Below are 144,179 nucleotides of genomic sequence, written 5' to 3'. Positions count from 1 at the left end.
TTAAGTGATTGTTTAGGGCAGGTTTAAAGGCAATGATAGATAAACAGAACACTCCTTGTGTTGGTTCGAGTCCTCCAAAGAGCAGACGTTTAGACATGTAACAACTCCTTTCAGTTTTATTGACACATGATTGACATATACATTGTATAAGTTTAATATGTACAGTAGAGTGACGACATATGTATACATTGTGAAATGATTACCAAAACAAGTTGAGATCCATCACCTCTTTAGTTACAAAAATTATCTTTTTTTTGGTGGTGAGAACTTTTAGGATCTACTTTATTAGCAACTTTCAGGTATATCATAGAGCATTGTTAACTGCAGTCATCATGTTTACATTATATCCCCAGCACTTATTTATCTTAAAATTGGAAGCCTGTGCCTTTTGACCCACCTTCACAGAGTTCCCACACTCCCCACTCGCTGCCTCTGGCAAACACAAATCTGATCTATTTTTCTATGAGTTTGATTAGATGTGCAAGGGATGTATCCCCAGGTATCCTTTCTGTGTTAGGAAGGATAAACGGGGAGGGAGTGGAATAGGTGGGAGAGCCTTCAGACCATGACACAGGTCTGGTGTCTTGTGAAGTCTTAGGATACGTCACAGTTCGGAACAAATTTTGATCCGGCTGGTGGGGAGTCCCAAGCCTGTTTGAGAGGTTTTACTTATCTGGAATACTTTATGATGCAACTGGAGTTTTGAACTTGCTTGTTATGTTGTTTTTGTTCAGTCGCTAAGCCATATCCAACTCTTTATGATTCCGCGGACTGCAGCACGCCAGGCTTCCTCATCCTTCACTATTTCCTGGAGTTTTCTCAAACTCATGTCCATTGAGTCGGTGGTGATATCCAACCCTCTCATCCTCTGTTGTCCCCTTCTCCTCCCGCCTTGAATCTTTCTCAGCATCCGGGTCTTTTCCAATGAGGTGGCTCTTCACATCAGGTGGTCAAAGTATTGGAGCTTCAGCTTTAGCATTGGTCCTTCCAATGAATATTCATGTTATCTGTGGTATGCTAGAATGCTTCCCTGGTGCGGCAGAGGTTAAAGCATCTGCCTGCAATGTGGGAGACCTGGGTTTGACCCCTGGGTCAGGAAGATCCCCTGGAGAAGGAAATGGCAACCCACTCCAGTATTCTTGCCTGGAGAATCCCATGGACAGAGGAGCTTGGTGGGCTAGAGTCCACGGGTCGCAAAGAGTTGGACGCGACTGAGAGACTTCATTTTCACTTTCACTTTCATGGTATGCTAGAATTTGTAGAATGTAGCTAAGAAACTAATTAAAATAGCTCCTAGAATCTCAGTATTAGGACTCTCTCCCTCTCACATAGTAAAATCCTTTATTATAACATGTAAAATAGTGTTTTATAAAGTTTTTTGAGTATTTTATTCATCAGACTTTGAGATTTTTAAAGACAGATTCTATGTATTTTTCAGCTCTGCATGCTTCTTCATCCCCCAAGTTCCTGACTCAATGGGTGTTTTTTGAATGACTAACTGAGAATAATAGTCAAATCATGTTTCCTGTGTAATTCTTAGAATAAGTTACAATTATCTGGTTTATTTACAAGAATTCTTCGGTGGCTCAGGCAGTAAAGAATTTGCCTGTCAATGCAGGAGATTCAGGTTCAATCTCTGGGTCAGGTAGATCCCCTGGAGAAGGAAATGACAATCCACTCCAGTAGTCTTGCCTGGAAAATTCCATGTACAGAGGAGCCTGGCTGGCTACAGTCCATGAGGTCACAAGGAGTCTGACATGGCTGAGCGACTAACACACACACACATTGTTGATCAAATAGCTGAATGTTAATGATCTCTTTTAAAATGTATTATAAATAGCCTTCTAAATAATCACAGTGAAGAAAATCATATTTGACCTAGGATTTTTTTTTAATTGCACTTTGTTATTCCTACCACGGTAAATATATGTGTGTGTTTATACATTTTTTTTAACAGTCTTGTCAACTAATACTGGTCTCCTGCCATTTTTTGGCAGAGTTGTGGATAAGAAAGTTTATAATTCAAAAGGCTGACATTTTAGTTGAGGTCTAGAAAACAAATCTTATCTTATGAGTTCCTTACCTAAAAGCTTCCCTGTAATTGTAGCCTAGTATCATTTAAAAAATTAGGGGCACTGACATTTATTTTTAAAAGTAGATGCATTAAAAACAATCTATCACCTATTAGTGCCATCATTTTACAAAAGAAAGAATATATTCTTAACAAAACAGAAGAAAGAAATCATCTTAGAATTTGAAAACTGAATGAACTAAATGACTAACGTACTATATTATACACACTATTTTTCATTCCTTTGCAGATTGATACCAGCCTGTATACCTGAGTTTGGAAACCACTGATTTTAAATTAAAATTCCAGCTTATATCTTCAAGCCCTTCCCAGTTAGTTCTTGCCCTACATCTCCAGCTTCTTTTCATCCTGCTCCCCCCATCCATCAACTATAATTTTACAGACACTAGGAAGGGGAATGAGAAAGTCTAGAAGGCACTTCTTGCACACGGTTACCAAGAGTTGGATATGACTGAAGTGACTTAGCATGCATATCTGTGGGATCTCAGTTCTCCAATCAGGGATTGAACCCAGGCCGTGGGAGTGAAAGCATCGAATCCCAACCTCTAGACTAACAGGGAACGCTCTATTATATAATCTTGCTGCTTAGAACTTTTGTTAATATATAATGTCCTTCTTTGACTCTTGTAAAGATTTTCGACTTATAAGTATAGCTTATCTGCTGTTAGTATAGCCACCTTTGCAATTGTTTGGTTACTATTTGCATGAAATATCCTTTTTTCTCCTTTCACCTTCAACCTATTTTGTGTCTTTGAATTTAAAGTGGGTCTCTCATGTGTTTTTTAATCCACTTGGGTAATCTTTTTGATTGGCGAGTTTGAGACTTCTGACATTTTCTTATTTGTTTTCTATATGCCTTATAATTTTTTGTCCCTCATTTCTTGCATTACATCTTATTTTATACTTAGTTACTTCTTTGTAGTGAAATATTTCAATTCCTTTTTCATTTCCTTTGTGTGTATTATTGAGCGATTTTCTTTGTGGATACCATGAGGATTATATTTAATATCCTAAAGTTATAGCACTCTAATTGTAATTCATACTTGCTCAATTTCAAGAACATACAAAAACAGCTCCATCTCCACCCCTTTCAGTTGCTGATGTCACAATATTACATCTTTATACAATTGTGTGTCCCCAAATATAAATTAGTAATTTTAAATATCTTTTATGTAGAAAACAATGTGAAGTTATAAGCCAAAGTTACAATAATACTAGTTTTAGATTAATAATTAAGAAAAGGATTAGTCTTCTAAATCGTGTAGGAAAAAAAGTGGAGTTATGTATCATTGCTATAGCAATTGTAGCTTTTATAATTGGCTGTCTCTTTATATTACCGAGATCTTTATTATTCATGTGGCTTTGAGTTATTGTCTTTTCACTTCAGTCTACAGGACTCTTGTAACCATTTCTTGCAAGACAGGTCTAGTGGCTGTGAGCTCCTCCTGCATTTGGTAATGTCTCAATTTTTCCCTCAGTTTTGTTGTTGTTGTTGTTGGCCTTGCTGCCTGGCTTGAGGGGTCTTAGTTCTCCCACCAGGGATTGAACCCAGGCCCATAGCAGTGAAAGAGCTGAGTCCTAACAGCTAGGCCTGCAGGGAATTCCCTTCCCTCACTTTTGAAGGATAGTTCCAGCAGATATAGGGTTCTTGGTTGACAGTTTTTTTTTTTTTTTTTCCCTTTTAGCGCTTTGAATGTATTGGCTTAATTCCTCTGATCTCCAAAATTTCTGATGAGAATTTGTTTATAATCTCATTGAGGATCCCTTGTATATGATGAATTGCTTCTCTTTTGTTGCTTTCAAGAGTCTCTCTTTGTCTTTACTCTTCAGTTTGACTGAAATGTGTCTTGGTGTGGATTTCTTTATCTGTTTGGAATTTGTTGGGTTGATATGACATTTATATTCATGTCTTTTATCAAGTTTGGGAAGTTGTTGGCCATTATTTAAATATTTAGTATGTTCTGTTCTCTCTCCTCCTTCTTGGACTGCCATAATATGTCTTTGGTCCCCTTGATGACCATTTTTCTTCAGTCTTTTTTTCTTTTTGTCCCTGTGATTTAATAATTTCCTTTGTCCTATTTTCAAGTTTGCTGGTTCTTTCTTCTACCTGCTCAAATTGATCTTTGAATTACTCTAGTGAATTTTAAAATTTCAGTTATTTTACTTTTCAGCTCCAGAATTTCTTTTTGGTTTTCTTTTCAATATTTCTTTATTCCAATATTTCAATATTTCCATTTTGTTCATACATTGCTTTCTTGGCTTTCCCCATGTCTTCTTTTAGTTCTTTGACCATCTTTAAGATACTTTCTTTAGAGTTTTTTTTGGTAGCAAATCCACCATCAGGTATTTGCCAGGAACAGTTTCTGTTGGTTTACTTTTCCTTTGGATGAGTCACAGTTTGTGGTTCTTTGAATGCCTTGTGATTTTTTTTCTTTGTTGTTGTTGAAAACTGCCCATTTGGAGCTAATAATGTGGTAACTCTGGAAATCTGATTCTCCTCCTTTCACAGTGTTAGCTGTTTTTTTGTTTGTTTGTTTTGTTTCTGTTTATTTTTCTTTATTGTTATAGACTATCTCTGTGCCAAAGATCTGCCTGAGGTACAAACTTAAGGTTTTCTCAGGTCTTTTGTGAGCCTCCACTTTCTCCAGGGCATGTGTGATAACTTTCTAATTTTCTCTGTATCTACAGTTGCTTTTGAATTTCCAGGCATGGAAACCCACTACAGTATTCTTGCTGGTAGAATCCCATGGACAGAGGAACCTGGCAGACTATGGTCCATGGGGTCTCAAAGAGTAGGACATGACTGAAGCCACTGAGCATGCACGCACAATCTTCTGTCTGGCCCTTAATAGGGAAAAAAGACAGAAATGAGGGAGAAAAAGTCATTGATCCTTTAAAGCACCTGGAAGTCACTATGGCAGGATGGGGAGAGACTTGAAATGGTATGAGGAGATGCAACCCAAGGAATATTTCCTTTTTGTCTGCACTTCTGTGGTCAGAAGCAGCAATCAGTGGGACTTCCTTGACAGTCCAATGGTTAAGACTCCATGCTTTCAATGCAGGGCTGCTGCTGCTAAGTCGCTTCAGTCATATCCAATTCTGTGAGACCCCATAGACAGCTGCCCACCAGGCATTTGGGTTCAATCCCTTGTTGAGGAACTAAGATCCCATATGCCATATGGTGCAGCCAAAAAAAAAAAAAAAGAAAAGCAACCATTAGTGATCAAATATCAGACTTCTAACATTTGGAGGACATCCTCACTCCCACAGCTGTGCAAACTGCATACAGGCTGCTCCAGGAGTATGTGCATAGCTGCCTGCCGTAGGGCTGAGAGGTGGGTAGCTACTTCTATACTAAGAGCTGAAATTGACCAATATTGACTAAAATTTATGGTCCAAGCCTTCCCCTGGAAGTTTCAGGCCCTCTATAGTCTCCAGAGTTCCAGACAAGCTGCCTTAAACAGAGTCGGTCAGTGCAATTTTTGTCTAGGAGGGGAGATACATTTCTGATGCTTCCTATTCCACTATCTTCCCAGAAACTTCCTCTGTGTTTGCTTTTTGTTTCTAATTTCTAAGTTATGTTTTTTCTTTATTTCTAGGATATCAATCCAGTTACATTTTAATGTATAACTTGATCTTATGTCTTTTAGAAGTCTTTGAATGATTTCTTAATTTGGACACAACCTAAACGAGAGGTTTCTGTGAGTGAACCTTTCATTTTGCTTTAGGAATAATTTTTCTTTGCACAAAAACACATTCAGCTTCATAAAGGAATTGACAATCTAGTGGAGACTGTGTATTCATCAGAAGATTGTAAGTCAGTGAGACAAAAGATGACTGTGAGGGGTACGTGTTTGGTACCATGGAAAGTCTTAAGGGGAATGTCTAAGCAGATGCAGGGGTCAAGTGGATGTCTTTGGGGCATGGAAATGTCAGGGCCGAGGTGTGAAGAATTGCAGGAGTTGCCTGGTGAAGAAAAGGAAATGCCTACATGCATGTTTTTTGTGTCTGCTTAAGTGCTGTAAGCTGGGACTGTTTTCCTTGTAGAGCCTCAGGGAGTGATTCTGATGGCAAACGTCTGCCTTCATCTCCTTGTTTTTCCTAATCAAATTGATGGGCAAATTTAGTCAAGAGTGAATCCTTGACCACTGAATTCTAGATCTCTAAGTCCTACTTTATGAAGTGAGAGAACTCAAAGGATAGTCCAAAGCCAAGAGAAGTAAGGCAGCCCCAGCTTTCCTTACTGTCTGTCAGAGCACAGCTAGGACCCCAAACAGAACCTCAGACACGGTTAATACTCTTTTTATTACGTATCATTGTTTTTACATTAAGAGAAAAGGAGTGACAACAAAGGGCAGCTCTGGTTAGCGTCACACGGGGCTGACACAGTCTATACCTTTTCAGTCACTTTAAAAACAATGATTTTATTTATTAATTTATTTTGGCTGTGCTGGGTCTTCATTGCCACGGGGGCTTGCCTCTAGCTATGGAGACTGGGGACTGCTCTCCAGTTGTGGGCGCGGGCTTCTCATTGCGGTGGCTTCTCCTGGGGCCGAGCTCAGGCTTTAGGGAGCACGTGCTTCAGTGGTTGTGGCGGGTGGGCTCAGCAGTGGCCCCAGGCTCTAGAGCACAGGCTCAGTAGTTCTGATGCATGGTGTATGTGAATCTCCCCCAGTTAGGGGAACCCGTGTACCCTGCATTGGCGAGTGGATTCTTTACCTCCAAGCCACCAGGAAAGCCCCTCTTCAGTCCCTTTTGATCTGATCTTTGTTCTTTCTTGTTGGACCCCTTTTTTATGGAAGATTCCATAGCAAACCATGGTAGGTGATGCTGATGACGGGAGGAAGAAGATGCCTGTGTTATACTATTTCGCTTAATTTTTGGACTTGTTCTGATACTAGCTTAGTTGAAGAGGAGATTTATTGAAAGGACATTACAGTGCCTTATAGAATCCAGAAAACTACTGAACCACCAAGCCTTACAAAAGCAAAATACTACAGAATTTCTAGGATCTTGAGCCACAGAAATTTATGGAGTTTTCCTGAAGAATCTGACCGTGAATAAGACTCAGCTCAGAAATTCCAGTCTCTGAGTCTCTCTGTTCATTACTGCTTATGGTGAATTTGTGGGATCCATGTACATAATGACTTTCTTTGTTTGAAATTATATCCTTAAGGTTAAAATTGTGTCTGGAACATGGGAAACACTCAATAAATATTATTGAATAAGTAAGTGAATGGAATCACAGTCCCCCTGGAGAAGATACCTCAAGGGCCTTGCCTGAGGCAGGTGTCTGCCTTTTGCTCCAGACGACTGCAGCAAGAGGTGGGATAGGAAACACTTGGCGCCCGAGATCCACCACGGGTCAGTGACATTCTCAGAGAGCAACGACTGTCAGGCAGGTGGCCAGGATCTGAAGGTGACTGTTATTTGTGTTTATCCCTAAAAATACTGACAAGAAATCAATAGTTCTGGAAAACTAAAACTTAAAATAAGGGAAGATTACTGTACAAAGTTGTGTCTCTTTTCATGCACTACATCTAAACTTGGTACTCCAGTGAGCACATTTCAGTGAATTAAAATGTCATCTATTGTAGGATGAACCATCTCTGTGTTCAAGATGTTCAAGAAGCAGATTCTAACATAAGATCCCAACATAAGGCTGGGATAACAAATAGCTGGTCTTTTGGTAAAAGGGGCGGGGGAGCCTGGTGGGCTGCCGTCTATGGGGTCATCCAGAGTCGGACACGACTGAAGTGACTTAGCAGCGGCAGCAGCAGCAAACCTGCCACACCAAAAATGCAGCAAGAGCACATGGCAGCTTCAATCATAGAGCTGAGAGGAAGAAACCATCCTACCTGACCTTGTGGTCTCCAGCCTGGTTCAGTTCACTTCAGTGGCTCAGTCGTGTTCGACCCTTTGCGAACCCATGAACCGCAGCACACCAGGCTTCCCTGTCCATCACCAACTGGAGTTTACTTAAACTCATGTCCATTGAGTCGGTGATGCCAACCAACCGTCTCATCCTCTGTCGTCTCCTTCCCTTCCTGCCTTCAATCTTTCCCAGTATCAGGGTCTTTTCAAATGAGTCAGTCTGTTGTACCACGTGGCCAAGGTATTGGAGTTTCAGCTTCAGCATCAGTCCCTCCAATGAACATTCAGGACTGATTTCCTTCAGGATGGACTGGTTGGATGGATCTCCTTGCAGTGCAAGGGACACTCAAGAGTCTTCTTCAACACCATAGTTCAAAAGCATCAATTCTTTGGTGCTCAGCTTTCTTTATGGTCCAACTCTCACATCCATACATGACTAGTGGAAAAACCGTAGCTTTGACTAGATGGACCTTTGTTGGCAAAATAATGTCTCTGCTTTTTAATATGCTGTCTAGGTTGGCCATAACTTTTGTTCCAAGGAGCAAGTGTCTTAATTTCATGGCTGCAGTCACCATCTGCAGTGATTTGGGAGCCCAAAAAATAAAGTCTGTCACTGTTTCCACTGTTTCCTCATCTATTTGCCATGAATGATGGGACCGGATGTCATGATCTTAGTTTTCTGAATGTTGAGCTTTAAGCCAACCTTTTCACTCTCCTCTTTCACTTTCATCAAGAGGCTGTTTAGTTCTTCACTTTCTGCCATAAGGGTGGTGTCATCTGCATATCTGAGGTTATTGATATTTCTCCCTGCAGTCTTGATTCCAGTTTGTGGTTCATGCAGTCCAGCATTTCGCATGATGTACTCTGCATATAAGTTAAATAAGCAGGGTGAACTCGATGAACTCCTTTCCTGATTTGGAACCAGTCTGTTGTTCCATGTACAGTTCTAACTGTTGCTTCTTGAGCTGCATATAGATTTTTCAGGAGGCAGATCAGGTGGTCTGTTATTCCCATCTCTTGAAGAACTTTCCACAGTTTGTTGTGATCCACACAGTCAAAGGCTTTGACATAATCAACAAAGCAGAGGTAGATGTTTTCCTGGAACTCTCTTGCTTTTTTGATGTTGGCAGCCTGGTACTGGCTCAGAATTGCTGACTGAATTCACACAAACAGTTCAGTGATAACAACCCCAAGCACATGATTCAGTGTAAAGAGATGTCAGGGTGATAGGCTCCATGTGATAGGCAAAAGCAAACCCAAATCTCCTGGAGAATTGCCAGCCCCTACTGCAAGATGTCATCTTTTCTTTAGCAATGTTAATATGTAAACATGTATATTATGTTTTACAATACGTGGAATTGGCAACGTGCTCCAATTTCCTATATTTTTATATTGTCATGATTGATCAAATTTACATTTCATCCTGTAACCATAGTTGACTCCCATTTCCACTTGAGACCTCTCCACATATCCCAGACTGAGTCTGATATATTTCACCTATCAGCTGTATTAGGTCTTCATAAATTTAATTTCCTTTAATTTCCCTCATAAATTGCAATTCCTGGTCCATGGGTAGACCACCTTCTATTCTGTTTTATTGGCTTACTACCACTTAGATGGAAACTCAGAGGAGAGTAAAGATAAATTTCTGTGCTCAACCTTCTATTTTAAACTGGAATTTGACTTTAAAATTAGAAAAGATAACAATAAAAGTAATCAACAAAATACAAACAAGTTTTGTGAACTTCTGTAAGTATGCAGTATTTTGGTTTTAACATACAGTTGGTTTTATTCCTTAAAATATAATAGTCCTTTCGTCAAATAAATGTCTCAAAAACAAAGCCACATTAATCTTTTGTTGGTTCTCCTTTCCCATGGGATGGCCCAGGATTAGCAGATGAAAGGGATGAAAAAAGGTAAAGAGGGACATTGCATATAATTCATTAAAATAAGAATTTATTTTCTTCAGCTTCACAGATCTCAACTAAGGGTTATTTTGCCCCTTAGAGGTCATTTGGCAATGTCTGAAGACATCTTTGGTTGCCATGACTGAGGATGGTTTACTGGCATCTAGTGGGGAAAAGAAGGGAGCAACAGAGAATGAGATGGTTGGATGGCATCACCGACTCAATGGAGATGAGTTTGAGTAAAGTCTGGAGTTGGTGATGGACAGGGAGGCCTGGGGTGCTGCAGTCTATGGGATTGCAAAGAGTTGGACACGACTGAGTGATTGAACTGAACTGAGCTGAGTGGGGAGAGGCCATGGGATACTGCTGAGCATCACCCAATGCCCAGAACAGCCTCTCATGAAGAATTACTCAGTTGAACATGCTAATAGCGCTAAGGGTAAAAACATTTGCTGCTGCTGCTGCTAAGTCGCTTCAGTCGTGTCCGACTCTGTGCCACCCCATAGATGGCAGCCCACCAGCCTCCACCGTCCCTGGGATTCTTCAGGCAAGAACACTGGAGTGGGTTGCCATTTCCTTCTCCAATGCATGGAAGTGAAAAGTGAAAGTGAAGTTGCTCAGTCGTGTCCGATTCTTAGCGACCCCATGGACTGCAGCCTACCAGGCTCCTCTGTCCATGGGATTTTCCAGGCAAGAGTACTACTCTTGCCGAAAAATATGGGTATACTTAATATGAACTATACGCTTAAAACTGGCTAAAATGGTAAATTTTATATTATGTGTACTTAACCACAATTTAAAAGAAAAAGAACATGGGTTCTTATTTTCTAGGCAGAATTTCTAGTTAGAAGTGAGCTTATGCATTTTGCATAGAAATAAGAAAATTCAGCTTCTATGTTCAATTAGTGTTTAACTTCATATTTAAGACCAGTGAGATACACAACAGAGCCCTTGTGTCATACACCATAGGAGAGCTGGTCAAGCTACCATGGCAGAGATTTGCAAACAACAGGCATAAACTGACTCTGGTTAATAGAAGCAAAAGATAAAATTTATTGGAAGGCCCTGCAGTCAGCTGCAAAACCTAAAGAGAAGTCCTGTACCTAAGATGTTTGTAGGACAGGAACCAAGGCAGCTACAGAAATTTATCCGAGTGTAGGACTGAGTAGGCACTGTCTCCAAAACCCACTGCCAGGGTAAATCAGCCTCTGGTGTTTACGGGTGAGTGTCCGAGAGGCCAAATGTGGTTCCTGTAACCCTTCTCAGCCCCAGCAATATGTGGCATACTTAGTGATGGATGTCTCACTATGACAGCCTACAAAGGTGAAAGACGGTCCCTGTCCCCAAAAGTAGGGTGAAAGGATGCTGGGCAGGTAAAAACAACATGCATTTCAGCTGCAAGATAGATACTGTCTCCTGCTGCCCAAAGCAAAATGCAAACTGGCAAACAAAATACAAGAAATGCTTTAAATACAAGACATTTGTTTACTATGAAATTGATGGAAATAACTTCTCTTGATCTGTTTTATCTTCTACAAAATGAGGAACTTTAATGATTTCTATCTTCTTCTACATTTTCATTATAGACCTGTTCCCTTATGTTTCTAAAAAAGTCTTTGAACTCCTGTTCATATATACTTTATATTTTACCTAGGTAGTGGATTCCCCCTCTCATTTTTTCTATTCTTGGGATGGTTTCCTAATGGTTTTGGCGGTATTTCTGAATTTTGAATTATTGATATATTTTGGGTGAAATAACAGATCTTTTCAGGGCGCTTATGTGCGGCATAATTTGTATCAGAAAGAAAGTCGATTCCAATTATTCATCCCTCCATTTGTAGAGAAAACCATGCGGGGGTGTAGGGAGTATGGAGGAGGAACAGCTTACATGGAAAAGCCTTTTCCCGCTCTGTGTCCTGCTGAGGGTTAAGCCCCGCACGGAGAGTGTTTTTCCCACAGAAACATGGTAGTGAGTCTCTATGCCCAAAAAGGGAGAGCTCCCTGGACTTCAGGAGATGAGCTTCTGAGGGAAGCTGCAAGGACTGGGGTGTAGAGATCTGAAGATCAGGAGAGACGAGGGAGGAGGTTGGGGCCTGCGGAGGCTGGTGGCCGGTGGGAAATTCCTGACGCTGGGATGCGTCAATGATGTGAAGGATGAGGGTAACATCCAAATGGAGTTTTGGTCAATCATCGTCCTTGTGCAGTGTAAAACCGCACGGTTGATACAGATCTCACAAGGTCTGTAGGACTGGTTTGGAGAAAGGAAGAGAGAAGAGGGTGAGCCATATCTGGGTTGCTGTGGGGCAGAGGAGGGGGGCCAGGGCAGCTGTGGTGGGAGAGATGGAGTGAGGTCAGGTCGGGGGGGAGCTTGCTGCTGGGAGTGACTATGAGAATGCAAATCCTTGGGAATTCACACGTGTTTTGTGGGAAGCACTGGACTACTCAGAATACTCAGAATGAGTGCTCGGCCCAAAGGGTGAGGGGAACTTAGAGTGCTTTTGGGCTCTACTGTCTTGGGTTATATTACACTATACCGGACCTGGTAATAGGTTAGGGGCAACTGAACACCCAAAATAATGCGGTGGGGTTACTTATGTTTTTGGTTTCAGCCTTTGATTTCATTGCATGGCATGTCTTCTTTTGCCACAGTCCTCCCAAATAGAAATCATTTTTGTACTCAGTCACTTCAGTTGTGTCTGACTCTTTGCAGCCCCATGGACTGTAGCCTGCCAGACTCCTCTGTCCATGGAATTTTCCAGGCAAGAATACTGGAGTAGGTTACCATTGCCCACTCCAGGGGATCTTCCTAACCCAGGGATTGAACCCGAGTCTCCGGGGTCTCCTGCATTGGCAAGCAGATTCTTTACTACTGCACCACCTGGGAAGCCGGAATAGTTTTACAAGAAATAAAAATTGTATTTATCTATATGTTTAACATTTATTGACATCCACCAAGTGCACCTTGCTTGAGGAGAGGCATAGATGAGTAAGACATACTGATGTCATAAACAAGTTTATCCACAAATGAAGAGACATAAAAACCAACCACAATACAAGGTTGGAGGCAGCAAGTGTTAAATGGAAGGCAGGAACAGTGTTCTTTAATTCTGGTTGGGAACAGTTACATAGAACCCAATGAATGAATGTGTGTTCTTGCTGAAGTTTCTATTTTTTTCTTGAATCATTTCTCTTTCCTGTTAAGAGACAAAAATAAGAACATTCTGGCATTGTATAAAACACATACACACAAATCCTAAGGCTAAAAAAACACAAGAAGTGTTGCAGTAGGTACTCATTCATCCAGCCCACTTTTCTATGCCTGGGACAAGTTTTGAAGATTAACCTCCAAAGGCGAAAAAGGCAGCACTGAATAGTGTGTAGGCCTTGGGGGTCAGATACTTTTGCATCCTGTCTCTGCCATTTTACCAGCTGCATGATCTTGGGTAAGATACTCCTTATTAACGGCCTCTCTTCGTATTAGATTACCAATCTATAGAACAAGGGCATTAATAATTTACTGGATTGTTGGAATAAACAAGCTAATGCATGTGAAATGCTTGGTACATTATATAAACTTGATGCATTTTAGCTATTATTTTTATGATCCTGAAAAGAATGTTGGGAATTTTACATTTGTGAGTTTGATCACATTCTTTTGAATTTATATTTTCTGCTCATAACACTTCTTGGATTAATAAACACCTTACATTTAATACCTATATAATTCAGTCTTGCTTTAATTTATCCAGAAGCTATCTCTTTCCAACTTTGACTGGAGGCACCTCACTCTCTGAAACATAGGATTTAAAGCACTAAGCCATGAGTTCCATGGTTTTATGTAAGGGGAGGTACTAATAATATTTTCTGCCTTTTGGTGATAACTGCCAACAATTGTCAGTGTTTCGTGAGCTCTTTTGACAGCAGCATCTCCTTAAATAAGAGCTTAGAGGTATAGTTACATGATATTTTCCAAACTGTCTTCTTTGAAATGCTGTCTGAGAGGACTCAATGGGTGTTCCAAAGAGGGGATTGTAATTTAGGAAGCGCTGAATTAAACGAGAGTTCGTTAGGTTCTCTGTAACATCCCATGTACCTCAAATACAGTAGGTAGTGGTTTTTGAATTTGTTTCTCCAAAGCATCTTTTTTTTTGGTGGGGGCTGGGTAGAGACGGGAATTGTCCGGTAGGACAAGTGTTCTGGGAACACAATTTGAGAAAAGCTGATTAATAGCAAATTTCAGCTTCAGTCTGTTATCTTACAGGAGTAATTTCCCTCTGAGGACATTACAGTATTTATTATGTGGAAGCACTTTCACTGCTTTTCTGAACATTCAAAAACTCTTAGGTGATCTTTTTGCCGTGTATTCTTATTATCCTGACATTTTTGCCAGAAAAGTTTAATGGAATCTGTTTACTTAAAGATATCATTCTGTATGTATTCTCTTTTCCAAATTGCTTTTAAAAGCATACTAAGTAGTGATCAGCTGAATTGTGTAGTAGCAAGTGTGAAGTCATGCAGCTCTGGCTTGGAATCTTTGTTCAAGAACCCAGAATTTGTCCTTGGATGATTTATTCAGCTTCTTTGATTACTACTATTATATTCTTTGCTCTATTACTATTATATTTTCTGTAAGGATTAATAAACTCTTTACATTTAATACCTATATAATTAAATCTTTCATTTGTCTAGAGACATAGCTGTTTATCCTTGTCCTTTGATTTCTTTCTCACAATACCTCTTTCTGACTTGATCAAGCAAATACAAATCAGTTTATTTTTTTAAAACTGACTTTGGGACTTGATTAAAACAAAAAAATCCCATGTAGATTGGGACATGGGATATTCATACAATCATGACTAGCAATTATAAGAAGTCACTGTTGATGGCTAATTCCTTTCCCTATGTACATATGCAGACAAGAAAAATTAGGTCACTTTTCCTTCTCTAGGGCCAGATCCTTGAGAGTGGGAAGCTACAGGGGAAGGTGTTATATTCCTTAGTCTATCCCTGTTGGGGAGTCTCCTAAAGTACTTGAATCGAGCAAGAAGGAAGAGCGAGTTGCAGCTTAAAGAAAAACCCCTTGAAGTTTCATTTTCATGATTTCATCAAATGATATTATATTACTGAAAACTTAAAATCATAGTATAAATATTCTCATAGTATAAGATTGTCTGATTAGATTTCAAGTATCCAATGTCTCAGATTTCTCCCCTCAATAGGCTTTTAGATATATATGTTCCAGTGTGTTTTTCAAAGTAAATACCTATTTCCCAGCCTTTCTCATTCAGGCCTACCATAAGGAGACAATGCCTCTTTATGGAAATTGTAAATATTACCGTATAATTTCTGAATTCCATTGATATCATCCTGTGAAAGTTTGAAATTCTTGGAATCTTCTTTGCTGTAGGTTGGATACATCACAGCATCAGGATCAGACGAATGACTCAGACCTAAGGAATGGCCAAGCTCGTGTGTTGCAACATACAGGAAGTTAATTCCTGAGACCAAAGAGAGACATACAGTGACCAACTATTATTAATCAAAGCAAATATCAAAATTAGAGAGAGTGAAGATATAGAAAGTTCAGGATTTGAAAAAGGATGTGTAGTGAAAGAGATACGGGATGCTGTACCTATCCCGCTAGCATCAGTCCAGCGTTCATCCTCATCGAAGTGAGCATCTCCTCCCAGGCCTGGCCCAGGCGCAAAGGCGTGAGCCAGTGTGGCTCCTGGCCCATCAAAGGGATACGGGTCCCCGTGAGCTGAAAGAAAGCAGGGCGACTGCCTTCAGAGACTGAATCTATATCCAGTCATTCCATCTTTTAGTCTATATGATTAGTGAGGTGAAAAAGATCAGTCCAAGCAGCCAGCTACATGACAGGGTGGTTTGGGTATTTGTTTGTTACAGGAACTTTTTCTTTCATACAACTGCTGCTTATCCCTGATAACCTCCACATTTTGAAAGCTTACTGATGCAGGACTTCAAAAATATTCACGTCCAATTTATGGTGGCATCTAAACATTAAATTTGATCATTTTCCTTTGCCGCATGGTGGCAGAGTGGAGAACACTGGATTCAGCAGGTAACTGAATATCATTTAATGTAAGTTTTCTTAAAAATCTAGCTTATTCTTTGTGAATAGAGTAGATAGTTTCTTGAAGAACTGTGTTCAAGGTGTCTTAAAGTGGATTTTGATGTGCTTTTGTGATGCAGAGAAATTTATTTTCAAACTGTTATCTGGCCATATCCAATTTATCTGGTTCTTAAAAAGCATGGAGTGTCATGAACAGTGCTTTCTGTAAGGTTTTCTTCACTCTTGTCAATATTGTGGTTTAAGTTTAAATTTCAGCTAAAGTCACAGCACTCAGGAAGTAATATTAAAGCAGACCAAAAGATTTTAGATTTCCTCTAAAATCTGTACCATGAAGCACCAGTAATTAATAGCAGTTCATGTATATGGGTTTTATCTCCTTAAGCCCTTTAACATAAAATTTTCTATTTTCTGCTTTCTTACTAAATACATGAAAGGTGTTGGAAATAGGCCACAGGGGCAATTTAATTCTTAGAGACCACTTAGGGCCTTTGGAAGCTGTAACCTCTTCTTTTGCTTATGTATGTGTGTGCGTGCTAAGTTGCTTCAGTCGTGTCTGACTCTCTGTGACACCATGGACCATAGCCTGCTTGGCTTCTCTGTCCATGGGATTCTCCAGGCAAGGAAACTGGAGTGGGTTGCCATGCCCTCTTCCAGGGGACCTTCCCAACCTAGGGATCAAACACGTGTCTCATATGTCTCCTGCACTGGCAGGCAGGTTCTTTACCACTAGCACTACCTGGAAAGCCCTTGCTTATAATTTATACATGTATATAAAATGATTCATTTTATAAGATAGAGGTTGGCAAACTTTTTTGCAAAGGACCAGATTTGTGGGCTTCATGATCTCTGTTGCATTTACTAAAGTCTGTGATTGTAGCCCAAGGTACTCACAGACAATAGGTAAATGAAAGAACATGGCTATGTTTGGGCTTCCCTCATAACTCAGTTGGTAAAGAATGCACCTGCATTGCAGGAGACCCCAGTTCAATGGACATAAGTCTGAGTAAGCTCTGGGAGTTGGTGATGGACAGGGAGGCCTTGCATGCTGCAGTCCATGGGGTCGCAAACAGTCAGACATGGCTGAGTGACTGAACTGAACCGAATGGCTATGTTCTAATAAATATTTATTTACAGATTTGGCACATAGATCATAGTTTGCCATCTTCTGCTATAAAAAGTGGCTCTAAATTAATGGACTAGAAAAAATGTAGTAACATTTATATATATATATATACACCTTTATATCTGTATTCCATTAATCTGTAAAGAGATCGATGTATCTGTCTATCATCTATCTATATCTCATTAAAGATTTTAAATCTGGAAAACAGGAGGGCATGGATATACACAACAAGCAAAACAGCACACAGGATCAGCCTGAAGGAATCTTCCTTACCTCTTCTTGCAAAGTCAATCATGATATCAGCAGTTCCCCATCTAACTCTTGTAAACGTCAGTGGGATCACTTCGCTCCATATTTTGAAGGCCTTGGCCACTAGTTGATTCACTGTGATATGTGGTAAGTCTGAAGTATATGTCATGATCCTGGTAGCAAGCAAGAAAACAAGTTTGACCTTTCAGGAAAAAGACTATATTGCTATTGCCAAAATGAGCCGAAGCAAAACTGACCTGTAGGTGACTACTTTGGAAGTCCATTTTGGCTGATTTGGGAATAGCGAAAATTCTGCAACATCCGGCACTCCACATCTGGGCTTCTGCATGATCTCTATAATACGGGGGCTTAACATTCCAGTTATAGGAAGGTGAAAGAATCCTTCCATCCGCTTGAGTCTGACTTCTAAACTACTGGCATTCTTCATTTTTGAGTCAGATGAATAAAATCTCTTGAGATAGTCCTGTTGGAAAGAGAGTAATTGGTCTGTAATTCTTGTTTGTTGTCTTCTTTTTTCTCAGGAGTCTGTCCATCTTTGCCTCTGATTCCTATGGACCCAAACAGTAGTCTGAAGGCAGAATAGTTACACAGTAACCAGGTAAAACAAGAGTGCATTCATGGGAAGAAAATTTGATATTGATGATGAGTCATTGCCATTTCATTTCATGGCCAAAAGAAAAGAGTCCCTCTATTTTTCTATTACCCCATTGTATAATTTATAAAACATAGGCTTGTTTTTAATCGTCGGGAAGAATGCCCAGTGTCCCCTCAAGGTGTGCACCTGAGGTCTTCCCTTGGCATCAGAGGCCCTTTGGGGAGATCCAAAGTCACCCAGCCCTTTCTAAGACGCTCTGGAGGTCAGGTTCCTGAGGTTAAAGGTCTTAACATTTCAGTTCTGGGAAAGGAAATTAGGACATTAATTCATTTAATATATGTATTTTCTAGGTGAAGAAATCAAAACTCATAGTAACTAAATGATGTGCTCCGCAGTCACGTATTAAGTTAGTAGGCAAACTGGTCCTGAGTTTCTTGACCACTTGCCAGGCCAGCGCTCTTTCCATAGCTAAATTCTTTGTTAAACCTTCTTTGTGAAGCTGTAAGGTAAAGCAGGTCTCTTAGGTATGTTCCATGTGCAGTTAGGTCCCTGGTAATTTCTTAAAGGACCCCAGTGAATGGGTGTGAGGATAGCGGTCCCGCCGCCTAAATGGGAAAAAATAGAGAATGAATGAAAATAACAGCAGCAGCCTTCCAAGAACCTTGATGAAGCACTTACTAGTGGCAGGAACTATACCAAGAGCTTTGTATGCTTATCTTATTTAAACCTCATAACCACCCTGGAAGTTGGGTATGGCAATACTTTCCTATTTCACATTTGAAGAATCATGGCTCAGAGAAGGAAAGTAACTTGCATGAAGTCACCCCAGGAGTAACCAAAGGAATGGGTATTTGAAGTCCTATTCTGATTCCAAAGCCCATTTCCTCAGAAAAACCTACAGCGTCATGTTAATGCGTGATAGTGCAGTCGAAATGAGTTAGGTGTATGAACTTCACGTAAGTAACCTTAGCAGTAAGGTGCTCTCTCTTCCTGTTCCCAAGGACTGTGTTTCATTCAATACAACAAATACTCACTGTTCATCCGGGACAGTGGGGAGTTAATCCCTGATTTAAAAACAAATAGCTCATTTTCTCCCTTCCAGAGCCAGCAGCTTTACAAAGACACCCTCTGGAAGAAATCTCTCAGTATCCTTGAGAGGAGTTTTCCTGCCTTCCTTTAAAACTAGAGAACCTCCCTCTGGTTTACTGGCAATCTGCATCCTGGGTGAAGGGGCTCAACACTCCTGAAAGTGGACTCCCCCTGGAGAATCCAGAAGGTGGAACCATATGAAATGGACGTTTTTTAGGTCAAAAGAAAACAGTCAAATAGGACCTCCCTGATGGTCCAGTTGTTAAAACTCTGCCTGCCAGTGCAGAGGACATGGGTTTGACACCTGCTCTGGGAGGATTCCACATGCCGTGGTGCAACTAAGCCTGTGTGCACAGCTACTGAGCCTATCCTCCTTACGAGAGACGCCACCGCCATGAGAAGGCTATGCATTGCAACTGGAGGAAGCCCACACACAGCAACGAAGACCCAGTGCAGCCAAAAATAAAATAAATACATTTTTAAAAATGGTCAAATATCAGTCATTTCATATGGTTCAATCCAACACATTACAGGGACTTTCAAAAAAGTCAAAGTTAGTGTGAAATAAAACTCAACTTTTCTTATGCTTAAAGCTTAAATTTATAAACAATACTTTTACCAAGTAATAATTACATGCACTTTGGGCTTTTCTGGTGGCTCAGCCTGTAAAGAATCTGGAGAACCCAAGGAGGCTTGGGTTAGATCCCTGGGTCAGGAAGATCCCATGGAGAAGGAAATGGCCACCCACTCCAGTATTCTTGCCTGGAGAATCCCATGGGCAGAGGAGCCCTATGGGCTACAGTCCATGGGGTCGAAAAAGAGATGGACTCAACTGAGCCACTAACACTTTCTGTCCCTCACTCACATTAGGATAATTATTAAGTAATATATTGGAAAGTACATGACTTTTGAACCAGAACTTGTTCTTGACTCTTGTCTCTACAGTGAGCAAGTATGTGGGATGTGGATCAACTTTACTTTGGTTTCTTCTTTTTCCCAGGATAGAGCTGAGGATTCAATAACACCACGTTAGGACATATTTCATAATCTGAAGTTGTTACATACACGATAGTTAGTATTGTTACCACTTCATTTATTTGCTAGACTCCTCCAGGTATAAAGCACAGTATTACTGTCTCCACTGGATATATGAGAAAACGAAGTCAGAAGTTCATGCCTCATCCATCATCATCGGTTTATTAGCAGGAGAGCTCCAACATCTACCCTCATTTTCTGTTCTCAAGTCTCTCCATCACTAGGGTCCTCATCTTAAGAAGCATCGCTTTGCTCTTTATGAGAATATCTCGAGTTACAATACACTGTAGTGGTCGTGAAAGCTTCCATTTATATAATATATCTCAGGGATGTTGCTTCACAACACCCCCATTTGATTGATATCATTGTATCTTCAGCTAGAAAACTGAAGCTCAAAGGTTAATAATATGCCTCTGTCCATCCACCCAGTCGAGTGAAGGAGGTTGAACTTGAATCCCCTCTGGCAGGCTTCAGAGCTTGCACTTAATCGCTACTTGATTAAAGCATATAATGCCTTTATAATCGGGAAAGTTATTAAAGTGGCAAAGCACAGTTTGTCTGGAAAGTCCGTGGCGGCCCAGGAGAGCGGGCCAGAGACGTACCTGAGCCAGCTGCCAGCGCGGGTCGCCCTCGCCTCCCGGGCCCGGGCTGAGTGGCAGGGCCGGGCTGCCAGGCAGCAGGCACGCGGCGCACAGCAGTGCCAGCCGCATAGCTGCCTGCTTGCACTTACGGGGCATTTGGTGTTCTGTGCCGGAGGCTGGAGAAATTTATATGGCTTCTTACCCTTGAATGTGAAAACAGGTGACTCATTTGAGTGTTTTCTTTGTTTGGAACGTCTTACGGAACTTTGAAAAGCGTGTGTTATCTTTCATTAATGACAACGAGGAAGTATTATGCTCTTATTGGCAGGAAGCACTCAATGGATTTGTCTTTCAAAGGGTTTTTTTTCCCACTTGTCTTCTATATAAATTTAACCCATGAGAAGACATATTTTCTTTGCCAGAATCAAATTGCTATTTTTTTTTTCTCTCATTTTAAAGCCTTTATTTGTGCATTCATTTTTGGCTGTGCTGGGTCTTTGTTGCTGCGCAGGGTTTTCTCCAGCTACAGCCAGCCGGGCTACTGTCTGGCTGTGGCGCGCAGACTTTTCACCATGGTGGCTTCTCTTGTTGCCGAGAACAGGCTCTAGGGTGTGCAGGCAGCAGGAACTGCGGCACGGGGGCTCAGCGGCTGGGACCCCTGGGCACTAAGCACAGGCTCAGGACTTATGACAGATGGGCTTAGTTGCTCCACTTCCCAGATCAGGGATCGAACCATGTCTCCTGCATTGGCAGGCAGATTCTTTACCACCGAGCCACCAGGGAAGCCCTCAAATTGCTGCTTAGACATGTCTTCTCGATGAAAAAATTGAGGGAGCATTATAAACAGGACAACTGTATTTTAAACAATATTAAAAAAAAATGAAACACACAGAAAAATACTAACACATAAAACACGCAGATAGTTAAGTCGTGATGAAGCAAACACTGTAACTGTCTCCAGAGTCACAGAGGGGAAGTCATATCGTTTACATCGAGCACATTCCTGAGTATACTCTATTGTAGCACATTGTTCATTTCTGCATTTTCTGCCGTTAGCTTGAAATGCATTTTGCTTTGAACTTTTGCTTTGTTGCCTGTGTTCAGTCATGCTGATTCTGGGCCTTTTGTAAAAGAATGTTGCCTATAGCCTGAAGTATATAGGATAGCCTATTCTTAAGGCTCTGGCTTTTAAGAGTCCATTCATTTAGAGATTAAAGAGTTGCAGAAGAAACAATAGTATTTGTCCTGTTGGAAGTTTACAGGAACATTGTGACTGACCTACGTGGGCAGCTGCAAGAAGAAACGATTCCTCCATCAAGAAGTTGGCAACAACCAGCCATGCCCCTCTCTCATTTCGCCTTTAAAAGTGATTTGCTGAAACCCTTCGAGAAGTTGGGGGTTTTTCGGATACAAGCCACTCGTCTCCTTGCATGGTCCTGCAATAAGTCTTTCCGCTCCAACTATTGATGTTTTGGTTTGTTTCATCTCACTTGCATTGGGCACATGAACTTGTGTTTGGTAACAATAGCTTCAGACGATTTTTTCAAAAGAAGGAATATCAAGTAGACTAGGTGAATATTTAGAGCAAGGGGCATCAGGAAGAAAACTTTTCCTACAACCAGCTACAAATACTTTCTAAATTGTTTTGATAATTCTTTCTTTGTAGATATATTTTTATTCATCATAGCAATTCTCTCTTTTGTGCGTAAGACTTCTCTCAGGAAAGAAAACTTTTTCCTGATCCGTCTTTGAGCTAGCACCATTAAGTATATTTCTATGTCCCCAAATTTGTGTTGTTGTTTAGTTGCTAAGTCATGTCTGACTCTTTTGAGATCCCACTGGACAGTAGTCTGCCAGGTTCTTTTGTCCCTGGGATTTACCAGGCAAGAATATTGCAGTGGGTTGCCATTTCCTTCTCCAAGAAATCTTCCTGACCCAGGGATGCAACCCACATCTCCTGAATTGACAGGCAAATTCTATACCGCTGAGTCACCCGAGAAACCCTTGCCAAATTTACTCATTCATAAAACAAAAACATTCATTTATCCGTTATATGTCCTAGGGATAAAGAAGTCGGTATACTCTGAACTCAATTATCTTGTAGGGAGATATAATGGAATCATCTTACAGAGCTTAAGTTAAATATTAAAGTAAAAATATGTGTAGAGTCATTTGTTGCTAAATCTGGAAAACTCGTTTTGGTCCTTATCACAGTTGATCATGGACGGGCAGTTGATCCTTGTCTTCTTTCATGAAAGACTGTCTTCCCTGGGATTCTGTGGTAATACATTCTCTTGTTTTTTCTTCTATTTTGATCCCGATTTTCCTGTCTAAACTTCTCTCATGTCCGCCTCTTAACTCTTGGTGATCTTTAAGTTTCCGTCAGTGGCCTTTACTTCTTGTGCTATGAACATTCCTTCAGTTCAGTTCAGCTCAGTCTCTCAGTCGTGTCTGACTCTTTGCGACCCCATGGACTGCAGCACGCCAGGCCTCTCTGTCCATCACCAGCTCCCAGAGTCCACCGAACCCATGTCCATTGAGTCAGTGATGCCATCCATCATCTCATCCTCTGTGGTCCCCTTCTCCTCCCGCCTTCAACCTTTCCCAGCATCAGGGTCTTTTCAAACGAGTCAGTTCTTTGCGTCAGTTGTATTGGAGTTTCAGGTTCAGCATCAGTCCTCCCAATGAATATTCAGGACTGATTTCCTTTAGGATTGACTGGTTGTATCTTCTTGCAGTCCAAGGGACTCTCAAGAGTCTTCTCCAACACCACAGTTAAAAAGCAACAATTCTTTGGTGCTCAGCTTTCTCTATTAAGACTATTAGTTCAACTCTCATATCCATACATGACTACTGGAAAAACCATAGCCTTGACTAGATGGACCCCTGTTGGCAAAGTAATGTCTCTGCTTTTGAATATGCTGTCTAGGTTGGTCATAACTTTTCTTCCAAGGAGCAAGTGTCTTAATTTCATGGCTGCAGTCACCATCTGCAGTGATTTGGGAGCCCCCAAAATAAAGTCTGTCACTGTTTCTATTGTTTCCCTATCTATTTGCCATGAAGTGATGGGACCAGATGCCATGATCGTAGTTTTCTGAATGTTGAGCTCTAAGCCAACCTTTTCACTCTCCTCTTTCACTTTCATCAAGAGGCTCTTTAGTTCCTCTTCACTTTCTGCCATATGGGTGTTGTCATCTGCATGTCTGAGGTTATTGATGTTTCTCCTGGCAATCTTGATTCTAGCTTGTGCTTCATCCAGCCTAACATTTCTCATGAGGTACTCTGCATATAAATTAAATAAGCAAGGTGACAATATAAAGCCCTGACATACTCCTTTCCCAATTTGGAACCAGTCTATTGTTCCATGTCCAGTTCTAACTGTTGCTTCCTGACCTGCATGCAGATTTCTCAGCAAGCAGGTCAGGTGTTCTGTTATTCCCATCTCTTTAAGAATTTTTCACTGTTTATTGTGATTCACACGGTCAAATGCTTTGGCATAGTCAATGAAACAGAAGTAGATGTTTTTCTGGAACTCTCTTGCTTTATTGATGATCCAACGGATGTTGGCAATTTGACCTCCAGTTCCTCTGCCTTTTCTAAATCCAACTTGAACATCTGGAAGTTCATAGTTCATGTACTGTTGAAGCCTGGCTTGGAGAGTTTTGAGCATAACTTTGCTAGCATGTGAGATGAGTGCAATTGTGTGGTAGTTTGAGCATTCTTTGGCATTGCCTTTCTTTGGGATTGGAATGAAAACTGACCTTTTCCAGTCCTGTGGCCACTCCTGAGTTTTCCAAATTTGCTGACATATTGAGTGCAGCACTTTCACAGCATCATCTTTTAGGATTTGAAATAGCTCAACTGGAATTCCATCATCTCCACTAACTTTGTTCATAGTGATGCTTCCTAAGGCCTACTTGACTTCACATTCCAGGATGTCTGGCTCTAGGTGAGTGATCACACCATCATGGTTATCTGAGTCATTAAGATCTTTTTTGTACAGTTCTTCTGTGTATTCTTGCCACCTCTTCTTAATATCTTTGGCTTCTGTTAGGTACATACTATTTCTGTCCTTCATTGAGCCCATCTTTGCATGAAATGTTCCCTTGGTATCTCTAATTTTCTGAAGAGATCTCTAGTCTTTCCCATTCTATTGTTTTCCTCTATTTCTTTGCATTGATCACTGAGGAAGGCTTTCTTATCTCTCTTTTCTATTCTTTGAAACTCTGCATTCAAATGTGTATGTTTCCTTTTCTCCGTTGCCTTTCACATCTTTTCTTTTCTCAGCTATTTGTAAGGCCTCCTCAGACGATCATTTTGCCTTTTGCATTTCTTTATCTTGGGGATGATATTGATCACTGCCTACTGTACAATGTCATGAACCTCCATCCATAGTTCTTCAGGGACTCTGTCTATCAGATCTAGTCCCTTGAATCTATTTCTCACTTTGACTGTATAATCATAAGGGATTTGATTTAGATCACACTTGAATGGTCTAGTGGTTTTTCCTACTTTCTTCAATTTAAGTCTGAATTTGGCAATAAGGAGTTCATGATCTGAGCCACAGTCAGCTCCCAGTCTTATTTTTGATGACTGTATAGGGCTTCTCCATCTTTGGCTGCAAAGAATATAATCAATCTGATTTCGGTGTCGACCATCTGGTGATGTCCATGTGTAAGGTCTTCTCTTGTGTTGTTGGAAGAGGGTGTTTGCTATGACCAGTGCATTTTCTTGGCAGAATTCTGTTAGCCTTTGCCCTGCTTCATTCTGTACTCCAAGGCCAAATTTGCCTATTACTCCAGGTATCTCTTGACTTCCTACTTTTGCATTCCAGTCCCCTATTATGAAAATGACATCTTTTTTTGGATGTTAGTCCTAGAAGGTCTTGTAGGTCTTCTTAGAACTGTTCAACTTGAGCTTCTTCAGCATTACTGGTCGGAGCATAGACTTAGATTACTGTGATATTGAATGGTTTGCCTTGGAAACAAACAGGGATCATTCTGTCATTTTGGAGATTGTATCCAAGTACTGTATTTCAGACTCTTTTGTTGACTGTGATGGCTACTCCAGTTCTTTTAAGGGATTCTTGCCCACAGTAGTAGGTATAATGGCCATTTGAGTTGAATTCACATATTCCAGTCTATTTTAGTTTGCTGAGTCCTAAAATGTCGATGTTCACTCTTACCATCTATGATCTCATATCACTCCACAGGCTCATTTACTGTCCATACTTTAATCAGTTCCAAGCTTGTTTAAATCTCATTTTCCTGGACTTGTCACTTGTCACTTGGTTGATATCAGGATAAAGGAAATGTTTACATATCATTTATCTCATTCCCTGGCATAAATTTAGCCTAAATCTCTTCCTTATAAATTTGTATTTCCTATTGCATTCTATAAATATTCATTTGGATGTTCTATAGGAACTACACATCCTAAACTAAAGTCATGATCTTTCTCATCAGTCCTCTTCAGCTTTGTGTTTTTATTTCAGTGAGTGTTACCACAGTTCACATTTGCTTTTGTGACTCTATAGGCATAGTGTAGGTCTGAAGCCAAAGTTCTGACTCTGGCTTTCAAATTCAGGGAAGCAGCTAGGGTGGTGGATATATTGTACAGCGCAGAAAATGGGTGCTGCAGTCCATGGGGTCGCAAAGGGTCAGACACGACTGAGCAAATGAACTGAACTGACAGAAATTATAGTCAATATTTTATAATAGCTAAACCTTTTAAAAATTGTGATTCACTATGTTCTACATCTGAAACTCATGTTGTGCATCAACTATACTTCAATAGAAACAAAATATAATACATATGTAAGTATTTAAAAATGCTCACAGAAAATAAAATATAAAACATTAAAAAAGGAAAAAGAAATAATACTTGCTAAGGAAAGCAGAAAAGCCAAGAGCAATCGAATTTCAACAATATTAATGACTGTAATTTAAAAATAATTCAAAGAAGAATTATTGAGTTCTTACTATGTGTCAGGCATGGTTTTTAATGTACCATGTGAATTATTTCACATAATACACGAAGTAATCCCATCAGTCAGTTCAGTTCAGCTGCTCAGTCGTGTCCGACTCTTTGCGACCCCATGAATCGCAGCACGCCAGGCCTCCCTGTCCATCACCATCTCCCAGAGCTCACTCAGACTCAACGTCCTTCGAGTCCGTGATGCCATCCAGCCATCTGATCCTCTGTCGTCCCCTTCTCTTCCTGCCCCCAATCCCTCTCAGCATCAGAGTTTTTTCCAATGAGTCAACTCTTCGCATGAGGTGGCCAAAGTACTGGAGCTTCAGCTTTAGCATCATTCCTTCCAAAGAAATCCCAGGGCTGATCTTCAGAATGGACTGGTTGGATCTCCTTGCAGTCCAAGGGACTCTCAAGAGTCTTCTTCAACACCACAGTTCAAAAGCATCAGTTCTTCGGCACTCAGCCTTCTTCACAGTCCAACTCTCACATCCATACATGACTACTGGAAAAACCATAGCCTTGACTAGACGGACCTTAGTCGGCAAAGTAATGTCTCTGCTTTTGAATATGCTGTCTAGGTTGGTCATAACTTTTCTTCCAAGGAGTAAACGTCTTTTAATTTCATGGCTGCAGTCACCATCTGCAGTGATTTTGGAGCCCAAAAAGATAAAGTCTGACACTGTTTCCACTGTTTCCCCATCTGTTTCCCATGAAGTGATGGGACTGGATGCCATAATCTTCGTTTCCTGAATGTTGAGCTTTAAGCCAACTTTTTCACTCTCCTCTTTCACTTTCATCAAGAGGCTTTTTAGCTCCTCTTCACTTTCTGCCATAAGGGTGGTGTCATGTGCATATCTGAGGTTATTGAGATTTCTCCCAGCAATCTTGATTCCAGCTTGTGTTTCTTCCAGCCCAGCGTTTCTCATGATGTACTCTGCATATAAGTTAAATAAGCAGGGTGACAATATACAGCCTTGATGTCCTCCTTTTCCTATTTGGAACCAGTCTGTTGTTCCATGTTCAGTTCTAACTGTTGCTTCCTGACCTGCATACAGATTTCTCAAGAGGCAGGTCAGGTGGTCTGGTATTCTCATCTCTTTCAGAATTTTCCATGGTTTATTGTGATCCACACAGTCAAAGGCTTTGGCATAGTCAATAAGGCAGAAATAGATGTTTTTCTGGAACTCTCTTGCTTTTTCCATGATCCAGAGGATGTTGGCAATTTGATCTCTGGTTCCTCTGCCTTTTCTAAAACCAGTTTGAACATCAGGGAGTTCATGGTCCACGTATTGTTGAAGCCTGGCTTGGAGAATTTTAAGCATTACTTTACTAGCACGTGAGAAGAGTGCAATTGTGCGGTATTTTGAGCATTCTTTGGCATTGCCTTTCTTTGGAATTAGAATGAAAACTGACCTTTTCCAGTTCTGTGGCCACTGCTGAGTTTTCCAAATGTGCTGGCATATTGAGTGCAGCACTTTCACAGCATCATCTTTCAGGATTTGAAACAGCTCAACTGGAATGCCATCACCTCCACTAGCTTTGTTCGTAGTGATGCTTTCTAAGGCCCACTTGACTTCACATTCCAAGATATCTGGCTCTAGATTAGTGATCACATCATCATGATTATCTGGGTCATGAAGATTATTTTGTACAGTTCTTCTGTGTATTTTTGCCATCTCTTCTTAATATCTTCTGCTTCTGTTAGGTCCATGCCATTTCTGTCCTTTATTGAGCCCATCTTTGCATGAAATGTTCCCTTGGTATCTCTAATTTTCTTGAAGAGATCTCTAGTCTTTCCCATTCTGTTGTTTTCCTCTATTTCTTTGCATTGATTGCTGAAGAGGGCTTTCTTATCTCTTTTTGCTAATCCCATGAAGCAGTGTAATAGTCAGGGTCCAGTTGAGAATGACAGAAATTGCCTTACCTAGTTTTAGAAGAAAGGAAATAGAGGAAGAACTTTCAGAACAACACCATAAAACTTACCAGTCAAAGAAACCACTCCTTCCATGTGCAGGATCCTGGGAAATCAGAGAGCTGCTCTCTGATCAATGGTCCCAGAATTCCACACTTTATATTTGTCATCTGTCTGACTTATTTCATCAAGCATAATGTGCTCTAGGGTCTCCTGCATTGCAGGCCGATTCTTTGCCATTTGAGTCATCAGGGAAGCCTTAGGCCACCCACATTGCTGCAAATGACAGCTTTTCATTTTTGGTGGCTGAATAATATTCCATTGTGTGTGTGTGTGTGTGTGTGCTGTGTGTGTGTGTGTGTGTGAGAGAGAGAGAGACATCTTAATCCAATAATCTGTTGATGGGCACTTGGGTAGCTTCTGTGTCTTGGCTATTGTAAATAGTGCTGCTGTGAATACTGGAGTTGTTTGTATATTCTTCATTTAAGTGTTTTCATTTTTTCCAGTTATCTATTCAAGAGTGGAATTTCAGGATCATATGGTATTTCTGGGCTTCAACATAGAGAAGCTGGTTCAATCCCTGGGTCAGGAAGATCCCTTTGAGGAGGGCAGAGCAACCCACTCCAGTGTTCTTGCCTGGAGAATCCAGTGGACAGAGGTTGCTACAGTCCATGGGGTCACAAAGAGACTGAGCAACTTTGCATGGAGGCGTGATAGTTCTACTTTAATTTTTTGAGGAAACTTCATACCGTTTTCCATAGTGACTGCTTCAATTTATATCCCCATCAAGAGTGTACTAGGGTTCCCTTTTCTACACGTCCTCTCCAACATTTGCTATTTGCAGACATTTTGATGATAGCTATTCTGACAGATGTAAGGTGATACCTCATTGTGGTTTTGATTTGCATTGCTCTAATAATTAGTGATGTTAAGCTTCTTTTCATATGTCTATTGGTGATCTGCATGGTCTCCTTTGGAAAAATGTCTATTCAAGTCTTCTACCCATTGTTTGATTTGGTTGTTTATTTTTTTGATGTTGAAATGTAAGTGCTTTTTATATATATTTTGAATATTAACTCCTTATTGGTCATATAATTTCCAATATTGTCTCCCATTCTCTAGTTCATCTTTTCATTTTATTGGTGCTTTTCTTTGCTATGCAGAAACTTTTAAATTTAATTAGGTTTCATTTGTCTATTTTTGCTTTTATATCCTATGCCTTTAGAAATAGATCTTGGGAAATATTGCTATGCTGTTGTTTAGTTGCCAAGTTGTGTCTGACTCTTTGTGACCCCATGAACTGCAGCACTCCAGGCTTCCCTGTGCTTCACCATCTCCCGGAGTTTACTCAAACTCATGTCCATTGAGTTGGTGATGCCATCCAACCATCTCATCCTCTGTCGTCCCCTTCTTCTCCTGCCTTCAATCTTTCCCAGGACCAGAGTCTTTTCCAATGAGTCGGCTCTTCATATCAAGTGGCCACAGTATTGCACCTTCAACTTCAGCATCAGTTCTTCCAATGAATAGATCCTGGAAAATATTGCTATTTATGTCAAAGAGTGATCCTCCTATATTTTCTTCCAGGAGTTTTAGGGTTTCCAGTCTTATAATTAGGACTTTAAACCATTTTGAGTTTATTTTTGTATATGGTGTTAAGAAATGGTCTAATTTCATTCTTTTACTTGTTGCTGTCCAGTTTTCCCAGCACCAATTATCAGACACTGGCTTTTTTTCTGTTGTATATTATTACCGCCTTTGTCATAGATTAGTGAACCATAGGTGTGTGGGTTTATTTCTGGGCCCTTTATTCTGCTCCACTGACCTATGTGTCTTTTTTTGTGCCAGTGTTACAGTGTTTTGAATACTGTAACTTTGTAGTGCAATTTGAAGTCAGGGAGCATGATAGCTCCAGTTTTTTCTTTCTAAAGATAGCTTGAGGAATTCAGAGTCTTTTGTGCTTCCATGTAAATTTTAGGATTATTTGTTCTCGTTCTGTGTAATGTGTAATGAGTATTTTGATAGGAATTGCATTTAGTCTGTAGATTTCCTTGGGTAGTATGATTATGTTAACAGTATTAAAATTTCCAGTCCAAGAACACGGTATATCTTCCCATCTGTTTGTCATTAATTTTTTTCATCAGTGTCTTATAGTTTTCCAAATATAGGTCTTTCATGTCCTGAGGCAGGTTTATTCTTAAGTATTTTGTTATTTTTGATGCAATTGTAAATTGCATTATTTCCTTAAGTTCTCTTTTTGATAGTTCATAGTATGTGTATAGAAACGCAACAGATTTCTGTATATTAATTTAGTATCCTGCAGTTTACTGAATTCATTGATGAGCTCTAGTTTTTTGGTGGTGGTGTCTTTAGGATTTGCTATGTATTCAGTGACAGTTTTACTTCTTGCTTTCCAGTATGAAAGTGCTATCTATTTTTGTATTATACTGTATAATATAATACTAAAACTTTATAATATAACCATAATAACAAATATTCTTATAAAGTTTACAGTGTACTCAGCTCTAAGTGTTTAACATATTGTTAAATCCTCAAAACAAACCTGTGGTAGGTACTATTATTTTTATTCTCTTTTACAGTTGGAGAAACTGAGGTGTGAAGTTTAAGCAACTTACCCAGTGCATGCATGCTCAGTTGCATCCGACTCTTTGCGACCTCATGGACTGTAGCTCACCAGGCTCCTCTGTTTATGAAATTTCCCAGGCAAGAATACTGGAGTGGATTGCGATTTCCACCTCCAGGGGATCTTCCTGACCCAGGGATTGAACCTGTGTCTCCTACATTGAAGGTGGATTCTTTACCGCTTACTGCTGAGCCACCAGGGAAGCAACTTATCCAGTATCACACAGCTATTAAATTGGCGGAGATAGGCAGTCTATCCTATTTATCACTGTATAGTACTGCCTGTATCATGGGATGAAATATTGTTTCATAAATCACTTCAAGGTTATTTCCTGACTCAATGGGACTACAAGGTCCTTGAGAGCAGGAACTTGTCTATTTTTTTTGCTGTGTGCTCCATTTTGCATGTCCTCCAAGTTATTTTTTCTTTTCATATGTACCTTAAAAACTTTTTAGTTTAAAATAATTTTAGATTTTCAGAACGTTCTTAAAAATAAAACAAGGAGTTCCCGAATACCCCTTACCCAGCTTCCTTTAATATTAATATCTTACGCAACCATGATCTTTATCAAAATGAAATTAACATTGGAATATCACTTAACTAACTTTATTTAGATTTCATCAGTTTTTTCAATAATTTTTTTCTACTCCTGGGTCCAGTGATATATACCAAGTTGCATTTGGAGTCTTACTGTTTTTTAAATCTGCAAATAAGCAAGAGAGGAAAGCTGACTATATGGGCCAATTTGATAATGATATCCAACAGTCTAACTCTAAATATTCAGAGTTTTTAATCATCAGGTTTTCCTCAGTTTTCAGTGATAGCAGTATATAAATTTCTGTGCTTTAAAGTAGGACAGTATGACACACAAAGTTCAACATTTAAAAATAAGTGTTTTTTTTCTTTTTTATATTTGAATAAGGAGAAAATTCAAATTGAATGTGCAATTCTTGTAATTACATTGAATTCCATCCCTCTTAAAAGCTTTGTTATTAAAAAAGCTGCAGTCTGTTGACTGCCTATCCCTGTTAAGTAAGTACTTTACATGTGATTTTGCTGTTAATCATCACATCAATGCTAAAAGATAATTTTAGTGCAAAGACATTAGTTTTTGTTTGTTTGGCAATTTTTATTTTTGTCACTGCCCTTCCCCAACTTGGTATGATCTCCTGTTTGTGGATCGCCCACCTGGAGGCTCTATGGCAGTGCCAAGGGGGATCTCCTCCAAGAGGACTGATGCCAACACACTGCACCTCCCAGGACTGCTGTTGTCAGAGCTCCGACCCCGAGGTGGGCCGCTGTGGACCCACACATCCACAGGAGACCCCCAAACCCTCACAGGCAGGTCTGCTCAGTCTCGGGTGGGGCCGCTGCTCCTTTGCTCTGGGTGCTGGGTGCGCAAGGTGTGCTGGTGCCCTCCAGGAGTCTCTGTTTCCCCCAGTCCTGTGGAAGCTCTGTAATCAAGTCCTGCTGACCTTCAAAGTCAGATTCCCTGGGGATTCCCAGTCCCTTTGCTGGATTCCCCAGGTTGGGGAATGCGGGGCCTGATGTGGGGCCAATCATACCAAAAAAGGTTCTTGCCCTGTTGCAAAGGTTCCTGGCCCCACTGCTGCTAGACTAGTTCTGGCTCTTACCATCCCTCCTTTCAATGTTTGCATGAGTGTTTTTTGGAAACTTATTCATTTATTTACCAAATATTTATAAAGCATATGGTATGTGGTATAGCCCTATGAGAGGCCTAGGGAACTCAAGAAAACTAACACTTAGACACTACCATCAGGGAGTTGGCAGCTTCGTTGAAATAGCCACAGAGAATTGCAATGCAATATGGTCAGTACAATGATGAGGTGTTCTTGAGATATGAAGGAACAGGGAGGATGAATATTTAGCACAGCCTGGTGTTGTTGGCTGATGCACTTAGGACAATGAAGGCAGACTCACTCATACCTGCAACATCTGAGTTCATCACATATTGATTAACTGATGGGTTAATCAAGTAACTGACCGGTCCCTTTGAGGAAGGCTGCCATATTGAAGGCTCAGATTTGGTTCTTAATACTGACAAGTCAAATCTGTAGTAGCAGCAGCAACAGCTAGATCAACTGTAGGTGAGCTCATGAATAGCTTCCAAGTCCATTACTGTGCATTTTGTTCACAGGTCCACTATGTTCATGGGTAGCTGAGGGTAGAGGTGAGCTGACTTCTACTAGACACATGATTCCATCCATAGAGGTGTTCAGGGCTTCCTTCTACAGAGATGTGCTCCTTCAGGCATTGATGTGAGACACGAAGATCCACACGTTTTGTGCTTACTTGCCTAGGTTCATTCAGGCGCTACTTTCCCAGATCGCTTTATATTTGATCTTTATAATCTTTCTATCTTGTTCCTTCTAGATTCCTGATGAACCAGTCAAGTGACTTGTGATTACAGGAATTTATGTATATTTTTATTTTTATGTGATCACTTCCCCCTCCAGACTGAGTTGGTGGCTGCTTATCGTCGTCCACATCAACAGCAAATGCACTATTCAATGCTCTGCTTGCTAGAAGCATCGCCCTTCATTACTACCTTTCACAATCACTCCCCCCCCGCCCCCCTCCCCCCCCCCCCCCCCCCCCCCCGCCCCCGGAGACTCGAGTACTGCAACAGCCTACAGTGAGCCAGGCATGAGAGTTCCCCTGTCATCAGTTAGTGAAGGGGAGCAGAACAGGCCATCCCAAATATGTCACTTTGGCATAAGGCTTATTTGGAGCTGAAAGCAAGTGAGAAGAAACAGAGAAAAGAAAAGCTCTATGCCCTCTCCCTACTTTCTTAAAAGCAGGACATAGATTTATAAAGTATCTTCATTCTCTATTTACCAGGAAGGACCAGACTTCCTATCAACACGGAGACAGCCCTAGAGAAATCTATGTAACAAGGTTTACCTACTAGATCTTCCATGAGTTCTCCCATATACCTACCTTCCCACAGTTTGCTGTCCCAGAAACTGAAAGCCCATTTCCTTGTCTTGTCATTTCTCACATTCACCTTCTCCACCTTTATCCTAAAAGGCGACTGAACTGAACTTTACCCTAAATTAAATGACCCTCGTGCACTGTCATGTAAATGATTCCAAGTATCCAAAGATATATAGATAAGTCCAAAGCATTTAGCTAAATAAAATGTTTAGTATTATTCCCTTGGGCACAAAAGAGATCTAACTGGTCTATCCTAAAGGAAATCAATCCTGAATATTCATTGGAAGGACGAATGCTGAAGCTGAAACTCCAATACTTTGGTCAACTGAGGTGAAGAACTGACTCATTTGAAAAGACCCTGATGCTGGGAAAGATTGAAGGTATGAGGAGAAGGGGACAACAGAGGATGAGAAGGTTGGATGGCATCACTGACTCAATAGACATGAGTTTGAGTAAGCTCTGGGAGTTGGTGATGGACAAGGAGGCCTGGTGTGCTGCAGTCCAGGGGGTTGCAGAGAGTTGGACATGAATGAGTGACTGAACTGAACTGAACTGAACTTCATCCTAAATTAAATGACCCTCATGCACTGTCATATAAATGATTCCAAGTATCCAAAGATGTATAGATAGGTTAAAAGCATTTTGCTGAATAAAATGGCTAGTATTATTCCATTTGCATAAATAAATATATATTTAAGTATAAAATATATGTGCAGTAGTGATTTCTTTTGAGGAGAGAGGGCAGTGGAGCACAGAAAAAGGGAGGTTTTCACTTTTTATTTTATAACAGTTAATAAAAGCTAGTATTTTTGTATGTGGCAGACCCTGTCCTAAAGCTTTACCTTTTTTTATTTCACTTAATTACAACCCCAGGAGGAAGATAATTGTGGTTGAGAGTGTAGACTCTTCCAGTCTATAGACATTTAAGAGATCATATCTCAGTTTATAGTCTAGCAGTGCAACTGTGAGCTTAAAGCAAATAATCTAAACAGTCTGTGCTTCAGTTTCCTCATCTGCAAAATGTGAATAGAAGTAATAGAGTTGTTGTGAGGGTTAACTGAGTTACACATGGAAGCTTGTTAGGACAGGCCTTGACACATAAAGCACTCATAAAATTATTATTATCATCATCATTTCCATTTTATAGATAAACAGAGTGAGGCCCTAAAGTTTTAAGTCACTTGTTAGTAAGTGGTAGAGTCAAGTATTAAACCCAGCCTGTCCCCAAAACCTAGGCTCTTAATTATTTAGTTAAACTGCTTCCCAGTTCTCTTGGATAATTGAACTTTTTGTAAGCATGCTTATGAACACATGTGTTACTTGTGTATCTTGGAGAAATTAAAAGCTGTGAAAAGAAATGTGAATGGAAGATAAGTTTTCACAAGATGAGGATGAAATTTTAAACTATCACCTGTGCAATTTTTAAGAGAGTATCATAGATATTAATGGGGGTTCCTAGCTGATATAGTGGAAAAGAATCTGTCTGCCAAAGCAGAAGACACAGGTTGGATCCCTAGGTCAGGAAGATCCCCTGGAGAAGCAAATGGCAACCCACCCCAGTATTCTTGCCTTGAAAATCCCATGAATAGGGTAGCCTGGCAGGCTACAATCCATAGGGTCGCAAAGAGTCAGACACAAGTGAGCACACATGCTTGCGTAGATGGTAATAATTTATTTTAAGCAGCTTTATTGGGATTTCATTTACATACCATAAAATTCACCTGCTAATGGTGGTTGGTTTAGAGAAAAAAAGTCTTGGTTACAGAGTTTTGTTTTAGCTCATGGTAGTATTTTCAAATTCACTGCAGTATTTCGCTTGGTGTCCAATAATTTGGTTCAGTTCAACCCACTCACAATTATTAAGCACTCATGGAGGAAAGGCCTTGGGGGATACAGCAATAATGTGAAAAGTCCCTGATTTTCCCTTAAGTTATAACAGCTGGTGTTTTTTTTTTATCATTTGCATTTGATTATTTTTGGCCTTTTTCTTTTTATCATGATGTAAATCATGATTAAATTATTCATTACACCACTGTTTTATTTTGTGTGTGTGTGTGTGTGTGTGTGTGTGGCAAAAGATAATAAATTCAACATTTTTTGCTATCACAAAAATTGATTCTTTTGCCTACTTTTTTGTTTTGAAGAAGCTGCATTCATTTGTGGCAAAGGAAGGACTTCACGAATAATCTACTATATCCCTTGGAAGTAATTCTAACATCATGTCGTATCCTGATCATTCTAGTCTGAGAATTTCCCGAAGTGTTTGTACAGTCAGAAACATTCCCCTTGGTTATTAGGAAACTCCATCAGCTCTCCTTTCATGAGACTCTCTTCATTACTGAATTTCCAACATCCCACATCTAGCCTTCATCACAGACTGGCCTGAATTGACATCATGTCTCTATGTATCATAAGTCAGGTTATTTTGTAGAAGGGTAGTCTCTTTCCTTAGGGACTTGAATTTGGTATATATTATGAGCCAGACATAGATCATCAATTGGGGAAGCAGAATGAGGGTTACTGGAAGATTATAAATATTTGGAGTGGGTGATATGATGCTGGGCTTCCCAGGTGGCTCACTGATAAAAGAATCTGGTTGCCAGTGCAGGAGATGCAAGAGACACGGGTTAGATCCCTGGATCAGGAAGATCCCCTGGAGGAGGGCATGGCAACCCACTCCAGTATTCTTGCCTGGAGAATTCCATGGACAGGGGAACCTGGCTGGCTACAGTTCATGGAGTCACAGAGTTGGACATGAGTGAGCAACTGAGCCCATACCCACATGATGCTGAAAGGGTTGCTGTAGCCCCCACAACAGGCTTGGCTACATTTGTGAACCCCTTGATGAGGCAGTGACTGAGTCCGACCTTGTGTTTCTATTGATGGAGATGGTTTGTTTTCTCACATGCAGGAGGCAGTACAGGGTGGTGGAAAGAACGTGGACTTTGGAATCAGATACGTATTGATTCAAATCCGAATTTCATCACCTTGGACAGGTTACTCAACTTCTCTGAGTCTGATTTCTTACCTCTTCAATGAGGTTCTAAAACTCTTGTTTCTGGCTATTATAAACAGTGCTGTGATGAACATTGGGGTACACGTGCAACCTAGATGTCCATCAGCAGATGAATGGATAAGAAAGCTGCGGTACATATACACAATGGAGTATTACTCATCCATCAAAAAGAATACATTTGAATCAGTTCTAATGAGGTGGATGAAACTGGAGCCGACTATACAGAGTGAAGTAAGCCAGAAAGAAAAACACCAACACAGTATACTAACACATATATATGGAATTTAGAAAGATGGTAACGATAACCCTGTATGTGAGACAGCAAAAGAGACACAGATGTACAGAACAGACTTTTTGACCCCGTGGGAGAGGGAGAGGGTGGGATGATTTGGGAGAATGGCAGTGAAACATGTATAATATCATATAAGAAATGAATCGCCAGTCTATGTCCGATGCAGGATACAGGATGCTTTGGGCTGGTGCATTGGGATAACCCAGAGGGATGGTATGGGGAGGGAGGTGGGAGGGGGGTTCAGGAGTGGGAACTTATGTACACCCGTGGCGGATTCATGTTGATGTATGGCAAAACCAATACAGTATTTTAAAGTTAAAAAAAATTCCACACACACACACAAAAAACAACTGTTTCTGGTCCCCTGGCTCTTGGTAATTTTCTTTTTTATTTGCAGGGCTTCTTAGCCAAAGTAAACATTCAACAGTCCTGTTTATTAAGTAGTTAGGTTTGAATCAACTTAATAATTATGTCCTAACAACTTGAAAGCTATCTGAAAATAACAGACATAAATTGAAAGAAAAATAATTTTTTAATTTCATCTTTAAATAATCACGATTTCTTACTAGTGGAATGTGTGCAGGCTCCTGGTGGACACTACACAACTTCTGGATTTTGGGGGAAGATCAGTCCACACTGATTTTCACACAGTACTTGCTTTTTATCACAGAACCCAGTTTTGCAAAGTTTGATGACATCCAAAGGAATGTAGCATGATCTAATACTGAAACTGTGAATTACCTTGAACTACTAGTTTGCTCAGTTTCCAAGAAACACTGAGCATTGCTGTATTTCCCCTGAAAATTTAAGCTATCCTGGGAGCCCCACTGCGTGAAGTTTGGGAGCCAGGGGGTTGAGAGAATTCAAGTGCAGTGATTTTGGAGGGATGATGTAATAATGAGTGGCCAGTGCCTGGAACGTCACAGGTGCTCAGTAAGTGCAGCAACAGACGTGTGCTCGGTGGGGGTGGGAAAGAGAGAACATGGCCCAGAACTCAATTCGGTATTATTCCTCTTCGAATAAACTCCTCTCAGTGTGCTGAAACAGAGTCCTCTCTGGATGGCCCCTGATCCTTGCAGTGACCACTGCCATGGTGCCCTTTTTCTTTTATACCCCCACACACAATAGGCCAGTAGTATCAAATTCCCAGTACCTTGGGGATAGCCTGGGAATTCAACTCAGGAGATCTGATGTACTGGTTTCAGTAAGGTGGGGATAATTACTTAGGGTCTCTGACACTTCAGTTAAGAGGCAGCGTATTGTTACCAGATATATACCAGATCAGTATATACCATATATATATATATAATAGTTATATACCAGATCAATACCATATTGATACCAGAGATATCATAAATTAAAAAAGATTGTCTATTTTGATTTTGGCTGTGCTGGGTGTTGGTTGCTGTGTGCGGGCTTTCTCTGGCACGTGAGCTGGTGCTCATCTCTAGCTGCAGCGCTCAGGTTTCTCATTGCGGAGGCTTCTCTCAATGTGGAACATGGGCATGCAGGATTCAGTAGCTGTAGCACATGGGTTTAATTGCCCTACGGCACGTGGAATCTTCCCAGACCAGGGATTGAACTGCCATCTCTTGATGTACCACACGACGGCCAGGGAAGTCTCAGAAATTTTTAATATTATTAAAAAATTAATACCTAATATATGAAAATTCTGATCTTTTTCCATAGTGATCTTTTTCCTGATCACTTTCCATACTGTTTATTTTAATAATAAACTAATGGCCTCTAAAAGGTTTTACAGTGCTGGGCATTCAAAAAGGTAAATTAAAAAAATTTTTTTAACCATTTCCCAGTCTGCTAAATTCTATTTATATTTATTATCTTTAAATTTTATTCAAGTATAGTTGGCTTACAATGTTGGGTTAGTTTCAGGTGTATATAAACGTAAGTTATAAATACATGTGTATCTTTTTTCACGTTCTTTTTCCTTATAGGTTATTACAAAATATTGAGTGTAGTTCCCTGTGTTCTACAGTAGGTCCTTGTTGGTTATCTACTAATATTTTATATACTGTAATGTGTATATGATATTCCCCAGCTCCTAATTTATTCCTCTTCCCCTTTCCCCATTGGTAAACATAAATTTGTTTTCTGTGTCTCTGGCTCTATTTATTTTTTGTATATATAAGTTCATTGGCATCTTTTTTGATTCCACATGTAAGTGATATCATGTGACATTTTTATTTCTCTAGCTGACTTACTTCACTTAGTACGATAACCTCTCGTATGATACAGTTGATGCAAATGGCATTATTTCTTTTTTTATGGCTTAGTAATATCCCACTGTGGGCTTCCCTGGTAGCTCATCTGGTAAAGAATCTGCCTGCAATGCAGGAGATTCTGGTTTGATTCCTGGGTTGGGAAGATTCCTTGGAGAAAGGATAGGCTACCCACTCCAGTATTCTTGGACTTCCTTGGTGGCTCAGATGGTAAAGAATCTGCCTGCAATGCAGAAGACCTGGGTTTGATCCCTGGGTTGGGAAGATCCCCTGGAGGAGGGCAAGGCAACCCACTCCAGTATTCTTGCCTGGAGAATCCCATGGACAGTGGAGCCTGGCGAGCTACAGTCCATGGGGTTATAGAGTCAGACATGACTGAACGGCTGAGCACAGCACACAGCACGGTATGCCACTGTATGTGTGTATACAGCATATCTTCTTTATCCATTCATCTGCTGACAACATTTAGGTTGCTTCCGTATCTTGGCTGATGTAAATAATGCTGCAGTGAACATCGGGGTACACATATCTTATTGAGTTATGGTTTTCTTTGTACAGCCACTATGGAGAACAGTATGGAGTTTCCTTAAAAAAACTAAAAATACAGCTACTGTGTGATCCTACAACCCCACTCCTGGGCATATAGCCAGAAAATCCTGATTTAAAAAGAATGTTTATGTAAGTAATTTAAATAAATAAGTAAACAATCAGACAACCATACTATGTGGCCCAACACCCCGCAGGTCAAACAATGTGCGCCTTTAGATTTTCCCAGTGGATCATGCTTTCCAGCTCTGAAACCAGCCCAAACTCTTTACCTCTGGTTGATAAACCTAGTGCTTACGGCCCATGGAGTGAGTCATTTTTCAACACCTCCTTTCTCTGTATGACGAAATTATTTTCAATCATAATCAGGAAACGAAATGAATAAGAGTACTGACTGGAAAGAAAATGCAGAAAGTGAAATTTTCAGTTACTGAACATTGTAATGAATAATGTTGCACTTTTTGTTTTTAGACCTGAACTTCATTGTAATCAATTTTGCACAGTTGTATCAAAATTTGTCAATCTATCTTGACTCACAGTGCATTGAAGAACACTTTTTTGATTTGCACTTTATTTATTAAACTTTTAAAATTGACATACAGATGATTTCGGAGAAGGCAATGGCACCCCACTCCAATACTCTTGCCTGGAAAATCCCATGGATGGAGGAACCTGGTTGGCTACAGTCTATGAGGTCGCTAGGAGTCGGACATGATAGAGTGACTTTACTTTCATTTTTCACTTTCATGCATTGGAGAAGGAAATGGCAACCCACTCCAGTGTTCTTGCCTGGAGAATCCCAGGGACAGGGGAGCCTTGTTGGGCTGCTGTCTATGAGGTCGCACAGAGCCAGACACGACTGATGCGATTTAGCAGCAGCAGCGTAGATGATTTACAACATTGTGCTAGTCTTTACTGTATAGATGAGTCACTTATGCACAAATAGATAGACATTATTTTTAAAATACTGTTTGCTATTACCGTTTATCACAGGGTACTGAATCTAGTTCCCTGTGCTGTATGGTGGCACCTTGCTGCTTATCCATCCTGTACACAACAGTTTACATCTGCTAACCCCAGGCTCCCGGGCCCTCTCTCCCTGCTCCCCACTGGCACTCACAAGCTTGTCCCCTATGTCTGTGAGTCTGTTTCTGCTTTGCAGATTGGTTCATTTGTGCCATATTTCAGATAAAGGTGATATCATATGGTATTTAGCTTTCTGTTTCTGACTTACTTCAGTTAGTATGACAGTCTCTAGTTGCACCCATGTTGCTGCAAATGGCATTATTTCATAAAGAACAGCTTTTATTAATTTAATTCTAAAGGTTTTTTTCACATGAAGTGATGGAAATACAAATAGTTAGGAAAAATGTTAAACTTAGGGATACGTTTGTCAGTCATAAAAAATTCCCATTTCACATCAGTTTCCAGATATCACAATGCTATCCACATCTGTTACTTTGGAACTGACTATAGCATCTTTCATACATCTCTACAGTTGAAAAATTTAAAATACCAAAAAGCTCCACATGGTCTCAGGGGATGACAGAAATGATGAGTTCAAATTCTGTTCTCTTATTTTTATAATCCCTTATTTCTATTGTTTATCTTGAATCTACTCTTCAAACATAGGAATGAGTAGTCCTATAGAAACTGGAGAAAAGAATTGGGCCATAGTGATCATGAAAGTTATGAACTTACTTTTAAGGGTATGTCTTTAGCTGAGTCCTCATTAGTCCATGGCTAACTTAAGCTATAAGTTCTTCAAATTAAGTTCTATGTGGGACACAATATCTATTAAAGATAAGTAATAAAACCATGCATACTGGAAGTCTGCAAATACATTATTAAAATTCAACTGTAATGTCAGCATTTATTTAGAATACAGATTGACACACGATTTTTGGAGGGGGCTTATTTCAATGCTATTTGTTAGAATTGCTGGCACATGGTGATAATAAAAAGGAGGCCGAGATTTAGTCACTCTGGAAAGATGAAGCAAGCTATCCAAGAACACAGACTTCATTAATAGAAGACCAGGACTGGAGCTCAGATTTTTTGTTTCCTAGCATCTGGTAACAAGATGGGTAGCACTGCAACATGAAACAGTTCCTCAGGACTGTAAAAGGAAGTAAAGATAATTATTATTTTAATATTAGATCAATATACTTATTGATCAATTTATTGCTTGTTATGAGCTAGGCATTGTGATATGTGTTTTATGTAGGTCATCTCACTTAATGAAAGTCAAGACTATGAAATGGAAAATGGAGGCAAAGGAGCTGAAGTGAGCTGTACAATAACATAATGCTCAAAATTCTCCAAGCCAGGCTTCAACAGCGTGTGAACTGAGAACTTCCGGATGTTAAAGCTGGATTTTGAAAAGGCAGAGGAACCAGAGATCAAATTGCCAACATCTGTTGGATCATAGAAAAAAATAGGAGAATTCCAGAAAAATATATACTTCTACTTCATTGACTACACTAAAGTCTTTGACTGTGTGGATCACAACAAATTGTGGAAAACTCTTAAAGAAATGGAAATACCAGGCCAACTTACCTGCCTCCTGTGAAACCTGTATGCAGATCAAGAAGCAACAGAACCAGAGCTGGAACAACGGACTGGTTCAGAATTGGGAAAGGAGTACGTCAAGGCTGTTTGTGGTCACCCTGCTTATTTAACTTCGATGCAGAGTACATCATGCGAAATGCTGGGCTGGATGAAGCACAAGCTTCATTGAAATATCAATAACCTCAGATATGCAGATGACACCATCCTTATGACAGAAAGTGAAGAAGAACTAAGAACCTCTTGATGAAGGTGAAAGAGGAGAATGAAAAAGATGGCTTAAAACTCAACATTCAAAAAACTAAGATTATGGCATCCAGTCCCATCACTTCATGGCAAATAGGTGGGAAACAATGGAAACAGTGAGAGACTATTTTCTTGGGCTCCAAAATCACTTCAGAGAGTGACTGCAGCCAAGAAATTTAAAAATGCTTGCTCCTTGGAAGAAAAGCTATGACCAACCTAGACAGCATATTGAAAAGCAGAGACATTACTTTGCCAACAAAAGTTCGTCTAGTCAAAGCTATGCTTTTTCCCATAGTCAGGTATGAATGTGAGAGTTGGACCATAAAGAAGGCTGAGCACTGATGCTTTTGAACTGGGGTGAAGAGACTCTTGAGAGTCCCTTGGACTGCAAGGAGATCCAGTCAGTCCATCCTAAAGGAAATCAGTCCTGAATATTCGTTGGAAGGACTGATGCTGATGCTGAAGCTCCAATACTTTGGCCACCTGATGTGAAGAGCTGACTCACTGGAAAAGACCCTGATGCTGGGAAAGACTGAATGTGGGAGGAGAAGGGGATGACAGGGGATGAAATGGTTGGATGGAATCATTGACTCGATGGACATTGGTCTGAGCAAGCTCCAGGTGATGGTGATGGACAGGGAAGCCTGACGTGCTGCAGTCCATGGGGTCGCAAAGAGTTGGACACGATTGAGTGACTGAACAAAAAGAACAACAGCAACATTAAAGTGATAGGAATTTCCTATTTTTTCCTGGTGTTTCCAAGGAAGTGTTCAGGGGCCTGTAAATTTGGGGAAGTGGAAAGGAAAGTACAGGCAAGGGGAAAGAGAAGAGCCCTGCATGTCGGGAGTCAGCACGGGAGATCCCACCCATGACAAGGTCATGCGGAGAGGCCTGGTGGGGAAAGGCGAGTCAGGTATCAAGGGGTCCGCTGCCCGAGCATCTACCCTGAAACCAAAATATGTCTGTTTGCTCTCTGCTATACAACACTCTTCTGACATTAGCAGGAGGCTATCCCCAACCACCTTTTTCCGGAAAAAGTTAACTTAGAGCTCCAGTTAATAGTCTCCTGCATATAAAAGGAGTGACTCTGCTCAAACCCCTCTGATGGCTCTCTAACTTGCCTGACAGGCTTCCCTGGACTTTTACAACTACGCATGTGATTGTTTACAGCCTCCCAACTGCGAGAGGCACGGGAAGCTTAGAACATCTTAAAGATATAGAGTCTTTTAAAGAGCTAAGAATTATATTGGTGAAGGGTTTCATTGTTGAGTTAATGTTGCCGCCAGGCCTCCATATCCTTTATCTTTTAGGCACCTGGGAGGATGTTAATCAATGTAATTGGGATGCAGAAATAGGAATATAATAGTTTTGATGTTAGCAATACTAGACTTTTGCGTTAATGAATTTTCTCTTTGTTATAAATTGTTGTATCCTTGCTATGTAAGAATGTAACTTTATTTAGTGCTTTCTGAGAGTGGCATCAGACTTTGGAAAGAACGACACTTTTAGGGCAAATAAGTTTTCTGGTTGACGGACCCTTATCAGAAAAGGGCCATAAAATGCTAATAGGCCTCCTGGCCAGAAGATGATGTAAATCACCTAAGACCTGTGTATACAGATAGGTATGCTGAGAGAAAGCCTAGTCTCGATAGGGTCAGGGCCGCTGACCCTGCATGACTTTGTTTTTTCCATTACTCTCTATGTACAGCTTAAGGTATATAAGCCCCCTGGAAAAATAAAATTTTGGGCCTCGCCTCATCATTTGCTTGGCTCCCCATGTCAATTCTCTTTTTCGTTCTCTCTCTTACTCTCCTTTTCAGGCTGATCCCTTGGAGCACAGGGGCTTGCTGTGTTCACTTCTCTGCCCAGGCTTCTAAGACCCACGCGAGAGGAAGCCCAAGGCAGGGCACCCTCTGCTATTCAAGTGGGTGCCTGTGGCCTACGTGAACGGTGTAAGTCCCTTGTCTCGGGACTTTATTGGCTTTCTGCATAAACCAAGGAATATCAGCCTCTTTCTCTCCTCTATTTTCTTAACTGTTTTGTTATTTCTCTATATATCTCTAAGTCTATAAATCTATATCTATATATCTCTCTTGTCTCGCCGTCCACGCTTTGGATACCCTGGATCCAACTGGGGCAGGTCCCCGGTACCCACAGATGGGGAGATTAGGGCCTGAGGAGAGAAAGAGGCAGGAAAGGGTATTGGGCTGACATTGTTTGGGAAGGGAAGGAGCTTCCCTGGTGGCTCAGTGGTTGAGAATCTGCCTGCTGATGAGGAGACATGGGTTAAATTCCTGGATCAGGAAGATCCCCTGGAGAAGGAAATGGCAACTCACTCCAATATTCTTGCCTGGAAAATCCCATGGTGAAAGCACTGGTGGGCTACAGTCTTGGTGTTCAGTTGTTCCATTGTGTCTGACTCTTTGCAACCCCATGGACTGCAGGACCCCAGGTTTCCCTGTCCTTCACAATCTCCCAGAGCTTGCTCAAACTCATGTCCATTGAGTCAGTGATGCCATCCAACCATTTCATCCTCTGTCATCCCCTTCTCCTCCTGCCTTCAATATTTCTCAGCTACAGTCTAAGGGGTTGCAAAAGAGTCAGACATAACTTAACATGCACACACACACACACGGTTGGAGAATGTTTTAAGAGAGCATTGATACTCTCCTGTGCTCTAATCTTCTCCTTAAACCTGCGATAAATCTGCCCCTCACAGCCCTGTGATTGTGATGACCTGGAATAGGGGGAAGAGGAACTGTGTCCATGATGAAGGGGACAAAAGGCCTAGGAGGGATGACAAGGCACAGACGACCGTGATGATGATGAGGAGCTTGAGCAAAGACAATGGAACAAATAAGAGATGAGAGAGAAAGCAAGCATCCCCCTAGTATGGACAGTCTCAGAGGATCTGCTTGGTGATAACTTGAGAGTCAGTGCAGAAAGGGTGACCTTGAGGGTGGAAATTTGGAGCTAGAATCAGTACTGTAGGCTGACTCAGGATTGTGTCCACCCAGAGGGTAAGGCCAGGCCAACTTGGCCCTCAAAGAAGCAGACTGAGTCTCCCAGGGTTTTTCCCTCCCTGAAGGGCATCCAAGAGTTTCAAGAGGGGAAAACCGATGATCTATGTGCAGACATACTCCACTTGAGGGTTGTGGGAAGGTGGTCAGACAGCCAGAGCCTCAGAGCACCCTTCCCAGGGTTTACCTGACGTTTTCAGGGCTCAGCTCATCAAAGAGGCTGCCGACTTTCTCAGAGGAATTCCCATCAGAGTGGGAGGATAGGCCCGCCGCAGGGGAATGAGGAAGAAAATTCCACTTAGAAAAAACAAACAGAACCAAGAACAAAGGGTGGAGTTCCAGGAAGAGATAACAGAAATTTTCTTCCCTGGGAAAGGTGAAATGTGTGTGAAAATCACTCTTTCATTCAGAGCCCTGGAGTCTGTATTATTCTGTATTATTATTCTAGGAAAGCTCCAGAAATTCAGACGACTCATTGCTCATGAAGTGACAGATGCTGGAGGCTGCAAGTGCAGAGAGCAGAGAGATCCCAGGCAGAGCTCTTGACCTCACTTGGATATTGTCCGTCTCCCAGTCTTGTCTAAGCCATCCTTCCCCTCCTTCCAAATCTCCAGATCATCTTCCTACACTAACTGCATCTGAGAGGCTTGTGTCTGTTCCCATCAGCTCTCCATGCATCCCCATGCACAGCTGATGGGTGGCTGACTCACAGGACCAAATGCAGCTCTTCCCTTACTGTGCTGAGGGGTACTTTTCAGATGCGTTTGCTCTAGATGTACTGAATCTTTCTCAGGGAAGGCTTAGTGGCTCAAAGCATTGGACATGGATTCCAGTCATACCTCTGCCTTTAGGACTAGGGCAAGTTCACTTAACCCAGAAATAGAGAAACAGAAATACCCACCTCATTGACTTGTGAAGATTAAGTAAAACAACACGTGTAAAGCACTTACATGGTGTCTGGTACATAGTAAATGCTCCATAAAAAGGATCATTCACTGGAACTCACATGCTGTTGGCTGAAGTATATATTAGGACAATCCCTCGAAGATGCAGGCACTCTTGGAGACAACTTTTTGCATATATTATATATTAAAGCTGAACATATGCATCAATTATCTCAACGATTCTATTCAAAGTTACAATCTTTTGTTAGTTTAAAAGGTCACCATCATGGAAAATATGTTCTGAGCTCTAAAGAGCCAACTAACAAAGTTTTGAAATCCAACCCAAGTATAATTTGAGGACTGTTTCATATTTGATTAATAATGTTGTGGTTTGATGCTCTTTGGTATTTAAATTCCAGAGCCTTATTGGCTTGAAGTTCTTTGCACTCCATGTTAAGTTAGTCACATAGTCATATTTTGGAATTTGAGCTCTGTTATTAGAGGAATAATTACATCCTGGGCTGACTTGGAAATGACTTGGAATTGGTTGACATCCTTGAATAGACAAGAGTAAGTCCCATGATGCTAGGCCAGCCACTAGGAGGGTTTCTGGGTGTGACAAATGTCACATTGAAATGCTTGACAATCTTCACTGTTGAGGACATTATTACTTGTGTGAGAAGTAAACACTCATCAAATGCTCACTTGGTGAAATTACATTCAAAGTTCTCTTATTCACTCCTCAGCAGGACTGTCACATTTGGTTGTAATATTTTATGAATAAAGCCTTATTATACATTTTGGTGCAATCATAAAACTGTCAGCTCATTCTACTTCTTCCCCTCTTCTTACTTCCCTCCCTTCTTCCTTTATATCTCTGCTGTGATCTATTTTCAGACATCTCATAAATAGAAACATATATATTAATATGGAATACTTTACAGTTGACTTTGGAAACTCGCTGAACAACGCTGTTGATATGATAAAAAATTTGAATTTAAGGCATATCATTTTGAATGGCTCCATCCCATGGACCAGGGCTACTCAGAATGTGGTTCTCAGGGCAGTGTCTGTCTACGATCTGCTTGCTATCAGTCTGTGAAGACATACCTACCGAACTCCTATAGAACTCGACAGTAAGCATTTATACATTTTTATAAGCAGTTTCTCAGAGTGCTTTTATGTCCGTCGAGAATGTCTGTAATAACGCCTTCCAAAGAGAAGCAAGTGGCTCATCTCATGCTGCTGCTTCTCTTCCTCTTTTCCTCCCATCCTCCTCCTTTTCCCCCTCGTCCTTTTTCTCCTCTTCCTCCTCCTTTTTCTTCTTTTTCTCCTTGTCCCTCTATAGACATAAAAGTCTGACATAATATCATTAACATAAGGTGCATAAAGAATTGTTTCTCTCAGTCAATGCAATGGCGACTTTGTTTAAACCACTGTTGGAGGAGGCCCTGTGAGGACACGACTGCCCGCTGACCCTTGGATTGCTGTGCATCCTGCCAACTATGCCAACTGTATCACTGATCGTGTTCATGACACCAGTTGTCTTGCTGTTCACACTGTCTGCGCTGTTTGCTGAACCCGGGGTAAGGCAAGGTGCAAGCTAAGAGGCTGGAAGCAAACTCGGGCAGTGGTTGGATCTGCAGATGCGTTTCTTCTCTCCTGTCTGACGCAGCAGCCGTAGCAGCAGACATGCCATATTCTCCCCTCTGGTGGTTGACCCCACGGACACAGCCGTGACGCAGCAGTAATTGCCGCCACCTTCTGAGCGGAGCTCACATATGCACACCGCACACAACCGGAGACTATGCCAGCACTTTGTGAGGCACCTGTGCAGTGCTGTCAGTGATCTCAGCTGTACTGTTTACAAGAGTCAAGACGTGGGAGCAACCTAGATGTCCCTCGGCAGACAAATGGATAAGAAAGCTGTGGTACATATACACAATGGAATATTACTCAGCCATTAAAACGAATGCATTTGAATCAGTTCTGATGAGGTGGAGGAAACTGGAGCCTATTATACAGAGTGAAGCAGGTCAGAAAGAAAAACACCAATACAGTATACTAACACATATATATGGAATTTAGAAAGATGGTAACAATGACCCTATATGTGAGCTGGCAAAAGAGACACAGATGTATAGAACAGTCTTTTGGACTCTGTGGAAGAAGGTGAGGGTGGGATGATTTGAGAGAATAGCATTGAAACATATATACTGCTGTATGTGAAACAGATTGCCAGTCCAGGTTAGATGCATGAAACAGGGTGCTCGGGGCTGGTGCACTGGGATGACCCTGAGGGATGGTATGGGGAGGGAGGGGGAAGGGGGGTTCAGGATGGGGGACACAGGTACACCCATGGCTGATTCATGTCAATGTATGGCAAAAACCACTACAATATTGTAAAGTTATTAGAATCCAATTAAAATAAATAAATTGATTTTTACAATGATCTCAGCTGTTCAGTTCAGTTCAATTCAGTCGCTCAGTCATGTCCGACTCTTTGCGACCCCATGAATCGCAGCACAAAAGGCTTTCCTGTCCATCACCATCTCCCGGAGTTCACTCAGCTGTTACACAGTCATTTACAAAGCGTGGGGCGAGAGCATCTGAACAGTCCATTTTGGCCAGTGTGCTCTGTCACCATAACCCCCAGGCTGGACCTGGGCAACCAGAGGCTTTTCCCTCTCTGCTGCTCCTGGAAGGCATGTTCTGCCCACCCTTCCCACAGCGGGAGTTATTTTCAGGACGCAGCTTAAGATAGCATATGCTGTTGAGATCACTCGAACTGGATGTGTGACAGTGACTGAACCTGATAAGACCTCTGTATAAACAAGACTCTGGGGGCAGGTGCAGAGATTTACTCCCCTTGAGGTCGCCCAAGACAAGCCTTGTATGTCAGCTCCCTCATTTATCATACCTGCCACCTACCCATCTGGAGTGATCTGCTTTCTCCAGTCTCTCCTTGCTTTACATGTGTGGGAGCCAGTTTCAAATTTCACCCAAGGGAGCTCTTGAAGTTGTGAACCAATACCCATTATTAAAAATACTCCCTTTTTTCTCTGCTGCTGCTGAGTCACTTCGTTTGTGTCTGACTCTTTGCCACTCTATGGACTGTAGCCTGTCAGGCTCCTTGGTTCATGGGATTCTCCAGGCAAGAATATGGGAGTGGGTTGCCAGGCCCTCCTCCAGGGGATCTTCCCGACCCAGGGATGGAACCTGCATCTCCTGCTGCTCTTTCATTGGCAAGTGGGGTCTTAACCATTAGCTCCGTCTGGGAAGCGCAAATGCTCAGTACTGCTACCTGTCAGGGAATCAGACCCTGGTCTCCTGTGTGACAAGCAGGGATATTCACTACTATACTAAGGAGGAGTAGCTCCATTAAAAAATTCAGTTTTGCAATTTGGATTTTTTATTGACTAAAATATAGTTCTTCAGCTTGACCTTTAGGATCTTAACATAAGCCCAGTATAACAGCTGAATATCTCGTAATTCTTGTAAAAGTTAAATAATTTCTTCTTATTATCCATTTAAACCATTTTTTCCCCCAGAATGTTTTCTCTGCTTAAGTATTTATGAATTTATTCACTCATCTAATAAATATTTGCTGGGCTTCCCTGGTGGCTCAGATGAAAAAGAATCTGCCTGCAATGCAGGAAACCTGGGTTCAATCCATGGGTCATGAAGATCCCCTGGAGAAGGGAATGGCTACCCACTCCAGTATTCTTGCCTGGAGAACTCTGTGGACAGCGGAGCCTGGTTGGTTACAGTCCATGGGGCTGCAAAGAAGTGAGCATGACTGAACAACTAACACTTTCACTTTACTTTTCCACTTCAGATGCTGGGCAATGGGTTTCTGCCCCTCAGTAGTTTAATAACTAGTACTTCAAATACTTACCTGCTTTGGGGACTAGCTCAAGTCTTGCCTTCCCCATGAGGTGTAATTAGAAAAAGTACTGACTATTGTCAGAAGAGTTGAAATTCAGAACACTTGGGTGTGAATCCCAACTGGGAAAGTTACTTTACTCCTTGAGTCTCATTTGCATAGTCATCTGTAAAATGGGGCCAATAGTGATCTTTTCTTCATAAAGATTTATTTTTTTCAAAACAGACTGACTTATTTGTATCTAGCGGCACTGGGTCTTTGTGGCTGCCCCTCCGCCCCCGCCCTGGTTTCTCTGGTCGTGGAGATGGGGTCTGCTCCTTGTTTTGGCACTCAGGCTTCTCGCTGTGGTGGCTGCTCCTCATGGCAGTTCTGTTGTTGCAGAGCACCAGCTCTAGGTGCACAGGCTACCCCGGTGCTGTCCACAGGCTTAGCTGCTCTGGGGCATGCGGAATCTTCCTGAGCCAGGGATTGAACCAGTGTCCCCTGGATTGGCTGGCAATTCTTAACCACCAGGGAAGCCTCATAGAGATTTTTATTTTTTAAAATTATATGGGATAATGATGTAAACATGTCTGGCATAACATGAAGTCTCTCCACGCTATTTTCCTCTTTTCTCCTATGATAAATTTTGCTTTTTACTCAATCTAATTCTGCCATCAAAGGCATGTTTTTTCTCTCCTCAATATTGTACACATTCTAAATTAGTTCATTTAACTGGTACGATCTTCCTATTCTAACTTCCCCCTTTTCTGGAATCTTCTCCCTTCCTTTCCCATCTGCCCCAATTCATTATTTTTTTCAGAATGGGATTCAAAGACCTTGCTTCTCCATAAGTACTCAGAGGTCCCTTGACTTTTTGGGATTTCCTTAGAGAACTTTAGCTTCTAGCCATGTTATCTCAGGTGTTGTTGGCCATTATATTAACCCCACCTTATTGATCTAATGAAAATAAATGTTCTTTGATGGTAGAGAAAATGTTGTTATGTGTTGTTTGTATTTTCCTGCTCCCTGGAGTTTAGAACATATGATAAGCAGTTTAAAAACCCAGTAGAACCTTGACGCTGGTGAAGACATTGATGGTAAGTCATATTTTAATGCAGGGGCCCAGTGGCTGCAGGGTCTACTGCTCAAACGCTTCTCTCATGTACAGCCTCCAGACTAGGGAACTGCAACCAGTTTGTCCTTTAGCAGAATAATTAACCCATGTCCTTAGACATTCTGTGTTTGCAAAAACCTGAAACTTCGAGGGTAAAAACTCAAGGGCTGCTTATGCTTTTGATAAAGTTGGTTGTGGCCCAAAATACTGGGTGGAGAAATTCTTACTCAGCCAATTATTTTGACATCGTGCTGCTTCAGTAATAGACATATCACCAATTACCTGTCAGGTGTGGCTTGGAAGGTGGCTTTTGGGTAAATACAGACAAGGGAATAACTGCCAGTTCTTGCCTAGAGGCTCTGAACCCGCTTACATTTTCCCAGCTCTGAAGGAGCAGATGCCAAACACTCCTCCGGGTGCTCAGTGAACTTCCAGAGGCCACATCACATGTCTTCAAAAGTCCCGCTCCAGGAAGTGTCCTTTCTCAAATATTCCATCTCTCAGTAGCTCTACCCAGTAACCAACTTTCTGAAGAATAGTGTCTAGCAAAATGGAAGGAGAGAGCAGTGTTCTGACTTAGATGAGTCTCTTTTATTTAGTTTTAACTTTATTTATATTGACTTTATTTATAAAAATTCAAAAAGAAAAAAGAAAACTCAGAATTACACCGTATTAAGAACTACTATTAGAATTAACTTTCAAATTATAGCTAACCCTAATTGAATGCTTATAATGTACCTGTGCAGTCTTTCTTGTCCAGATGGTATATGAAAGCAGACTCAAAAAGTGCATGAGAACAGAACAAAGAATTAATTATATAGCACTGAATAAACTGATGTTGGAAACTAATTTTGGTTATTTATTGCAAATTTCCAGAAAAATTATGAGACTTAGAAATGGAGAAAAAAGAGAGCATTGAGTGTTTTTTCAGCAGAGTGGTCATGAGTGTTGTCTAGCTGATCATCCAGGGATTATTTGATTATTTATTTGACTATTTCACTGTCTGGTCTGATTGACAAGCATATTCTATAATTCTGTAGAGACAGAAACTAAGTTGTAGAAAACTGACAGCAATCTAAGTTTTTGTAGTCCGCAGTAATGCAAACAATCTCACCCATAGAAATGCAAATACTCTAAAAACAAATGAACAAACAAAACAAAAACAGCCTCATAGAAACAGAGAACAAACCTGTGGAGCAGGGGTTGAACCAAATAGGTGAAGGGGATTAAGAGGTACAAATCTTCCAGTTATAAAATAACTGGGCTTCCCAGTGGTGCCTGCTAATGCAGGAGATGCAAGAGACGCAGTTTTGATCCCTGGGTCAGAAGGATCACCTGGAGTAGGAAATGGAAACCCACTCCAATATTCTTGCTTGGAAAATTTCCTAGACAGAGGAGCCTGGTGAGCTATAGTCCCTAGGTTCGCAAAGAATTGGATAAGGCAGCATGCAGGTGCACACACACACACAATAAGTGTCATGGGGATACAATGTACAGTGTAATATCTGATAATATTTTTAAAACTTTGTATGGTGACAAGGCCTCCCAGGTGGTTCAGTGGTAAAGTATCCGCTGGCTGATTCAGGAGACTCAGGTTTGATCCCTGGGTCAGGAAGACGCCCTGGAGAAGGAAATGGCAACACACTCTAGTATTCTTGCCTGAGAGATCCCATGGACAGAAGAGCCTGGCAAGCTACAGTCCATGGGATCACAAAGGAGTCCGATATGACTTAGCGACTCAACAACAAGAAGAAGAATGGTAACAGATGATTACTAGACTTATCATGGTGATCAATTCATAATATATGAAAATGTCAATGACATATTGTCTCATAGAGATAAAACTTTGAAATGTAAAATTTATATCTTATTGACCTATAGAATTTTAATCAGTTTTGCATTTATTAGCAAAAATATTTCAGTGTACCTAATTGCACATATATATTCTCCAAAATCTCTGACTCGTACACTCATTAATTAATTGAATAAACAAATTCTTTGATATATGTTTATTTTATGTTTGAGAGTCATTATTTTAGAAAATTATAGCTTAGCATTTTTGGATTTCCAGTGAGAAACCTGAATGGGCTCTTTTGGCAAAGTATTAGTATCAAGTAAACTGCACTTCTGGAAACATTCACTAATGGTTATTTAACCTGGACACATCCCTTCTTGGAATCCAGGGTGAATTCCAGGAACAGTAGAACTTAAGCTCTAGTTTCTCTGTTTCTGTAGTTTTTCTTCTCTCTTGACTGATTGTTTGTTTTATTTTCCTTTCTGATTTGCTCATAGTCAATAACACATTGACTGGTATCCTGGTAGCTTGTATGCACCAGGACCAAGGAGAAAGCAGCAGTGACCTCACAAGAGACTGAGCCAGACTTGCCGGTGAGTGTCCAGAAGGTTCCCGTGGAAGCCTGGTTTGATAGCAGCCTGCAGTGGGGTCAGGGGCACTGAATACAACAGTCCTGAGAGCTGCAGGGTGTTCTGGCATGAGTCATTTTGAAGGAATTTGGCCTCAGGCCAAACTACTGGGAGGGAACACAGCCTCACCTATCAATGGAAAATTGGATTAAAGATTTACTGAACATGGCCCTGCCGATCAGAGCAAGACCCAGATTCCCCCACTGCCAGTCCCTCTCATCAGGAAGCTTCCACAGCCTCTTATCCTTATCATCAGAGGGCAGTCAGTCAATCAGTTCAGTCAGTCAGTTCAGTCACTCAGTCGTGTCTGACTCTTTGCGACCCCATGAATTGCAGCATGCCAGGCCTCCCTGTCCATTACCATCTCCCAGAGTTCACCCAAACTCACGTCCACAGAGTCGGTGATGCCATCCAGCCATCTCATCCTCTGTCGTCCCCTTCTCCTGCCCCCAATCCCTCCCAGCATCAGAGTCTTCTCCAGTGAGTCAACTCTTCACATGAGGTGGCCAAATTACTGGAGTTTTAGCTTTAGCATCATTTCTCCCAAAGAACACCCAGGGCTGATCTCCTTTAGAATGGACTGGTTGGATCTCCTTGCAGTCTAAGGAACTCCCATCACTTCTCTAACATCACAGTTCAAAAGCATCACTTCTTCAGCACTCAGCTTTCTTCAGAGTCCAACTCTCACATCCATACATGATCACTGGAAAAACAATAGCCTTGACTAGACGGACCTTTGTAGGCAATGTAATGTCTCTGCTTTTCAATATGCTATCTAGGTTGGTCATAACTTTTCTTCCAAGGAGTAAGCGTCTTCCAATTTCATGGCTGCAGTCATCATCTGCAGTGATTTTGGAGCCCCCCCCCAAATAAAGTCTGACACTGTTTCCACTGTTTCCCCATCTATTTCCCATGAAATGATGGGACCAGATGCCATGATCTTCATTTTCTGAATGTTGAGTTTTAAGCCAACTTTTTCACTCTCCTCTTTCACTTTCATCTGTTATGCCCAGAGTCCGAGTCCCCAAAACTGAGAGAATAAGACGTCCACAGTGATGCAAAAGCATGAAGGGTTTTTTTTTTTCTAGCTCAAGCTAGGGCTCCCACCACATCCATCGCAGTGGAGTGGAGCAAGGAGCCCCAAGCCCAGATTTACAGCAGTATTTATGGGTTTTAGAACAGAGAGTTGGCAAGGGCTGATTGGCTGCAGGAGTGTCCTAGTATTTACTAATTGGCTAATCTTTATTGGCTACAGGGGTTTCCTGTTATTTACTAATTGGCTATTGGCTGCAGGGGGATGTCTTTTACGTCCTGATAAACTCAAACCAGGTTACGGGGAGTATGCTGATTAGACAAGTCCTGGCATCCACGGGGATGACCTCACTGGGCAATGACTCAGCCTTTCCCGTGAGTCCTACCTTAGTCCCTGAAGCCTATCATGGCGTTTGTTAGGTCCCAACACATCAAGAGGCTTTTTAGTTCCTCTTCACTTTCTGCCATAAGAGTGGTGTCATCTGCATATCTGAGGTTATTGATATTTCTTCCAGCAATCTTGATATCAGCTTGTGCTTCTTCCAGTCCAGCGTTTCTCATGATGTACTCTGCATAGAAGTTAAATAAGCAAGGTGACAATATACAGCCTTGATGTCCTCCTTTTCCTATTTGGAACCAGTCTGTTGTTCCATGTCCAGTTCGAACTGTTGCTTCCTGACCTGCATATAGGTTTCTCAAGAGGCAGGTCAGATGTTCTGGTATTCCCATCTCTTTCAGAATTTTCCACAGTTTATTGTGATCCACATAGTCAAAGACTTTGGCCTAGTCAAGAAAGCAGAAATAGATGCTTTTCTGGAACTCTCTTGCTTTTTTGATGATCCAGTGGATGTTGGCAATTTGATTTCTGGTTCCTCTGCCTTTTCTAAAACTAGTTTGAACATCTGGAAGTTCATGGTTTACATACTGCTGAAGACTGGCTTGGAGAATTTTGAGCAGTACTTTACTAGCATGTGAGATGAGTGCAATTGTGCAGTAGTTGGAGCATCCTTTGGCATTGCCTTTCTTTGGAATTAGAATGAAAACTGACCTTTTCCAGTCCTGTGGCCACTGCTGAGTTTTCCAAACTTGCTGGCATATTGAGTGCAGCACTTTCACAGCATCATCTTTCAGGATTTGAACTAGCTCAACTGGAATTCCATCACCTCCACTAGCTTTGTTTGTAGTGATGCTTTCTAAGGCCCACTTGACTTCACATTCCAAGATGTCTGGCTCTAGGTGAGTGATCACACCATCATGATTATCTGGGTCATGAAGATCTTTTTTGTACAGTTCTTCTGTTTATTCTTGCCATCTCTTCTTAATATCTTCTGCTTCTGTTAGGTCCAGACCATTTCTGTCCTTGATCAAGCCCATCTTTGCATGAAATGTTCCCTTGATATCTCTAATTTTCTTGAAGAGATCTCTAGTCTTTCCCATTCTGTTGTTTTCCTCTATTTCTTTGCACTGATCACTTAGGAAGGCTTTCTTATCTCTCTTTGCTATTCTTTGGAACTCTGCATTCAGATGCTTATATCTTTCCTTTTCTCCTTTGCTTTTCGCTTCTCTTCTTTTCACAGCTATTTGTAAGGCCTCCTCAGACAGCCATTTTGCTTCTTTGCATTTCTTTTCCATGGGAATGGTCTTGATCTCTGTCTCCTGTACAATGTCATGAACCTCCGTCCATAGTTCATCAGGCATTCTATCATCAGAGGGCAGACAGAATTAGAAATCACAATCACAGAAAACTAATCAACTGATGACATGGATCACAGCCTTATCTAAATCAATGGAACTATGAGCCATGCCATGTAGGGCCACCCAAGACACACGGGTCATGGTGGAGAGTTCTGACAAAATGTGGTCCGGTGGAGAAGAGAATGACAAACCCTTCAGTATTCTTGCCTTGAGAACTCCATGAACAGTATGACAAGGCAAAAAGAAAGCATACTGCAAGATAAACTCCCCAGGTTGGTAGTTGCCCAATATGCTACTGGAGAAGACTGGAGAAATAGTGCCTGAAAGAATGAAGAGGCTGAGAAAAAGCAAAAAAAAAAAAAAAAAAAAAACCACCAAAAAACAAAAACCAAAACACCCAGTTGTGGATGTGTCTGGAGATGGGAGTAAAGTCCTAGGCTCTAAAGAACAATATTGCATAGGAACCTGGAGTGTTAGGTCCATGAATCAAGGCAAATTGGAAGTGGTCAAAGAGGAAATGGCAAGAGTGAGTGTTGACATTTTAGAATCAGTGAACTAAAGTGGACCAGAATGAGTGAATTTAATTCAGATGACCATTAGGTCTAATACTGTGGGCAAGAATCCCTTAGAAGAAATGGAATAGCCATCATAGTCAACAAAAGAGTCCAAAATGCAGTACTTGGATGCAATCTCAAAAATGACAGAATGATCTCTGTGCATTTCCAGGGCAAATCATTCAATCACAATAACCCAAGTCTATGCTTCAACCACTAATACTGAAGAGGCTGAACTTAAATAGTTCTCTGAAGACCTACAAGACCTTCTAGAACTAACACCAAAAAAGGATGTTCTTTTCATTATAGGGAACTAGAATGCAAAAGTAGGAAGTCAAGAGAAACCTGGAGTAACAGGCGAATTTGGCTTTGGAATACAAATGAAGCAGGGCAAAGGCTGATAGAGTTTTGCCAAGAGAGCGCACTGGTCATAGCAAACACCCTTTTCCAACAACACTAGAGACAACCCTACACACTGACATCACCAGATGGTCAATACCAAAATCAGATTGATTATACTCTTTGCAGCTGAAGATGGAGAAGCTCTATACTGTCAGCAAAAACAAGACTGGGAGCTGACTGTGGCTCAGATCGTGAACTCCTTATTGACAAATTCAGACTAAAATTGAAGAACGCAGGGAAAACCACTAGACCATTCAGGTATGAACTAAATCAAATCCCTTAAAATACAGTGGAAGTGAGAAATAGATTCAAGGGATTAGATCAGATAGACAGAGTGCCTGAAGACCTATGGACAGAGGCTTGTGACACTGTACAGGAGGTGGTGATCAAATTGATCCCCATGAAAAAGAAATGCAAAAAGGCAAAGTTGTTGTCTGAGGAGGCCTTACAAATAGCTGAAAAAAGAAGAGAAGTGAAAGGCAAAGGAGAAAAGGAAAGATATATCCATCTGAATGCAGAGTTCCAAAGAATAGCAAAGAGAGATAAGAAAGCCTTCCTAAGTGATCAGTGCAAAAAAAAAAATAGAGGAAAACAACAGAATGGGAAAGATTAGAGATCTCTTCAAGAGAATTAGAGATACCGAGGGAAATTTTCATGCAGAGATGGGCACAATAAAGGGCAGAAATGGTATGGGGCCAACAGAAGCAGAAGATATTAAGAAGAGGTGGCAAGTATACATAGAAGAACTGTATAAAAAGGATCTTAATGACCCAGATAACCAGCTTGATGTGATTACTCACCAAGAGCCAGATATCCTGGAGTCCGAAGTCAAGTGGGCCTTAGGAAGCATCACTACAAACAAAGCTAGTGGAGGTGATGGAATTCCAATTGAGCTATTTCACATCCTAAAAGATGATGCTGTGAACGTGCCACACTCAATATGCCAGCAAATTTGGAAAGCTCAGCAGTGGCCACAGGACTGAAAAAGGTCAGTTTTCATCTCAATCCCAAAGAAAGTCAATGCCCCAAATATTCAAACTACCACACAATTGCACTCATTTCACACACTAGCAAAGTAATACTCAAATTCTCCAAGCCAGGCTTCAACAGTAAATGAACCAAGAACTTCCAGATATTCAAGCTGGATTTAGAAAAGGCAGAGGAACCAGAGATAAAATTGTCAAGATCCACTGAATCATAGAAAAAGCAAGACAATTCTGGAAAGAATTGACTATGCTGAAGTCTTTGGCTGTGTGGATCACAAAAACTATGAAAAACTTTTAAAGAGACGGAAATACCAGACCCCCTTACCTGCCTCCTGAGAAATCTGTATGCAGATTAAGAAACAACAGTTAGAACTGGACGTGGAACAACAGACTGGTTCCAAACTGGGAAAGGATTCCATCAAGGCTTTATATTGTCACCCTGCTTATTTAACTTATATGCAGAGTACATCATGAGAAATGCTGGACTGGATGAAGCACAACCTGGAATCAAGATTGCTGGGAGAAATATTAATAACCTCAGATATATAGATGACACCACCCTTATGGCAGAAAGCAAAGAGGAACTAAAGAGCCTCTTGATGAAAGTGAGAGAGGAGAGTGAAAAATCTGGCTTAAAACTCAGCATTCAGAAAACGAAGATCATGGCATCTGGTCCCATCACTTCATGGCAAATAGATGGGGAAACAATGGAAACAGTGACAGACTTTATTTTCTTGGGCTTCAAAATCACTGCAGATGGTGACTGCAGCCATGAAATTAAAAGATGCCTGCTCCTTAAAAGAAAAGTTGTGACTAACCTAGACAGCATAAGCAGAGACATCTCTTTGCCAACAAAGGTTTATCTATTCAAAGCTATAGTTTTTCCAGTAGTCATGTATGGATGTGACAGCTGGACCATAAAGAAAGCTGAGTGCCAAAGAACTGGTACTTTTGAACTGTGGTGTTGGAGAAGATTCTTGAGAGTCCCTTGGATTGCAAGGAGATCAATCCTAAAGGAAATCTGTCCTGAGTATTCATTGGAAGGACTGATGTTGAAGCTGAAGCCCCAATACTTTGGCCACCTGATGTGAAGAATGGGCTCATTGGAAAAGTCTCTGATGCTGGGAAAGATTGAAGGTGGGAGGAGAAGGGGATGACAGAGGATGAGATGAGATGGTTGGATAGCATCACTGACTCGGTGGCCATGAATTTGATCAGGCTCCGGTATTTGGTGATGGACAGGGAAGACTGCTGTGCTGCAGTCCATGGGATCGCAAAGAGTTGGACGTGACTGAGGGACTGAACTGAACTGAAGAGCGTATTCTCAGTTGGTTGCATCAGTTTTGGCTTTGGGAAATTTGCTTTTATAGCACAACCATCTGATGATCTTTCTAGATAATGGATATGAATTCTCAGTTTGGTGAGAAACAGCAGAGAAATTGATTGGTCTTATTTTGGTTTATCTATTTGTGAGCTCAGAATTTTGAGGCCATTGGGAAGGAGGATAATGCTGTAAGATCTAGACAAGTTAGATTTTGTTTGTTTATTTGTTTTATTCTCGACTCAGCTGAAATGTGAGACTGAAGCCATAAGCTCTCTATGTGCTTACGCATCTCTGTGTTAATGTCTGTAACTGAAACAGGTTCTATCCTATAACTGTGAAAATGGAAAATGTTTGCAAACTTCTGGAAGGTATTGCTATGGCAGGGTATTAATAGATTATAATGTCTTAAAGAAGCACTGTTCTGATTTTTTCAGAGGTAAATAAGCACTTATATAATTATTAAAAAATAAGTGCATAATATATTTAAAAGGCAGAAACAGTCTTCCCATTCTTATGTCTTCTTTTTCTCACAATGTGCAGCAACATAGACCTGTTGAAAGTTGTAATAAATAAATTTAGCAGTGTCACAGAATCCAAAATTCATACAACAAAATCAGCTGTATTTCTATATACTCACAAAGAATAATTGGAAACTGGAATAAAAAAGAATACCATTTGCAGCAGGATGAAATATTTATATATAAACTTAATAGAATACATGCAACACCAGAACACTGACAACTACAAAACACTGCTGGGAGAAATCAGGGAAGCTGGCAGTAGCTTTCCCATCAGGAGCTCTGTTTTGGATGGAATGGAGTCCAGGCATGAGCAGCCCATGGGATCTGGAAAGGGGAATAAACGTGCACTGGCTTTGCCATGTGTGTTGATAGTAATAGGAGATATCTCCAGAGATTGCTAGGTGACCTCATCTGAGACCAATAATTCGTGATATACATGGTGTTACTGACCTGGGTTCTTGGACTCTTTAGTCAATAGAAATTGATGAGGCCAGATGAGAAATTTAGGCAAGGATTTATTAGGACTCAGCATGAAAGAGTGAAAACAAGTAACGGGTTCCCTTGCTCCCTCTCTGAGTGGGGGCAAGCTGGTCCCTCTAGTGGGGTGAGGGTAAGGACAGAGCCACGGTTGGGCCAGAGGGGAGGCTTAGGTGGTCTGCCCACCTCCTTGGTGGTGCTGTGTGCAGGGATCATGCTTAAGTACTTCACTTTTGCTCTCAGCACCCTAGAAATGGCAGTTAGGGTTTGGCCTTTTTGAATCTTATTGTTCACAACTTGCCCCAAGTGGGCATGCACACAGTTATTTTTAGTCCATTATATTTTCTTTGTATTTTGCTGCTTGAGATGTTTGTTCAGGTATAAGTGCTGCAGTGATTTATAGAAGGGAAGGCCATAAACCTAGACTGACTTCCCTAGAAGGTAAAAATATCCTGGAGCCAGTATCTTAGTTTTCTGGAAGACTAACTATGTGTGTCTCTTTTTCTTAAAAGTGAATAAATAAATATCCTGAGTTAATGAAAAAAGTGATTCATAAATCATTCTCCACCCTCTTCCCATAGTAATAAGGACAGAGCCTTGGGGTGATGTGCTGAGGACAGAGAAAACTGTTGCAAGACTCTAGAATCACGTTGCTAGTGTTTTTCATGTGATGTGCTTTTTCCAGAAAGGAAAAGCCTTTACTTTCTGTAGTAGTTTGAAGCCTGCTTCCACTGTAGTGAAACTTCCATTCATATGCATATAATGTATCTAGGTTTCAGGCTTTCAAACTAAATTTGATCTGGAACATGGGAAAAAAGACAGAGATACTGCGGGGAAGTATTGAGAGAGAGATTGGTTATGGGGTTGTGTTCAGGAAAAGTGGGAATCCTGATAGTTAAGCTTAACCACTTTAGAGTATTACTGCTGCTGTGCTCAATCGTGTCCGACCCTTTGCCACCCCATGGACTGTAGCCAGCCAGGCTCCTCTGTCCATGGGATTCTCCGGGCGAGAGTACCGGAATGAGTTGCCAAGTCCTCCTCCAGGGGATCTTCCCAACCCAGGGATCGAACCCAGTCTCCCGCACTGCAGGCAGATTCTTTACTGTCTGAGCCACCAGGGAAGTATTCAGTTCAGTTCAGTTCAGTTCAGTCACTCAGTCGTGTCTGACTCTTTGTGACCCCATGAATTGCAGCACACCAGGCCTCCCTGTCCATCACCATCTCCCGGAGTTCACTCAAACTCATGTCCATTGAGTTGGTGATGCCATCCGGCCATCTCATCCTCTGTTGTCCCCTTCTCCTCCTGCCCCCGATCCCTCCCAGCATCAGAGTCTTTTCCAATGAGTCAACTCTTCACACGAGGTGGCCAAAGTATTGGAGATTCAGCTTTAGCATCATTCCTTCCAATGAACACCCAGGGCTGATCTCCTTTAGAATGGACTGGTTGGATCTCCTTGCAGTCCAAGGTACTCTCAAGAGTCTTCTTCAACACCACAGTTCAAAAGCATCAGTTCTTCAGTGCTCAGCTTTCTTCACTGAAAGTCTAACTTTCACATCCATACATGACCACTGGAAAAACCATAGCCTTGACTAGACGGACCTTTGTAGGCAATGTAATGTCTCTGCTTTTGAATATGCTATCTAGGTTGGTCATAACTTACCTTCCAAGGAGTAAGTGTCTTATAATTTCATGGCTGCGGTCACCATCTGCAGTGATTTTGGAGCCCCCCAAAATAAAGTCTGACACTGTTTCCACTGTTTCCCCATCTATTTCCCATGACATGATGGGACCAGATGCCATGATCTTCGTTTTCTGAATGTTGAGCTTTAAGCCAACTTTTTCACTCTCCTCTTTCACTTTCATCAAGAGGCTTTTTAGCTCCTCTTCACTTTCTGCCATAAGGGTGGTGTCATCTGCATATCTGAGGTTATTGATATCTCTCCCAGCAATCTTGATTCCAGCTTGTGCTTCTTCCAGCTCAGCGTTTCTCATGATGTACTCTGCATATAAGTTAAATAAGCAGGGTGACAATATACAGCCTTGACGTCCTCCTTTTCCTATTTGGAACCAGTCTGTTGTTCCATGTCCAGTTCTAACTGTTGCTTCCTGACCTGCATATAGGTTTCTCAAGAGGCAGGTCAGGTGGGCTGGTATTCCCATCTCTTTCAGAATTTTCCACAGTTTATTGTGATCACACAGTCAAAGGCTTTGGCATTGTCAATAAAGCAGAAATAGATGTTTTTCTGGAACTCTCTTGCCTTTTCCATGATCCAGCAGATGTTGGCAATTTGATCTCTGGTTCCTCTGCCTTTTCTAAAACCAGTTTGAACATCTGAAAGTTCACGGTTCACGTATTGCTGAAGCCTGGCTTGGAGAATTTTGAGCATTACTTTACTAAGGGACTAGACCTGATAGACAGAGTGCCTGATGAACTATGGATGGAGGTTCATGACACTGTACAGGAGACAGGGGTCAAGACCATCCCCATGGAAAAGAAATGCAAAAAAGCTAAATGGCTGTCTGAGGAGGCCTTACAAATAGCTGTGAAAAGAAGATAAGTGAAAAGCAAAGAAGAAAAGAAAAGATATAAGCATCTGAATGCAGAGGTCCAAAAAATAGTAAGGAGAGATAAGAAAGCCTTTCTCAGTGATCAATGCAAAAAAAATAGAGGAAAACAACAGAATGGGAAAGACTAGAGATCTCTTCAAGAAAATTAGAGATACCAAGGGAACATTTCATGCAAAGAAGGGCTTGATAAAGGACAGAAATGGTCTGGACCTAACAGAAGCAGAAGATATTAAGAAGAGGTGGCAAGATTACACAGAAGAACTGTACAAAAAAGATCTTCACGACCCAGATAATCATGATGGTGTGATCACTCACCTAGAGCCAGACATCTTGGAATGTGAAGTCAAGTGGGCCTTAGAAAGCATCACTACAAACAAAGCTAGTGGAAGTGATGGAATTCCCGTTGAGCTAGTTCAAATCCTGAAAGGTGATGCTGTGAAAGTGCTGCACTCAATATGCCAGCAAATTTGGAAACTCAGCAGTGGCCACAGGACTGGAAAAGTCAATTTTCATTCCAGTCCCAAAGAAAGGAAAGTATTACTGAATCAGACTTCAGAATCAGACATCAAATTCCTTTGTAAGAAGGAAAATCCAAGATTCCCTTTCTTTTTCCTTCTCTCGTGCCACATTAAAAAAAAAATTGGAATTCTGTCTCTTTTCCCTTCCCTCTTGCCAATTTTTTTTTTCCCCCAATTTGGGTTTCTATAGCATGTTTGGCTTGTCTTCCTCCCTTGGCAATTTAGTTAGCATCGATTTTACTCTCTGTACACATTCACATACATTTCTAGCCTTATCTGTGTGGCTGTGGAAGTAATAACATCTCTCAGGGTTATTGTGAGTCTCCAAGAAGATTAGGTGTGAAATGATGCTTTAAAAACTCTGGTGCTGAATATAATTCTGAGACACCAGCCAAGTGATCTGGGGTTGAAAGCAGGTTAGGAATTTGTGTGCTGGGAACAAACACTGAGGCGGGGGTGAGGGTGAGCATCTCTGGGGATTCATCCTAGCCCTTGGAATCCTGGCCCACTGGAGAGCTCCACTGATGGCTGGGCTGAGTTTCCAGGCCTAATGGTTGTCTTAAAGGTTGACTTGGATACTGAGGTAAAGACATGGGGACTTTGGTTTTCAGGCAAAGGCAGAAAAATGTGGTCGAGACCTGGCTAGTCACCGTCTCTGTAAGGCTTGGTAACATTACAAATTTAAGTTCTTCCACTATGAGAACAAAATGGATTTTTAAAAACTCTTAAAACTTTTTAAGAGTTTTAAATAAATTCCCAGGATACCAACAACTTTCTTCCAGAAGAGCAATCCGTAAGATTGTGTATTTTTTTTTTTATGATTTAGGCTTTCATTTTTGTTCCAAGAAATGTAACTATCACAGAAAAAAAGCCTCAAAACATAAACAACTCTTGTTAAAAATTAAACCATGTTCTTGAAGAGGGTAAGAAGAATGGATTAGTAGACTGAGCACTAGATCCTGATTAAAAAACTTTGAATCATTTTTATCTGCCTCTTTATTCTTTTATAATTCATTTTACCCAGGTTTCATGGTAGTCTGTGGGGGAAAGGGCCTCAGCAGGTTGTAAACTGCAAGGTAAGGGTTTTCTGTGATTTCCAGATATCTGGCTCCAAATTCTTTCTTGAACTCAAGTTTTTATATCTACTACCTAATCAGACATCTTCCCTTGGAATACATTCCCTTGGTTGTATTGATAGATAAGTCAAACCCAGCAAAGTCAAAATTGCACTCCTGATTTCCAGCCTTCATAAGCCTGTTCTTCCTCTAATCTCCCTCATTTTACCACCGTTCTTGCATTTGCTTAGCCCCCAAATCTTAGAGTCATTCCTGACCGCCTTCTTTTTCTTAAAGCCACATGCACTGTGGGGGCAAATCCTATTGGCTTTTATTATTTTTTTTAAAGTAACGGCTTTGTTGCAATATGATTTCACAGACCATGAAGTGCACTCTTTAAAAGTATACAGTTAAGTGGTTTTGGGTATATTCACAAAGTTGCGCATTGGTCGTAACCACCTGATTTCAGAACACTTTCATCTCAAAAAGAACCCCATTCTCATTAGCATTCATTCTATTCCCTATTCCTCCAAGCTCCTGGTGGCTGCAGGCACCACTTTACAACATACCTGCATTGAGGTTTCCATTTTCTATATATCCTCATCAGTACTGTTTTTTTTTTTTTTTTAATTTTTATTTATTTATTTATTTAATTTATTTTTAATTTTATTTTTACTTTATTTTACTTTACAATACTGTATTGGTTTTGCCATACATCGACATGATTGATTAGAGCCATCTTAGTGGGTATGAAGTGGTGTCACACTGTGTTTATGGTATGCATTTCCTGAGCATCTTATTGGCTCTTCCTAGAAACCTTCCTCCCATCTGACCATCCTTAGTGTCTTCACGGCTCTCTCCTTGGTCAGCACCATCGTCATCTCCCCCTGGGAAAGGCCACTGTCTGGTGTCCGTCACATGCTCCCACATGTGTATGTCCCACCATATGCGCATGGCGTCCCTCATCCACTCGTATGCTTCTACAGGCCTACTGCCAGCCGGCAGCCAGACTGACTGTTAGAAACCTGAGATCGTCGTGTGCCCGCTCACACCCTTCTCGTCAGTGTGCAGCCCATCTCCTTAGGTGGCCCACAGGCTCTGCAGAGTGTGGCTGGCTTCCTCTCTGACCTCGCCTTTTCTACTTCTCTTCTCCCACTGCCTGCAGCCACCCTGGCCTTCCTGCTGTGCCTCAAACACGCCCGACCCTTTCCTAGCTCAAGGCCTCACCTTGCTGCTTCCTCTACCTGAAACCTAGGGACACCCGTGTCTCCTTCCTTCCCTCACTTACATTCTTGCATGAACATTCCTGACTCAGTGTATCCTTTCCCCACACTTGCTTTTATAAAATGGTGCTCCAACACCCCTTTTACTCTCTCCCGCTTTACATATTTTCCAAATTATTTTCAATGTCTTTCATTGTATTGAGATTTATTTAGCCATTTGAATATTGACTGTCTCTCCCATTAGAATGTAAGCTCCTAGAGGGCAGAAGTTCACACTTGAAAGCAGCTGAGCCTAGACTGGTGTTCACAAAAAACAAACACTTATTTTTTTAATGAATTAAGAATGAATCCTGAGGGTGATGATGGGATAGCTAGAGCCTTCAAAAAAGACTGAATTATTTGTGGAGATGAGGTATTTTAGGGAAGGGGTAAAGTGAAGAAGAACTAAAGAGCCTCTTGATGAAAGTGAAAGAGGAGAGTGAAAAAGTTGGCTTAAAGCTCAACATTCAGAAAACTAAGATCATGGCATCTGGTCCCATCACTTCATGGCAAATAGATGGGGAAACAGTGGCTGACTTTATTTTTTGGGCTCCAAAATCACAGCAGATGGTGACTGCAGCCATGAAATTAAAAGATGCTTACTCCTTGGAAGGAAGGTTATGATCAACCTAGACAGCGTATTAAAAAGCAGACACATTACTTTGCCAACAAAGATCCATCTAGTCAAGGCTATGGTTTTTCCAGTAGTCATGTATGGATGTGAGAGTTGGACTATAAAGAAAGCTGAGTGCCGAAAAATTGATGCTTTTAAACTGTAGTGTTGGAGAAGACTCTTGAGAGTCCCTTGGACTGTGAGGAGATCCAACCACTCCACCCTAAAGGAGATCAGTCCTGAATACTCATTGGAAAGACTGATGCTGAAACTGAAACTCCAATACTTTGGCCACCTGATGCGAAGAGCTGACTCATTTGAAAAGACCGTGATGCTGGGAAAGATTGAGGGCAGGAGGAGAAGGGGACAACAGAGGATGAGATGGTTGGATGGCATCACCGACTCAATGGACATGAGTTTGGGTAAACTCCAGGAGTTGGTGATGGACAGGGAGGCCTGGCGTGCTGCGGTTCATGGAGTCGCAAAGAGTCAGATATGACTGAATGAGTGAACTGAACTGAACTGAAAGTCTTTCAAAATAAACTGTTGAAAAAGTATTAACTTTCAGAAATTGCCAATTCATATATGGAAATATGCCTAAAGTTTAATGGAACAACATGATGCACTCAAAGGGGATTGAGTTGCAAGTGATTCATGTGTAATGTGCTTTAAGAGGACTTTTGATGTCCCATCCCCTACTGAGGCAGCTGTGAACACCCAAGCTTGAGAGTTCACATTATTTACTTTGTATTACAGGCCTAGAATTTTCCAAGAATAAACAAATTACTAGCTATTTACATAGACTTGATTTTCTCCCATCACTGTAGATGATCTAAAATGGATTTAAATGTTACCTTTCTTAATTGGTCTTTTGCAACTGTTTTCTCATCCTTTTATCCTTTTCTGATCTCTCCCTCTACTTGTAGAAACAATATGCTACATTGTGTAACAAAGATTTAATTTTATCCCCAACCATTTAAAAGGACATCTTGAATGAAGGAAAGTATATTGGATTAAGATTAATGGATAAGAGGTTAAAAATGAGGATAGGTCCTTTAGAAGCATCCCAAAGTCACTGACTAATTTCCTACTCTACCTTACTTACCAGCATGCTTCCAATTCTGCTTTATTTCAAGTCCAAGATTCTAAGCTGTGACAGCAAGGCAGAGATTATGCAGTTTTTAGCATAAGAGGATACCCTTTAGCCTCACCATCTTGACAAGCCACTTGGGGATGAGAATGAGACCAAAGACAAGTTCACCAGATGGAAGATAATCAGAAGATACTGTTTAGGCCTAGTCAGGCCTGTAGGACAGAGACACAGAGAACCTTTTGGCCCAGACCTTTCTATGATCCATTTTGTTGTTGCTATTCAGTCACTAAATTGTGTCTGACTCTGTGACCCCATGGACTGCAGCATGTCAGGCTCCTCTGTTTACCATCTTCCAGAGCTAGCTCAAACTCAAGTCCATTGAGGTGGTGATGCTATCTAACCAACCTCATCCTCTACCACCTCATTCTTCTTATGCCTTCAATATTTCCCAGCCTCAGAATCTTTTCCAGTGAGTCAGCTCTTCACATCAGGTGGCCAAAGTATTTTAGCTTCCGTTTCAGCATCAGTCCTTCCAATGAATATTCTGGGTTGATTTTTTTCAGGACTGACTGGTTTGATCTCCTTGCAGTCCAAGGGACTCTCAAGAGTCTTCTCCAGTACCACAATTCAAAAGCATCAATTCTTTGGTGCTCAGCTTTCTTTATGGACCACCTCTCACATCTGCACGTGACTACTGGAAAAACCATAGCTTTGACTGTAATGAGAATCTGAAACTTCAACCCGTTAACAAGCATTAGGCATTTCCACTCACTGGGAAATTTGAGCTACAAATATTCACATAAACCCTTCAATAGAAGGAATGAGTAAAAGCAGGAATGAAGAGGAAATGTGGGTGACATATAAGTGAAAGCTCTTAAAAACCCTGTGACACATTTTAAACATATCACACCCAATTCCAGATTAAAAGCTGTAGTTCATCTGTCATCTACCATGTGAAACAGAAGTCCAAGACGTTTCTGAATAAACATTTGAAAAAGAACAGAGGACATGGCAAAGTTGAGTCCACCATTTCACACCAGGCTAACTGGAAGAGAGCTTGGTTCCAGCCACAGAAAATTTAATGCTGATCTGTTAGGGAAGCTCCCCACCCAGGTGATCCATTTGTCCTTTAGCAGCCTTTCTGGTGCTTTCCAAGGCCACCCAGAAATCATTATAAAGAGGTTAATAGGACAATACACAGAGGTCATCAGAAATCGAACTCTGTTCTGCTTCCTCTTGATTTCAAAAGAAGCAGTTGATTCACACTTTGGTCAAACCTGTTATTTACCCAAATATTTTTTCACTGTTATCCTGAAAACACTGTATTCCAGAAAAACATCTACTTCTACTTCATTGACTGCACTAAAGACTTTGACTTTATGGATCACAACAGACTGTGGAAAATTCTGCAAGAGATAGAGATACCAGACCTCCTTACCTGCTTCCTAAGAAATCTGATGCAGGTCAAGAAGCACCAGTTAGAACCAGACATGGAAAAACAGACTGGTTCCAAATAGGGAAAGGGGTACATCAAGGCTGTGTTTTGTCACCCTGCTCGTTTAACTTATATGCAGGGGACACCATGAGAAACTCTGAGCTGGATGAAGCACAAGCTGGAATCAAGATTGCCAGAAGAAATATCAGTAACTTCAGGTATGCCCATGGCCACCACCGTTATGGCAGAAAGCGAAGAAGAACTAAAGAGCCCCTTGATGAAAGTGAAAGAGGAGAGTGAAAAGGTTGGCTTACAACTCAACATTCAAATACCAAGATCATGGCATCTGGTCCCATCACTTCATGGCAAATAGATGGGGAAGCAATGGAAACAGTGACAGACTTTATTTTTCTGGGCTCCAAAATCACTGCACATGGTGACTGCAGCCATGAAATTAAAAGATGCTTGCTCCTTGGAAGAAAAGCTATGACAAATTTAGACAGCCTATTAAAAAAGCAGAGACATTACTTTGCAAACAAAGAATCATCTAGTATAAGCTGTGGTTTTTCCACTAGTGATGTGTGGATGTGAAAGTTGGACTATAAAGAAAGCTGAGCACCGATGAATTGATGCTTTTGAAATGTGGTGTTGGAGAAGACTCTTGAGACTCCCTTGGACTGCAAGGAGATCCAACCAGTCCATCCTAAAGGAAATCAGTCCTGAATATTCATTAGAAGGGCTGATGCTGAAGCTGAAACTCCAATACTTTGGCCACTTGATGGGAAGAGCTAACTCATCGGAAAAGACCCTGATGCTTGGAAAGACTTAAGGCAGGAGAAGAGGATGACAGAGGACGAGATGGTTGGATGGCATCACTGACTCAATGGACATGAGTTTGAACAAGCTCTGGGAGTTGGTGATGGACAAGGAAGCCTGGCATGCTGCGGTTCGTGGGGTTGCAAAGAGTTGGACACAACTGAGTGACTGAACAGACTGATCTTGAAAACAAGTGAGCAATATATGTTATAAACTACTTCTGCACAAAATTCCTCTTTCAGATGAGGATGTAAATATTCTGATTGAGTTCTGACACAAACAAAATCACTTTTTCCTGTGCTTTAGAGAGACTATATCTTTACAAAATACAACTATTTACCTTACTCAAAAAGGGATAAGGATTTGTAAGAATTCCTTTTGGTGGATGGGGGTTAACCACAGTCAGTATATTATTTGAAGATTAATTCAATTTGGAATTTGGGAAAGAAAAATTTCAGGTCACTGGTTATCAATCTTTGTGGTACTATTGCTCAGCTATCACAAGGGATAATTACAAAGTCTCTAAAATATCTCAAAACAAAATTAATTCTAATTGTTTCAAAAGCAACAGTTTTAGAGTCCTTATATGGGCTATCTAGAGTTCCACACATTTTGACTCAGATATTTAAGCCTCTAAATATCCCAGTGAGGTAAGAATTATTCTTACTGTAATTTTACAAAGGAGGAAACTAAGAAATTAGGGAACTTGACCAATATCACAAGGCTAAAGATGACAGATCTGGGGTTTGAATTCAGTCAGGCAGGCCTCAGAGCACACTCATTTTGCACCCCGTAACATTCATTTGTTTGGTGAAGTGTCTACACTGGACACACGCAGGGCTAGCAGTGGCCACAAGGTGGACACCTTGTGTGCCATGCTCAGCACCACACGCCTTCAGACCAAAGCTTCGCTGCTGTGAGTTCCCGGCCACAGACAGTCAGCCGGCACGGCCTGCACACATCTTCACACTACGTTGATCTCCTTGCTTATTATTTCAAAAAATATAACAGGTTTATTGAGATATAATTCACATACCTTACAATCCATTCACTTAAGGTGTACAATTTAATGGCTTTCAGTATATTCACAGATTTGTGCAACCATCACCTGTAGCGGCTCATACACGATAGCAGTCACATCCACACCCCCTTTCTCCAGCTTCTGACAAGCAGAGATTAGTTTCCTGCATCTCTGAACATCTCATACATATAGAATCATGCAATGTTCTCTGCCTTTTGTGCATCTCAATGCCTTATGTGTATATCAATGCCTTATGTGTGTGACTTTTTTCACTTAGCATAAGGTTTTCAAATTTTAATCATATTGTAATATGTATTAGTGTTTTTTTTTAATTGTCAAATAATAATCCAATATGTGAATTTTCCAGATTTCAAAAGTCCATTCATCATGTGATGCTTGTGTTTCCACATTTTGGCTATTATGAATAATGCTGCTGTGAATCTTTGTGTGCACGTTTTTGTGTGAACATATATTTTCACTTCTCATAGGTATATACCTACTTGGAGCCTGGCCGTCTTCAGTCCATGGGGTTGCAAAAGAGTCAGACACAACTTAGCAGCCAAACACCACCACCACCACCACCACCACCTAGGAGTGCAATTGCTGGGTTATGTGGTATCTCTATGTTCTGTGTTTTGAGGAGATGCCAGACTGTTTCCCCTTCTTGCGTATTGATATTAAGTTTTCCTCAGCTGACCGTTTTTGCAAAAGTGACTTTTTTTATTCTGTAGAATCAGTTGACATTGGAAATCAGGGATACCAGATTTTGTCATCAACAGTCTAGTTGGCTGTAAATAGCTACTTTCAGTAATGGAAACCAAATGGAAAGCTTAGAGTACCCTTGAGTAACTGTCCCATCCCTTCTTACTATTAAGTCTTTTTAGTGAGCATATGAAACAAATTTAATAAATAATAGTAAAATTATAACTAGTATCTATTGAATACTGTAGCTGTTCCTGGCAGTCTATGAAATACGCTAACTATATTTTATCATCTAATTTTAGAACTATTTTTTAAAAACATTTTTTTAAATTGAAGGATAATTGCTTCACAGAATTTTGTGGTTCTCTGTCATACATCAACAAGAATCAGCATAGGTACACCCATGTCCCCTCCCTCCCGAACCTCCCTCCCACCTCCCTCCCATCCCACCCTTCAGCCTGCCACAGAGCCCCTGTTTGAGTTCCCTGAGTCACATTAAAAAAAATGAAGTATGGTTGATTTACAATGTTGTATTAAATTCTGATGTATAGCAAAGTGGTTCAGTTTTATACATATAAGTATTACATATTATTTTTCATATCTGTTTTCATTATGGATTATTACAGGATATTGAATATAATTCCCTATACTATGTAGTAGGGCCTTGCTGTTTATCTATTTTATAAATATTTGTTTGTAGCTGCTAATCCCAAACTCCTAATTTATCCTTCCCCTGCCTTTCGCTGTTGGTAACCATAAGCTTGTTTTCTATGGCTGTGAGTCTGTTTCTGTTTTGTAAATAAATTCATTTGTGTCATACTTTAGATTTCACATATAAGTGATATCGTGTGGTATTTGTCGTTCTCCTTATGACTTATTTCACTTAGTGTGATAATCTCTAGGTCCATCCATGCTGCTGCAAATGATGTTACTTCATTCGTTTATAGCCGAGTGGTATTCCATTGTACGTTTATATCTTCTTTATCCATTCATCTGGACATTTAAGCTGCTTTCATGTGTTGGCTATTGTGAATAGTGCTACTATAAACGTTGGATTGCATATGTCTTTTTAAATTAGAGTTTTCTCCAGATATATGCCCAAGAGTGGGATTGTTAGATCATATGGCAACTCTATTTTCAGTTTTTTGAGGAACCTCTATGTGGTTTTTCCTAGTGGCTGCACCAACTTACACTCCCACCAACAATGTAAGAATGTTCTCTTTTCTCCACACTTTCTTCAGCATATATTGTTTATAGCCTTTTAATGATGGTCATTCTGACCTGTGTGAGGTGATAGCTTATTGCAATTTTGATTTGCATTTCTCTATTAATTAGCAAAGTTGAGCAATTTTATTGGCAATCTGTATGTCTTCTTTGGAGACATGTCTATTTAAGTCTTCTGTTCATTTTTTGATTTGGTTCTGTTTCTTTGTTCTTGAGTCGTATGAGCTGTTTGTGTATTTTGCAAATTAAGCCCTCCTCGGGTCTCGTTGTCTGTGTATTTTCTCCCAGTCTGCCAGCTGTCCTTTTGTTGTTATGGCTTCCTTTGCTGTGCAAAAGCTTACAGTTTGATTAGGTCCCATTTGTTTATTTTTGCTTTTATTTCTATTTCTTTGAGAGACTGAACTAAGAAAATGTTGCTATGATTTATGTAAGAGAATATTTTGCCTATGTTTTCTCTTCTAGAAGTTTTATGGTGTCGTATCTTATATTTAATTAAGTCTTTAAGCCATTTTGAGTTTACTTTTGTGTAGGGTGTGAAAGAGAAATTCGCTCAGTCATGTCCAACTCTTTGCGACCTCCTTGGAATTCTCCAGGCCAAAATACTGGAGTGGGTATCCTTTCCCTTCTCCAGGGGATCTTCCTAACCCAGGGATTGAACCCAGGTCTCCCACATTGCAGGTGGATTCTTTACCAGCTGAGCCACAAGGGAAGCCCAAGAATACTGGAGTAGGTAGCCTATCCCTTCTCCAGGGGATCTTCCCAACCCAGGAATCCAACTGGGGTCTCCTACACTGCAGGCGGATTCTTTACCAACTGAGCTGTTACGGAATCCCGTAGGGTGTAAGGAAGTGTTCTAACATCATTGATTTATATGTGGTTGTCCAGCTTTCCCAACACTACTTGCTGAAGAGACTTTCTTTTCTCCATTGTATATTCTTATCTCCATAGAGATTAATTGACTGTAGGTGTGTGGGTTTATTTCTAGACTTTCTATTCTGTTCCATTGATCCATACCTCTGTCTTTGTGCCAGTACCCTGCTGTTTTGATTACTTTGGCTTTGAATTATTTTCTGAAGTCTGGGAGGGTTATGCCTCTAGCTTTATTCTTTTCCCTCAGGATTGCTTTGGCAATTCTGGGTCTTTCGTGGTTCTGTATAAATTTTAAGATTATTTGTTCTAGTTTTGTGAAAAACGTCATGGGTAATTTGATAGGGATTGCATTAAATCTATAGTTTGTGTTGGGTAGTAAGGCCATTTTAATAATATTAATACTTACAATCTAAGAATATGAGATATCTTTCCATTTCTTTGAATCATCCTCAATTTAATTTATCACTGTTTTAAAGTAGAACTACTAAAATATAAGATAAAAAAATAAGAATGACAGCTGTATTTTATCTGTACTAATGACTAGGTAGGAAAAAAAAATTAGCTTGAAATAAGAAAAACTAAAGCAAAAGACAAACTTCCCCAAATGAAAAGCTAGTCAGAAGAGGCCTTCTTAGAAAGGTTAAAGACAGTTTCATTGAGGACATTTTATTTTCAGGAAGGAGGAAAAAGAGTGAATTACTATTATTTCTTCTGAGTCTGAATATTCATGATACTATCTCAAGGTTTGAGTTTTCTATAAAGTACACAGAATTTGTTATCACAGTGTGATAGAAGCTGGTAACCATTAACTAAAGAGAAATACTGGATTGATCTTATACAACATTTTTATTGGCTTTTGTTAAAAATTTTCTTGTTGCAAAATGCCCATCTCTTACCTAGTATGAGAATCCATTTGAGTAGATTTGCCCATTATAACCTACTTCAAAGACCAGTGAGCACACATAGTATCAAACAAACAAACAAACACACACACAAACAATGAGAAACAAAACTTATACAGTATGCAGTCTGTGATATGGTTAAAGACAGATACATTAATATCCATCATAGCAAATGTTAAGACCAAAAAGGCTTGTATAGAATTAATATAATTTGTGTGGTAATGCTATTTCTTATTAAAAGAATTATAATACACATCAGAAAATCCACAAGTAGGCTTCTTCCTGGAAATAAAAACCGAACTGATCAATTTGCCTCAGTGTATTAGTGAGGAAAAAAAATGATGTGTATCTAACTGAAGAGTTGCACTATGTTGATTCTGATTTTGTGTGAAGCTGACTGTATAATAATTTCCCATTTGGTTTAAAATTCTGAATCCAAAACTGAGAAACTGTTTAGAAGCATAATTATTTTCAATGAATTCGAAATTACCCTTAGAATTGAAGGCCATGGGAAGAATATATAACCTGAGTTCCGATTTAGTCCTTAAGATCCAGTCCTCAGATCCAGCTCTCAGTCATCTTCATTTTTTAGGAAAGACTAGACTTTGCTATTTAGCAACCAATCCAGGAACTAGATTTCAGCACACTAACCACGTCTTCCTTCTCTGTATCATATTTGTATGCTTTGGGTCCCGAAAAGAAGTAAATGTAGCCTAAAAGAGACAAAGATGAAATTATGGTTACTGAAAAGGACTTGTAAATTTATAAATGGGATGGCTGTGCAGTTGTAACTTTCTCGAGGGGGCACCGAAGAGAAACAGGAAATGTGCCGGGGGCAGTTGGCTAACCCTCAGCACAGCTCTCTCTCAGCCCTGGAATCCGACACCCCTAACTTGCCAGTCATCTCTCATCATTCTCTCTGCCACGCCAGGGCCGCTCTGTGCCTCTCTTCAGGCTGCTCCCTTTTGGGAAATCCGCCCCCCACTTTTTCCTTCCCGAGTCAAAAATCTAGCCATTCTTTAAAACCCGGAGGTTTTAAAACCCGGAGGAAGTCCCATCACGAAATCTACACCAACTGATGCCTGTTTTGATCTTTTCTTTCTCAGATCACTTCTTGCAATTATTGGGAAGACTACCACAACAATTCAGTACTAAATTATACTTGATTTCTAATAATTTCATCTGTGTTGGGTGGAGGGGCATTTCCCAAAGAGACTAACCATTCCATGAAGGCAGAGACCTTAACTGAAGTTGCCTTTGCATTTCTCGACAGAGTCCAGCTCTGTGCTAAACACTCAAGAAGAACGTGTTGACTGACTGATTCAAAGATTCAATTAAACTTATTCAACCCAGTTCAATTCAACTTTCACAGCTATGTGTCAAATTTCAGAAGCTGGGTGATAGAATGGGGAAAGGCATTTATTTTCAATGGGAAGGTTGAGAATATGTACATTTTAAAGATGAAAAAGGCAGTTTTGACTAGATGGCCTTTATGATGTAACTGGCTAATGGACTGAAGCTATACTTTTAAAACTTTCCATTTGTAAAGAGAGACCCATAATGGCAGACTTTTTATACTTTTTCTGGTGGTTAATCTGGTTAACTAAATTTATAAGGGACTCAGGGCCCCCAAAAATAAGAACCAAGGACTCCCATTCGGAAATCCATTTTCAGTTACGTTAAAGCAAAGCCCAGAAATTGTTACAATTTCTACAAAGAAAGTGTTTCATGGAAACACTCACCATTTAATTCTACAGCTGCATCTATTTGGCCATTGACTCCTGAAAATTCTTCTTCAGTACTCTTTGGATAGTCCTTTTCCATTTTCCTTTTTCGTTCATCATAACTGTAAGAAATATTATTTTGTAAATAATATAAACATGAGGTATTCATTGATTGTAGAGGACATCGTGCTAGTCGGGTGTATTTAGCCAGGGTTGACTTATGATTTACTTTGGATCTCCTCTGTCTCTCTGTTTCTCTGCTGTGTCTCTCTCTCACACACACACACATTCTGCCATTACTTTCCCAGGTTGCAGAGATTCTGTGGCCACTAGTTTGGGAGTCATTTGCTCTAAACATTTTCTTTAGCAAATTGCCAGATATGTTGTTTAGACTTCGTTATATTGTTTAGAATTATAAGATCATATTTTTATAATTAAAAATCACTGCTTTTCAATGGAAAATCTATACTTATTTTCAGTGCTTTTTTTTTTTTTACTATTGTAATTTCTCTCTCTCTCACCCTCCATGTATGAATTTCCTGGCTCACCAAACAGTTGAAAGCCCTGAGTGAAGGCTTTCATTAACCATTGCCATGGTTTGTCATCAGAAGTGCCAGTAAGGAGCTTTGTGCTACGTAGAGAAGGGATTGAACAAATGACGCACGATGAATGAATAAACAAAGAAACAAATGTGTGAATGATCAATAGATAAAGACAAGAAGTGAGAAAGTCTGGAATAACAGATATGCTGCTTTTAAAACATTCTAATTGTTTCCTAGAAAGATTATACAACTAATCAAAAAGTAGATTAGGTTTGTTTTTCTGAACTCACAACTACCACGCAAATGATAACTCTGAAGACTGATTAATACATCTCTTTAGTAACTCTCTAAATTATCCCTTGTAAAGAGATTGTGACTCATATGAACCAGTATGACTTGGATGAGCTCAGCATGTAGGCAGAGCAGGCTCTCTTCCCTTCAAGAAGACTTCATTTAAAGTGTGAGAAAGTCCCTTCTTCATCAGCATGGAGCTCCCAGTGGGGACATTCTCTAGGTGGACACCCTACTCATTTCCCACCAGAAGGTCAAACAGTCTCTCCTGGTGCCTGGGCCACTGGGAGTTTCCTGCAGCAGCAATCACAGCCGCTTCTCCTGAAATGTGCCTCTCACATGGCTATGACTACCCAGGCAGGGGACAGAGCTCTCATGATACTGAGTAGATCAAACCCGGGGAAGGAATATTCAGGTTGAAACTGACTTGTGGTTGAGATGCTTTGCTGGGTGTTGAGGAGAAAAGTGGAAGTTAACTCCTGGAAGTCCAAATTCCCTTTCCAAGAGTGTCATTAGAACCTTCCAGCAGGCCGAGGGGAAACCCTAGCTATGTGAGTTACACAAATAAACATGGAAACCATTGCCATGTTTTGTCATCAGAAGTGCCAGTAAGGAGTGTCTATGCTATCAGGAGGAGTGCTGCAAGGTGTCAGGACTGTAGTGAGGGAACGAGTGGGGGAAAGGACAGCTGGGCATATTGCCTCGCCAGGGCTTGGATTTCTCTTGTTTGCTTTGTTCCAGTGTTTGAAATCTAGAGTCCCTGGTTCAAAGTGGGAGTGCAGTTGTTTACACATTAACCAGTGCTTACTAGGTTCTCTTCTCTCACTTCCCTGAAACAGTTGAATTGAGGAAACGGATGCTATTACTGGAGTGTATGAGGAGGGTAATTCTAATGCTTAAAATATTTTGGGCGAGGGATGAAACAGGAAGAACAAAGGGACCGAAAGGTGTTGGCATGTCTGCAGACATACAGAGAGATGTGGTGGGGGATACCAGGGACTGTGACATTTTGAATTCTTTGTTTAATGTCAACCCCTAAGCTCAAGGGTAAATAGTGAAATGCCTTTCATATCTACTTCCTTTTTCATCTGTCCTGAATAAAGGATTAGGGGCTGAGCTATTATAATTAGAGCTATGCCTTACCTTTGTGTGCATTAAACATTTATGAGTGATTTTAAGAACTTCATCAACATTTACATCAGTTTACAGCAAAATGTGTTCTCAGTTCCAAACAAGTGACTGGCCAAAGAATGTCTGTAGGGAAGCCTATTACAAATTGAGATCTGCTCATACTAAGAAATCTGGAAAGTATCAAAGGAGAGAGTGAAGATCTTTTCTTGAGAATAGAAAAACCATTTAAATAATATGGAATAGGTTTTCAAGAAAATGATGACTATTAAACCAACAACAACAAAAAAAGAACAATCCAATAGATTTGAAAAAGTGATCTTTCTTTTTTTTTAAATGTGTATGCTTAGTTTGCTAAGGGCAGTGGTGACATCTAAAATCTTATGTATCTATCTGTTGAGAGGATAATGGAGTTAATAATACTATATGTAAATACAATTTCAGCAGAAATTTTGGACAAGCGATATCCAGCTGAGAATTTTAATTTTCAATTACATTCATAAAAACATAGGCAAAAATTTTGGCAAACCTGTGAAATCATTTTTCTTTTTTTCATCCCTTCTACCACTTAGTCCCTCTCCCTTTCTGCCAACTGTGTCTCTGCCCTCTTGCCCCTTACTCTATAACTGCTTTTCAAAGAGTATCTTTTTAGAGTATCAATAAAATCTATGTTAAAGAATCAGTCTGACACATAAACCACGTGGTCCTTGGATGTTGGAGTCGGTAACCATTTCTTTCTCCAGGGGAGCTTCCTGACTCAAAGACTGAACCCTGAAATGCAGGTGGATTCTTTATCATCCAGGGCCAGAGCGATTAGGGAAGCCCACATTTTAAGATTAGCTGATAACATATATATTTCATTTGGGCCTCTTATATAGACACTGTGTAGATGGCCTTATGCAGTTAACATAGGGTTAAACTACTTCTCATTTTACCAAATAAGAACATTACCATTAACCATCAAAATAATAATTATCACCTATTTTCATCATCATTTCATTAAAAAAGAAACTTTAATACTAAAAAAGGCAGAAAAAAATATAACCTCAGAAGAAAAGATGGTTCTTGCCAATAATACTGACCCAGATCACATCCTCCTATGTCTTTATTGTGCTATTTTACTTTTCTGTGAACTAATGAAAACTTTGTGATGATCTATCCCTTGGTTTTTGGACAGGTATTTGGGGATTTCACTTCCCTGGTAGCTCAGTTGGTAAGGAATCTGCCTGCAATGCAGGAGACCCCAGTTGGATTCCTGGGTTGGGAAGATTCCCTGGAGAAGGGATAGGCTACCCACTCCAGTATTCTTGGGCTTCCCTTGTGGCTCAGGTGGTAAAGAATCTGCCTGCAATGCAGGAGACCTGGGTTTGATCCCTGGGTTGGGAAGATCCCCTGGAGGAGGGAAAGGCTACCCACACCAGTATTCTGGCCTGGAGAATTCAAAGGACTGTATAGTCCGTGGGTTTGCAAAGAGTTGGACACTACTGAGTGACTTTCACTTTCACTTTGAGGGTTTCTGTTATAGAGCAGAGAGCACAGTCGATGGCACAGTCAGGGTTTGAGTTCTGACTCTGTTATGTGGTGGCTCTGTGATCAGGAGAATGTGTTCTGAGACCTGGTTTCTTTATCTGGAATATAGTGGCCATGAGGATGAGCGAAATCTCACACACACACACACACACACACACACACACACACACACACACACACATAGGCACATATGCACACAGAAACGTGCCTGGCATATGTAGATATCAAGGGCTGGCCCAAGTTATTTGCTGTTTATTTTGGCCCCAAGAGGGCTTCTCTTGTGGCTCAGCCAGTAAAGAATCTGCCTGCAATGTGGGAGACCTGGGTTTGATCCCTGGGTTGGGAAGATCCCCTGGAAGAGGGAACGGCTACCCACTCCAGTATTCTGGCCTGGAGAATTTCATGGACTGTATAATCCATGGAGTCACAATGAGTTGGACACGACGGAGTGACTTTCACTTCACTTGGTCCCAGGAGCCATTAACTGGCTGGCTAGTATGAAGTTGAGTGAATGTGTGATTTTGTCTAGGATCCTGAGTCATCAAAGAGTTTAGTGTTTACCTAATTTTTTAAACACACTTCATTGGGATAACATTTTGCAGTAGTAGGCAAAGTTGAGAAAAAAAGAAGAAAGGAGGACTAGAAAATATTGGAGGTAGTCCAGAGACCTCAGCAAAAATGAGGTTAGAAAGTCTACTGTTGATAGTATACTGAGGATTAAAGAAAATAAAATTATATGACAGGATGAGAATTATGGGCATGGTTATTTTAATTGACAGTAAATAAATATATGGTGAAGAGAATGAAAAGTTACTACACAGTAGATGGAAAGGACTGCTGGATCTGGACTCAGAGGGCATAAAATACAGCCTTGGATGGACTACTTTTAACTGTGTGGCCTTGACTTAATCACTTGATCTCTTAGATGCAATGTTTTTAACTGTGAAATGAAGATAACAATACCTACTTCTCAAGATGATTGAGGAGGCAGATGGGAAAATGAGAGGAAAAAAAGAAAATAGTTTGATTTCTAACACATAATAAACCATCAATACTTGAATACTAAGAAAGTATTTATTGTAAATATAATACTGTATTTGTATATATATAGTATGTATATATATTGTATATATATTGAATATACTATATACTGTGTGTGTGCTAGGTTCCTTCAGTTGTGTCCACCTCTGTGCGACCCTATAGACTGTAGCCTGCCAGGCTCTTCTGTCCATGGGATTCTCCAGGCAAGAATACTGGAGTGGGTTGCCATTTCCTCCTCCAAGGAATCTTCCCAATCCAGGGATTGATCCCACGTCTTTTACATCTACCTGCTTTGGCAGGTGGATTCTTTACCACTAGCACAACCTGTATACTAGATACCTGGTAAAAGCGTTGCACACATTTTCTCACTACTAAGGTCTTGTTTGTGAAACCCAAATACCAGGTAAAAACGATTAACCAGTAACTATGTTGATTTCCTTTGAGAGTATTTCTTTCATCATTTAACACTGATCAATGGGTATAGAAATTAAACAAATCATTACTGACAGTTAAACTTTACTAGCAATATTGTTTAACTGCAATATTGTAAGGCTGTAGATATCTGATATGCTTTTTCATATATATTATCTTACTCTCCACATTTGCAATCTAAGGATTTAGGGAGTATTTTGGTAAAGTACCTGAGAATTGTTTAACTTTTGGCCGAGAACTTAGATTTGTTAGAAATTTCTAGTGTTTCCATTGTGATGATTTCTAACTTGTGTCAATGGCAAAATTTAACAGCATTCTGTCTTCTTTGAACTACTGAATCGGGAGTTCGGTCTGCTAAACAATGCTTAAAGAAAATGTGAGAAAGGATGGCAGATGCAGGAATTTACTGTTTAGCATGTAAGATACTGTCTTCCCAGGTGGTGCTAGTGGTAAAGAACCCACCTAACAATGCAGGAGACATAAGAGACTTGGGTTCCATCCCTGGGTTGGGAAGATCCCCTAGAGGAGGGCATGGCAACCCACTCCACTATTCTTGCCTGGAGAATTTCACAGACAGAGGAGCCTGGTGGGCTACAGTCCATAGGGTTGCAAAGAGTTGGACATGACTGAATCAACTTAGCATGCACACAAGTATTTATGGTACATGTTTCAAGAAGTTTCCTCAAGGAGACCTTTTTAGTGAAATCTAGTGGAATTTCTTGTGGAATCCCCTTTGAAGTTAAGCCACTTCTAGCCAGGAATCACATGGTTCTCATGGACGAAGGGATCTTTGTGATCTAAACTAGAGAGGGTAGGCGGGTAAATGGTCAGGAACGAAGAGAAGGGAGAAGAGTAAGAACCTGCTATGCACCATCTTAGATGAGGAAAGTGGCTATGAGAAAATTCTGGAACAAAGAACTGGTAATAATGTTGAAAAGTACAGATGATCTCAATTACTATCTGATTGATGAAATGCAAAATTATATCCAGCCTGAATGATCTAAATTCAAGCCCTGTATATCCAACTCCCTTCCAGACATTTCCATTCTTTGATCTTACCAGCATGTCAAACTATATAACTACAAACTGGAATTTCTGTTTATTCTTTTAATTTTGCTTTACTTCTTAATTTTATTCTTTCCCTACTGAATGGCCTTAGCATCCTTGTCAAAAAGCAGCTGAACATAGATATATGGACTCTCAATTTTATTCCATTTATCTATATGTCTGTTTTCATTATTAGTATCACATTGTCTTGATTAATGCTGCTTTCTGGTAAATTTTGAGATCAGGAAGTCTGAATTATCCAGGTTTGTTTCTCTTTTTCAAAGTATTTTGGCTATTCTGGTTTTTTTGATTTTCCAAATAGATTTTAAGATCAGCTTCTCAATTTCCAAGAAGAAACCAGTGGTATTCTGGTAGGGACTGGGTGGAGTCTTAGATCTGTTGGGGGAGCACTGCCATTAATTAGGGCTCTGAGCCATGAACGTAAGATATCTTTCCATTTAGATCTTGTTTAATTTCTTCTGACAGTGTTTTGTAGTTTTCAGATTACAAGTTTCACATTCACTCTGTTAAAATGTATTTCTAAGTGTATTTTTCTTCTTGATGCTATGGAATTGCTTTCTTAATTCATTTTTGCATTGTTCATTGAAGTTTGTGGACTCATTTATCAGTTCTAACAGTTTTTTTTTTCTTTTGAGGTTCCTTAGGCTTTTCTATGTAAAAGATTATATGACATACAAATACAAATAGTTTTACTTTCTTTCCCATCTTCTGTATCCTTCTTTTTAAAATATCATTCATTCTTGCCCTGACTAGAGCCTCCAGAAAAATTTCAAATAGAAGTGGTAAGAATGAAAATTTTTGTCTTGTTCCTGATTTTAGAGGGAAAGCATCCAATCTTTCAACACTGAGAATGATATCAGCTGTGGGTATTCATAGATGCCTTCTATCAGAGTGAAAAAGTTTCTCTCTATTCCTTGTTTGTTGAATTTTTTTTATAATGCAACAGTGTTTGATGTTGTCAAATGCTTTTTCTACATCTATTGAGGTGATCTTATGGTTTTTAATTTTTAACTCTATTGATATAGTGTATTATATTAATTTATATAATTAATCAATTATAAATGTTATTATAGATAAACAGATGTTAAACCAATCTTACATTCTTGGGGAAAAATTCCCAGCTGGTCGTGGTGCATAATTCTTTTTTATATGTTTAAGGATTTGGTTTGGTAGTATTTTTGGAGGATTTTTGCATTCATATTCATAATAGATATTGGTTTGAAGTTTTATTCTATGATGCTTTCATCTGGTTTTCATATAAGGGCAATATTGGCCTCATACAATGAGTTGGGAAGTATTCTTTTCTCTTCTACTTTCTGGAGGCGTTTGTTAAAAATTGGCAATAATTTTCTTTAAATGTTTTGATATAATTCACCAGGAAACATGTAGGCCTGGGTTTTTCTTTGTGGATAATTTTTATATTATGAATTAAACCTCATTTCTTATAAGTCTATTCAGAATGTCTATTTCTTCATGACTCACTTTGTCCTTTTTTTATCACTTTGTATTTTTCTAGGAATTTGTCTATTTCATGTAAACTTTCTAATTTATTGGCACACAATTGTTTATTCTTTTATAGTCCATTTTATTTCTGTAAGGTTGTGTTCACTCTTTCATTTCTGATTTTAGTAATTTTGGTTTTCTCTTTTGTACTAGGTTAATTTAGTGAGAAGTTTATAAATTTTTTTGACCTTTTTAAAGAAACACATTTAACTTTGCTGGTTTTCTCAAATTGTTTATTCTCTACTTCATTTTCACTGTTATCTTTATTATTTCCTTTTTCCTGCTTGTTAGAATTAATTTGTTTCCTTTTTCCAGTGTCTTAAGTGGAAAGTTAGGTTATTGATTTGAATTCTTTCTTTTTTTTAAATATGGATATGTACAGCTAGAAGTTTCCCTTTGAGCACTGCTTTAACTGCATCAACATAGGTTGTGCTTTAATATTCATTCATCTTAAAGTATTTTCTAATTTCTCTTGTGATTTCTTCATCCCATTGGTTGTTGAAGAGTGTGATATATAATATACATTTATACGACCTTTTATAATTTCATAATTGCACTTACTGGTGTTCTTTTTTTTAACGTGGATTCAAATGTTCAAATTACTGTCTGGGTTTACTTGCTTGAATAATTTTCTTTACTACTTCTTGTAAAGAAGATGATAGTGATAAATTCTCTGTTTTTATTTGGGAATGTCTTCATTTTGCCTTCATCTTTTAAGGATAGCTTTGCAGAATATAGGATTCTTGGTTGAGCATTTTTTCCTTAAGCACTCTGAAGATGTTTCCCACTACTTTCTGGCTTAACTGGTTTGACTGATTTTCAGTCTTGTTCCCGCTCTAAGGACAGAAATGGTATGGACCTAACAGAGCAGAAGATACTAAGAAGAGGTGGCAAGAATACACAGAAGAACTGTACAAAAAAGATCTTCATGACCGAGATAATCACGATGGTGTGATCACTCATCTAGAGCCAGACATCCCGGAATGTGAAGTCAAGTGGGCCTTAGAAAGCATCACTATGAACAAAGCTAGTGGAGGTGACGGAATTCCTATTGAGCTATTTCCAAGTCTGAAAGATGATGCTGTAAAAGTGCTGCACTCAATATGCCAGCACATTTGGAAAACTCAGCAGTGGCCACAGGACTGGAAAAGATCAGTTTTCATCCCAATCCCAAAGAAAGGCAATGCCAAAGAATGCTCAAACTACTGCACAATTGCACTCTTCTCACACGCTAGTAAAGTAATGCTCAAAATTCTCCAAGCCAGCCCTCAGTAGTATGTGAACCATGAACTTCCTGATGCTCAAGCTGGTTTTAGAAAAAGCAGAGGAACCAGAGATCAAACGGCCAACATCCACTGGATGATGGAAAAAGCAAGAGTTCCAGAAAAACATCTATTTCTGCTTTATTGACTATGCCAAAGCCTTTGACTGAGTGGATCACAATAAACTGTGGAAAATTCTGAAAAAGATGGGAATACCAGACCACCTAACCTGCCTCTTGAGAAATCTGTATGCAGGTCAGGAAGCAACAGTTAGAACTGGACATGGAACAACAGACTGGTTCCAAATAGGAAAAGGAGGACGTCAAGGCTGTATATTGTCACCCTGATTATTTAACTTCTATGCAGAGTACATCATGAGAAACGCCGGACTGGAAGAAACACAAGCTGAAATCAAGATTGCCGGGAAAAATCTCAATAACCTCAGATATGCAGATGACACCACCCTTATGGCAGAAAGTGAAGAGGAACTCAAAAGCCTCTTGATGAAAGTGAAAGAGGAGAGTGAAAAAGTTGGCTTAAAGCTCAACATTCAGAAAATGAAGATCATAGCATCTGGTCCCATCACTTCATGGGAAATAGATGAGGAAACAGTGGAAACAGTGTCAGACTTTAATTTTGGGGGCTCCAAAATCACTGTAGATGGTGATTGCAGCCATGAAATTAAAAGACGCTTACTCCTTGGAAGAAAAGTTATGATCAACCTAGACAGCATATTCAAAAGCAGAGACATTACTTTGCTGACTAAGGTCCGTCTACTCAAGGCTATGGTTTTTCCAGTAGTCATGTATGGATGTGAGAGTTGGACTGTGAAGAAGGCTGAGTGCCGAAGAATTGATGCTTTTGAACTGTGGTGTTGGAGAAGACTCTTGAGAGTCCCTTGGACTGCAAGGAGATCCAACCAGTCCATTCTGAAGGAGATCAGCCCTGGGATTTCTTTGGAAGGAATGATGCTAAAGCCGAAACTCCAGTACTTTGGCCACATCATGTGAAGAGTTGACTCATTGGAAAAGACTCTGATGCTGGGAGGGATTGGGGGCAGGAGGAGAAGGGGACGACAGAGGATCAGATGGCTGGTTGGCATCACTGACTCGATGGATGTGAGTTTGAGTGAACTCCGGGAGTTGGTAATGGACAGGGAGGCCTGGTGTGCTGCAATTCATGGGGTCGCAAAGAGTTGGACACGACTGAGCAACTGAACTGAACTGAACAACTCCCACTCTAATACAGCTGCACTGCTTCCAGAGTGATATAACAAAAACCTTAATGAGTTACTTCCCTGTTTAAGACCTTTACAGATATCCCTATTTTCTCTAAATTAGCACTGATCTCCTAGAATGGCACAGGCCCTTCCTGACATCCATCCTTGGGCTGCATCTCTCATCCCAGCCCATGTTCTGATCATACTGAACTACTTGAGGTTTTCCTCCTATACACAGGTTGTTTTCATGCATCGGTGCCTTTGCTTCAACTGCTCTCTCTGCCTGGAAGATACCCTGCCCATCCTGTCTGGGAAACTCCTACTCAACTCTCAAAATGAAGCTCAGTCATTGCTTCCTCTAAAAACTCTTTCTTGACAATTTTGCTAGAATTGGCCATTTCCTTTTGGTTTTGCCCCACTGAACCCTGTGCAGTGTTCCATGAGGCCATTTGTGGCATCTGGGTTGCTTTTAATTAGTTATCTATACATTTACTTTCAACTGTACTTGCTGAGGGCATTAATAACACCCAATATGAATTGAGTCCTTACTATACGACAGGAATTTCACGTTTTTCTCATTGATTTCCACAACTCAATGAAGTAGATACTATTTGTGCATCCAGAAATGATCCAACAGAAAGATGATCCAACATGCCAGAGTTGAGATGAACACTCTCTTATTCCTGTCTACACTCTTAAACAGCAAACTTTGTGCCTTGTCATGAGTGTCAAGGTCTTAGTACACAGCTTGACATGTAATCATGACCAATACAGGCATGAATGCAGTAGTTTGGTAATATATTTAAAAAAAAGATTAAAAAACAAGATTTTGAAATCTACCCATCTTTCTTATTTTTGTTACTATTATTTATTTCTCTATTTTGATTAAATATAAAATCTTTAAATAAACAGATCCAGTTTCAGTATTCTTGAGAGATCTAGGAAGGAAAAAATCTGGAAGACTGTATCTTACTTTGGGCTTCCCTGATAGCTCAGTTGGTAAAGAATCCGCCTGCATTGCAGGAGACTCCGGTTGGATTCCTGGGTTGGGAAGATCCTCTGGAGAAGGGACAGGCTACGCATGCCAGTATTCTTGGGCTTCCCTTGTGGCTCAGCTGGTAAAGAATCTGCCTGCCATGTGGGAGACCTGGGTTCGATTCCTGGGTTGGGAAGATCCCCTGGAGAAGGAAAAGGCTACCCACTCTAGTAGCCTGGCCTAGAGAATTCCATGGACTGTATAGTCCATGGAGTTGCAAAGAGTCAGACATAACCAAGTGTCAATCATGCCTCTAGTCTATCTGTTAGAAAGAATGATTTAGGAGTGGAAAAGGGCTTGTACCTATACATTTGTAAGTCATTTTACACAAATTTTAGAAATCACTGACAGAAGCAGAAGATATTAACAAGAGGTGGCAAGAATACACAGAACTGTACAAAAAAGTTCTTTATGACTCAGATAATCATAATGGTGTGATCACTCACACTTACCTAGAGCCAAACATCCTGGAATGTGAAGTCAAGTGGTCCTTAGGAAGCATCACTATGACCAACGCTAGTAGAGGTGATGGAATTCCTATTGAGCTATTTCAAATACTAAAAGATGATGCTGTAAAAGTGCTGTACTCAATATGTCAACAAATTTGGAAAACTCAGCAGTGGCCACAGGATTGGAAACGATCCGTTTTCATTCCAATCCCCAAGAAAGACAATGCCAAAGAATGCTCAAACTACTGCACAATTGCACTCATCTCACACGCTAGTAAAGTAATGCTCAAAATTTTCCAAGCCAGGCTTCAGCAATATGTGAACCGTGAACTTCCAGATGTTCAAACTGGTTTTAGAAAAGGCAGAGGAACAGAGATCAAATTGCCAACATCCACTGGATCATCGAAAAAGCAAGAGAGTTCCAGAAAAACATCTATTTCTGCTTTATTGACTATGCCAAAGCCTTTGACTATATGGATAAACTGTGGAAAATTCTGAAGGAGGTGAGAATACCAGACCACCTGACCTGCCTCTTGAGAAACCTATATGCAGTTCAGGAAACAACAGTTAGAACTGGACATGGAACAACAGACTGGTTCCAAATAGGGAAAGGAGTACTTCAAGGCTGTATATTGTCACCCTGCTTATTTAACTTCTATGCAGAGTACATCATGAGAAACGCTGGGCTGGAGGAAGCACAAGCTGGAATCAAGATTGCCGGGAGAAATAGCAATAACCTCAGATACTCAGATGACACCACCCTTATGGCAGAAAGTGAAGAGGAACTACAAAGCCTCTTGATGAAAGTGAAAAAGGAGAGTGAAAAAGTTGGCTTAAAGCTCAACATTCAGAAAATGAAGATCATGGCATCTGGTCTCATCACTTCATGGGAAATAGATGGGGAAAGAGTGGAAACAGTGGCTGACTTATTTGGGGGGGGCTCCAAAATCACTGTAGATGGTGTTTGCAGCCATGAAATTAAAAGACGCTTACTCCTTGGAAGAAAAGTTATGACCAACCTAGACAGCATATTCAAAAGCAGAGACATTACTTTGCCGACTAAGGTCCATCTAATCAAGGCTATGGTTTTTCCAGTGGTCATGTATGGATGTGAGAGTTGGACTGTGAAGAAGGCTGAGTGCCGAAGAATTGATGCTTTTGAACTGTGGTGTTGGAGAAGACTCTTGAGAGTCCCTTGGACTGCAAGGAGATCCAACAAGTCCATCCTAAAGGAGATCAGTCCTGGGTGTTCACTGGATGGACTGATGTTAAAGCCGAAACTCCAATACTTCGGCCACCCAATGGGAAGAGCTGAGTAATTTGAAAAGACCGTGATGCTGGGAAAGATTGAGGGCAGGAAGAGAAGGGGACGACAGAGGATGAGATGGTTTGATGGCATCACCAACTCAATGGACGTGGGTTTGGGTAAACTCCGGGAGTTGGTGATGGACAGGGAGGCCTAGCGTGCTGGGGTTTATGGGGTCGCATAGAATCGGACATGACTGAGTGACTGAACTGAACTGACCATCTCAAAGCATGGTGGAGATGATGGCCTCCCACTTCTCCCAGAGTCCTCAGGAGCTCCTTGGTGTAATCACTGCTCTGGTGTTAGTAAGCAGGGGAGAATACTTACAGGGAGAAATTATCCAGAGGTGGTAGAAGTAATGTAAAAAAAGAAACTGGATGGATAACAGGTTGTCTAGAAATAGGAACAGAGAAGGCAATGACAACCCACTCCAGTACTCTTGCCTGAAAAATCCCAGGGATGGGGGAGCCTGGTGGGCTGCTGTCTATGGGGTCACACAGAGTCAGACACTACTGAAGTGACTTAGCAGCAGCAGCAGTAGCAGCAGAAATAGGAAAGGAAGGAATAAAAGCAAACAGATGAATGGGGAAGTAGCCCTTGTTAGTAAAGTTTACCCGATGTGCCATTTGATGGGGCAGCATGTGCTGGCATCAACCTGGCAGAGCCCCATTTGTGTTTCACTTTGTAGCTCTATGGTCTGCTCCTCTGTAAATTACTATTACACTGATATGTGGGTTCTTACTCTTAGGTGGTGGTGGTGGTTTAGTCACTAAGTTGTGTCCCACTCTTGCAACCTCAAGAATTGTAGCCCACAAAGCTCCTCTGCCCATGGGATTCTCCAGGCAAGAATACTAGAATGGGTTGCCATTTCCTTCTCCAGGGGATCTTCCCAACGCAGGGACTGAACCCGTCTTCTACACTGCAGGTAGTCTCCTGCATTGCAGGTATTCTCATGCATTTCAGGAAGATTCTTTACCCTTAGCCACCAGTGAAGTCCCCTTACTCTTACAGCCTGAATCAACTTGGCCCAAGGCAACACTCAATCCTCAGTGGAGGAAGCTATTCAGTAGTTTTTTTAATGGCACTTCATTCACTAAAATGGGTCCCCAGCCCTAGGGATTCATGGAGAATTTCCCTGACAACAAGCATATCTAGAGACTTTTCTTCCATTGGCACATTATTTGTACCACAGACTGAACTAGCCTGAGGACCAAAGAAGAACCTGAGGGATGACCAAGGAGAGAAAATCCTAACATACTGTCCAGGGGTATCAATATAGTAAAATTATCGATGTGTAACTTGAGGCTTCAGTATTTCTGGGTGTGTCCATGTGCTTTACCTATAGAACTTCATTGCCCCCTTTCTCTTTCTTTCCAGTCCAACTTCTTCCTATTTAGCATTGGCTGTAGTGACTGAGGCACCACTGGACATCAGGAATCCTGTGGCAATCATAAGAGGGGAAGCTACCTGTTAATACTTGAGCAAAATGTCAGAAGGAGCTTGGGACCCTAATGGCCATGGACCCATCTTACCAGCTCTAAATCCGTAAAACTTCAGACATCTCACATATATGAGAAAAAAACCCCTTGTGGTATTTAAGCCACAGTTATTACTGGGCCTGTCTTTCTAGCAGCTGAACATAATTTCTATCTGATACAGGGCTTTATAGACTATAAGATGTCATACATATGAGGCCCTATTGAGCAAAATGTGTCAAACACAAGGGGGTGGTTATGAATAAAAATCATACATTAGCTTCTCCTGAACTTCTGAGCTGTAGGTCAAGGTTATTTGCCATATTTCTTATTGTGAAAAACAGTGTGTGTGTTGGAGAGTGTAAAATAGAAGACTCTCATTGCTGAAAGTACTGTATCTGCCTTGCAAGAAGCAGAGATTTCAGTGCAATGTCAAGGCACTTCAATGTTTAAAAAGAAAATGCCCTTTGATGAACTCTTTGACTGGACTGCTATTTATAGGAATATTGAGGTTTAAGCAATCACTTGTTAATTATCACAACATTTTAAGCAATTATTTGTTAATTACCATATAAGCTCAAACAGGAGATAGCAAGAGGGAACATTGACATTTTAGGAATCAGTGAACTAAAATGGACTGGAATGGGTGAATTTAATTCAGGTGACCATTATATCTACTGTGGGCAAGACCATAGAAGAAATGGAGTAGCCCTCATAGTCAACAAAAGAGTCTGAAATGCAGTATTTGGATGCAATCTCAAAAATGACAGAATGATCTCTATGTGTTTCCAAGACAAACCATTCAATATCACAGTAATCCAAGTCTATGCCCCAACCACTAATGTTGAAGAAACTGAAGTTGAATGGTTCTATGAAGACCTACAAGACCTTCTAGAACTGAAAAAAGATGTCCTTTTCATCCCAGGGGACTGGAAGGCAAAAGAAGCAAGACAAGAGATACTTGGAGTAACAGGCAAGTTTGGCCTTGCAGTCCAAAATGAAGCAGGGCAAAGGCTAACAGAATTCTGCCAAGAGAACACACTGGCCATAGCAAACACCCTTTCCAACAACACAAGAGACGACTGTACACAAGGACATCACCAGATGGTCAATACCAAAATCAGATTGATTATATTCTTTGTAGCTGAAGGTGGAGAAGCTGTATAGAATCAGCAAAAACAGGACCAAGAGCTGACTGTGGCTCAGATCATGAACTCCTTATTGTCAAATTCAAACTAAAATTGAAGAGAGAAGGGAAAACCACTAGACCATTCTAGGTCACCATTTAGCTCACCACCATAGGTATGACCTAAATCAGTTCAGTTCAGTTCATTTCAGTCGCTCAGTCGTGTCCAACTCCTTGTGACCCCATGAATTGCAGCACGCCAGGCCTCCCTGTCCATCACCAACTCCCGGAGTTCACTCAAACTCATGTCCATTGAGTTGGTGATGCCATCCAGCCATCTTATCCTTGGTCGTCCCCTTCTCCTCCTGCCCCCAACTCCTCCCAGCATCAGAGTCTTTTCCAGTGAGTCAACTCTTCGCATGAGGTGGCCAAAGTATTGGAGTTTCAGCTTTAGCATCAGTCCTTCCAAAGAATACCCAGGACTGATCTCCTTTAGAATGGACTGGTTGGATCTCCTTGGAGTCCAAAGGACTCTCAGTCTTCTTCAACACCACAGTTCAAAAGCATCAATTCTTTGGCTCTCAGCTTTTTTCACAGTCCAACTCACATCCATACATGACCACTGGAAAAACCATATCCTTGACTAGAAGGACCTTTGTTGGCAAAGTAATGTCTCTGCTTTTGAATATGCTATCTAGGTTGGTCATAACTTTCCTTCCAGGGAGTAAGCGTCTTTTGATTTCATGGCTGCAGTCACCATCTGCAGTGATTTCAGAGGCCCCCAAAATAAAGTCTGACATTGTTTCCACTGTTTCTCCATCTATTTCCCATGAAGTGATGGGACTGGATGCCATGATCTTCATTTTCTGAATGTTAAGCTTTAAGCCAACTTTTTCACTCTCCTCTTTCACTTTCATCAAGAGGCTTTTTAGTTCCTCTTCACTTTCTGCCGTAAAGGTGGTGTCATCTGCATATCTGAGGTTATTGAGATTTCTCCTGGCAAATCACTTACAATTACACAGTGGAAGTAACAATAGATTCAAGGGATTAGATCTGATACACAGAGTGCTTGAAGGATGATGGATGGAGGTTCATGACATTGTATAGGAGGCAATGATCAAGACCAACCCCAAGAAAAAGAAATGCAAAAAGGCAAAATGGTTGTCTGAGGAGGCCTTACAAATAGCTGAGAAAAGAAGCTGAAGGCAAAGGAGAAAATGAAAGATATATCCATCTGAATGGAGTTCCAAAGAAGAGCAAGGAGAGATAAGAAAGCTTTCCTAAGTGATCAGTGCAAAGAAACAGAGGAAAACAATAGAATGGGAAAGACTAGAGATCTATTCAGGAAGATTAGAGACATTAAGGGAATATTTCAGGCAAAGATGGGCACACAAAAAAGGACAGAAACCGTATGTACCTAACAGAAGCAGAAGATATTAAGAGGTGGCAAGAATACACAGAAGAACTATACAAAAAAGATCTTAATGACCAAGATAACCATGATGGTGTGATCACGCACCTAGAGCCAGACATCCTGGATGTGAAGTCAAGTGGGCCTTAGGAAGCAGCACTACGAACAAAGCTAGTGGAGGTGATGGAATTCCAGCTGACCTATTTCACATCCTAAAAGATGATGCTGTGAAAGTGTTGCACTCAATATGCCAGCAAATTTGGAAATTTCCAGGACTGGAAAAGGTCAGTTTTCATTCCAACCCCAAAGAAAGACAATGCCAAAAATATTCAAACTTACTGCACAATTGCACTCATCTCGCAGGCTAGCAAAATAATACTCAAAATTCTCCAAGCCAAGCTTCAACAGTACATGAACCAAGAATTTCCAGATGTTCAAGCTGGATTTAGAAAAGGCAGAGGAATCAGAGATCAAATTGCCAACATCTGTTGGATCATCAAAAAAGCAAGAGACTTCCAGAAAAACATCTACTTTTGCTTCATTGACTATGCTAAAGCCTTTGATGGTGTGGGTCACAATAATCTGTGGAAAATTCTGAAGGAGATGGGAATACAAGACCATCTGACCTGTCTCTTGAGAAACATGTATGCAGGTCAAGAAGCAACAGTTAGAACCAGATATGGAAAAACAGACTGGTTCCAAATTGAGAAGGGAGTACGTCAAGGCTGCATATTGTCACCCTGCTTATTTAACTTCTATGCAGAGTACATCATGTGAAATGCAGGGCTGGATGAAACACAGCTGGAATCAAGATTGCTGGGAGAAATATCAATAATTCAGACATGCAGATGACACCACCCTATGACAGAAAGCAAAGAAGAACTAAAGAGCCTTTGATGAATGTGAAAGAGGAGAGTGAAAAAGTTGGCTTAAAACTCAACATTCAAAAAACAAAGATCATTGCATCCGGTCCCATCATTTCATGGCAAATAGATGGGGAAACGATGGAAACAGTGACATACTTTATTTTCTTGGGCTCCAAAAATCATTGCAGATGGTGACTGCGGCCATGAAATTAAAAGACACTTGCTCCTTGGAAGAAAAGTTGTGACCAACCTAGATAGCATATTCAAAAGCAGAGACATTACTTTGCCAACAAAGGTCCATCTAGTCAAGGCTATGGTTTTTCCAGTGGTCATGTATGGATGTGAGAGTTAGACTGTGAAGAAAACTGAGCACTGAAGTATTGATGCTTTTGAACTGTAGTGTTGGAGAAGACTCTTTAGAGTCCCTTCGACTGCAAGGAGATCCAACCACTCCACTCAAAAGGAGACCAGTCCTTCTTTGGAAGGACTGATGCTAAAGCTGAAACTCTAATACTTTGGCCACCTCATGTGAAGAGTTGACTCATTAGAAAAGACTCTGATGCTAGGAGGGATTGGGGACAGGAGAAGAAGGGGACCACAGAGGATGAGATGGCTGGATGGCATCACCGACTTGATGGACATGAGTTTGAGTGAACTCCGGGAGTTGGTGATGGACAGGGAGGCCTGGCGTGCTGCGATGCATGGGGTCGCAAAGAGTCAGACACGACTGAGCAACTGAACTGAACTGAAAAATCTTTCACCAAGCTCCTCATGTTAGCTGCTAAGCCTCAGTTCTGCTTGGTTGGAGGTATGTGTTTGACTTTGGATTCTAGTGGGTGGTAGATTAGTCCAAAGACTAGAACCAAAGTTTTATGCAATGAATGGGTAATAGAAATTATGAGAGTGGATAAATCCCCCCAAGGAGAATCAGGCTGTGAACAGACTTTGACAAGTTAAATGGGTAATCACAACTCACACTCTCACATGTCAGCTTGTACACTCCATCTCTGGTTGCCATTCCCTGAAAACCTAAAAAGGGAGTTGAGTTTCTCAGTATATATCGCCCTGTAGGTCAGCATGGTGATGGCAGCCACCTTATCCTGAAGAAAAACTTTGGAGAACATGCCCAGCAGATACTAGGGACTTAATAAGTGAATAACCATTTCTATTTTATAAAGGAAGTTCTGAAAGAAAATTAGCTGGCTTAGAGGCTTAAACATCAGACTGGAAATGTCAACTCAAGACAATACAAGACACTTTGAGCAAAGCTTCCAAGGCTCTCAGTGACTCAGAAGAGTCAGGAGGGTCCACATTTGACATTCATTTTTATGAAATAAATTTTCTTGAAGTATATCTGTGCTTCTGTTAGATTACATTTTCAGCTCTAAACTGAAGAAGTAGAGGAAGATGACAGATTATTTATAAATTTATTTTATGCCACATATATGGTTATTGAAAATAGGTAATATAAAATAAAATGAAACCCATGGACCAAAGCTGAGCTGTTTCCCACTGCCAACAAGGTCCTAACATAGACCTAAAGAGTTTAGCATCAGTTCAGTTCAGTTCAGTTCAGTCACCCAGTCATATCCGACTCTTTGTGACCCCATGAATCACAGCACACCAGGCCTCCCTGTCCATCATCAACTCTCGGAGTTTACTCAGACTCACATCCATCGAGTCGGTGGTGCCATCCAGCCATCTCATCCTCTGTCGTCCCCTTTTCCTCCTGCCCCCAATCCCTCCTAGCATCAGAGTCTTTTCCAATGAGTCAACTCTTCACATGAGGTGGCCAAAGTATTGAAGTTTCAGTGAACATCAATGAACATCAAGGACTGATCTCCTTTAGGATAGACTGGTTGGATCTTCTTTCAGTCCAAGGAACTCTCAAGAGTCTTCTCCAACACCATAGTTCAAAAGCATCAATTCTTCAGTGCTCAGCTTTCTTCGCAGTCCAACTCTCACATCCATACATGACCACTAGAAAAACCATAGCCTTGACTAGATGGACCTTTGTTGGCAAGGTAATGTCTCTGCTTTTTAATACGCTATCTAGGTTGGAATGTAAAGTCAAGTGGACCTTAGAAAGCATCCCTATAAACAAAGCTAGTGGAGGTGATGGAATTCCAGCTGAGCTATTTCAAATCCTGTAAAATGATGCTGTGAAAGTGCTGCACTCAATATGTCAACAAATTTGGAAAACTCAGCAGTGGCCACAGGACTGGAAAAGGTCAGTTTTCATTCCAATCCCAAAGAAAGACAATGCGAAAGAATGCTCAAACTACCTCACAATTACACTCATCTTGCATGCTAATAAAGTAATGCTCAAAATTTTCCAAGCCAGACTTCAGCAATACGTGAATGTGAACTTCCAGATGTTCAAGCTGGTTTTAGAAAAGGCAGAGGAACCAGGGATCAAATTGCCAACATCCACTGGATCATTGAAAAAGCTAGAGAGTTCCAGAAGAACATCAATTTCTGCTTTATTGACTATGCCAAAGCCTTTGACTGTGTGGATCACAATAAACTGTGGAAAATTCTGAAAGAGATGGGAATACCAGACCACCTGACCTGCCTCTTGAGAAACCTACATGCAGGTCAGGATGCAACAGTTAGAATTGGACATGGAACAATAGACTGGTTCCAAATAGGGAAAGGAGTACGTCAAGGCTGTATACTGTCACCCTGCTTATTTAACTTCTATGCAGAGTACATCATGAGAAACGCTGGACTGGAAGAAACACAAGCTGGAATCAAGATTGCTGGGAGAAATCTCAATAACCTCAGATATGCAGATGACACCACCCTTATGGCAGAAAGTGAAGAGGAACTAAAAAGCCTCCTGATAAAAGTGAAAGAGGAGAGTGAAAAAGTTGGCTTAAAGTTCAACATTCAGAAAACGAAGATCATGGCATCTGGGCCCATCACTTCATGGGAATAGATGAGGAAACAGTGAAAAATGTGTTAGACTTTATATTTTGGGGCCTCCGAAATCACTGCAGATGGTGACTGCAGCCATGAAATTAAAAGACGCTTACTCCTTGGAAGGAAAGAGTTTAGCATAGTCACCTACTTACAATCTGTTTTTGCTTCTCTCTTAATGTTCAGAAAGACAAGTAACGCTAAAGTGAGAACTGTGACTAGAGAAGGTGTGGCTGCAGAGCTTGACAAAGTTGTTCCCAGTTCTTCAACATGAGTCAGTTAAGGTAGTGAGATTAGGTAGCAGAGACAAGGTGTGACCCTGTGCACAGTGATCAAATCTACTCATAGTAACCTCTTGTAAGACAGGCCTGGAAATTACACATGATCTTTGGATAAGAAGAATTTTCATGCTCTAGGTTAAAGAACATAGCAATAAGGCCTTTGCCTTTCAGCAAAAATTTCCTTCAAAGAGCCCCACAGTTGTCACCACGTTCATTTTGTACAAAATCACAGAGCATTCTGGAACACAATGATATTCATGTATCAATAGGATATACTCACATAAGAGGGAATCAGTTCTTCTTTCAAGGCATTCCCAGTGGGTAGTTATGTATTGGGAATGGTAACTCCACTCTTTTAGGCCACTGGACATCCAGTGAATGAGTGCTTTGAAAGATTAGGATGTTTCATGTGTCAGACACCAAACAATGGGATTATGGAATGAATGTTTCACTTATTTGGATGGTTCTGTGTGTTTTAGACAGTGTCAACCATCAGCAAATGACACCCTAGTGACTGAGAAGAGTCAATGGGCCTTTTGTAAATTTGCGTTGCATTCTTTTTAGCAAAAGGATTTTCATTCTCATTGAATACAGCTGGACAATCACAAAGAGAAAAGCCATACCTGTAGTATTCATCTCCCACAAAGAAAAGGGTCTTCTGTGCGTCCTTGAGATACACCGCAGCATCAATTTGCTGCACATATCTTGGGAACCCAAAGTCATAAATAGTCCGAGGAGGACCTTGCATTTGGAATCCTCTTGTTATCCAGTAGTGAGGTCCTGGAACCAGAAATTAAAGCTTGCAAAAACTCTGTACTATTTAGTGATGCCCTTCACTCATTAGGATTTCTATGCAGGATTACAAATGGGGCTAGTTTATGGGATATTTGCCATGGATAAAACCCAGGAGGAGATACAAGTCTCTATTAAGTTCAGTAAAAGACTTAAAACTTGCCCTGGAGGCAGAAATCCCTAGTTTATCCTTATGAAGGCAGTAATACTGATACAACTGTGTCTTAAATGCAACACATTCATTTTTTTAAAGATACTTTTCATCTGTATAATCTCGTTTCAGTCTTATATATGTGTGAGACAGAAGGGGCAAGTGAACCACAAATGCTGATTCTTGCTTAAACTGGCACTAATCTTCTATCCTCAGCCTTCAGCATCAAGAAAATACAATCTAAACTGATGGTTAATGTTTGCTGGACAACTTCCATTGGCTAGCCACAGTCACATCTTCAAGGTTGTCATTACTATAGCTATTTTGCAAGGAAGAAATGAAGATGCAGAGCAATTAGATAACTTCCCTAAGGCACGTTAGTAAAGGGCTGGAGACAGAGTCCAGGCGTCTCTCTGCTCCCAGACGCTTGTATTGCTTTCCTGAGGTTTCCACGCTGACTTCTGTGAATGAGAGGCTCTCAGTAGAGAATACCGTGTCACTCAGAGCAGAGGTCGGGGGGCGGTGGGGTGAGGCGGGGCAGGGAGCAGGTTTCCACCTTCCCGGACACTCGCTCATCACCAAGCCTCACGAGACTGCACCTTTGGCTCTGGGAAGAGTTTGACAGTCACCGTCACTGCTGTCACTGTCACAGTACAGTAGAGGGATGTTTCACCCCCAATCTGAGGAGCAGGAATGGCTGGAACTGCTCTGTGATCACTAACAAACACTGATAGCTCTGGGTGCTCCAGACACACCGTGCCCTGTACCCGGCCACTTCTTCCTTTGCGGGACCTTCAGCGTACCTTTAAAGAAGTAGGCTGTGCCCCTGTCAGCCACTTCGTAAGCTGCATCCACATTGGACATAAGCTGGGGGAAGGAGCTGGTGATGGTGCTGGGCCGGATCCCTGACATCAAGTGAACCTGCCGACGCCAGAAAATCCTATTTGGCAACAGAAAAGGAATAGGACCAGGGTTGACTTAGATCTTCAATTGAACTTGGACTGAAATATATGGCAAGCCACACTTTAGAGGCCATTTTTAAATGCCTCTTGTCCGTGTCTTGTTTTTAAGTAGAATACATATATATATATATATATATATATATATTGGTTTTCGTAATCTGCTTATTTTTCCTTTTCATTCTTTTAGCATCTCTGTAATTCTTTTTCCTTCATTTATTTAAGGATGTTCAAAGCATGGAAGGAAATAGCAGGGATTGACATCAATCACGTATACACTTAAGCTGTGTATCTTCCTGTTCCAAGTATCATTTGCTACAAGTTTTCCTTTCCTCTTCTGATTTTTTTTTATTGTGCGTGTGTTTGTGCTTTTTAAAAAAATTTAAAATTTATTTTTTAATTGAAGGATAACTGCTTTACAGAATTTTGTTGGTTTCTGCCAAACATCAACATGAATCAGATCTCATAAAGGTAGCCATTCCGGTGTATTTTATGAGTATTATATAAATGAGCCAAATTTTTGTGGTTTGGAGATGCTAATTACTTCCAGTAAAAATAGCAAAAACATTAACAATTACAAATTATGTTGCCTATTTGCTTATCTACTGAAAGTATTTATATCATAGGACCTAATGGCTAGTTCACAAAAATCTGGTACCTATACATTAACTTAAGATTTAGCACGTTAACCATCCATTTCCCCAATATTATTTACGTAAAATTGTGGGAGTATACATGAGGGTACTGGTCTGAAAATTTCAATGTAAATGTGGTCTATTTTGAATTTTGGAGTTTAAAATCATTCTTGTAAAATATGAATAGTTTACTGACTCAATAGAAGCTAGAATCAATACATAAAAGTATTTGTGGACAGGGAACTTAAGGGAAAGTTTTGATTTTTAACTTTCCATGTGGTAAATTTAGGCACTCCTCAAACATTCTGTTGAGTTTCAGTTAATCTAACAAATATTTATAAGCACCTATCAGCAGGCACTGAGTTAGACCTTGGGATGAAACACTGAACAAGATTCAGGCTCTGCCCTCAAGAAGCTACGATCTAGTAGTAGAGGCAGATGAGTAGTTAGACACTGTGCACGCTTCGCCGCTTCAGTCGTGTCAGACTCTTTGAGACCCCATAGATTGTAGCCCACCAGGGTCCTTTGTCCACGGGATTCTCCAGGCAAGAATACTGGAGTGGGTTGCCATGCCCTCCTCCAGGGGATCTTCCCAACCCAGGGATCGAACCCAGGTCTTCTGCATTGCAGGTGGATTCTTTACCATCTGAGCCACCAGGGAAGCCCAATTAGACATTATAATCCAGGGCAACTTGTGCAATTAAGAGTTAAGTTCATGATGTTCTGGAGCATAGCATGTACCCCATAAGAGGGATGCTGCATATAGGGGTCTGCTGAAGCTATCTGGGTGAGCTGATAATGAAATCCAAAGGACAGCTCTATTGAGAGATAGGAATATTATTTTCATGTTTTTTAAGCAGCATCATGATTCAGAAGAGAAAGCACATTGTGTTTTAGAAAACTGTAAACTGTCTTTGCACCTCCAATGCTGACCATTATCTCCAAGCTTGTTTCATAATCTCTTAAATGCAAATAATAATACCTGGCCTATCTCATGAGATCATTAAGAGGATCAACTGAGATAAAGCATCTGAAAGTGCATCATAAACTGTAAAGTGCTACTTGGCTGGATATTGTCCATTTAAAAAATAATTACTTGGGCACCTACCATAGATAATAACTCAGTGTGTCAGGAGTCTATCAAGGGTACACTTCCTCTCCCCAAGCCCTATATATCATGGCCTTATCTAGACTGTAGGTATTTTTGTTGTTGTTGTTGTGTTAGTTAAGTTTTATTGGGGGCAAAATAAGGACTGTAGGCTGGGAGATGGCCCTTCAGATGGCTCTGAGAAATTGCTCCAAAGATGCAGGGTGGCGAGAGGTCAGTATATATATTTGGTTTTGGTGAAGAAGGAATATATATAATCAAGTACATATTTTTCCAGAAGGTTTCTGCTAGTCTGGTGAAAACTTTCTGCTAGTCACAAGTAACAGTTGTCACCGTGAAGGATTTTAGTGCTTTTCTAGATATGAAGACGTACAAAAATTAGGCTCATAAAATCAGCTCCTGAAAACATCTATCTGAAAACCCATTCTGCCAGCTTTTCCCTGAGCACAGAGTGCCTCATTTTTGCTCTCCACCTTGAACATTTTCCGGGGGATGTTGAAAATCAGCAGTTGCCCCAGCTCAAGGTTTAATTCTTGTAGGTGGCAATTTGTAGTTGACAGGGCCCCCTCACGGTTACAAATTTGACCATACTTTGGGAGGCATTTCATGACCATTTCATCCCATGGAGCAAGGAACTCATTCTTAGGTCTGGTGAAGATGTTGCTGATAGGCCATTCAGTGTACTGTTACTATCAACAGTAACCAAAGGGCTGGACCAACCTGTCTTACCCAGTCTCTTACAGTCCAGGAAACATTTCCTCTTGTTTGTATCCTTCCATATCTAGAGTAATTACAATTATCGATTGCATCCAGAACTATGTATTTGATCAACTTCTCCAAGTTGCCTAGTTATTATTATTTTGTTGGAGGTTCAGTCACACATTTGGTAATCCAGGAAACAACAATCTCATAAAATAGGCAAAGTGCAAATAACATAGCTAGCAGTATTATTAAAATTTTATGTAAGAATTAGGCCAAAAATTTCTGTTAGGTGTGGGAAGCCCCTGGTGGCTCAGCGGTAAAGAATCTGCTTGCAATGCAGGAAACATGGGTTCAATCCCTGGATCAGGAAGATCCCCTGGAGAAGGAAATGGCAACTCACTCCACTCCAGTATTCTTGCCTGGGAAATCCTATGGACAGAGGAACCTAGCAGCCTAAAGTCCATCAGGTCTCATGAGTTTGACATGACTTACCAACTAAACCACCACCACCATTCCATTAGGTGTAGCTCAGTATATTCTCAGGTTTTCTGAATTAGTCTATTTTGTACCAATCTTTATCTTTCAAGGAAATTATATATTTACATTGTATGAATTAAAAGATAGAAAACTGAGACCCAGAAAGGCTGGGAGGCTCTAATGTCAGCAAGCGGCTAAGGCCAGACAGAGTCAATTAAACTCCAGCCGCCTTGATTTTCATCATACCCCCCAATTTCTCTACTTGCTCCTTCTCAGCCTTGTGACATCTGGTTTTCCTCTGTTTATAACTTGACCGCTTACCCAATGAGATCTGGCCTTTTCTGGAGGCCAGAAGGACTGCTTTGCCCCACTTCCTTCTCTTCACCATCACAAAGTGAGCACTTGTTTGGGTATCCAGAAGAATCAGGTAATAAATATAGAAAAACAAATTAAGTCAAAAGCTCATAATTTCATCTTTGATAAGGAGGCGAAAAAATGGATTCACTGGGAACCCATGAAGAATCCAAAAAGCATTCTCCAATTAATTAAATTCAATATGTAATTCCAAAATGCTGACTCTGCTCAAGTCACTGCGCTAGATTCTCTCTAAGGTACAAAGTCTGCCTTTCAGGCAATTAAAATAATGAGGATGAGGCAAGTGGGAAGGAGGAGGAGCAGACACACTGTCTAATAACCAGACTCTTTCTGAATTACATCACTGATCGGGTTAACTTCCAGCTGCTTTTTCTTTTTTGGTACTCTAGAGCTGGGCTGTATTTTCTTTCATTTCTCATTTAAAAATCATGTGGGAGTTTTAAAATTCTCATTTAAAAATCAAGTGACTCTAGGCAAATTAAACCCAATCTTTCATTTGAAGTTACATGTTATTGACGTCCCAGATGACTCAATGTGAGAGGTAGTAAAGTGCAATGGTTAAGAGTTTAGGCAAACCAAAAATGTACTTTTGGAACTGTTCACAAGTGGTAGACTCTTATATTCCTTACTTGACTTAGGATATTGTGGGTATTAGGAGGATTAAATTGATGTAAAGTAGTCATTCTAAACCAAGAATAATTTTGTGCCATGGAAGACATTTTTTAATGAGTGGTGACAATTTTGGTTGTCACAACTAGGAGTGGGTAATGCTATTGGAGTCTAGTGAAATCCAGGGATATCATTTTAGATTACCTTTTACAATGCACAGGATAGTCCAGACAAGTCCAGATAGACTTGTCTGGCTTAAAATATCAGTAGTGCTAAAGTCAGGAAACCTTGGCTTAAACACTGTTATGACATATTAGAATGTATACATGAGGTGGTAATAAACACTACCTATATGTGATACTTATGTAAAGTATCACAACTTCCAAAAGAATCTGTACTCATGAAAAATTTCATACTGATGAAGAAAAATTATATCTTGTGGGTAATAAAGTGATAAGACACATATCCAGAGGATTTACAAACTTAGAGCTATAAATTACAATAATAATTAAAACTGACCAAAAAAGGTATAACAATTAACCTCCTAATACACCTGTAAATAGATTTAAAGTATAAGGCAAAAAAAGAAAATCTATAAAACTGTTAGAAAAGAAGAACTGAGGGGGATGGAAAAAGATATTTCATGCAAATGGAAATCTAAAGAAAGCTGGAGTAGTAGTAGTCAAATAAGACAAAATGTTGTTGTTGTTTAGTCACTAAGTCAAGTCCAACTCTTGCAACCTCAAGGGCTAACCTTCCAGGTTCCCCTGCCCAGTGGATTTTTCAGGCAAGAATACTGGAATGGGTTGCCATTTCCTTCTCCAGGGGATAGTCCTGACCAAGGGATCAAACGCATGTCTCCTGCATTGGCAGGCAGATTCTTTACCACTGAGTCACCAAGGAAACCCAAGACAAAATAGACTAGGATAAAGACTGTTGGAACCCTCTTGCAGTGATGGTCAGAATATAAATTGATAAAGCAACTATGGAGAACGGTATGGAGGCTCCTTAAAAAAAATAGAACTACCATATGACCCAGCAATCCCACCACTGGCCACTGGACATAAACCCTGGGTTTATGTGGGTTTGATCCCTGGGTTGGGAAGAGACCCTGGAGGAGGGCATGGCAACCCACTCCAGTATTCTTCCCTGGAGAACCCATGGAAAGAAGAGCCTGGTGGGTTACAGTACATAGGGTTGCAAAAGCCAAGTTTCAAAAAGACACGTGCACCACTATGTTCATTGTAGCACTATTTATAATAGCCAGGACATGGATGCAACCTAAATGTCCATCAACAGAGGAATGGATAGAGAAGATGTGGTATATATATACAATAGAATATTACTTAATCATAAAAAGGAATGAAATTGGGTCATTTGTAGAGATGCGGATGGACCTAGAGGCTGTCATAAAAAGTGAAGTAAATTAGAAAGAGAAAAACAAATATAGTATATTAATGCATATACGTGGAATCAAGAAAAATGGTATATATAATCTTATTTGCATAGTGGAAATAGAAACACAGATGTAGAGAACAAATGTGTGGATACTAAGGGAGGAATGAGGGGTCGGATAAATTGGGAGATTGGGATTGACATATATACACTACTGTGTATAAAATAGACAACTAAAGAGAACCTACAGTATAGCTCAGTGCTCTGTGGTGACCTAAATGGGAGGGAAACCCAAAAAAGAGGGGATATATGTATATGTATAACTGATTCACTTTGCTGTATGGTAGAAACTAACACAACATTGTAAAGCAACTATACTCCAATAAAAATTCATTTAAAAAATGATAGATTGTTACAGGAGACAAAGAAGACACTACATGATGATCAAGGGATCAATCCAAGAAGAAGATATAGCAATTGTAGATGTGGCATTAGTGGTGAAGAACTCACTTGCCAATGCAAGAGATGTGGGTTTGATCCCTGGGTTGGGCATGGCAACCCACTCCAGTATTCTTCCCTGGAGAACCCATGGAAAGAAGAGCCTGGTGGGTTACAGTACATAGGGTTGCAAAGAGTCAGACATGACTGAAGCGGCTTAGGACACATGCACACATGCACCCAACCTAAACTTCCCAGGGGGCTCAGAGCAAAGAATCCACCTGCCAAGCAGGAGATGCAGGTTCAATTCCTGGGTCAGGAAGATCCCCTGGAGAGGGAAATGTTAATCTGTTCCAGTGTTCTTGCCTGGAAAATCCCGTGGAGAGAGGAGCCTGGTGGGCTACAGTCCAGGGGGTCACAAAAGAGTTGGACATGACTTAGTGACTAAAGAACAACAAAAACAACATGGGAGCACCTGTTAACAGACATACAAGGAGACCTACAAGGAGATATTGACAGTAACACAATAATAGCGGGGGACTTCAACACCCTACGTACATAAATGGACAGATCATCCAGGCAGAAATCAATGAGGAAATGCAAGGCTTAAGTGATGAATTAAACCAGATTAACTTAATTGATATTTATAGAACATTCCATCTGAAAGCAGTGGAATATTCATTCTTTTTAAGTGCATTCTTTAATGCATTCTCTAATGCATTCTTTTTGGAGCATTCTCAAGAATAGATCACATGCTAGGCCACAAAGCAAGCTTCAGTAAACTTACAAAGATTGAATCATATAAAGCAGGGGTCCCCAACCCCCAGGCTGAGGACTAGTACTGGTCTGTGGCCTGTTAGGAAGTGGACCACACAGTAGGAAGTGAGTGAAAGACAAGTGAGTGAAGCTTCATCTGCCATTCCCCATTGCTTTCCATCATTCACATTACCACCTGAACCATGCCCACCCCGCCACCTGCCCTGTCCATGGAAAAACTGTCTTCCACAAAACCAGCCCCTGGGGCCAAAAAGGTTGGGGACCACTGATATAAAGCACTTTTTCCATTCACAATACTATGAGATTAGAAATCAACTACAAGATTTGTGCAAAAAAAAAAAAACACACACACACACACACAAACACATCAAGGCTAAACAATATGCTACTAAACAACCAATGGATCACTGAAGAAATCAAAGAGGAAATAAAACAAAATACCTAGAGACAAAAGAAAGTGAAAACACAATGATCCAAACCCTGTGGGATGCAGCAAAAGCAATTTTAAGAGAGAAGTTTATAGTGACACAAGCTTAGCTCAGGAAATAAGAAAAATCTCAAATAAACAACTTAACCTTATACCTAAAGCAGCTAGAGAAAGAAGAACAAACAAAACCCAAAGTTTGTAGAAGGGAAGAAATCATAAAGATCAGAGCAGAAATATTGAATAAATGAAATGGAGACAAAGGAAACATAGAAAAGATCAATAAAACTAAAGGCTGGTTCTTTGACAAAATAAACACAATTTATAAATCTTTATCCAGATTCATCATGAGAAAAAGGAAGAGGGCCCAAATTAATAGCATTAGATATGAAAAAGGAGAAGTTACAACCAATACCGTGGAAATATTAGAGACCATAAAAGACTACTACAAGCAATTATATGCTGATAAAATGGACAACCTAGCAGATATGGACAAATCATTAGAAAGAAATCTTATAATGCTTAGAAATCTCATAAAGCTAAACCAGGAAGAAATAAAAAAAAATGAATAGATGAATTACAGATACTGAAATTGAATCTGTGATTTAAAAGCTCCCAACAAACAAAAGCCCAGCACCAAATGACTTCACAGGCAAATTCTACTGCACATTTAGAGAAGAGATAACATCTACCTTCTGAAACTCCTCCAAAAAATTTCAGAGGAAAGAACACTCCCAAATTCATTTTATGAGGCAACCATCATCTTGATACCAAAATCAGAAAAAGATACCACACAAAAAGACCAGAAATAAACCCATGCACCTATGGTCAATTAATCTATGACAAAGGTGGCAAGAATATACAATGGAGAAAACACAGTTTCTTCAATAAGTGGTGCTGGGAAAACTGGACAGCAGCATATAAAAGAATGAAATTAGAATATTCTCTAATATCACACACACAAATAAACTAAAAATGGATTAAAGGCCTAACTGTAAAACTAGATACTATAAAATTTGTAGAGGAAAACATAGCTAGAGCACTCTTTGACATAAATTACAGCAATACCTTTTTGAATCCATCCCCTATAGTCATAGAAATAAAAAAAAAGTAAACATACAGGATCTAATTAAACATAGAAGCTTTTGCACATCAAAGAAAACCATAAACAAAATAAAAAGACAACCTACAGAATGGGAGAAAATATTTACAAAGACAAACAATCCAACCAAAAACTGGGCAAAGGATCTAAACAGACATTTCTCCAAAGAAGATGTACAGATAGCCAAAAGGCAAACAAAAAATGCTCACCATTGTTAATGATATTAGAGAAATGTAAATCAAAATTACAATGAGGTATCAAGTCACACCAGTCAGAATGGTCAGCATCAAAAAGTCTAAACAATAGAGAGGGTATGGGAAAAAGGGAACCATCCTATACTATTGCTGGGAATGTATATTTGTACAGTCCCTATGGAGAACAATAAGGAGGTTCCTTAAAAAACTAAAAATAGAGCTATATATAATCCTGCAATTCCACTCCTGGGTGTATATCTGGGGAAAACCAATTTGAAATAATATATGCACTTTGTTATTCACTGTGGCACTGTTTACAAAAGCCAAGACGTGGAAGCAACATAAGTATCCATCAACAGATGAATGGGTATGAAAGATGGAATATATATATATATATATATATATGTATATATATATACATATATATGTATATAAGGGAACATTACTCATCCATAAAACAAATGAAATAATGCCATTTGTAGCTACATGGATGAACCTAGAGATTATCATACTAAGTGAAGTAAGCCAGACATAGATAGACAAATATCATATGATATAGGTTATATGTGGAATCTTAAAAGACTGATAAAAGTTACTTACATACAAAAAGAATCAGACTCATGGATATAGCAAACAAATCTATGGTTATCAAGGGGAAAGGGAGAGAAGGATAAAATAAGAGTTTTTGATTAACATATACACACTACTATATATAAAATAGATAACCAACAAGGACCTACTGTATAGCACAGGGAACTATACTCAATATTTTATAATAATCTATAACAGAAAAGAATCTGAAAAAATATATGCATGTATAACTGAATCACACTGCTGTATTCTTTAAACTAACACAACTGTAAACCAATTGTGTTCAGTTGTGTCTGACTCTTTGCAATGCTATGGACTACAGCCCACTAGGCTCCTCTGTCTATGTGATTTTCCTGGCAAGAATACTGCGTTGCCATTTCCTGGTCCAGGATATCTTCTCAATTCAGGGAAAGAACCCATGTCTCCTGCTTCTCCTGCATTGCAGGTAGATTCTTTTCTACTGAGCCACCAGGGAAACCCACTTTACTTCAATTTTAAAAAAAAGAACAATTGCAGGATATTTTGAAAATGGTAGTGAAATAAACAGATCATATTAATAATGTGTAATCTGATCTTAGGTAAGGAGGGCAAAACAATGGAGTTTATTGATATTAAAGACTTGCTGATATTTAACTGCATTGTTTAGCCAGGAACCAAACTATGTTTATAAACTATGTTTATCTGGAACATAGTTGCGCTCAATAAATATTTGTTGACTAGATAGATAGATGTCACAGTTGTGTAGAACTTATCTAATCATCAGTTTTCATATTCTGTTTACTAAAGAACAGCATCTAAGTCATCAGGTTTGAGCAGAAGTCACTGGTAACATTCCTGTTGCTTGCTGCCAGTCCTGTGAGCTCCTTGTGGCAGGGTCGTGTATTATTCACCTAAGTATTCTAGGGATCAGCAAGTCCTGGCACGTCTGGGGCTTGGTTCAAGTCTGTTAAGCTTTTTATCCTTTTTTTGTTGTTGTTGGACCCCTCTGTCTTCGTTCCCCACCTGCTTGACTGATCCTCTTGGTCTTTCCTTTCTAGGAGACACAGTCACCTCTTTGCTGACTGTAATCCAGCAAGAGTTGATGGGTCCTTTCATTTTCCACTATCTTCACCCCTGACTTTCCTTGACTTTTCTCTGTCACTCTGTACCCTAGTTTCAGGAGGAGGGGGTGTCTTTTTTTCTTTCAGTCTTTTGATGCTGAGTTGAATTGATGCTTCTCTTCCCTGAGAATGGGCACTGTGGTGCAGTGAAAGAAGCAACGGGTGCTTGAGACCTTATTTTATTATTGGATGTGTGACCTTGTATGAGTCACTTAATTTTTCTGAGGCTAAATTTCTTCTTGTCAAATAAAAATGAAAATGATAATAATAACTGCTAACATTTCAAAGGATCAATCGAGACAATGCATATAAAAGTGTTTGATAAACTCTGGACTACTCTTACAATTATTTGTAAATACTTTAATAAGACATGTTTTCACCCTACAAATTTATTAATTATGTAATACTTAGAGTTTATGAATAGAACTACATTTTATTCTAAATTTTTCTCATTAATATAAAATTTTGTCAGTGGAAACTTTGAAATACAAACAATCACATCATTGGTCAAGAAGGCATTCATTTGTGGGAAGCTCGCTAACCAGGGCTGTTTATATCAGGAGGTTTAAGAGGCCAAGAATCAGACATGCATCATTCATCTCACTGAAACCAAGAAAAACAGAGCTTATAATATTAAAATCCTACATGTAGATAGTGGTTAAAACAGTGAAAACTATTCACTGTGTCCTTAAATTAAGTGTATATATCCATCTGTGGAGCCTATGGAGATCCGTATTTTAAGCCACAACTTATGAAGATGTAAAGAACCTCATCCTTAGTCAGAAGGAGGGATTTCAGAAGAAATGACAGTGAATCAGCAATCTGTGTACACCTTCTGCCTCTTTGAATTCATAATACATAACAGAGAATCAATCTAAGTAAATACAATGCCGTGTGTTGACTTTCAGTGATGCAATCTTCTAGCCAGAAAAGAAATATCCTCAGGGAGACTGAAGGAGGAAGACTTCCTCTTTAGTTGTGCATGCTTTCCTCAAGCCCATGAAACTCTGGAAAATGCTAGGTTCCAATGGACTCATCTATTAATAATAGGAGAGGGTACTGATTTTATTGTCTCTCCTTCTGATACAGCTTTTCATTTCTTTCTCAACGGCTCCTTTTTATGCCTTCAAATGTTCCCAGGTATTTCTCAGAGTGAAAAATCCTCATTTGACTCTCCTGCCTCTTCCAGTTATTGTCTTAACTCCTTATTATTAACAAGATTTTCAAATGAATGATTTGAAAATGAATGATTTATACCATCACTCTTTGTGCATGTATGCTAAGTTGCTTCAGTCTTGTCCAACTCTTCGCGACCCTAGGAACTGTAGCCCTCCAGGCTCCCCTGACCATGGGATTCTCCAGCCACGAATACTGGAGTGGGTTGCCAGGCCCACTTCCAGGGAGTCTTCCTGACCCAGGGATCAAACCCTCATCTCTTCTGCCTCTTGCACTGGCAGGGGGCGTTCTTTACAACTAGGAAGCCCACCATTACCCTTTGCCTTTTCATTCCTCAGGATCTGGGTTCATTCCTTGTTGTTTAGTCACTAAGTTGTGTCTGACTCTTTTCAACCCCGTGGACTATAGCCTTCCAGGTTCCTTTGTCCATGGGATTTCCTCAGGCCAAATAATGGAGTGGGTTGCCATTTCCTTCTCCAAGGGATCCTTCCCATTCAGGGATTGAACCTGCATCTCCTTCATTAGCAGCCGGGTTCTTTACCACTGAGCCACCAGGGAAGCCTGAACTGTGCTGCTAAAGCTATAGTCCTTCATCATCCCGACAGTCAGTCCTGTTCTTCAGTTTCCCACCTGGTGACCTCAGCAGCACTGTACACTACTGATCTTTTTTTTTTTATTTTTAAGAAAAAGACAATCCTCTTTTCCCTGATTTATCTGGGGTTCCATTATAACAATTCTGTCTCTGATGTCAAGTAGACCTAGGTTAAAACTCTAGCTGGGAGAAAGAACGTGGATTAAAGGAGCAGATGTCTATAAAATGATTAGCATAACATAGCACATTGTAAAGGATCATGAAATGTCGGATTTTATAATGAATAATATTATAAAAGTTTATCTAAAATTGAATTTTTCTTGATGCATCTAAATCTTTTTGATTTTCTTATCTAAGTGAGTGATGCTGCTACCTTCGACTCTCCTTTTCCATTGTTCTCATCAAATCAGTGTCAAGGTCCTGCTGGTGACTTTTTCAAGATGCCTCTTACATTTGTCCTTCTCTTCAATCCCTACATGCATGACCCTGAAATATATTTTTCTTTCCATTACTATATGTAATACATAACTTCTTTCAGAATGTAATAATTAGTCAATCAGTCAGGGATTTACAGATGTTTTAAAATAAAGAACCCTATTTTGAGAACAAAACAGCATGTGGAGAAGCCTAGCAGACATTTCTGGGGACCTGGATACTCAAGAACCTCCTCCTCCTTGTGGCTCTTCACCCAATCTGCAGGCCCAGGGCCCAGGGACATAGCAGCTTTTCTTACTCACACAGATGCAGTCCAGTCAGAAGGCATTCATTCATTCAAGTCAAGATTCAACATTCTCTTGACAGTTCATAGTGTTACATAGCCCCACAGCTATGAGGCTTTCTATGTGAGTGATAGACTGCACTGGGGTTTCAGCAGGCCTGGGTTGCAGAGCAGGTTTTCTGGGCTGAGAGTCCTGGGTCTGTCTTTCTTGTCTCCAAAATGAAGGATTTGGACACAATCAACCTTTATGCCTATTCTACATGTGAAATGCTATTATTCTTCTGAGATCTGAAGCTGATAGACATATTCTTGATCTTATCATTAAAACTGTATCATGTAAAATCCAGAATAATAGAAGGCATACAAATATCATTTGGGTATGACTGCTGTTTCAGTCATTTCAAGGAAATCTGAGATAACCTTAATATTTTGTTATTTATTATAAAGAGTAAATCTATGTGAATTAAATGTGTGTGTGTGTGTGTGTGTGTGTGTGTAGCTGACGTTTCTCTTCACACAGAACATTTGAATGGACCCATATCCATTTATACACTGTGGAGAATGTGCAGCAGTCTCACAGAGACTTTAAAAGGCACTGCAATCATGCTTTGGAAACAAACTGTGCGGTTATTACATGCACAGCCTGAAATGTCTCATCAACAGATTATTGTTAGTGATGGGGAATTCCAGGCTGGCGGGTGGGAGAGAACAGGCTGGGAATGCTTTCATATAGCCCCCAGGTTGCCATGCTGGCTGTGGCTGAAAGAATCCTTTGTTCTTTGTCCAGGATTAGCAAGCCCTTGGGGACTTCTGGTGATGGGAGGTAGGGGATCAGGGCGATGCGAGTCCAGCTCTGCATGGCACCCACAAGGCAGCAGGGCAGGGCAGTTAGGAGCCCAGCCTCTGGCACAGGACTGAGGGTGTGGGCCCCAGCTTCAAACATGACTAGTCTTGTGAGCGTGAACAAGTTGTTCATCTTTTTTATGTCTAATAAAAAGGCAGTAATAATAATTCATACGTTACAGGGCTGCTGTAAGGAGTTGATAACAAAATGCTTAGCACCAAGTACTGAACACATTGAAGTCACAGCAAATATCAGGCAACATCTGCTTTTGCAAAGGAGGAAGAGAGGTTCAAGGTCCCATGGTGGGTTAGTGGCAGCTCCAGCGCTAAAAGGGTACCACTACTGGCTCCCCGTCCTCTTTCTAGCTCTTCCTAGTTCTTTGGAATTATCTGCTCTTACCACAATAGCTCCTTAGATCCTGAGTGGAAGAAGATGAGAAGGCGATGGTTCCCCTAATTTCTTCCCTGTTTACCCCTTTCTAAACGTCCCTTATATCTACACTTCTCTTTCTATTCTCTTACCACTCTCCGTATTTACATTTTATTTACATTTGGTATTTCATCAAAGGATGAAACTAGTTGTCCAGTTAGTTGTTAGCGATTGTTGAATGCTCATAGTTCGATAAATAGAAGTTTAAAAAGTGTTTCCTTTAGTTTTTAAAGAAAATATAATTGTGTGAAAGGGCTGTCTTTGACTTCACTGTCTCTTGCCTCAATCACAACCACTAATAATACCAAAAGAAGTTACTTGCTGCACTGGGGCACAAGTCCTACACCCCTCATCAGGACAGCACAGAGTCAGATGGAGCAGATGTCACCTTGCATGGTGTCTGGGGCTCTCCTGCTCTGCACCTTGCCTATCACTCCTGGGTCAGTGCCTACTGATTCCACTTTGGTTTCTTTCCTTTTCAGTAACAAACAATAAAAACAAAGTAAATAATCAGCAAGTCTTAAGAAAAAAGAATCAATCAAAACAGGTAGCAATTAAAAATACCTCTGGTTGTTTCCAAGCCTTAACCCATTGTACATATTTTTGACTCCCTCTCCTAAATATAGGAACTGCCTTTTATTGAGTGCTCACAAGTTTGGCGCATGACTTGCCCAGTGTCACCTGATCAGTAGGAAGCATAACCAGAATTCAAATCAACTTAGCCTGAGGCTAAAGCCTAGATTTCTGAGTTTTCCTCTCACTTGCTTTGAAAAGTAGACACCCATCCGTTGCTAAAGATTTAGTTCAGCTGTGTCCAATTTTTAAAAATTGGAAACAATACAGATGTTCATTAGTTTGGGACTGGTTAAATAAGTAAGGATAGATCTATACACTGGGATAATATACACATATATTAAATAAAGATGAAAATTAAAGTTCATTGACATGGAAAAATGAGATAACTGAGTGAAAAAATTTGCAAATCAGCACATCCAGCACATTACAAATTCTTACTTTTGTGGATGTCCCTGTTTCCCTCTCATATTTATGATAAATCTCTACCCAGAGAAAAAGTCTGGAAGGATATTCAATAACATGTTTAACAATATGATTACTCTGTATTATGGGCTGAATATCTGTGTTTTCCCATCATTCATTGTAACCCCCAGTGTGATGGGATGAGTGGGAGGTGATTAGGGCTTGATAAAGTCATGAGGGTGGGGCTGATGGAATTAGTGTGCTTTTATAGAAAGAGACACCAGAGCCTTTTCTCTATCTAAATACATCCATGGCACAGTGAGATGGCAGTGCTGTTAGGATGTTTCTTTCCCTCATCTAACCTTGAGGTGTGCAAAGGCCAGGGGACTGTTGATCTGTCTTTACAGGCCCAGGTACTGTGACGGGGTTAGCACCCTACACACTTTTCCAATGAAGAAAAAGAATAAGTAATGTCACACATGCTTATGCCTGAGCTACCTCTGCCTATTCTGATGTGGTTGAATTCTGTCCCCAGTAAAGGGAGGAGTGGAGGTGAGAGTTGGGAGGTCTCTTTTTGTCCAAGGAGAGAAGTAATTACAGAGTAACTGGTAGCCATGTTCCCAGAGACAGCACAGTGGGAGGGAAATAGGAACAACACAACTTTAATTCATGTGCTTTCCAACAAGTCTTCATGCTTAGCCTTAGTCACTGTCTACTTCTCACGGGGCTCCCAGCTGTGGCTGGTGAATCTCTCCAGCTTGGCCTTCTGCACCACTTCCCTCAGCCTCACTCAAGCACAATGGTTGGAGCTTTTATTACTTTGTTTTTATCAGTGACAGAAAATAATAAAACTATCCAAAACACTGACATCTGTCCAGGTGTTACTACCCACACCAACTATTCTCATGAAGCAGATTGCTCTCTTCTCTACTTCAAGGCATTTAGGCCTAGGAATAGTTACTATTGGTACTAGTCAACCACACTTAGCATTCCTTCATGTCTGCACACCTGCATTTTAAAAATCCATATTATTTGTATGCCCTGGGTCTACTCTTCATAACTATAAACAAGACACCTTTCAAATGGGCAGCTTATTTAAAGCTTTACTCTTTATTTCAACCTCACTTACTATCAGAAGCCTACAGCTCATAGATAGGTCTTCCCTTAAAGGATTTTTCTCCAAAGATTGAATTATCGAAATTGCTAACACATTGTATACTAATGCCTGCACATGATTAATAAGACTCACTGCCACTTTCTTAGCAGCTGCCCAAAGTATTCAAATTATTTTTCTTCATGTGTCTAGAAGAATCTCGTTTTCTGACTCTAATTTTAATAAATGAAAATAATCCTCTCCTAATTGATTCTATTAAATGTCTTTTATTTTTTAATTTTTTTAAATATTTTGTATTATTAAATGTCTTTTAATCAGAAGCATTTTCACTAGAATTTTTACTTCCAACAAGATTACTCCAACAACTATTGACATATAACTGCCCTACCACCTAAAATGAGCAGCTTCACTGTAACTCTCTCAGGTTTTATTCTAGTACTTGAATTTAACTTTATAACACAAAACCTAAAATTTAATTCCCCTTTGTGTGTTAGTCATTCAGTCGTATATGACTCTTTGAGACCCCCTCCCCACCCCCCAGACAGTAGCCCACCAGGCTTCTCTGTCCATGGGATTCTCCAGGCAAGAATATTGGAGTGGGTTGCCAGTCCCTTCTCCAGGGGATCTTCCCGACCCAGGGATCAAACCCAGATCTTCTGCATTATAGGTTTCTTTACCGACTGAGTCCCCAGGGAAGCACCTGCTTGAATTTTCCAACCTCTTCAGATTTTTCCAGTTATCACTCACTGCCTGTCACCATCCATCCACCTTTCAGCAAGCCAAAAATCATCATCATTATTATCACACTTAATTTGGCTAGAAAAATGTATTACCAAAGCCTACTTCCTATCTTCAAATAAAAACTTCCACATTAATTTCAAAACAAAAAGTTTTAATTTTCTCCTTTTCCCTTATTATACTAACGTTAAACTTACATCTACTCAATTTCCATGAGTAATCTCCATAACAACAAAATTAGTAAAAAATAAAGATCAACCACCAACCACCACTCATCATAGCTATATCTGCAGCTATTCCTATGGTATCTTCACTAAAAATCCAGCATCTCCAGTATCATAAATTACTCAGTCTCCTGTGCCATAAAAGTCAAATACAATGCCATCTCATTGTTTTTTATAACTCACAGATCTACTGAAACTTATATTAATAAGCCCCAAAGAAGCATTCCTAAAACAACAATAATAGAAACTCAAATGTCAGGGTATTCTTTTAGTAGCTATAGCTGTGGTATAACAAGAAGTCACCAATATTCCCTCTCTTTCTGAGATTTCTGACAACTGACAGTTGAAAAGTCAAGAGGCCTTGAGAAACAGGGCTTTAGGAAGAATACTAAGTTTAGAGCTCTCCACCCATCTATCTATGCTCCTGATTATCCATCTGTGACTCCATCCATCCACGCAACAACCTTTCTATCCATCTTTCCATCTACCCAACCCTCTTTAACAAATATTTATTGAGAATATACTATGGACTCTCAGGAGGGATACAGAGGTGAATAAAGTAGAAATTAGAGAAATCTGGGCTGATGTCATAACTCAGTCACTTCATACAACTGTGTTACCTTGTAAAGTTTTGTGTTCTTTCAAGCTTCTGTCTTCATCTGTAAATTTGGGATTCTAACTCTGCTTCACAGTGAACAAGATTAGAAGAAATACTGGACTTATATAGAAAACAGCCCAGTGGCAAGAGCATTGTAGGTACCCCACAAACAGTAGTTTTGGCGACTCTATGTCTCCCCAAAGACTCTTGCCTCCCATCTGACTGTCACACAGGACAGCACTTCTGCACGATCGTCACCCAAGGCAGCAACAAGGTCTTCTCCGACAACGTGTGCCTGGGCATGCAGCTGAGGCCTGGTGAGAGCTGGGGGCAAGTGTCAGGCTTACCGGTCCCTGAAGAGCAGGAGCTCCTTCCCCAGCATCGTCACGGCATCGAAGGATAAGTTGGAGTCACAGAGGTCGGGGATGGACGGATTATGAGGGGGGCCGTGGGGCGCATTGGGCTTCCCTGGGAATGCTCTCCGAGGTCCTAGGATTCAAAGCGACTTGGTCAAAATGGTACCAGGAATGAAGTCTGTACACTTCTGCTCCAGGGACCCACTTCCAGTGCATATTACAAGGTCACAAACAGCGTGGTTGTTGATGACATGAGGACCTGGGTTTGAGTCCTGGCTTCATTAGTTGCTGACTCTTATGCTGGTGGTTCAGTCGCTAAGTCATGTCTGACCATGGCAACCCCATGGACTGTAGCCTGCTAGGCTCCTCGGTCCATGGGATTCTCCAGGCAAGAATCCTGGAGTGGGTTGCCATTTCCTTCTCCAGGGGATCTTCCCGACCCAGGAGTCGAAGCAAGGTCACCTGCATTGCAGGCAGATTCTTTACCAGCTGAGCTATGAGGAAAGACTTGTGTGATTCAGATAAATAATTCAATCTCTCTAAGCCTCCATTTCCTCATAGTAAAATGGGGAAAGGCAATAAAGGTACCTACCTCAGAAGGTTTCTGTGAGAATTAAATAATGCCTGAAAAGCACTTTTAGCGGAGTGCTTGACACATAATAAAAATTCCCAAAAATGGCAGCTATTATTTTATTATTATGCAAATTTCTTTGATAGCTATGGGTGTTTGAAATTAGCAGTCTATTTTGAAAATTTCCTCTGGTTTTTTTTTTGGTTATTAAGTATTTTTGCTTTCAATAAGATTATGTCTTTCTTGTGTGTTTTCTTATTTTTTGAACAGCTTCTGGGTGTCCTGCCCTGTGCATAAGCTTTTTCTTAGGTGTCCAGGAGAGGCTGAGCAAATTCTTGGGGCCCTGAAGCACCATGGAGATGTTTACCTTTTAAAGGCATCTTCTAATAGATCCTCTTGGAACACAGGACCCAGCCCTTGGGGGAAATGCTATTGAGTTTTCATCTCCCGTTCTGTTCCTGAGGACTGTCTGCCAACTACAGAGGACTGATCTGGGGCTGCCTAAGCCACTGCTCCTGGCAGGTCCCTGTGCTGAATCGAGTCTTGTTACCATAGCTGGGGATCAGGGAAGGAGTGAGGCCAGGGGGTGAGGTGGGTAAGACCCGGGTGGAGAAGGGTCAGCCATAGAATGAAGATCAGAGGTTGGGGTGAGGCTTTGGGAAAAGATCAGAAAGTGGAAACTGGTCGGATCAGAAACACATTGCCATGTTTTGAACACTTACTAATCCTCCAAGCACTCTGCTGAAGCTCAGGGTGGTCAGCAGCAGGTGAGGCTTGTGCCTCTCGGCGTTATAAAACCATGTTTCTGTATTTTGTTCACTTGCGGAAGAACGGCCTTGTCCAAACATAAACTTCCTCTCCTGGCTGAGGAACAGTGGCTGTCAAGAATGGTGGTGACGCTTCAGGGCACAAAGACCCATAAAGGGTAGGCACAGATCTGGAGTGGGTTCCTCTTGGGGACCACAGGAGAACGGCATGACTACCCACTCTGGTGTTCTTATCTGGAGAATTCCGTGGACAGAAGCCGCTGTCCATGGGGTCACAAAGAGTCAGACATGACTTGGTGACTGAGCACGCATTCCCTGATGGCCACAGGAAGGGTTTTACACTGGAGCCCCAGCTTGTCATATGGAGAGATTCGCAGGTTGGGTTTTTTTTTTTCTGTCACTCAAGAGAGAAGCAGAACTGGCATAGATCCCACTCTGAAGGGAAATACCTGGCTGAACACTTCTTGGGATGAAATTTGTCTTTTATGTGCCTCAGGTGAGATCTGCCTGCAGCTGTGTGTACCTACATCTAAACAACAGATGAACTGGCCAGATGCGGGAAGGCAGGAGGAGCTGGGTTCTACAGGCTCTTCTCTAGGCTGAGCGAAGAGCAGGAGTGCCTGCAAGTAAACACTGAATGAGCAGGTTCTGAGGCTTATGGGAAAGGCAGCTTCCTAGATTCTCCAGCTTTTTTACCCATCAAACAAACAAAATGTCAAGGTCTAGTGATGTTTCAAGATTTCTTCTCACGGATGAATGGACTTGACTTTCTGTTCAGGAAAATGGGATATAGAGTTCCTCATAATCCTTTATCACCTTTAAAAAAAAAGCTAACATTTCAGATAATTTTGGATATTTTGGGATATAGTCTTTGAGCCTCAGCTTTCTCAACTATAAAATGCAGAAAACATTTTATATCCCTCAGGCTAGTGATGAGGATGATATGTGATGACTCATATGAACATGATTTGTAAACTGCAGATCGGCTATATGACTAAATGGTACAGTTATTACCATCAACATTACTATTTTTAGGAAGATAAGGTCCATTCCCTTCTCGAGAGGATCTTCCTGATCCAGGGATCAAACCTGGATTTCCCGCATTGCAGGCAGACTCTTTACTGTCTGAGCCACCAGGAAAGCCCCGAGATAAGATCACTTATTTGCAAATGGATAAATACTATATATATATGAACTATAAAAAAATCCATCCTTTTCCAATATCTAACCCCTGATCAACACTCAAAATACACACAAATGATTGTATTTGCTATGGCCATGAAGGGACCAATATGCTCTGGAAGAAAGATGTAAAATTTAAACATTCATCTTACAAAAGAAAGCAATCCTCATATATGGTAAATAAGTTGGGGCTGTGGTTTCTAGCTTAATCTTCACCTATGCAGGTTAATGGCTGGCAGAGTACACTTTGCCACGAGACCAAATGCCTGTCATTTTCAGGGTCTGTACTCAAAAAAGTGTAGTTATTGTACCATACAGTGCCTGGATCCCCTTCACGTCGTCCTTGGGGAGATGGAACCCATAGGGATTCTGATACTTATAAGTTGGGTACATCAGTGCTGACGGGTCTGTGGAATGGGCCAGGCCCAGTGCATGGCCAAACTCATGAGCAGCAACGGTGAATAAATTGAAACCTAGATGATATGAGAGAGAAAAAGACAGCATCAACACAGAGTTTTCTTTTCACTATTTCCTGTCTTCACAGGAGACTTTATGCCAAATCATAGTTTATTCATTTTCTTTTCAGAACTGGGTTACTAAAATGTTGGTAGGGTGTTCTGGCACTTAGCTTTGCTGACTTTAGCCTAGTTCTTCCCCCCTCGGCGAGGAGCGGCTTCGGGTAGGGGACGATGGAAATGTAAATCCATTTATTTTGTTTATGGTCAGCGGTGCTCCATAAAGAAGGGCTTCAGCACTAACAGTGGCAGCAATACCTAGATTTAGTCCATGCATGCTTTACTGGTTCCCTGTCTGCTCTCTTTTATCCACCCATGTTTCATACTGGAGAATTCCAGATGACATGCGTGATATTCTAGAAATTTTAACCCATCCCCATTGCACTTCTCAGTAAAGTACTAATTCTTCTCAGGTCATTTCTGAACGTAGCCTATTTCCAAGTACAAGTAAACAAAAAATACTACATGGTTGAAGGAAAATACTGCTGTGTGTTGAGTAGGGGATTGCTGTTTCTCGAGATTATACCCTGTGAACCAGACAGCAGACAAATCTACAGCACAATTGAGGGTGGATCTTTTCCCTTATGGTGTTCCCTTTTGGATTTTTGGCTTACTTGTTTTTCCTAGCCAGCCCCCCTAGTTAAAGGGTGGCTTGGGACGTTGAACCTCAAGGTTTCATGATGGAGGCCCAGAAGAAGGTACAATATTTTCCAGGTTATGGTGAATTGTGCATATATACCATTCGTTCCCATAGTCCACTTCTCAGCATTGTCGAAATGTGTATCTCCTCCCAGGCCTTCTCCAGGTGCAAATGCATGGGCTAGAGTCCCTCGAGGCCCATCAAATGGATAGGAATCCCCGTGATCTAGACATATGGGGCAGAATGCCAACAGGATTTAGTCCTTCTAGCAAATTTTGAGGGGTACATAATATCACAGGGAATGGACAACTTTTTGAATAGCATTGGTATTTCTCATACAAATAGATTTACTGTTCAATATTCATTTTTTAATAAGAGGAATCTCACATACCAATGAGTGACCTATTAAAATAATAAAAGTGATATTTTGTGTTTTAAAGATAGTGAGCATTAAAAATTTTTTTTAATGTTCTTTTGTTATTGTATTTGTTGCACTGTCTATCAATTGGCACAAGGCCTACTGTAGACTATGAACATGCTGCAGATTCCAAAAGGAGAAAGGCAGATGGTTATTCAGCCACCATCTTATCCACTCACTGGACTGTGAACGTGTTGGCAGAGTGATTTCAATGCATTATTTAGGGGGTGGCAGTGAGGGAGGGACGAATTAGGAGTTTGGGATTAATATATACACATTTCTATGTATAAAATAGGTAACTGACAGTGAACTACTGTATAGCACAGGGAACTATACTCAACATTTTTGAGTATAGTATGGTGTAATAACCTATAAGGGAAAAAAATCTGAAAAAGGACATATATATATGAAGTACTTTGCTGTACGACTAAAACTAACACAACATTGTATATCAAATATATGTCAAAAAAATTGCTAACAAAAAACAAAACAAAAATACGATCTGGCTAAGACAGTGATAGTAAATTGGACAAGCGTGTGGTTTCTATTTGTATGCTGCTCCTGCTGCTGCTAAGTCGCTTCAGTTGTGTCTGACTCTGTGCGACCCCATAGACGGCAACCCACAGGCTCCCCCGTCCCTGGGATTCTTCAGGCAAGAACACTGGAGTGGGTTGCCATTTCCTTCTCCAATGCATGAAAGTGAAAAGTGAAAGTGAAGTTGCTCCGTCATGTCTGAGTCTTTGCGACCCCATGGACTGCAGCCTACCAGGCTCCTCCGTCCATGGGATTTTCCAGGCAAGAGTACTGGAGTGGGGTGCCATTCCCTTCTCCAGACAGTGTGAGCCAATTAATCAGAGTGCAATTACATTAAAACCTGCCTCATACTTTCTGTAACACACTGCATTATGGTAAAATGAGAGGCTGGTCACCCATTCTCTACTAATAGGCCAGCCTGTGGTAGTAAAATAAAATAAAATAAAATAAAAAATGACAAAGCAGAAGCTATTCAGAAAACACAATTCAAGGTAAACTAATGTTGTAACTGCTGCCTTTAAACACACCACAGTGACTGACTGCCCCACGATGCACATGTGTGGAGCCCAACACCTCCCACGAGGACATGGCCTGGGCCATGCATGTGAGCCCTGGGCAGCTGCCATCTTTCCCACCCCCGCATCAGCTCCACCTGACTCAGGCATCCCCACACTTAAGACATCTTCCACAAGGTAAAGATGCATTCAGAACAAGTCTAATTCTTATTTTGCTTAGTGTTTAGTTTGGAAACACTTCTGATTTTTAAGTTTTAAAAATGATTTGTAGAGCCCAATATATTTTAAGGACATGTCAAAAAAGGAAAGAAAATTTCTCTGTAATTTTATTATACTTTCATGCATAAAACTCCTGAAAGCAACAGACATATTTATAAAATTACAGCTTTTAAAGCTTAATAGGCTTTTGTTTCAGTATCTGTATTTACTTAAAAGTTCATTACAAAATAATAGAAAAGGAGGAAGAACAAAATGAGGGATATTATGCAATACATTTCATAGATTTTCAGGATTTTGGTGGGAATACCTTGTTTTATTTAAACCCAACAAAACAAAGTTCTGGTGTGCCATTCCCCAAGTTTCAGGGCAGTGTTGTTTAATCAGTACATGCCCTGAGGTCCTGGTTAAATGGCAGCAGAGTGCCAAGTCCACTTGTTTTAGGGAACAGAGCACCAGCTTGAATGATTGAGAGCCAGATGTTAACTCCATCGCCCCTAAAGCTGCCCCAAGCCACACCGCCCTGCCGCTTCCCTGGGGGTGGGTGGCCTTGACCCTGCGGGAGGAGCGAGACCCACCGTGGGCCAGTCACCCCCGGGCCACCTCTCAAGGGCTCCAGCTCAGGACTTACTTGATCCTCTCTCCCAGCTTCTATACATGTCTCTCCCCAGTGACATCAGATTAAAGTTAAGATAAAGACTTCAAAGAGGACACTTAGAAAGGTTATCTGTGAAGGGAAAGAGGCGGGGATACTCACCTTGACTCAGAAAGCTGAGAGGGAAAAGACTTAAACGGCCTTTCCTTCACTTACTACTAGAGCCGTTTCTCTGAAACAGGGGCGAGTGAGGACGGAGTGTGCAGGCTGGTGGCAGGCCTGGCAACTCCACCAGGAGGCGTCTGAAGCGTGGGCCAGACAGCGGCGGCAGCCGCCCTCCTAACCGCGCTGCCCGGGAAAGCTGCAGGAGCTCTGCGGGACTGACCCTCAGAGAGGATTCAGAGGGGCAGGTCCTCGGCTAACGTGAAGGGGAGCGATGGACACCATCATGGGGCGGGGGTGAGGTCAGAGGGCCTCCCAGCCATAGAGAAGCTAAACCTGACAGAACTTGTCCCTGACGGGGCAATGCCACAGCGAAAATGGGGTATGCCTAGTCTGTTCTGTAGCTCAGTCATGTGGAGAACACCCCGGATCTGTTTTCTGACTTTATTTAAAGGTCGTGACTTTGCCACGATCTCGGCCTCTGCCCTTCACAGCTCTGAGAAGGAGCGTGCTGGTCACATGGATTAAACATTGTATGAGGAAAAGTTCTGAAATATTTTTCCTCTGGAGTAATAGACAAAATCCAGGAAGCACCACAGTACCTCCGGTTTCAAAAGAGATCATAATGTCTGCTTCGCCCGCATTGACTCTGACAAAGTTCAGAGGGACGGCGCTGCTCCAGGCCCTCAGGGCCATCTCCATGGCTCTGTCCACCTCCGCAGGGGTCATGGAAGGGGTGTACTTGGATATTCTGTTAATACAGAAGCAACACGTTTTCCTTTTAACAAGTGCTCCTAAGTGAAGAAAGTAAGAGTTATGTCAAGTTTATATTGAAAATAAAATAGGATAAAAATAGTGACCATAAATCTACAATTTAGAGATTTTTCTCCAAAATAATAATTCTTATTTTGCTTTCATCTTTATTACATTACTGAAACATGCTAACTTAAGAAAAATGAAGGGGGTGAAATGAAAAATGTGAGATTTCTGATGCTGAAACAGTTTGACTTTTGTTGTTATTATACATCACTAATTGGAAAGAATAATACCTGTGTAACTTTATGAGTAGCTAGAAGTCTGTTTTTCCCAAAGCGGTTTTAATTGAGAAGGAATCTTTTTCCCCTAAAGAGACCAGAATTTTTCAATTGTAAAAAATAAAGACAAAGAGTTTTGAGGTTTTGCAAATTCTTATTCAAAGACAAGCAGGTTTTCCCCAGGGCCATGGGGGAATGTTTTTTCTTAAAATACTGTACATCTTAAAAGAGGAAGTGCTAGCTTGTCACAAGGATGCTCACTTGGGCTGAAAAAGGCTCAAGTCTTTCTTTCATCAAGTCCTTCTCTGACAATGACACTGGAAGGCATAAAAGCATAGAGCATTCTGGATACAGTGGTTAGAGACAGTTGGTGTTTTTCTAGGATGTGCCACTTTGGAATCCAGGGGCTGGGGATTCTAAGCTGCCATCAAGGAAGGGCGGAAGAAAGGAACCACAACCTGGGACCTTGGGCTCAGGTTGAATAGTGCGGGCAGAGTTAGAAGCCAGTTCTGTAACTGTCCACCTTGAGAGCCAGACACATAGTCTGCTTTTGCCAGGTCCTAGTCCTGGCTCTTGGACATAGTAGATGCTTAGCAAACACTTGCTAAATGGATGAACCAATGAATAAAAGCTAGGGTTTTTTAGGGCCTCCTTAGTTGTTCTCAAAGTTTAGGACCTGTGGTAACAACTCAGAAAGCTTGTTAAGCACACAAGCGCGATCAAGAAATCCGCATTTTAAGAAGGGTCCCAGGCTATTCTGATGCAGGTGGTGCAGTCTCAGCCAGAAATCAACAGTGGTTGTCCCAGAGGCCCCAGAGGAAGGGACCATGTCCCACAGGGAGGAAGGGAAATAGCCAAACCCAGCAACTAAGAGGGAAGGAATACGATCTCTCACTCCAGGAACTGGGCCCAAGAGGAGGGGGCTAGCGTGTCTAGAGGGGGAACCAGGACTCTTAAAGGGGCCAGTTTAGTGTTTTCCGCATTTGCCACTCCCACAGCATAATATGAACCTGTGATCTGTCGTGGCTCTGGATGGTTAGCATCCGCCAATTCTCTCATACTGTAGATAAGTTATCCACCCCCACATAGCGGCCTGCGTGTGTTGGGCTGGAGAAAACAGGCATGGAGAAGGGATGGACCAGAGAGGAAGAGCATGTGGACAGAGGTCCTTGCCCAGAGGGTCTAGAGATCGATACAGCAGCAATGATGACAGCCGACGTTCTGGGAACACACGCTAAGGGCTGGACCCAGTTCCAGGCACTTTTCAATGTGGTATGCCTGCTAACCCTCACAGCCACCTTCAGAGCTAACAGTATCACTCTATGTTTCATGACTAGTCAGGAACTGAGCCCAGTTCTTTATGGCTCCAAAGTTTATGCCCATAAGCTCTAGATTATGTTTTATCTTTACCAGTCCTCTGAGTGCTAAGTTGCTTCAGTCTGTCCAACTCTGTGCGACCCTATGGACTGTAGCCCACCAGGCTCCTCTGTCCACGGGATTCTCCAGGCAAGAATACTAGAGTGGGTTGCCATGCCCTCCTCCGGGGGGTCTTCTCAACTTAGGCATTGAACCCCCATCTCTTACGTCTACCTGCTTTGTCTGGAGGGTTCTTTACCATTGCCACCAATGAAAGGAAGCCCTTTCAGTCCTCTGTGTGTGTGTTAGTTGCTCAGTCCTGTCCAATTCTTTACGACCCAACGAACTATAGCCCAACAGGCTTCTCTGTCCATGGAAATCTCCAGGCAAGAATACTGGAGGGGATTGCCATTCCCTTCCTGCAAAGGCTCTTCCTGAGCCAGAGATCGAACCCTGGTCTCCAGCATCACAGGCAGATTCTTTACCCTTTGAGCTACAGGGAAGTCCTTCCTGTCCTCTGGGCTATGTTAAAAGAAGTTATTCTGAGATCCAGTAGCTACACAGAGCTAAGGTAGTCTCTAGTTCCTTTTTTTTGGAGAAGGGGAGGGGAGGAGAAGGCGAGTTGTTCAGGAGGAAGTGGATGGTCAGTGTGGGTGTGTTGAGGGGTTTTGGGGACTGCCCAAAGAATATTACCGCAAGAATACTATACTTCAAATCCCAAGTTAGCTTGATCTATCCCCTTGTCTTTGCTGTGCGTAATCACAGACTACGGCTTCCCAGGTGGTGCTAGTGGTAAAGAACCTGCCAGCCAATGCAGGAGACATAAGAGAAGTGGGTTTGATCCCCGGGTCGAGAGGATCCCCCGGAGAAGGGCGTGGGAACCGCTATTCTTGCCTAGAGAATCCCATGGATAGAGGAACTTGGCAGGCTATAGTCCATGGCGTTGCAAGGAGTCGGACATAACTGAAGTGATTTAGCACGAATGTAATCACATACGACGCACTCGGAAATGTTTAGGAAATGTTTACACAGTTTAGGAAATGTTTAGGAAAGTTTACTCAGTTTAGGAAAACTTCCTATGACACAGTTTAGGAGATGATGGGAAAGACTTCATGAGTTTATATAAAAATATAAAAATTTCCTCTCTTACCTCGTAATCTCGTGGGTGCTCAGTTTCTTTTAGGTGTTTGTTTTTTTTTCCTCCCCCCAAGAAAGATCTTTGAGGCTTTCTTACACTGAGGCAGAGACTAATAGCTGTATCCAGAGTGCCACCTTATGGACTCAAAGGCTCATAGCAGCTAACAGGTGGCCTAGAGGAATCATCTGATCTCTGCTTGGGTTTGGGCCCTCACTGGAGTGCGGGGGCAGTGTAACAGCTGGCTCTGTAGCTACCCGCCTCCCCTCGCAGGGTTTGCTGATTACAGTATTGGAAACACTCTTCACTACGGCTCATTTCAGCTACCAGCCTGCCATCAGTGAACGTCAAGTTGGGAAGAGGTGAGCCGCAGCAGGCCATTTCCATCACACAGATTAGAGCTGTAACTCAATTCCCGAACATCGATAACAGTAAAATGCACTATAATAATTAGGAAGCACCACGGTCGGTCTATCGGAGGTGGACTGAGTGGGGAGGGAAGCCAGCACTGGCCCGGCAAATGGATGCGGGCTGCGGGGCCAGAGTTCAGGCCTGAGACTCCAAAACACAGCACCGGGGTTGGTTCTGCCTGGGTGAGTCCTCTTGGATGATGCAGAATCCTTGTTCCCCCTCGGGCAGGAGGACATCGGAGGATGGCCGAGGAGGCTGGGCTCACGTGTGGGAGCCGAGCAGGACCAGGCGGGAAACGGGGGAGCTGGGGCTCGGGGAGGCCAGCTCTCGCTTGGCCTTTGGGTCGGGCGCGGATGTCACGGGCCATCCCTGGGTGACCTGGTAGCTCCTCCACATGCTGCCCCAGCTCTCTGCTTAGACTTGTGGTTTCACATCTCTCACCTGGAGCTGCGGCCATTTGCATGTATTTCTCCCCAAAAGGCGTGGGAAAATGATGTAATTAACCTTTTATCTCCAGAACTGAACGCCCGGGCATTTAACAAATTGCCAACAAATTATTTTTGGAATTAATAAAAATTAATTTATTAGGTGAGCTTTACTTCTAATTTAGAAGATTGTTTTAAGAAAACTGATTGGTACCCTCAGGTTATTAATCTTAGACAAGATTCATTTTCTTTATGGAAAAACGTGTTGTCTCTAAACTGGTAAAACTGTCATACCTAAAATGGCCACTCATTAGGACAATCTTGAGGTCATATTTTCTCGTGAATTCTCCATTGTCTAAAGAGTAGACCAAAAAAGTTCGCATTCTCTTTTATGATTGGGACGAGCCATGATTTTTATACACATCAGAAGGAAGATATTTTTAAAAGAAAAGGAGAGGGAGGCTATTTCTCTCTGAATTTGGAAAGACTCGATCTTATTACCTGTATGTCAAAGTATTTTTTTTCCATTTGGGTTCACCTGGGAAGAGGCGATAGTCGGCCACGTCGGGAACTCCACAGCGAGGCCTCTTGATCACGTCCATCGTAGCTCGGTCTAACTTCCCGGTGACTCGGAGGCCGAAGAACTCCTGCAGCTCCTTAATCTTTTTAACCGTGGAATTGCCTCCTCTTGCAACCATCTCCCCAATCTGGGGCCCTCCTTTCTTTGTGTAATACTTGTCAAGGTACGCCTGAAATGGAGAGGCAGGCTGACGTCTACAGCGCAAGCTCTGAGCAACACTTATGCTCAGGTAAGACAGGACAGTATTCTTGTTATGCTAAAGACAGTCTGCACAGCATTTGCCACTTTTGAAAAAAAAAATTAGATATACTTGCATATATAACGCTTAGATAGATAAGTCCAAGTTATTAACAACAATTATCTTTGGGAGGTGGGATTTTAGATTTTTTTATTTGCGTGCATTTTGTGCTTTTTCTACAATGAACTGCTATTTTAAGAGAAAAAAAAATATTAGAAAGAAAATAATGTGAACATTTTCCCCACAGCCCATTTATCTGTATTGAAGTCTTTAACAATTTGCAAAATAAAGACTATCCTATTTCTCTGTAAGCAACTATCAGTGTCGCCTTTTCATTATACACTGTGAAAGAGCAGTGTGTTCTTAACTCTGTGAGGCCACATAGTGCAGGCTCTCATTTTATGTGACAGCAGTAGGTGTCAACCTGTTTCCTGACTGAGACTTTGAAATAATTTAGGCGTGTTCAATACGTGGGGTGTTTTTCAAGGGGCAGGTTTTCTAGGACTAACTGTTCCTTGAAGCAAATATTAGAAAATTAGACATAAATATAATGTTTTCATTTGCATTTAAAGGCTTAAAACCCCTAATATATCACTCAAAACACTCTGTATGGCTTATCAGGTGAAGTGAATAACATAGTCACGCAAAGGCAGGTTTAGTGCCTGCTGTTGTCCTAGGAATTTCAGAAAGCAGCTAAAGATTTATATCTGTATTTTATTAAACATAAATGTTCATATTTATATAAGATGTATATTGTATATAAAATTATTTGCATATCATATGAATTAATTCAGAAACCATGTGTTTTATTATATTCTATATAAACTATGTGTATCATTCATTTCCATTAAATATATTTATGTATAAGTAATAAAATATTGGAAGTAATCTTAATATCTAACAATAGGGAATGTGTTAGATACATTATTATATACTGATTTGAAATAATACTAGGCCTCTGCTAATATCACATTTTTGAAAAATATTTAGTGGCATGTGTAATGATTCAATATAATGGCAATACACTGAGAAAAGCAGAAGTGAAACCTTTATACAGATTATAATCACAATTTCATACATAAACCAAATCATATAATGTATATGTATTATGTTCATATTTATTATATCTGTATGTTAATATATCAATAATAATGTCAGCATGTATATTAACATTTAAAGTTAACATACTAATCAATACACTGATAATTAGCACATATAATTTAATAGAGTGAACATAAGTAATATAAATAATAGAAAGAAATATATCTGAATATTAATCTTGCTTATCTCTGGGTTGTAAAGTTATGGGTGACAGTTTGTCTTTATCCTTTCCTATATCCCAAAGATTTCTGGTGTCAACATAAGCTGTAATTGTTAAGCAAAAAGTGAAAAGGAATAAGACTCACTTGTTTAGACAAGGTGCTCTGTGTCCTTACTGTGTCCTTCCTGTGGGCTCAACCAGCCCTTAGTCCTTGGCCTGCTTGTGAGCAGACCTCACTTCCTTGGTGGTTGTTCTTTGTAAAATCTTAGTGAGATAAGAACCCAAGAGGAGAAAAAGGGTGAGGGAGCCCTGGAACCCAGAAGAGGTGCCCTGAAACAGAGGTGCGACTATTTGCTTTCATTTCCATGTCTCATTAAGCTATCTGATATACGCATTTATGTTTCTGATTCTTTTGGCAAGATGACGTTGATTCTCTGAGCTATTCTGTTTGCTCAAGCGGATGCTGTAGCCATACAAGGCACATGGTAAGTCTGAATTACAGTCTTCAGAGGTGAGCTTTGTGTGGAGCTCTGTGCTCCATATGTTCTGAGGCTGTTTAAATTTCAAATATTTTGTTTCCTGTTAGATTATGTGTTACAGTTACACTCTAAACTCTAATTTTGATTTCACAAAATATGGTCCCATAAGAAGATGCTTTGGCCACCTGCTGCAAAGAACTGACTCATTTGAAAAGAACTTGATGCTGGGGATGACAGAGGATGAGATGGTTGGATGGCATCACCAATTCATTGGACATGGGTTTGAGGAAACTATGGGAGGTGGTGATGGACAGGGAGGCCTGGCGTGCTGCAGTCCACGGGGTTGCAGAGAGTCAGACATGACTGAGTGACTAAACTGAACTGAAGAAGATGCCTAATATACATTAAGTGAAAAGAGATTTATCACTATTATTATTATAGTACAAGCCAAGTTTGCAAATAGAAATGTGTGTATATGAATACACACAGATATAGAGTGATAAACTAGGATGAGGTGAGGAAGTGGGTGGGGGTTGCCAAAAACACAGTGATCCAGGAAAATAATGTCAAATGCAATATTTTTGGAAACAAATGTAAATTAAGGCCAAAAAAAATTAAAATTTTAAATAAAGATAGGATCCAACCTTTAGCAGTCCTTTGTCCTAGTCCCAGCCCTGAGTATTTCGAAAAATATAGACTAAGAGATGAACAGTTTTTATACGTTGTTGATGGAATTAAGAATAATACTTTTAAAATCATAAATGTTATATATATATATGTTTGCTATGAACATATAGCAATAAAATTTTTACAATAAAATGGTTCTTCTTCAAAATGTGCATAAGAGGCTAGGCCTGCAGCTCAAGACGTTTAAGGCTAGTGATAGTAAATAGGATGCAAACCGTCTTCAATGAAGTAAAGGTAGAATTAGAAACAATTTCTCCTTAGAGCACGAGGACTGGTTGCTGCAGTGAGCGGGTGAGCTGCTCCCCACTGGGTGCTCCCACGGGATGCGGCTCCTACACGGATCCTATCTTTATTTAAAAATTTAATATTTTTTCCACCGTGAATTTTTTTGGCCTTAATTTACATTTTTTTCCCAAAACATTATTTTCCTGGATCACTGTGTTTTTGGCAACCCCCACCCACTTCCTCACCTCATCCTAGTTTATCACTCTATATCTGGGTATATTCATATACACACATTTCTATTTGCAAACTTGGCTTGTACTATAATAATAATAGTGATAAATCTCTTTTCACTTAATGTATATTAAGCATCTTCTTCAGCTCAGTGTATTTTCTGAAACATTTGTCACTTTTAAACATGATGTTTACGAACATATAAACATCAAAATTTTATTATGATATAATAATAAAATAAGAAGAAACCAAAATTTGAGTATGCTGCTAGGTCACTTTAGTCATGTCCGACTCTGTGCGACCCCATAGATGGCAGCCCACCAGGCTCTCCCATCCCTGGCATTCTCCAGGCAAGAACACTGGAGTGGGTTGCCATTTCCTTCTCCAATGCATAAAAATGAAAGTGAAGTCGCTCAGTCGTGCCCGACTCTCAGCGACCCCATGGACTGCAGCCCACCAGGCTCCTTTGTCCATGGGATTTTCCAGGCAAGAGTACTAGAGTAGGGTGCCATTGCCTTCTCCAAAATTTGAATATAATGGCAATTTAAAAATATCTTCATGCACAGAAAGTGAAAGGGTAGTAAAGTCACCTGAATTTAACAATTTGTATTTGGAAGTTTTTGAATTTTTATTTTCTTCAACTTTTAAGTTAATAATGCTGCTTGCTGCTGCTGCTGCTGCTAAGTCGCTTCAATCGGATCCGACTCTGTGTGACACCAGGGACAGCAGCCCACCAGGCTCCTCTGTCCACGGGTTTCTGTAGGCAAGAATACTGGAGTGGGTTGCCATTGCCTTCTCCATAAGTTCATAATAATGTGATAATAAAAGCTTCTATTATTTTGAGGACAACTTAGCCTGTATTAAATGTCATATTGATATTACTATTTAAAAACAAACAAACAATAGGCTAAAACTCTGGACGATGAGACTAATTATTTCATCTTTTCCCAAGCCTTTGTGATAATTAGCCAATGAGAATTGAAAAGATACAAGCGGGCATGAAATAAATCAATTAAAAACCTGTTTATCTTTGCAAGAATAGACTGTTGTGTTCCTGGGTGGAGGCAGAGGTGACTAGCACCTGGAAACATTTCCTGCCTGGAGTTCCCAGGCACAGTTTGCCTGCTGTTGGTGAGTGGTCGAGAGAGAAGTGAGCAGGGTGGAGGCCCAGGCCCCGGTGTGTGCTGGCCTGACTCTGGACTCAGCGGTGCCCTCCTGCCGTCTGGCCTGCTGCCCCAGGCTGCTGCACTCGCTCTTTCCTCTGCCTGGACGGCTCTGTCTCCAGATCTTCACACGACTGAGAAGGTCAGGTCCACATAGTTCTTTACAGAGTTCAGGTTCATTGCAAATATCCCTTCCTCAGAAAAGCCTTCCTGGACTACTCAGGTGAGAATGCCCCCCTCCCCCTCCATGGCCCTAGTAACTCTCTATCATCCTGGTAAATTTATTTTTTAATATCACATGGACACTTTTTGATTGCCTGGCTTGTCTCCTCCCAGCTCTTCCCACTCCTCCGTCATGCCCATGTCAGTGCTGGAAGAACAGGAACTTTACTTGTTTTGTGCACTGATGTTTCTCCAGTGCTTAGGACATACCTTGGCACATAGCATATAGCAAGTGAAAGGGTGAAAGTGAAAGCTGCTCAGTCGTATCCGACTCTTTGCGATCCCATGGACTATACAGTCCATGGAATTCTCCAGGCCAGAATACTGGAGTGGGTAGCTTTTCCCTCCTGCAGGGGATCTTCCCGACCCAGGGATCAAACCCAGGTCTCCTGCATTGCAGGGGGATTCTTTACCAGCTGAGCCACCAGGGAAGCCCAAGAAAACTGGAATGGGTAGCCTATCTCTTCTCCAGCGGATCTTTCCGACCCAGGAATCGAACCGGGGTCTCCTGCATTGCAAGCGGATTCTTTCACCAACTGAGCTGTCAGGGAAGCCATTCAATAAATAATTGCTAAATGAATAAACTTAAGCTGTTTTATGAAATAAGTCTATTTTCATGTCGTTTCATTTGTTGTATTGTTGCCTGAGTTGTTAGCTATTTCTTTAAACTATAAGATGGGACAGTAATTCTTTCTAGTCATTGGGATGCACTTAGGAGGTTTGCCTAGATCAGACCAGCCTGCTGAAGAGTGATACCCTTTCCTTCCTGGAGCTGACACCTAGGGCCACTGCAGGCAGGAGAAGTCCTGTTTGCCAGGTGTCAACAAGTTTCCTTGATCCTTGGTCGAAGGTCTTTCAAAGCATGTCATAAGGGAGATTGAAAGGGCTTGACTAGCTTTGGAGAGAAAGGATAAAGGGTCATTGTGAAAGTTACAGTGTTAGTTGCTCAGTCGTGTCTGACTCTGCAATCCCATGGATTGTAGCCCTCCAGGTTCTTCTGTCCATGGGATTTCCTAGGCAAGAATACTGGAGTGGGTTGCCATTCCCTTCTCCGCGGGATCTTCCCCACCCAGGGATCAAACCCAGGTCTCCCACACTGCAGGCAGATTCTTTACCATCTGAGTCACCAGAGAAGCCCCAGGGGGTCACTAGAGATCCCTAACATTCCAAGAACACCTAATTATTTCCCAATACTCTTAGCAAGGACAGATTTCTTTCAAGGCTCACTGGCCTTACTCCTGCATAGACCACTATGGGGTCAGTTAACTGTTTTCTGAAAGGTCCGATAATTAATATTTTCTGTTTCATCACGTGATTTCCACCATTGTGGTACAAATGCAGTAGATGATTTGTAAACAAACAAGGGTGGCTGGTTTGGGCCCAATGAGCATAGCTTGTCTGAACCTGGACAAAACCATGATTTTCAGCCACCAGATCAGTTCTAACCTCAGCATGACACTCCTTCTGGAGGTCCAGTGGCATGAAACTGGGTAAGCGACAATTACATGTCAGGAGAAGGGAGGCAAAGCCTGGTGGCAAAATACGATTGGAAATAGACCCAGTTAATATTCTGAGATATGTTATTTAGAATTTAGCTCATCTGAAAGTGGTTTCAAGTCAAAGAATATTCAACTCAAGTCTGTACCCGGCATCCACTGTGCTGTTTATATGGAGGGCTGATATTCAAAACATTGAATGATCGGTGTGGCAGGAGGAATGATCAGTTAGAAAGCAAGAGTGGCGTGAGCCATCAGTAGGGACCCGCGGTGTGTACAGAAGAAGCAGCCCACGAGTGTGGCCTGGCAGGTAGGAAAGCAGTCCCCAGCAGGGCTGCAGTCACAAGTGTGCTGTCTTTGTGACAGATACACCAAACAGAGGCCCTGGTGCAAAAACGTCTCACTATACACCTTTCACTAATGTTGGAAATTCCTCCACTGAAGATTTATTTCTTTAGGCTAAAGTTTGACACCTTTGTTTTAAATGCAAAAAAGAACAAAAGCAAAAAAATCCCTCCCATCCCCCCACCCAAAAAAACCAAAAAAAAAAAAAAAGCACCCAAAAAACACTTGGAAGCAAATATACATTGAATTACTTTGAGTCACTCTTAGTCTTTGAAGGAGTTCTGGTATGCTGAATAAATTATTTGTATTCGATCCTTGCCAACAGTCAGTTGGGAGAGATTTTAAAAGAGAAAGATACAGAAAGTGTAAGTAAATAAGGGACTTTGGGAATATGCTTTAGAGAGGAAAGACCTTGGCATGAGAAGTGGGTTGGCATCCAAGAAAAATTTGGTTCACTTCAAATTTTGATCAAGTTTGCCCTGAGTATAAAAGACATTTTTCTGAAAAGTGAACACAGGAAATCTTTCTGTTGTGACTGTTAGGAATCTTAGCACTAAATTTGCAACCCACCTCTGCTGTGCAACGGAGAAGGCGATGGCACCCTACTCCAGTACTCTTGCCTGGAAAATCCCATTGATGGAGGAGCCTGGTGGGCTGCAGTCCATGGGGTCGTGAAGAGTTGGACACGACTGAACGACTTCACTTTCACTTTTCACTTTTCATGCATTGGAGAAGGAAATGGCAACCCACTCTAGTGTTCTTGCCTGGAGAATCCCGGGGACGGGGGAGCCAGGTGGGCTGCCGTCTCTGGGGTCGCACAGAGTCGGACATGACTGAAGTGACTTAGCAGCAGCAGCTACTGTGCAAATCTTACACTTTGTTTTTTATTTTTCTGCCCTTAGTTTTCCTTCTACGTTGTTCCTCAAACACTTCTTTGTCTTTCTGTAATGCTTGTATTTTTGCAAGCCCCCTCAAATTCTGTGTGCAGCAAAATACCTGGATAGATATTCATTCATGTATTTATGCAATCTTGCAACACAGATACTCAGTGTGAACTAGACACCAGTCTTAGCTGTACAGGGAATCATATCCATCAGATTTCAGTGGACTTAGAAGATGATTTCAAAACCACAACAGATATTCCTGATTTTCTTATTATTATCCCCTTTAGATTTTCTGGGGCAGGAGGGGGAAGAGGGAATTGTGCAAAGATTCACCAACCTGTGCAAGGCGGTAGTTGTTCCTTGAGGTCCTGGGGGAGGCTGCAAGTAGGGAGGGGGCTGCGGTGGAAAACTTCAGAGCGGTGATGAGGAGGACAGCAAGGCCAGATGCAGGAAGCACCTTCATCTCCTCTTGGCGGATCGGTAATTATAGCAACCCTAGGGGACGCGAGACAGTGCATGTTTGCACTTCAACCTTGAGCTGCTTTTATAGAGTCAAACAGGTCTGGGCCCTCAGAATAAGGATGATTCATGTCTCAAAAGGTAATTATACAGCTCCTTTCTCCCCTGATGATGGGGTAACACAGTAGGACACAGGAGTCAGGGAAAGCTTCATTCTTTGCCATTTATCAAGTGGCAAAAAGAGGAAAAACAATCACTTCTAATGAAGTTTGTCAGCTATTAATAATTCCACTAATTGGAGTAAACAGGATTAATCTGAGCCCATCTCAAGTGAAACCTTTGGTAAGTCTCAGTTTGGGGCCTTGTCCCTTCTACTTGCAGGAAAGGTAAACGAATAGAATATACTTTAATTTGTCCTCAGTAATTCTGGGCTCCCCACACACTCACCCCATCACCTTCTTCTGCATTCACTTGGACATTTCTCAGAAACGAATGCTGCTTATAATGATGGTGCTGGGACACGTAAGATCCTGAGTCATCAAGGAAACAGTACATTATTCTGTGCTGACTTAGGTTGCAAGGTACACTGGTAACTGTTAGAAAGCTTTTGAATAAGTTAGCACAAGAGAGATGTTCTTTGTTAACTGAAATATTAAATTCCACATTCTCTGTGCACTCTGGTTAACTAGCGTCATACTCTTGTTCCTGGCTCTGATTTAGAGGAATTGAGACTTAAAGATAGCATGCAAAAGTGGTGCAAAATCACTTTGGCATCAAATAGAGATTAAATTTCATTTAAGATACTTTCTAGCTGTGTGATTTTGGACAAGTTATGTAACCTCTGAACATCAGTTTGTTTTAACCTGCAAAAGAGTAACTAATGCTGTGTGCAAGCTCGTCACATTACAGAGGTAACGCAGCAGGCAGCATGATGTCTGTGGGCGCCACTTGCATCCAGCAGACCTGGGCTCGAATGCTAGTTCTGACACTTGTCCATATGGCTTTGAGCAGGTTACTTAATGTTTTTCAGCTATGTAATTTCTCCTGAAAAATGGGGGAAAAGGTGCTTACTTTGAAGAATTGTTATAAAGGAGTAAATCAGGTCATAACAAAGCAGAATGCTTAGTAGACATCAGCTCTTACAAAATAATGTTCAATTTACCTTTTTACTTTGATACCAGGCACTAGGTAGGCTTTTAATTAATGATTTTTGAATATATGTGCTATTATTCAGTTGCCCAGTTGTATCTGACTCTTTGTGATGCCCTGGACAGCAGCATGCCAGGTCCCCTGTCCTTCACCATCTCCTGGAGCTTGCTTATACTCATATCCATTGAGTCAATGATGGCGTCCAACCATCTCATCCTCTGCCACTCCCTTCTCCGCCTGCCTTCAGTCTTTCCTAGCATCAGGGTCTTCTCCAAGGAGTCAGCTCTTCACATCAGGTGGCCACAGTATTGGAGCTTCAACTTCAGCATGAGTCCTCCCAGTGACTATTCAGGGTGGATTTCCTTTAGGATTGCCTGGTTTGACTGATGGATATATGAATGACTCAACCAATGAATCTCAAAATGTAGTTCCTAGACCAGTAGCATAACTATTACTAGGAAACTTGTTGGAAATGTAAATTCTCAGGCCCCACCCAGAATTACTGAATCAGAAACTCTGGGACTGGGGCCCAGGAGATATGTTCTAACAAGCTGTGCAGGTTATTCTGATGCATGCTTGGAAAACCACTGGAGTAACTGAGCAAACAGGATTATGAAATATGGGATGAAATGATCAATATATACAAAATGCCAAAAACGTCCTGGTCACAGACAGTATTCAGTATCACCCTTGCCATCTGCAACAGTGTGGCATTTCTTGTATTTAAAGTCATTTGTGAAGTCTGTTGCAAATAATTTAACACTAACATTTGTTAGGTGATAGATAAAAATATGTGAATGTCTTACTTAGATATTAGAATAAGTATGATTAGATTCAAGGCTATTCCTAGGTGATCTCTCTCTCCCTTGCTCTGTTGGATGGTGATATGTTTTTCTACATGAAGAGAAAATAGTGGAGTTACAGGCCATGTATGGGGGTCTGGTGAATAACCCCAGGTGCTCGATGAGAATTTGTTATACATGTGAACATCATCTCCATCATATGCTGTGAGATACACAAAACATGATCCTCAGAAGAAAAAAGAAAATCACAGATCTAGTAAACTAGTTCAACTAACTAAATTATACTGTTCCTTGAAGAATGAATGATACAAGTCTCACTTAAGGTTGTTTTATAAATGAATGAATGAACATACACACATATACTCATTGCCACTTTTTGGCCTGAGGAAAGGAAAAGACTATTACAATAATCATTCAAAATTTCCATCTATATATTCTCCTACCTTCTACAGTACTGCTTACTACCATAACTTCATAACAGCTGACACAATTGAAGAACAAAGAATAAATGAGTCCTTGAAAGTTCCCTCCATTTGATCATCTCATTCCCCTGTTTTCTCCCCACACTCCTGTTCCAGTTTACCATGATGGTCCACTGCAGACAGGAAGTGGAGGAATGGCAGTGAGAAATTCTGGACCAATTGAGAAAAAATGCTCTCATTTCCAGAACTCCAAAGAGTTCACGAAATTCCATTTTTGGATGCAAATTGAGGAAAATAACTGCGTATAAGGTATGATCTGGGCTTCCCTGGTGGCTCAGATGGTAAAGAATCTGCCTGCAATGCAGGAGACCTGGATTCGATTTCCTGGGTTGGGAAGATGCCCTGGAGTAGGGAATGGCTATCCACTCCAATATTTTTGCCTGAAGAATTCCATGGACAGAGCAGCCTGGTGGGCCAAAGCCCCTGGGGTCACAATCAGACACAATTGAGCAACTAATACAAGGTATGATCTAGATATTTCTAGAAGATTCCAGCATCCAGTTTTCATTTGCATGAGCTTAATAAATCTCAATACTCTCAAGTATGACCCTTTGATTGTTAAGTACAAAAGCTGATAATTTCTAGGTATTTTCTCTCTTCACAAGGGAGAAAAAACTCGCTTTCTACCATGTTTGTGTCAAGCCTAAGTTAAATCCAAATCATTCCAACCTAAAAAGGTCATATCAAAGCAAGTCAATGACTAAAAGGTAATGAAATGAGAGACCATATCACAGAGAAATGTGGAAAGCACAGTATCTGTAGAAAAATTGGGTGATAAAAATAATATGAAGATTGGAGGCGGACAATCTGTTTCATGTTTACTGATGTTTGGGTTGATGTTTTGGGATCCTGCAGACATTGTAGAAAGTTTATACAGAACTTAGGTTTCCATATACCACTAATATAAGGGGCTAAGTATTTCAAATTATAGAATCAAGTTAACTGCAAATAATTGCTCTTTTATAGACTCTTGCTGAATTCTATTCCATGGTGTGATCACTAATGTCTGACTCTTTGTGACCCCATGGACTATAGCCCACCAGGCTTCTCTGTCCATGGGATTCTTGTCTTCTCTCTCCAGGCAAGAATACTGGAGTGGGTTGTAATTTCCTATGCCAAGGGATATTTCCAACCCAGAGATCAAACCCCCATCACTTAACTCTCCTGTATTGGCAGGCAGGTTCTTCACCACTAGCGCCACCTGGGAAGCCCTTGATTCCATAGGGGTTTTAGTAAATCCTCAGCATTTAGGTTGCTGAGATGGTGCCTGCTGTGCATATGATGAATAATTGTTGAATAAATTACTGCTTGCCCAGGTGACTTTCTTAAGGGGTTCTGTTTTTAGACAGACCTAAAATTAAATATTGACTTCGTCGCTTTCTAAATGTATTATTAGTTAGCGTTATTAAGTTTTAAGCTATGAAAATCTGTTTGGATAATTGAGTTTTTAAAGGATATCAGGCATCTGAGAGGACTTCCAGGAAGGCTGGCACATCAGGCTGGGAGAACAAGCAGAAATAAGGGCAGCAGAAACCAAAGCCAAAGAGTGCTCTGTGGCTGGGACCTGGGCATCTTACAGCCGGGCACAGGCCCAGCTGGACAGTCAAGGCCATGCTGTGGGGCTCTGGTTTCTGATTATCTTTTTCTCTCTCCCACAGCATTCAGAGTCTTTAATGAGAGATTCTGTTGTTTAGGTTGGGTCAGTGTCCTTACCTTGATGTTCAGGGTCAACAAGCATGTCTCCACACTAAGAGGCAGGACACCTTCCATAGAGATCACTGATTTTATATACATATATATATATATAAAATGTATATCATGGCAATATCCCCCAGAGAGAACATTGGTGCTGGGCAGTCAAAGAACAAATCCTAACCAAACCCAGAAAATGTCTATTACAATCTGTGAACCCTCCTAAACTATCTCCTGCATTATAAAATCAGGGAGTGGGGTAATATCTATCTCAGAGGGATGTTGAGAGGATTAAAATAGCTTATGGAAGCTTAGTATTCAGTCCAATTCTGAAATAGGAGGTTTCAGAATTGCTTTTTGCCATGATTTGCAAAAATTCCTCAGAAATACTGTGATTAATTAATAAAAAAATGAACATATGTCATTTTCTAACTTCTAAGATACCATTGGTTATTGAATTGACCATTGATTAAAATAACAGTTGTGGGAAAAAACAAAGCATCACATCATTAAATGTACATATTGATATGCTGCTGCTGCTGCTGCTGCTAAGTTGCTTCAGTTGTGTCCGACTCTGTGCGACCCCACAGATGGCTATGCTATATGTTGTTTAAGTATGTTTTGTTTGAGACTCAATATAGAATGTAAGCTCCATAAGGATAAGGACTCTATATTTTCTCTGCAACAATATCTCTAGTACAGAAAACACTGTCTGGCACAAAATAGGTATTCAATAAATAGTTGAATAAATGATTGCATGAATGAATGAATGATTGAATGATTAAAGCTAGGAATAAGAGGAATGATTGTCCTCAGAGGGATAAATTTTACTTAACCCATATGGTGAATCAAACAAACATGTGTAACATTACCCTAAGGTATTATTAAACCCTTGTTAGACACTGCACTTTGAGCCAAGCACCCTCTGTACACTTCCCCCAAAAGTGTAGAACACTCCATTTTTCCAATGAAGATACTTTAGGCTTAGGGAGGGTAAATAATTAGTTGGAGGATCTATAGATGCTAATTGATGGCTCCATGATTTTAATCCAAATTTGTCAGAGCTCAATACCTGTGTTCTTGACAGTTACAGGAAGCCTATATACATGTGTGTGGGGGCCAGGCAGTGTCCTTGGGAGCACTGGGCTCGAGCTGGCTAGCAGAGGACTGCCTGGCTGAATCCAGCTGCCAGGCAGCTCCCGAGCACTTTCAGGTGTGGTTTCTACATTCCTGGTTTCTGCATCTCAGTCTCTAGTGAATTCAGCTTTGATAAATGATTGGATTTCTGGACTTCTGAGGGGTTCAGGCACAGTCTGGGAGAATGCCTTGCAAGGGAGACAGGCTCCTAGCAAATCAGCCACCAGCATTACCATAGTCTTTCTTTCATACTTCTCAGATAAACATACTCCACTTTGAATGTCTGACTTGTAAAAATGCTGCAAACTGATATACTCCTAAAATGACTATGTATCAAGAACCATATAAGGGTTCATACTTTTTTGAACATTTTGTGTAATCCTCAGAATTCTCATTGAGAACATAATTTAAAAGAATAAAATCCAAAGTGTTTATTTTATTCTTAGTGATAACAGCAAAAACTTGGAAACAACCTAAATGTCTAAAAATAGGGAAGTGGTTATGTAAGTGATGGGAACTCAAGATTGTATAATTTAGTCATTAGAAAGGAAACAGCAATGCATAAAATATTAAAGAAACAATTTCAACCAAAAAAGGAAATCACAATATTGGGCAAATTTGTTTTGGTCTGCAAAAATATATATATATGCTGCTGCTAAGTCACTTCAGTTGTGTCCGACTCTGTGCGACCCCATAGACAGCAGCCCACCAGGCTCCCCCATCCCTGGGATTCTCCAGGCAAGAACACTGGAGTGGGTTGCCATTTCCTTCTCCAATGCATGAAAGTGAAAAGTGAAAGTGAAGTCGCTCAGTCGTGTCCAACTCTCAGCGACCCCATGGACTGCAGCCTACCAGGCTCCTCCGCCCGTGGGATTTTCCAGGGAAGAGTCCTGGAGTAGGGTGCCATCGCAACATAAAGGCAAAAGAGAATACCTGGAGAAATGGCAGCAGTAGTGTTAAGGTGGAAGGTCTTATACATAACTGTGTTTGTAAATCTTCCTCTACTTCGACCATACGTTTAAAAAAATAGTGAAAATTTCAGATATGCAGAGCAAGCTAATGGTCATCAGTGAGAAGAGAGAAGGGGGAGGGGCTGTTTGGGGTGGGGGGCTAAGAGGTACCAACCATTAGGTATAAAATAAGCTACAAGGGGGCCTTCCCTGGTGGTCCAGTGGTTAAAGAAAAATGCCTATTATACAGAGTGAAGTAAGTCAGAAAGAAAAAACACCAATACAGTATACTAATACATGTATATGGAATTTAGAAAGATGGTAATGATGAGCCTATATGTGAGACAGCAAAAGAGACACAGTCTTTTGGACTCTGTGGGAGAAGGCGAGGGTAGGATGATCTGAGAGAATAGCATTGAAACATGTATATTATCATATGTGAAATAGATCACCAGTCCAGGTTCGATGCATTAGACAGGGCGCTCAGGGCTGGTGCAACTGGGATGACCCAGAGGGATGAGACGGGGAGGGAGGTTGGGGGGGGTTCAGGATGGGGGACACATGTACACCCATGGCTGATTCATGCTGATGTTTGGCAAAGATCAGCACAGTATTATAAAGTAATTAGCCTCCAATTAAAATAAATAAATTAGTGAAAAGAAAAGAAGAAAAACGGCTTTGCAATGCAAGGAACACTGTTTGATTCCTGCCTGGGAAGATCCCACATGACCAGAGCAACTAACCCTGAAGGCCACAACTACTGAACACCTAGGACGCCGGCACAGCTAGAGCCCGTGCCCCGCTGCAGTGAGAGGGCTGCGCACCGCACCTAGAGAAAGCCTGCGTGCAGCCAAGGACCCACAACAGCCAAAGAGCAAAAGCAGATAAATCTACAAAGAAAAAATAAGCACCAAGGAAGTAGTGTCCATCGCAGGGAATGTAGCCAGTATATTATAATAACTAAACATTTACAAATTGTGAATCACTGTATTGTATGTCTATACTTATAATGTACATCAACTATACTTGAAACAAGTGTGACATTTGTATGCCACAAAAAAAACCAGTGAACCATCTAAGACTACATCCATGTACTCCTTCCGTTTGTATTTGAGAAAACCTATATGATGAACTCAATGGCATATTTTACTTATTCATTTATTTGCCCATTCTTCATTCATTTCCCCAGTCTAAAGCTCTTGCATTTAATCTATGTGCTGGTACTAGGCTTAGGGCTGAGGTACAAAAGGTAAATAAAACCTGTTCCTAACCACCAGGGTCTCTGGGTCTCCAAGGAGCATATCAGAGGTAAACTCCAAGTCTTGTGGCATAATTAATTGGATAACAGAACTATCTCAGGGTCCAGATGAGGGAGGAAGAGGGCTCCTGAGAATGGCGGTGGGACGGGAGGAGGTTGTCACAGTGGGCTCCCTGCAGAGTGGAGCTTCAGCTGAGTCCACGTGCAAGACCGGTGAGGTGATGATTGGGCCAGGGAAGTGGGAAGGGGAAACTCCGAGGGGAAGGAATGGGGAGTGAGGAGCTAGCAAAAGGCATATTTCCTTCAGGAGACTGGAGG

At 40.8% G+C, this 144,179-nt stretch overlaps 2 protein-coding genes across 2 annotated transcripts; both read right to left on the bottom strand.

Moving 5' to 3' along the window:
• Nucleotides 1-13,038: 13,038 nt before the first annotated feature.
• MMP7 (matrix metallopeptidase 7) lies at nt 13,039-20,816 on the bottom strand. Its single transcript, XM_052653309.1, has 6 exons — nt 20,682-20,816; nt 17,597-17,823; nt 17,364-17,512; nt 15,506-15,634; nt 15,210-15,371; nt 13,039-13,067 (listed from the first exon to the last, which is right to left on the bottom strand). The coding sequence occupies exons 1-6, from the start codon at nt 20,814-20,816 to the stop codon at nt 13,039-13,041; spliced, it is 831 nt and encodes a 276-aa protein (XP_052509269.1).
• Nucleotides 20,817-76,048: 55,232 nt separating this feature from the next.
• Nucleotides 76,049-136,394, bottom strand: MMP20 (matrix metallopeptidase 20). Its single transcript, XM_052653270.1, has 10 exons — nt 136,269-136,394; nt 128,622-128,869; nt 124,362-124,510; nt 121,419-121,544; nt 120,476-120,637; nt 117,636-117,777; nt 99,795-99,931; nt 98,672-98,828; nt 77,179-77,282; nt 76,049-76,149 (listed from the first exon to the last, which is right to left on the bottom strand). The coding sequence occupies exons 1-10, from the start codon at nt 136,392-136,394 to the stop codon at nt 76,049-76,051; spliced, it is 1,452 nt and encodes a 483-aa protein (XP_052509230.1).
• Between the last annotated feature and the right edge of the window lie 7,785 nt (nt 136,395-144,179).

Source organism: Budorcas taxicolor, chromosome 15, assembly GCF_023091745.1.
Source record: "Budorcas taxicolor isolate Tak-1 chromosome 15, Takin1.1, whole genome shotgun sequence".
NCBI lineage: Eukaryota > Metazoa > Chordata > Mammalia > Artiodactyla > Bovidae > Budorcas > Budorcas taxicolor.
This window is presented reverse-complemented; position numbering and strand designations above follow the sequence as displayed.

Excerpts from the sequence above, each read along its gene's own strand:
- MMP7 (XM_052653309.1), bottom strand. The coding sequence starts at position 20,816 with ATGCCCCGTAAGTGCAAGCAGGCAGCTATGCGGCTGGCACTGCTGTGC. Across the intron at positions 17,824-20,681 it reads CGCGCTGGCAGCTGGCTCAG|GACTATCTCAAGAGATTTTA; the intron begins GTACGTCTCTGG and ends TCTTTCCAACAG. Across the intron at positions 15,372-15,505 it reads GACTGATGCTAGCGGGATAG|GAATTAACTTCCTGTATGTT; the intron begins GTACAGCATCCC and ends CTTTGGTCTCAG.
- MMP20 (XM_052653270.1), bottom strand. The coding sequence starts at position 136,394 with ATGAAGGTGCTTCCTGCATCTGGCCTTGCTGTCCTCCTCATCACCGCT. Across the intron at positions 128,870-136,268 it reads ACAACTACCGCCTTGCACAG|GCGTACCTTGACAAGTATTA; the intron begins GTTGGTGAATCT and ends TCTCCATTTCAG. Across the intron at positions 77,283-98,671 it reads GTGGGAGATGAATACTACAG|TTATGATGAACGAAAAAGGA; the intron begins GTATGGCTTTTC and ends TATTTCTTACAG.